At 40.2% G+C, this 144,179-nt stretch overlaps 8 protein-coding genes across 17 annotated transcripts in view; 6 read left to right on the top strand and 2 right to left on the bottom strand.

Annotated features, from left to right (window-relative positions):
* The window catches only part of LOC115382098 (LIM/homeobox protein Lhx8-like), a 6,618-nt gene extending 522 nt beyond the window's left edge, over positions 1–6,096 (top strand). Inside the window, exons 2-9 of one of the 4 annotated variants that reach the window (XM_030083750.1) lie at positions 291–368; positions 821–946; positions 1,091–1,212; positions 1,710–1,930; positions 2,059–2,162; positions 3,926–4,021; positions 4,397–4,586; positions 5,521–6,096. In XM_030083750.1, the coding sequence (XP_029939610.1) occupies positions 291–368; positions 821–946; positions 1,091–1,212; positions 1,710–1,930; positions 2,059–2,162; positions 3,926–4,021; positions 4,397–4,586; positions 5,521–5,597 (1,014 nt within the window). In that variant the 3' untranslated portion in view covers positions 5,598–6,096. The remainder of the gene's footprint in view (positions 1–290; positions 369–820; positions 947–1,090; positions 1,213–1,709; positions 1,931–2,058; positions 2,163–3,925; positions 4,022–4,396; positions 4,587–5,520) is intronic. The other 3 variants (XM_030083748.1, XM_030083749.1, XM_030083747.1) reach the window with 3 other exon arrangements.
* Positions 6,097–9,403: 3,307 nt separating this feature from the next.
* Positions 9,404–53,797, bottom strand: slc44a5b (solute carrier family 44 member 5b). Of its 4 annotated transcripts, none has more exons than XM_030083189.1 (23): positions 53,479–53,797; positions 27,592–27,640; positions 22,268–22,341; positions 20,548–20,632; positions 20,085–20,169; positions 19,842–19,955; positions 18,444–18,504; positions 18,218–18,341; positions 17,675–17,707; positions 16,633–16,716; positions 16,319–16,431; positions 16,015–16,146; positions 15,593–15,692; positions 15,419–15,511; positions 15,054–15,141; positions 14,540–14,802; positions 13,929–14,023; positions 13,730–13,833; positions 13,536–13,609; positions 13,177–13,247; positions 12,251–12,339; positions 11,744–11,828; positions 9,404–10,029 (listed from the first exon to the last, which is right to left on the bottom strand). In XM_030083189.1, exons 1-23 carry the CDS (start codon positions 53,513–53,515, stop codon positions 9,920–9,922), a joined length of 2,163 nt encoding a protein of 720 aa, XP_029939049.1. In that variant the 5' UTR covers positions 53,516–53,797; the 3' UTR covers positions 9,404–9,919. The 4 variants fall into 4 exon arrangements, with proteins under 4 accessions (XP_029939049.1, XP_029939051.1, XP_029939046.1 ...); XM_030083186.1 differs by lacking the exon at positions 9,404–10,029 and adding an exon at positions 10,985–11,461; XM_030083191.1 differs by lacking the exon at positions 17,675–17,707 and having other exon boundaries at positions 9,405–10,029.
* An 11,816-nt stretch (positions 53,798–65,613) lies between these two features.
* On the top strand, positions 65,614–76,900 carry LOC115382065 (alpha-N-acetylgalactosaminide alpha-2,6-sialyltransferase 5-like). The gene is made up of 5 exons (XM_030083708.1): positions 65,614–65,662; positions 66,185–66,406; positions 73,900–74,309; positions 75,952–76,059; positions 76,669–76,900. Exons 1-5 carry the CDS (start codon positions 65,648–65,650, stop codon positions 76,898–76,900), a joined length of 987 nt encoding a protein of 328 aa, XP_029939568.1. The 5' UTR covers positions 65,614–65,647.
* A 9,143-nt stretch (positions 76,901–86,043) lies between these two features.
* LOC115382327 (transcription factor BTF3 homolog 4-like) lies at positions 86,044–105,273 on the top strand. Of its 2 annotated transcripts, XM_030084055.1 has the most exons (7): positions 86,044–86,066; positions 93,384–93,389; positions 100,345–100,399; positions 101,965–102,072; positions 103,303–103,498; positions 104,926–104,985; positions 105,161–105,273. In XM_030084055.1, exons 3-6 carry the CDS (start codon positions 100,346–100,348, stop codon positions 104,964–104,966), a joined length of 399 nt encoding a protein of 132 aa, XP_029939915.1. In that variant the 5' UTR covers positions 86,044–86,066; positions 93,384–93,389; position 100,345; the 3' UTR covers positions 104,967–104,985; positions 105,161–105,273. The 2 variants fall into 2 exon arrangements, with proteins under 2 accessions (XP_029939915.1, XP_029939914.1); XM_030084054.1 differs by lacking the exons at positions 86,044–86,066; positions 93,384–93,389 and having other exon boundaries at positions 100,243–100,399.
* ptgfr (prostaglandin F receptor (FP)) lies at positions 92,651–95,948 on the top strand. The gene is made up of 3 exons (XM_030083706.1): positions 92,651–92,697; positions 93,579–94,378; positions 95,634–95,948. The coding sequence occupies exons 2-3, from the start codon at positions 93,593–93,595 to the stop codon at positions 95,946–95,948; spliced, it is 1,101 nt and encodes a 366-aa protein (XP_029939566.1). The 5' UTR covers positions 92,651–92,697; positions 93,579–93,592.
* A 249-nt stretch (positions 105,274–105,522) lies between the features above and the next one.
* LOC115382330 (zinc finger FYVE domain-containing protein 9) lies at positions 105,523–115,784 on the top strand. The gene is given in 21 exon segments (XM_075410400.1): positions 105,523–105,806; positions 107,344–108,087; positions 108,187–108,286; positions 108,396–108,595; positions 108,685–108,796; positions 109,657–109,779; positions 109,995–110,017; positions 110,019–110,216; positions 110,272–110,351; positions 110,353–110,456; positions 110,533–110,558; positions 110,561–110,623; positions 110,754–110,858; positions 110,937–111,087; positions 112,577–112,657; positions 112,944–113,086; positions 113,088–113,107; positions 113,376–113,481; positions 113,966–114,029; positions 114,032–114,153; positions 115,106–115,784. Coding segments are annotated over 20 exon segments (2,727 nt in total). The 5' UTR covers positions 105,523–105,806; the 3' UTR covers positions 115,268–115,784.
* An 888-nt stretch (positions 115,785–116,672) lies between these two features.
* elovl1b (ELOVL fatty acid elongase 1b) lies at positions 116,673–135,108 on the bottom strand. 2 transcript variants are annotated; one of them, XM_030084050.1, is made up of 9 exons: positions 134,970–135,108; positions 122,423–122,505; positions 118,950–119,052; positions 118,671–118,861; positions 118,506–118,586; positions 118,343–118,399; positions 118,127–118,232; positions 117,634–117,770; positions 116,673–117,546 (listed from the first exon to the last, which is right to left on the bottom strand). In XM_030084050.1, exons 3-9 carry the CDS (start codon positions 119,017–119,019, stop codon positions 117,202–117,204), a joined length of 987 nt encoding a protein of 328 aa, XP_029939910.1. In that variant the 5' UTR covers positions 119,020–119,052; positions 122,423–122,505; positions 134,970–135,108; the 3' UTR covers positions 116,673–117,201. The 2 variants fall into 2 exon arrangements, with proteins under 2 accessions (XP_029939910.1, XP_029939911.1); XM_030084051.1 differs by lacking the exon at positions 134,970–135,108 and adding an exon at positions 122,683–122,793.
* Positions 135,109–140,151: 5,043 nt separating this feature from the next.
* The window catches only part of mob3c (MOB kinase activator 3C), a 4,796-nt gene continuing 768 nt past the window's right edge, over positions 140,152–144,179 (top strand). Inside the window, exons 1-3 of one of the 2 annotated variants that reach the window (XM_030084053.1) lie at positions 140,152–140,497; positions 142,103–142,714; positions 143,476–143,661. In XM_030084053.1, the coding sequence (XP_029939913.1) occupies positions 142,301–142,714; positions 143,476–143,523 (462 nt within the window). In that variant the 5' untranslated portion in view covers positions 140,152–140,497; positions 142,103–142,300 and the 3' untranslated portion in view covers positions 143,524–143,661. Of the gene's footprint in view, positions 140,498–142,102; positions 142,719–143,475; positions 143,679–144,179 lie in introns of those variants that run through there. The other variant, XM_030084052.1, reaches the window with a different exon arrangement.

Genomic DNA, 144,179 nt, shown 5'->3' with positions numbered 1-144,179 from the left:
GTGAAATTGGTGTGTTGGTGGGTTTAACCTCAGCACGCGCGCATAAAGCGGCCAATTGCCGAATGACAAATTTCAGAGCTCGAGAACATAATGCACATAGGATAAGTATTAGTTCAAGGGCTGTCTGTTTTTGTAAGTAATGACTATCCTTCTCTTTTAAATGTCATTTTGGTAATCGCTGGCGTTGTCATGGTGAAAGGTGAAAGGCATGATATTTATTGGGGCGCGCGGGGGGCATTTAAGGCAGCTGCGGCAGTGTGACAGACCGGCGTCCTCTCCCCGCCGCACAGCCGCTCGACATGTGCGAAGACTGCAGAGGAGACGAGGAGCTGCTAGGCAAATGCTCTGAGGGCAGGAGAGACATCATGGTAGGATGAATGAGAGGCCACTCGGTTTTCATTTATTTTTTTCTTGGTGGCATTTTTCAACGGAATTTTTTAAATTTGTTGCTGTGGATAAAACTTGCAAAACTTTTATTCTCCCACGGAAATACTCCAAAAAGTAGCTATCTAACGTAAAAAAAAGAAAAAAAAAAAGAAAGAAAAAAAAAAAGCCTTTTTTAGGGGCAAAAAAAAAAAAAAAACTGTCCAGAAGTGTTCATATTATTGTCTCAACTTTTTTTCCCAAGCTTTAGAATTAAATAAAAACTCATCAGTTTAAATGTTCAAATCAAAACAGCTTGAGCCTGAAAAGCAGCGATGTGTGAAGCGGTAAGGTGTGATCTGACTCCAGGAGCGCCGTGCTGCCCGTGTTGCGCCGCAGGTTGGGGTTAGACGCGTTCCTGCGCGCAATTTAGTAACCGCAGGTCTGATCTCTGCAGGGCGCGCCGGTGGAAGTTTTGGATGAAGACGCGTCGTCGCTCCAGGCGATGGCATCCGCGCCTCTGCTTGGACGAACTGTGTGCGCGAGCTGCGACGAGGAAATAGTGGACAAGTATTTATTAAAGGTGATTGTTGTGTGTTTTAAATTTTTTTTGTTTGTTTGTTTAAATTTCAACATTGGAGCGACATCCCCCCTCCCCCCAGTTGTGGCGCTTTGGGCCCTCCTTCCAAATGATTGACTTTTGACTAATTCATTGTCTTTGCTTCAGGTTAACGACCTGTGCTGGCATGTGCGCTGTCTCTCCTGCTGTGTGTGCCAAACTTCACTTGGCAGCCACACAAGCTGCTACATCAAAGAAAAAGAGGTTTTCTGCAAACTGGATTACTTTCGGTATGTGACTCAGGTTTTATTTGTTAATAAATAAAATACAAAGTTATTGAAACGAAATAAAATACAGTAGTTGCAAAAAAAAATTTTCGCCTGTAATCCCATGTGTGCATTTAGGTTGATGTTAACTGAAGATGTTCCGAGCTAAGAATTTTTGGGTGACCAATAAATACACAACACGCAGATTTTTAACAAATAATTGAATTTTAAAGTGACTTGTTACATAAAGAAAAAATGCACATAATACTGAAGAGGTTTTATCAGTATTCAATATGGGATGATTGCTTTTACTCATGAAAGCCCAGAAAGGGCAACATAAATTAAGAACAAGTTTTCCTTGAGACTCTTGGGGAAAAAAAGTGTTAATTTTGCAGCGGTAGACCGCACCTTGTGATTCGTGCGGTGATACGGCCTTGATTGATTCAGGATATTAAAGTCATCCTTTCGAGAGCCCACGCGCGCCCCACTGTTTACCTCGTGCTCCGATCCTTCACCCGCAGAAGATACGGCACGTGGTGCGCGTGCTGCGGCCGGAACATCCACTCAACAGACTGGGTGCGCCGGGCGAAGGGAAACGTGTACCACCTGGCCTGCTTCGCCTGCTTCTCCTGCAAGAGGCAGCTGTCCACCGGGGAGGAGTTCGCCCTGGTGGAGGGGAAGGTGCTTTGCAGGATCCACTACGACTGCATGCTGGACAACCTCAAGCGGGCCGTGGAGAAAGGTGAGCCGGCGGAGCGAAGCGAAGGTGGGGAAGGCCTCCTGTTTGATGAAGGATGAAGCTTGTTGTTCTTCCCATTTTTTTTTTCTTTTGGTGTAATTTCAACATGTTGATAAAGTCTGTCTGTGCAGGAAACAGTGTTAACATGGAGGGAGCAGTACCCACCGAACAGGAGATTAACCAGCCGAAACCCTCCAAGAGAGCCAGGACCAGCTTCACTGCCGAGCAGCTGCAGGTCAGCTCCAGCCAGCATCTTTCATGAAACCCTCAGTCGTGCACATTAATGGATACAAAATTTTCATTCCACGTTACAATTTGTACATTTGACAAGATGTCTGTGTAAGGATGGAGTTGTTTCGAATTGTATTTATGGTTTTCTGATTAACATCTGTAAATGCAATTCTTTTAAAAATTATTTATGATTTCGTTTATATCCCAGGGATTTTCAAATGTATGCCATCAGTTGTCAACAGCAAGAACACCAATAATAATAACAATAATAATAATAATAATGAATAATAATAATAATAATAATAATAATAATAATAATAATAATAATAGTAATAATAATAATAAATTACTTTAAAATGCTGATTAGTTTCTTAATGATGAAAACATATCTGTTTCATCATAAATTTGGAAAGTCAGTGGTCTAAACAATCGAAGTCAAACTTATTTTAGTGTTAAGCCATGTGCACCATATGATAATCAGGCTGGACCAAAGCAGAGCACAATACCTGTGAATACTGCTAGGCCAATTTTACCTCTTTAGATGTGTTAATATGATCTAATTTTAGATGTGTTTATATACAATATGTGCATTTGAGCATATTCTGAAAATGTTCACAATTAATGCCCTTTTTGCTAAACCTCACAAGAATAATGTGATTTTTTTTCTTTTTTAAGATCAAACTAAACTTTCTTTGCCAAAATGATAATCTTCAGCAGTTACTATATCATACAATAATAATTATAATTCTGTTGTTGAGTTACAATGTGTGAACAACATGAAAATCAGAGTACAAATGCACAAAAATAACTTTAATAAAAATATGTGATATAACAATATAATCAATATAATGGAATATTTAAAAATACATAAAATAAAATGTGTAAAATACACAAAAATGAATGTCAAACCTAAAAAAAAGCTTGATAAAATAAAACATTGGCAATAATGTACTTAACTTTCACTGCTGCACTGCTAAGTTCCTTCAGATTTGTCTTATAAGCAGTGGTTTTTAACATTTTCATCCGACAGAATGGGTTGTATACCAGCCATGTAACACGATCTATCTATCTAACTATCTATCTATCTATCGATCTATCTATCTAGAGAGAGATGTTTATTTGTCACACACAAAGTATTGCAGTGAAATGCAGTGTTTGTTCATCAGGCCTTACAAACATGAAAAATGTCAAAATAGGAAACAAGTATTACATTTAAAAGAAAAACACAAACAATACATAAGTAAAACTGTAAAGCTGTAATATAAGAAGCACAAACAGGCATGATTTTGTGCATTCACAGAGAATGTGCAATCTGTGTGATGTGCATGTGCGGTGCTGCAGTCCCTGTTGTCCTTGATAATGACATGCTGGCTGCAGGTCAGAGGTCACAGCCCCCTCCCGAGTCTCCTTGTTTTGGCCTTGATGAGGCGAGGCATCGGTCGGCGCGCAGCCACTCCAACAGTTGGTTGTGAGGGTGTTGAGGGTCCTCCGTCATGCTGTTGGCCCTGGCCACACCCCTCCTGCTGTGGATGGGGAGTGTTGTGCCTTATGGTACGGTCTGCCGACCTCGGCACCCTCTCCACCCCTCCAGAGTAAACAGTCCTCATGATGTTCAGAGAGACTCTGAACTTGATCAGCTGTCTGACGTACTGCCTCTCAAAATCAAATCCGATCATCTCTCAGCAGCAGTTGTTTGGTTCGGATGCTACACTTCCTCCCTCAGGGCCACACACGGAACCTGATGTTGCTCTGCCTGTGTGCATGCAGGTGATGCAGGCTCAGTTTGCTCAGGACAACAACCCGGACGCTCAGACGCTGCAGAAGCTGGCGGAGCAGACGGGCCTCAGCCGGAGAGTCATACAGGTCAGCAATCGGTCGAACAATCACCTTTACAATGTGTTGATATGACTGACAGTTGTTGTGGGCAAAAGTGTATTTGTTGTTCAGAATATCATCAGGACAAAAGCATTGTTGGAACACGATTTGGCAGGATGGGTGTTCTCTGAAAGAAAGCAATGCGTGCAAATGAACTAAGCAATTGAAAACAATTAATTTCATGTGGTTTTTGCACAGCTCAGAGACTTTCTTGCATGAAGTGTTCACCTAAAGTAAAATGGAGTTACGTACATGTAAAATTCTGTGTGACCCATGTCTGAGCTTCTCATATCTCAGATTTGTTATTGCCATAATGCCATTTCACACACAGCCCGACAAAGAGTGTTTGTCCTGTTAACTCAGGTCTGGTTCCAGAACTGTCGAGCGCGCCACAAGAAGCACGTGAGCCCAAACCACACCTCCAGCACCCCCTTGACCTCGCTGCAGTCTGGCCGAATGTCGCAGCCCACGCCGACCCCCGAGGAACTGCAGTACACAGCCTACGGAGGCCCGGAGGGGTCAATGCTGTCTGCTCTGCACTCCTTTATAGACAGTGAGAACAAGACTTTTTGAAATAACTGATCATTGAACTTAGTATTTTATTTAATTATATACGACAATGTTGATAAGATTTTCAGTAGCCTAATAGAATACAAAAAGTCAAACGTATAATCTCTGGTTTACTTTAAATATTTATTTGCTAAATGTCCCAATTCAAATTATAGTCGTGTGAAATTTACTGACGTTACAATGTCAAATCAATTCTTTTCCAAAGATTTAATTTAATGACTATAACTGTTTTTCATTCAAAGGATACATCCTTAAAATGCCACACAATTTTAAAATGAGATTAACTGTTGAGATTTACCTAAACTGTACTTTCTTTCAAATACTTAAAGTAAAAATTATGTAGAGCTCATTCATTAGCATCAACTTCACCTGCTGCAAAATAACCTACAATTCAGAAAACTACACACACACACACACACACACACACACACACACACACACACACACATACACACATGCACACACAGAAAAAAACGTTATTTTCAGTCCTGTGCTGTTGTGACGGGATAACAGTCAGACCTGCACCAGCATTGGCTGACTTACCTTTACCTTTATTAATTAATCATTTGAAAATCTATTTTAATGTCTTTCTTAAAAAACAGAACAATATGGATGACAGTTTAATTAATGGATCTGAGGTTAGAAATAATCAAATGAAGACTATTTATTGAAATTTTTATTTGATGGGACACTGTAATTCTGATGTGTTTGTTCAACACAGACTTAAATATATTAAGTAAATATAAAATATGCATCAATAGCCCTCTTTTACATATGAAAATAACAAATGAATACCTTGATTAAAGTGTCTGTTAAAGATATATTTATCTGTTATTTAAAAAGGTTAAATCAGCACTTCTAGTTTGTGTCAACAAGCGAATGACTGTAACACCTCTGTGTTCTTTGTGTGTCCGCAGTTCACTCCCCTCCATCCATGTTTCAGCCTCTGCTGCCGGCCCACGCCATGACCTCCCTGCCTGTGTCTCACGCCTGAGCTGACACACACACACACACACACACACACACACACACACACACACACACACACACACACACACACACACACACACACACACACACACACACACACACACGCACACAGCTGCAGTAGTCTGTGCTTCATGGTAAACAATGATCATTTTTAGTGAATCATGAAACCCTTTCTCTTCACGGACTGTCAGTAATTTACCGTTACATGTTTATCATTTGATAAGGAATCCACGGATGCCTTTTCTCCGGTCCTAAATGTACTGTACAATGTGAAAGTGGACAGATCTCAGTGTACCTCATAGGATTGTGACCCATGACGTTATAGACTTGCATTTGTTGGTGTCGTTTGTGAAAAAGTTGGTGACCATGTGACTCTCAGTGACAGCCAGCGTACTCTAAAGGTCAACCCCATATGAAGATGAACTTGAACTCGTTTGCTTATCAGTGTTGCAATTTAATTTATTGTATGTGAAGTATGATTTCAGAATAAATGTCTAATTTCACACATGTTGGAAATGAATGATTGAAAGCAGCATGAAATGTGTGTACGCAATTAAGATGAACGTTTAGTTTTTAGGCAAGTGTGTTAAGTAAAAACCCATTTGACTGAGCAAGAATTTACAAGACATAATTCTATGCCTGAACGATGGACACACACACAGGTTTCATACCAAGAACAAATGCAGCAGTTCCCCCTGTAAATAATTATACAGCATAGCAGGTATTTATAGTGGCAACGTTTTGCACAAATGAGTCATAATAAATAAAACAGTTTGGAACATCGCCCATCCTTCTGTTTACAGGTTAAAGCACTGCATCTTCAGACAAAGCAAATGATGGTGGTGAGAAAATCAGCGACTACATTTTAGAGTGAAGTTTCACTTGTGTCTACTTGCTGACTGTGGTTGACCAAAGGAATCCGATTTCCAGACGTGGGAGGGAGGGGAAGGCGTATAAAAACACTGTTTTTCCTTCACTTATCTGATCTCGGGTATTCAGTCTGGTGGAAAATCTAAAACCTGCGACAAATGTGCATGAAGATCTAAAATTCAACTGCAGGTAGATCCAGTATCAAACTGCATATTTAAAGAAATAATTACATGCTTAGCATACCCCGCTGAGCTCTTTCTTCTTTTAATACACAAACAGAACTGTTTTGCTTTTACTGAATGATGGTGGCGTTCATGTCCCGGCATGTTGAGCTCAAAACGGGGGCAGGAGGTGTGTAAGTCTGGCGCGGTGCTGTCACTCCAAGGCACCATGAGGGCCCGTCCTCCGGTCTAACAAACACGGCACAAAGACGCTCAAACATGAGTCACATCTTAAAGATCTGAAGGCAAGCATCACTCTAAGTGAAGAACGCACTGTCTGTCAGTGGCCATGCTGCACAGCAGTTTCTCTATTGTCTTGTACCTAAAGCTTAGTAAGATCAGGCCTGAAAAATAATGCAGCATTGTGCTCATTTATGGTTTTTGTTGTAGACTGAAACAAATTGAGATGGACATGAAAAGATTAAGACGGAATTTGCATCTGCTGGAAATAGATGGCAGTGAGTGGACGATTGCCAATCTTCACAAATGTTAGTTTCATCCTTCATTTTTGTTTTTGGAGGTTTTAGCCTCATTCATGTGTTCCAGTAAGTAGCTCCTCAAACATCTTTTGCATCTCATCATATCATCGTCCTGGAGATCGAGTTAGAATCCAACTGAATGGACAATATTCTTCAAATTACTATCTGGCTGTATGACCAGTTTCCTCTTTATAATATTGGAGATATTTCTCAGTTAATGAGCAGAGAAATTGTTCCTGCTGACCAATGGGTGGATCGGTCAGTAGGATAAGGCACAGTTCAGCTGGTGCTACACTGCATAAAGAGGTTAGCCCAACTATAAGATATCAACACTGAATTAAAGAAAACAAGTTTTAAAACTAGTGAAATTATGTGTCCATGCAGCAAGTACATTTTGCTTAAGAAGAGATCTTGATATAAGAAATTTTAAATCAAGAAGTAAGTCTCTCCATCTTAAATTTATCTTAAATCAAGTTGAATGAGACATTTTGACTGAAAACAAGACTAATGAACTTGGGAAGATTTTGAATTTTTGCAGTGTACCACTCAGAAGCAGTCATTAAACTGCATTTACCACGTTTCAGACATGAGCTGCTGCTGCTTCAGATCATGAGAAGGTCTCCTCCATCTTTACATAGTGGCCTTCTGGTCACTTAGCAAAAATTTCACCTCTGGTCCAAACCTTTTGTGGCCAGTTCCTCTCTTTCTGCAGATTTTAATTTTTCCTCTTTGTGGTCTATCCTGTATAGATGTGCTCCTCTTGGTACAGTCCACATTGAAACCTTCTACAAGCAAATTGTTGCTAAAATCACTGCTTCTTAGGTTCTTAGAGGTCCTAAAAAGTGTGTATCATCGGCTAATGTCTGTTCTTCTAAATACCTGCGGCTTTTTTCTCTTTTAGAAAATTTTTAAAAAACAGTTTGGAATTTCTGCTATGTCTACTTATCGTCTGCCGTGGAGAGCGGTCTGGTCCTCATTTTGTTGTTTTCTGGTTTTCTTTAAGCATTTTAACAACTCACACCTACAGCATTAAATTGAGAGGAAACAATCAAACTAAGAGGCTGCGGCTGATTACCAAGAAGGATTTATCATAATTTATCTCAAATCCAAAGGCATTCAATGTTGGGAAAAAATGTTGAGAACTCTGTTGACTAAACTTGATTTGAGCAGCATATCAAAGTACTCATATTTTGAAGAGGTGAAATATTCACAAAGGTCACTACATGTTATGCACGTCTGACTCTGTTTATACACATTGGAAAAACACGTAGGCTATTTGCACCCTGGGTAGAAAGACCAGCGTGGCTATTTCCACACAGGTCAGTGATTAAAGCCTCCTTTACTTCCATCCTCTGATCATAATTTTGGGTCAGCTGTTGTGTGGTGGGAAGACTCAAATAGCCAAATAGGTGCTGGACATCTATTCTCGTCCATTTTCAAATATACATTGGCAAACAAAAATTGCTTCCTTTCAGAGTTCCAAACAAAAAAACACAAACAAAACAAGTCTGGACAAATGATTTGTAAACATAAAAATATCAATACTGCCGATAGCAACATTGTAAAATCTCAGTAAGTGCAGAAAAACACACAACTCCAAATTTGCCACTGAGTCCTCAGTTTGTTGGAGTGGGTGTAATATCTCCATTGTGCCGTTTGTTGCTTCTCGTTATACATCTGTGTTACAAAACATATCGAGTATAAAAAAGACCGACGGATACAGAAACAGAAGCATCTGGAGAAATTCTAATCAATTCAGAAAAGTACAAACATTACCAAATAAAATTAAAGCACTAATGATGGCTGTTGATGTATGAGAAACAAGACACATCTACAACGAACAAAACTGTTTGACACATCTTCAATATGGATTTTCACTGATGTTCAGCGTCCTTACGAGGTGGGGTGCCACATTTCACACACGATGCATGTCACAGGTTTCCATGGAACCGAGGTGAAGGTGCAAGGCAGCAGGAAGTTAAAAGCTAATAAACAACACGGCACACACAGGTCCTTCTGTAGTCTCAGTGCTGAACATCCATCTTTACCTTCCATTTTTATATGGTATAATTAGAACAGACAATAGAGTATGAGATACTTGTATGGGTTCAAAGAAAATATTTGAAAAAAGAAGAAAAAGCATTCCAGATGTAAACAAGGCTGCAGTAATCCGTCAAACACCGGAAGATTTGATTTAAAGGCACTTAAAAACATAAAATGTGCTGCTATGCCATTATATCGTTATCAGACAACTCTGCAAACAGCAGTTAGTGGAGGGTAAAATTCTCAATGTGAGACTCAATAAAATGCGATAAGGCACAGATCAGCTGATGTTTGACCATTTCAAGGCAAATGCTGATCAGTTCATGTCTGCCTCAACAGAGCCACAAAATGTGGTACGAAATGCCACCACCAAGTGGCTGAACCAGGCAAATACAAGACGTTGGCAGAAAAGCTCAGGGTTATACAGTGAGATATGATGACCATTAAAATTTTTTTTACAATATCATGATGTGACTTTTAACAAAGCCCTATACAACAGAATATTAGAAAATCACACAGTGTTTCCTATGAAAAAGCTATTGAGACTACAATAGCATTGTGTGAGTGAGCCAAGTCAGTTCCCTTCCTTTTGTATGGCTTGCTTACTGTAGAGCACAGCTAGGCCTGTGCACACGAAAGATACATTTGGCAAAGAGTTTGATGCCACCTGGGCTCGTACCATGCTTTGGCAGTGACCTGCAGTCTTTCTCCTTCTATTGTGGCCTCTTCTTCTTGACGTTCTTCTTGTTGAGGATGCTCCTCAGGGTTTTGTTCATGAAGAAGGGCTTGGCCGGAGAGCCATCGTTCACCTCCAGATCCCACACTAGGAGGCAGCAGGAGCATCATGTTAACAAGTCAGAGAATAATTCAGTATGAAAAAAAACAAACTCAAATCGTGAATTTTCACACTAAAAACAAGTGACAACAATTTGACCATTTATATTTATTCAAAAACAAAGATTCACATTTTCATTGGATTCATTGATTAAAAAAAATTGTCCTACACATTAAAAAACACAGAATAACCTCCAGACAGATGTGTGTATCATACTTAGTATTAAAACTGCACAACATCTGAACCATTCAATAAAAAAATTACCAAAAATGGCTTTGACATCCTTTTATAAACTGTATCGTAAAAGTTCCTGGAGTTAGGCCTAAAACCACAGAATAAGAGAAACTTTTTTTTTTGTCTGTTTGTTTTTTGTCACAACTAGGCACATAAACTAGTGGCTGCATTCAGTAGTTTCCTGAAAACGGTCAGGTTATGTTCAGATTTTAAGCAAAAACCTTTTTTTTTTTTTTTTTTTGAAGTCTTGACCTCCCCAAGTCTCAGGTCAGGTTTACAGTACATCTATGAGGATAATGAGACTTTTTGAATTGACTGCATGTAATTATAATGCAAAAAATAAAAAAGAGACACCTGTTTTGCTAAGTGCAGAATACACACCATTTTTGGATCTGTGTATTTGGGTTAGTATAAATACGGTGGATTAAAGCAACCTTTAAAATCAATGGTAAACACTGACAGCCAGCAAAATAATCATGCTACACAAAAAATTAAATTAAATTAAATAAAAAAAAAATCACATGGTTCTTTTCCCGTATGTGAAAGTGCATACAAAACATGATTTTGCACTAGAAGACCAAAGTGCGACAAGAGGGTGCCCCATAAGTCCATCACTCTTTCCATGGTGATGCCTTATGCCATCGCCATTCAATGGCATCTGTACATTTTAAGGTCCTCGTGTTTGGGTAAAAATGCTCATATCATTTTTATCTGTGCATCCGTCCTGCGAGTTGACACGAACCCTCTCGGTAAGGCAGAGGTCAGCAGAGAATACAGAGGAGAAAAAAAGAAACAAACAAAAAGCAAAGCAGAAAAAAAGGCAAGTATCTGAGTTGGCTCAAGAGAGGAAGTGAACAGAAGTCTTTATCTAGTCCCCCATGCCTCATCTGCAAGGACGATAACAGCATGTTCCTTCACGTCCAGGTCATCCGCGACCAGGCTCAGATGCATCCAGGTTTGATGTTTAGCCCTACAGAACCTGCTCTCAAGCGTTCCGATCCTTACAGATACGGCAGATATCAAGAAAGGAGTCAGAGAGTCAAAAGTTTAGTGAAACGGCCACACGTCGCTCAGGAGGCTGCGGAAGAGCTTGCACCCTCCTCTCCTTTGCGGAGGATCTTGTGGAGGCCTAGAGACATGTAGTAGGGCCTGTTGGAAGAACCGTCATTCCTCTCCAGGTCCTCGCCTGGGACCGGGTTCCAGGTCAGGAGAAGAGGCAGAGGCGACAGTGTGGAAAGAGGCAGCCGGAGAGAGGAGAAGAACAACGAAACGCTCAGTAGAAATTAAAAACAGGGACGTGCAAGACTTAATGACAGCAGACACAGTGAATGAGCAGGAAAGCTCTGTAGTTAAAGCTGAGAGTTAGTTTGGAAATAAACAGTTACAGTGAAGTGCTGACATGCTATTTGACAGAGGATTTCCCTTCAGCACGTTCATGAAACGATGAAAGAAATTACAGTAAACTTACAGAAGCACAGGAACAATGTGTCCACACACATGGCGTAGACGTTGAAAAAGCCATGTGCGATCATATAAGATCCAAAGATCACGGTCTACAAGAAACAACCAGAAACAAGGACAAAGCTTTTTATTATTCTGCCTCTTCTTTGGTTCCTTTGAGCAACAACAAAAAAGCCAGATCACAGGAAAACAATCAAGGGAAATATAAACGTCTGTAGCAGCTTATCTGAAACAACGGCAGCTGTAATGGTCTCATCCACAAATGAAATGTGAGTCTAACATCTCGTAAGACATAACGAATAAAAAGAAGCCCTAAAAGTAAATAGCGCAGTGTGGCGAAAAAAAGTTTAGAATAAACCTAGACAGCATCAATAACACAGAATCGATAAAATCTCTTTTGTGCACTCCGAGATGTATCTCAGCATCCCAAACAACTTCGTTTTGTTCAAATCACAGCAAGTTGCTGCTGATTATAATTACTTGTGTCTGAAGATAAATCATTTTAATTCCTTACCAGAATAGGGACCCAGTAGTAATTTAGTGATGGCACCTCCTCTTGAAAGATTGGTATTTTACGTGAGAAGAAGAAAAATGCAAGAACACCTGGAAAACAAATGAAAAATGGTGAGGCAATGAACGGAAACCAAAAGAAAACTGGCAAACCTGTTTTAATACAGTTTGACAAATCGCAAATCCTGAAACTTGATGGACACGAACATACAGGTGCTCGTCAAAAAATTAGGATATCATGAAAAAGTTGATTTATTTCAGTAATACCATTCAAAAAGTGAAACTTGTCTTATGTACACATTCATTCCACACAGACTGGTATATTTCAAGTGTCCATTTATTTTATTTTTGATGATTACAACTGAAAACTAATTAAAAAAACAAAAAAACAAATTCACTTTCTCAGAAAATTAGAATAATACTTAAGACTATACAAAAAAAGTAGTTTTACAAATGCTGGCCAACCAAAAAGTATAAACATCTTCTCCCATGAGAACAATATTACTTCTAAAAATGTTGACATTATTGCGAAATTTGCAAAATCAGGAAGCAGTGATCTTGATGTTATAAGTTCATCAATTACATTTAAAATCAAACATATTTATTATATTAGATGCTGAGGGTAAGACATGATTTTATTCCTATAGAAAGCCACACACACACACACACACACACACACACACACACCATCCCAACCTCTTTAGGGTTGGACAAAAAATCAGTCGTGTAGTTTTCATTGCCACTATAAAAGTAAGTCGCACAACTGTTGTGCTGTTAAGCTGCAATGGGACAAATTGAGCATGTTCATATTGCAGGCTACACGACTGACGCACAGTACGAACCTTACCAACAGAGAAAGTACTGACTCTGCCTGTTACGCAATTATGTGCGTAAGCCAGTGTTTGAGCATGAGGACAATACAACACTTACCAACACTTCCTGAAATAAGCAGCTTCCCCAAAAACAGCAGGAAGTCTGTGACCTTATCCAGGACAGCCACCCTGAAAGACAGGAGGGACAGAGTCAGTGTGACTGGGACTGAAATGAAAGAGCGGTGACCTTTAAGGGTGTGAGCAAGCTAATTCAGAAAATGGAACTTCACACTGATTCATATTGAATTTTTTTTTTTAACTTTCTATGACGCAAAACGTACAGTTATTGTTTGAAATGAAAGTCTTAAGTGCTTTTAAGCAGAGGACTGAGTCAGAGTGCTCGTCTCAGAATCGGTTCAGCAGTTCTGCACACTAAGCAGGTGCATGGATCACATCGGGCACGAACGAGTGTCTTACCGAACAACATTCCTCATCAGGAGGAAGAAAGCATCCTTGGAAGAGGTGCAGAAGTTCTTTCCATATATTGCTATCTGTGAGTGAGATTAAAGCAGACAGTATTTAGTAGGCTCATTAATCTGTGGCAGTCAATGGCTCAACTATTGACACGTAATCACAATAAGGAATCAATAGTGCAATTGGAAAAGACCCACCATAATGTATGCATTTCTGTTTAAAAACTTGATGAAATGTTCCAGGCACCAGAAGCAGCATTTGAGACAGCAAAGCAAGAATCGAGCGCACCCATTTTGAGAACCTGTGAACATATTGTGAGACATCAATGAGTTGCCGAGGTAGTTATCAATCAGTCAGGTAGAACAGGAGTGGCGATGCCCCGAGGTGTGTCTTTACCTTTCAGTTTGTGATCCAGATACTCAAGAACGATTCGAACCATCTGAACTACAGCCAGGATCAGAGAACCAAAAGCCAGGGACCCTGTGTGATAACTGTGGCACAAGGAAAGTGTGTGAAAAATTGTGCGAGTGTTTTCAGGTATGAGACTGATCAGGGAATGATGTGAGACTGTAGATGTGGGCAATGTGCCAGCTGAGTAAATTCTATTAACATGTTACGATTTCTGTGCTAATGAGAGGATTTTGACTCATAATCTCCAGAAATTCCTTTAGAAATTTTGCGCACATGGTTTTTTATAAAACAGCATTTGGCCATTTTAATTAATCCCATTCTGTTTTAAATAAATTCAGATCTGAAGGCTTGCTTAGTATCTTCCTAATTATCAATTTTTTTTTCAGAACGTCACAATTGTGCGCGTGTGCAAATGAGAAAATATCTGAATTTTCAGTAACAAAGTAACAAAACTACTTCTTTGTCAAAGTAAATTAGCCTTGTTAAAACCTATGAAACAATAAACTATCAATCAACTTGATGTTTTCAAAATTAATACCCGTAGAAAACTGGACATCTTAATTGTGGCACTGATAACAAATGCTTCCTCCACCCACCGTATGGCTCTGCTGAATGAGGAGTACAGCGGGCACGCTGGGATGTCGCTGGGTTTCTTCAGGGCCCAGTAATAGGAGGCAAACGCCCCTGCTAAAGTGCACTGGCCCAGGGCGATGGTGAAGTTGAGCAGCCAGAGGAACACGAACAGGTTACACAGATGAAGGACGAGGATGTAACGGTGATACACACTCTCCCCACCGTAGAAGGCGAACATGCACTGCGACCCCGGACACACTTTGGTTACATTGGTCCGACCGAAGGTCTGAAATAAAGAAAAACATTTGGTCTTGATTTATGGCTGAACAGTAGAATTATGGTTTTTGAATGTCACTTAAAGGTATTTGTCATGAATCCTTCAATGCATTCACACGACCTTAAGCTACCTGATCAATAACATCTGCCAGATGCAAGCTTAACGCTGTCAGTCAGTAGAGCATCAAACCTCTTACATTTAACTGGCTTTATTTTGTATTTTATTATGTAAAAACTTATGTTTCAGAGTATACTGCTCACCTGCGGATTGCATGTGATATTTGCATACATGCATTTATCATCAGCAGGTGTGACCTTGTAGACCGCACTGCCAGATGATGCTAAGAAGCTGAGGGCAAATACGTTAAGGGCAACATAAATAGAGCTTGATTACAGATGATAATTATCTACTTTTAGTCGGTAATGCTTTATTAAAACAGCTACTTGCTACATACAAATAAAAAACAATCACAATACCAACATTTAGAAATCATAGTTTGTTTCCACATCATTCTGCAGGTCATCCTAATGAAGATTATGCCACGCTCCTACACCACAGCTATCATTGGATATTAAAAATGAGCATCCCTCGGATGAAGCTATACTTTTAGTAACTGAAAGGATACACTGCTGTGATGGCCCAGTAAGCAATGCAAATAGCCAGAAGGAAAAATGTGATGACAGGGTAGAAGAGAGTGGACATGATATAGCTGATAGCCCTGGAAACAAGATCAAACGTTTTTAACACAAAGCACAGTCAAGGACCAAGTTGAAGAAACTTTCCTTTCACCCGTACTTACTTGCTTCCCTCTTTCAGCAATGCAATGGCGATGCGCAGCCTCGACCTCAGAAATATCAGTATAATCACAATGACGGCCTCAATCACAGAGAGCGAGATCACTACAAAGCAAGTATCAAAGTATTAATCAAGTATGCTTGAACGTGTCATTTACCCATTCACTTTTAAAATGCAGCAGTTTAAGAAATAAGTTTCTCCAAATCAAAGCTTTTATTCTTTGCTGGTTGAGCAAAGTTCTCTGGAGGGAACAGATCTTAACGACTCCAGCATAGTGATTCTCACTCGACTTCAAATCGTGTCTGCTGCGGTAATAATACATGAGCTCAGGGTCTTAACAGACACACAGATCATTAACGTGAGCTGACAAATGTTATGTAATACACAGCCCATATATCATAAAGACAACGTCGCGAGAAAACGTACTAAAGATGAGCCAAGTCTGGCTGTGCTGGAGATAAACGTTGAAGTCTGTGTGGAAGCCAATATCAGAGATGGTGACATTGGAGCCTGGCTTCCCGCTCAGATGACTGTACTCCCAGTAGCAATGCCAGATACCTGAGAGGCAGAGGAAGATTGATAGCTCTGAGTTAAGTATAACATTTGATACAGACAGTCACATTATCAGAGCTGCTCACAGTGCTGAGTATGTCTTTAAAAAAAAAAAAAAAAAAAGGGCAAATTCTCAAACGTGTGTGCAGCAGTGACTCAAACATCTACACAGACTGACCGTAGCCCACTGCAGTTATGACACCAAAAATGACGAGCCATAGCAGCACGCCGGCAGTGTAGCGCAGCAGCAGGATGAAGAGCAGACTGATCACCATGGTTATCACTAAACCACTGCAACAACACAAAGGCACAGGAACTCAGGAGGAAATATGGGTTCACACGACAGATTATTATTTGGGGCAGAAAGGTCATGTTTACAGCCACACAATCATAATTTAAACATTTCCATCACTTTCATCGATTATTCCACTGACAAGCCATTCAAATTTCTCTACTCACAAACATTAAATATCGTAGAACTGCTTTACTTACATGAGGATCCAGATCCAGGAATTTGCATAATCCTCAAAGATCTTCATGCCAACTTCTTTTGCATTCAGCAGGCTTGTGATACTTCTGTGATGATGCCACCAGGTCGGAGGGAGAGAAAGTAAAAAAGCTGTTATATTACTGCTTCGCTTAGCGGCACCGTGCAACAAAAGCAAGCTTCATGTGCTACAACAAGAGCAGGTATGACAAAAGTAGCAACAGAATTAGTGTTACTGGAAAGACTTTGGCCGGTAATTCCTACATTATGGCAGCGAATGGTACAGCGGTGCGTTACGGGATGAGTTAGAGAGAGGCAGCTAGAGGCGTAGCATACTGCCATGAATGTGTTGGAACGCAAACCTTATTCAGAGGCTGCGCCACTGAAAAAGACTTGTGCAGGATACACCAAATAATACTGCTGAACTGCATAACAGGGGATAGTTGTCATTTAGGGTTACAAAGCTTAGATGAAGTAAATAAGTAAACTCTGCAATTAAAGATAATCAGCCTATGACAACTGAGGCAAAGTGACAATAAGAAAAGCAACGTTGGATGGAAAAACACCTGAAAAACTGCTCAAATAGCCTTTATTAAAATATATGTATGTGTGCATGTATGTATGTATGCATTATTGCTAACACATAAACAGAAAAACAAATCTAAAAGCACCTAAGGAGATCTAAATCAGCCTCCCCAATGTACAGTGTACACACACACAAAGGATTTCAGACTATTTCCAGCATCTACAACTAGGTAGGAAACCCGATCACCACCAGGGGGCACTACACCTCTCTCTACATTATTTACCCAGTTTTCATAGGCACTCACAAAGTGGTGGATGACTTGTTTTGAAGTAGATATGACACAAACTGTGTGATAATTCTGTCCTAATTCCCATCCACTGCTGCAGCTGAAGAATGTCAGGAATGTGTTCTCCTTGGTGAACAGCACAGGTGGGAGGGTTAGTTTACAAATATGCCAATGGGAATAGTAGAGGGAAAGGGTAAAAACAAAAGCAGGGATATATAAAAAAAGTTTTTGACACCTTTCCATTCTTTGCTGTGTGGCAGTTACTTGGCTATCAAAAGGAAAATATTAACTTACATTAAATTTCCAAAGCAAACAAACGCCTGATCACAGCAAATAAAGAATCATGTATGCATAGATATAACAACGGTCTAGAATAAATACATGATTTTGCTGCTTACCTGCTACCTCAGCCCATCGACATGCTGACAGTGTATACAGGGTCGCTGTCATACACTTTTTGGCAACTATAAAGCTTCGCTATTCTCATGCAAAAAACAACATGCACATAGTGTTGAATGTGACTGGACACATTCGTGGGCATCACTAACATCAGTGGCATGCCCACCCGTCCTACCCTGTGATATCTGTCCAGGGTTCTCTTGGTGTGGAGTTGACATCCCTATTGACATTATAACAGTTTTTTTCAACAGTCTGAAGACAAATCTTTGTGAATTGAAAGATTTCACTTCTTGATACTATGTGTGGGTTGCATGCTGCAGACACTTCACCGACTTGAACTGGGACAACAAAATTGAGGTTGCAGGTAAGATGGGCTTACTTGGCAGCATCTTTGAGATCGTTCACACTCCTCTTGTTATTGTCCCCGTCTTTGAAGATGGTCTGATTGGCTACAGTTAAAATGCCATCTCTTCTAATGAAATCAGGGAAGCACCGCTGAAGGACTAAAAACACATTTGTAAACATTCCTGTTTGTATTCACAGGGTTGGCAAACAGATTATATGCTATTGTGTTTCACTGTGTTTACAGTGAATCATTCACTTACAAGGCCTGCTCGGCACAATCATTGACGGGCAGTCTTCATCACGTATGACTTCGCCAATTGACTGAAAAAGGCAAAAAAAGAAAGAAAAAAAAGAGAGACAGAATCAAACCTACAGTATGTGATGCATCACTGTCACAGATGTTATCACAGATCCACACTTGGTCACTCTTTCTATGAATTTTTAGTGGCGTTTGTTGTTGTAGGGACCAACCTTCATGTGTTTTCACACAAAGTTTTGTGTTTTCCTTTCTTTCTTCAGTCTTGTTTACTAATGGATGTAATGAGTTACTAATCAGGGCGTTTTTAATGCAGCATGAAGTTTATGGTGTGAATCCAGTAATCAAATTAAGCGTCCAAATAAACCAGGATATACCATGGCATTCTGGGTTTTCAGTTTGCTGCATAGGCGTTGAATGAATACACTTGCCTGTAATACACACAAATAAATTAGACTTCATGTGGGTGATCTGACAGGACAAATTTTGGCAGAGTAGTCAAACTTTAATGGCAAAGGTAATAACATTACTTGACATTTGTTGATCAAAAGAGCAACGGTGGAGGCAGTGCTACGACTTTATGTGTTGTGATACTCTTTGAAGTAGCGTTCTCACTCTTTGAGCAGTGTAATAACATGTTTTAATTAAAATATTATTTTGTACTTTCGTCCTCTTTCTAAAAACGAAAACATTTAAAATTGTATCTTAAAAATACATGTAGCTCATTTACAGTCAATTTAAATACAAAAATGACTCTGAGCAATATTGACTGTCTTTTAAATAGTTTTATTTTAATACAAAGGTTTATGAAATACTCTGACATGTGTTGGTCAGCATCAAAAAAATGCTGCAGTTCACCAGTCACAACAGTCGCACTTCCTTTGTTGAAGTCAGTTAACACTGAGAATAGCAATTCTGAAAAATTCAAACGTGACAGAGTTGTTCTGTTTGTTGTTAACATTAGACAACATGAAAGGCTCGGAAGCCAAAACTGATTCAGTTCCAACTGTATCGTTAAACCACAAGGTGCTCCCACACAACACTTCAAATTGATTCTTACACACCATCATGCAAACGTCATTAGCACTGAGCTCCTGCCAGTTCACAGAAAGGCTGTGATGTGCTTTGAGTGGATGCTCATTCACTTCCGCCTGTTTCTCAAAACCCATTAAAATGAGCTCTTCACCATGATGGAACCGATGAAATCATTTTCTCACAATACGACGTTAGATCAAGTGGTGTTTCTAAAGCAAAGGCAGTTCTAAAGGACACCAAAGAAACTGGAGACTGGCACCAAGTACACGACTTGTACTCATTACAAAGGCAACACAGTATCCCATTTAACTATCACTCAGATTTAAAAAAAAAAGGAAAAAAAGGCAATTAAACTATTGTCTCTCACCTTACTGCCAATCTTGAAGTCTGGTTTGCAGAACTGTTTGTAATATTCCCAGTTTTTGGTATTCCTTGCATCCAGGAGAGTGGCAAATCTGTCAGGGCACTTGGAGACACAGAGCTGGAGGAGGCAACACATCCTCTTAATGAGAAAGCCCATCAATCTTGCATAATCATCCGTGTCGAAAAAAGTTGCAACTGAAAGCAATGTGCAATGCAAAGGTAGAAGGACCTTCACTTAGTCTTTTACCTGGGTTGTAGGGCACTGGAGGTTAATTAAAACTGCAGGATTGGCACATTTCAACATGTTGAAGTAGAATAATATGGCTTTGTTTCTGCAGAGGCAGAAGATGAAGACAGAGAGAAGAGAGTCAGATTGGACAGATTCCAAAGTCCCATTACAATACAGTGTTTCATCAGTACCACGTGCACACTCATGTCGATGTGTGCATGCACGCACGCGCGCTCGCACACACACACACACACACACACACACACACACACACACACACACACACACACACACACACACACACACACACTAAAACTTGTAATAAACCTTGGCAGAATTAATCATAAATCATCTCCCTGTACTGCATTGTAGTCAAAGCCTATTGTGTGAGTAGAGATAACAATAGGAAGCTGACAGACAAATTGGACAACATAATTATTCCACTGTGCAATAATTTAAGAAGCAAATTTCTTCCACTCACGCATTGGGGGTGTTCTGCTGGCCACAGAACTGACCGTGGCTGTCGGTTGGATAGACGACCTTACGAGGGTCACCATGGATCCAGGCTGAAACCAAAACAGCTTTTCATTTAACGTGGACTAAATTGTAATGTGTAACTTCATCTGCCGTGCACTCATCACTCGTGTTGCACATTTGTTCGAATCAATTAATGTTAAGGTTACTGAACGCAGCCACATCATCCTTCTTTTCAGGCTCCCCGCTGCCCTAAATGACACATGCTGTGCTGTCAGTCTAGTATCAGGCTCGCAAAGATCATACTATGACCAGCTGTTTGGAGACAAGCACAAGCTAATCATGAAATACAGTTTTGATCCGGGCAACGTCTCCAAAATATCTAAACTGTATGTATGCATAAAGTCAATTTCATGTGTTCTTCAACATGAACACAAAACACAATTAACAACAAACGACAAGAAAATAGTTTTGCGGAGCCCAATTAAAAAGTAATATTATCACACAAAAAACAAAATAAATATTGAATTCTGTATAATTTATTTATTCAGCTTCCCCAAGATAAGCGAAGCACGGACACTAAAGTTCCATTTACCAAGCAATTCCTTATCAGGTTGTATTAATTTGCCCAACATAAACATCATCACCAACACTTTTCACCTCGCAAGTCAATGAACATTGTAAGTAATGTGAAACTGTGTAATGCAGGTAAATGTAACAAGGATACTAAAACTAAAGAATTCCAGAAAAAAAGCACAGTGTTCTGCAGCTAAGTGGAGACTTGTCTGTCTCTATCTGATGTCCTGTGCATTGTGGTGGCTTCTTGGTTCTTCAGATTGTTTTTTTAGCGAACCGGTGCATCCTGCCCATGCCCAGATTGAGACCTGACTCTCCTGACAACAAGCTGGCAAGGGGCAGCACCTCACCGACAGAACCGGGACTTCATCTCCAACTACTCTGTGATGGATGTCATACATCTTTGTGTAGGAGGACAAAAGAAATTTCAATCAGGTGTGCAGGCTGATGAAGAAACTGAATTAAACATGGACAAATGATTGTGGATTTTTTGACTAGCCATAGACTAGACTATTGATTTATTTGCAGACTATTTATTGACTAGGCATTGACTTGGCTTAGACTAATTTATTTGCACATTAAGCAAATCTTTGTGACGCTCATTTTAAATAAAGCATACAATAAAAATTGTACTAATCACAGTCAAAGAGTACCCTAGTCAAAAATTTAACAAAACAGATAAAGTAAAATAAATCCGACATGTAACCAAAATTTAACCTATAAACAGAATATGCCATTCTCCGGAGGAGCTGTTTTTATAAACTCTCCCACACTTGTAACAATCACACATTTTGTTGAAGATCACACCATGGTATGATAAACAATTCAAGCCAACAACAACAACAACAACAACACAAATTCCTTATTTTCACAGGAAGTGTGAGCGTGTCCTGTATTCTATTTTGTGCATAAGTTAAAATGTTAAGAAAGCACTGTCAAAGAACAACTCACAATTAGAGCCCCAGTTTTATCTTTGCCATTCAGTTCTTGCCATCAACTAAATTTTTTGTACAAACTGGTTAACTTTAAGTGAGTAATTCTCTCCTCCACACTTCAAACACAACAAAACGTATCACAACTGCACAACACCACACAAGCATGTGTGATGTTATAATAGTTTGATGCAATCACATGCTATGTGTCAAACTCACCCACAGTACCCAGAGCAATGTAGCCGAGGATGACAATGACGAAGATGACACAGCAAACCACATCAGTGCAGCTCCTGGAATGGAGACGAAACAGATTCAGCAAAATGTAAGACAAGCATGTCACACGACAATCAAAGATACATAGTTATTGTTTAAACTTAAACTTTTAACAAAAACCCAGAACCCTTACTTTACCTACTGAACATTTTCTTTGCATAAATAAAGTTTTAGCAAAAACAGGAAACAAGTACAAGTGCACAAGTGTATTATATTTCTGCTGAAAACTTTATTTCTATGAAAAAAAAAGACTTGAGTCAGTTCACTAGATAAAGAAGTGTGCAGGGTTTAAAGTAATAGTTTAAGCCTACCTAGAAATAACTGGGAATAGGCTAAAATATATTAGATATATTTGTTACCATTTCTTAGATAACCTTTAAAATACTTGTCAATGTTACATTTTACAGCTGCTCTTTGTGAGTAACACAGTAATCAGTAAAACACAAATGTATCATTTATCATTTTCAACATCTATTGCTGGTCATTACAATATAAGTGTATCATGAAAGGCGAGTTTTAGTTTTCTGTCGAGATGCTGTCCTGACATGCAGACACGATGTATCACCATTGAAACCATGTTTCTTGAGACACTGCAGTAAAGCTTTACTGGCTCACTGAATAAACTGTATGTCCAGAAACACCCCCCACCCCCAATGCCAGCGTTAACCGTCCCACAGGCACAAAGAGCAGCTATTTGAAGTTTCCCAGTCTCCACAGGAGTCTCACTCTGGTGGTTTGAAACAGCATTGCAGAGTGCTTCTCTCAGAGTCTTTATTCACTCTCTCCCTCACTCTTTATTCACTAACAAGCTTTCTTCCTTCCTTTCTGCCCTGACAGAAACTGTCTGTCTAACCCATTTCAAAACCAATTCAAGCTACATAAGTACTAGAGCTAAGCCAAACTCGGTCCTCTGCCCACTAGAACCATACAGCTGGTATGAGCAGCCTCTTCAACAGCAGATGCTAGCCAATTCAAGTTTAGGCCGCCATCGCTATCAGCTATCAGAGTCAAGGTCAAAAGAAGGTTCAAGTTCAGAAATATGACAGCGTTTCCTCTGTACAAATTTTTTGAACAATAGAGTGACCTTGTTTTGTATGCTGAATAGTTGCTTGTAGGCAATTAAATAGAAAAAAAAGCTGTGCACATATCCAACCCACCTTGGAAGAAAGGTGCATGGATAAATAATGGCTAAAACAGTTATAAAAACACTTACATTCCAATGTGAATAAGTTAAATAAATGCATTTGTATCGGGAAACAAACAATTTCAACTGCATGTTCAGTTTTGCCTCCCAGATTAAGGGCTGGCTATAATTTCAGCCTGCATTGCAAATTAGTCAATACTATTTGCAAGTGCAGCTGCAATTAGGAGATAATTTTTATGGTGGTGCATTAGTAACTGCAGTAAAGCCTGCAATCTGTGTTAACAGGCTGCTCTATTGGATTGTTTTGTTGGATTTAGAAAAATAGAGAACTAGACATCTTGCCTGTCTAAGCAGCTCTGCTGTTACTTCTTTTCCCTCATTGGATCATTTCATTATCGTCCTTATTATCTCAACTACACTAAAGCTGTAAATACAAAAGAAGATAACAACTAAACATTACTGGGACACTCGTTACCTGGACAGTGAGCCAATAATGACTGACAATGCACAAATAGCCAAACCACCTCTACAAAATAAAACTGCTGACTGAAAGAAAACATGAACGACTACTTTAAAAATGTATCAATCATTGAAAAAAAAAACCTGTAGGAACTGTGAGTTTGTTCTTATTTTGCATGAATAGATTTTTGTGCATGGTAAAATGTTGGTAAAATGAAAAAGGCCATTGCTGGGTAACTTGTATACATAGAACAGATGAGAAAATATTTTGGGATGAATAATTGATGAAGCAAATAATTGTTTCACCCTAACTGAAAGTGCAGAAAAGTCATGTTTGAAATAGACTTAAAAACTTGTGACACACGCCATAGTGCAAACTGTTTTTGTGGAAGCACAGCAATTATTTTTGCGAGACAATAGAGAAACAAAGGCAGCTAAAGAGGGCACCGCTTCGCCTTGTGAAAACAACAACTGACAGTGCAGTTCTGCACTGACAGTGGATATCAAGACAACCTGCCACGCTTCCAGCTAAGCAGTTGTGGAGATTTTGCATATTATTAACAAAGGTAGACAAGGGAATATCGTTTCATTTAACTCAAAACGAGCTGTCTGGGTTACTATGACGATTGTTGCATTCCTTGTCTTTGAACGCCTCTTCTTCTTTCAGCTGGTAAACATGTCAGCTATCACTCATCATAGGTGATCCGATGGGGAGATACGAGCACTGGGAATTCTGAGCTGAAATTGCCTCTCCTCCACTTTAATGCAACTGTTATTGTGTATAAGCTGTGCTTTCCATTCAGACAGAAGGGACACTTTAAATCACAAAGTGCAAACACAGCATCACTGAGCTACAAAAAAAGTCACCTTTAAAGCATTGAAGGGTCAGCACTGAAGGGAGAATGACTGAAAATAATTCTCCCAGGCTCACTTATCAAAGAAAGAAAAAAGTTAAAGAACAGTGTTGTTTTATTTCAACCTGGTTTTGCTCCAAAACTTCAGACCTCCACAGACGTCACTTGTACATACTAACAAATGAAAACTGCCCCCCTTGAGTACTGTGACGGTAGGCTGTGCATTTTAAAAGGGGAAAAAGACACTGAAAGCTTTGCTGGTACAATGAGAAACTTTTTGTATCAATGTTATATTTGCAGGGATGATATTCTGCAGGAGCCAAGGTGACACAGATGGCAGAAGTGCGGCAGAATAGCGCGGGTGCCATTTTGGTGTGAATCTGCCAGACTGTCCATGCTTTGTCACAGCACTGAGGGCCAGATTTGCACACAAAAGATATATTTTGCACGGTCATGAAAGGCATGAGGGACAATTGTTTGAGAGGACAGCAAACTGTGATACAGGCTAATGGAGGAACACCACAAATTATACTAAACCCCAATCTGAAGGTCTAATAATATGGTAAAGATTAGGTAGTTTTGCATCGTTTTGCTGAATAACTGCATTTATTTCTGTTTACATTAACAGTCAAACAGAATTACATTACATTACATTACAGCATGTCCTTGTGTGTCTGGCCTGCAGAGAACAGCTCAGTAACGTGATGCAGTTACTTCATTTAGGCACTGAGTTCGCATGAAAACAAGACGACCACAGAGTTGGTTCTCTCCCAGTTCTCATTAAGAAAAGCCTCTGGGCCACAGAAACATCAAAGTATCCTTGGTGCCTTCACCCAGCTGTAGCAGTGAAATGGGCTGAAGAGGGTGGGATAAAGACACACAGGAGGACTGAAACATGCCTTCACAGCAGCCTGCCGAACTGACACTGAACATAAAAGAGATAAGAGCCCCCATTACCTCAGAAAATTACTAAATCATCAAGAAAAGCCAATAGTGACAGTGTCTGGGGGGTTTTGCTTTATTTTAAAAATCTGCTCTTCATTGTTCTGAGGAAGTCAGCTAGTCTTAAAATGTAAAAATAATTTAATCTCATTAAAAAAAGGGATGTTCAAAAGCAGTTCTAGTATTTGTGACTGCAGATGGTGCCTTTTCAAACACACTTTTAAACCTACACTAAGGAACTTTTCAACCTTAATAAAACATTTTAATATCTTTTGTGATGATACTTCGACTTACAACTAGTTGAATGACCCCTCTGTCACGGGCTGAGGGCGTCAGTATTGCTTTCACTTGGACTGAGCAGCTGTGAGGAGGGTGGTAGGAACCCTGCACACTAACAAGCTCCAAATGTGCGAACTGCTTTACGGCATGCGTCACATCACGATATAACATTGTTTAGCCACCGTTAGATTCATTTAGATTCATTACCTCGTCGCTATCCGTCCTTCACACAGCCACTGGAAACAAATGTAGGCGAGTTTAGTCCGACAGCATGCCACCGGGAGCAGCAATTTACGACACCACGTGCTAGGCCTCATGGGAACTGTAGTATTCGGTCAGGCAAAACACTACCGCTTTTGTCCACTGGCGCCGCCAAAATCAACGAAAACTGAAAGTTCCTTAGTGTTGCTTTAAATTCAGCTTTGAATCACTGTCCTAGTGCTTGCAAAAAAATCTTTCTTTTGACATTAGCTTTCAAAGAACACTTTGGATTCAACTGTGAAACAATAAACTGCTCTGTTTCAAACAGAAATTGAAAGCTTTTCATGATGGGATGTGCTGTAGGATTTAAACTCACTGTCTACAAGCAATAATTTAAGTGATGGGTGAATGTTATAACATTACAAAAAAATGGGAAAAAATAAACCTTCTGACACAGATATTCAACATTTGCATTAACGAAAATATATTTCACTGTCTTGACCTTGTACACTCTTGGATGTACACTAGGATAGGCTTTAGATGAATCTCCAAGTCGGATGGACAGGTCTGGAAGGTGGATAAAGTACATTCTTCTGTTTGAAGTTATTAAAAGCCATGATGTGTGTGGAGTATTGATACAACACCTTCAGCCGTTTGTAATTCACACGCAACATCAGTAAACTTGAAGAACATCAACATTTTTGTGTTGAGCTCACAGCATCTCTTTATCCATTTCACTTGTGCCTGGAATTCTATCCTTGAGCCGCTTTGATATGCTGTGTAGTGAAATTATTTTGTTGTTGCATAGTATCTACATCCAAATACTCATATGCAAACAAAAATGAACTGATTTCAAAACCAAGATCTAATGGTTATTACAGAGCAAATAACGAAGGGTGAAACATTATACCTACAATATCAAAAAAGATCATGTCAAATTTGAAATATCAAATTCTTCTTCAATTTGGTACCAAAGCATCAGTTCCCATGATATCGACTGAAGTGCATGACTGATTTGGGTATATTTTTGCAGCCCAATAATGTGTGTCATTGGGTTAACTCCAGCTGCCAGCTTGACTTATTGCCATTGATCTGCATGATAGGAGTGAAGAGAGCTGCCAGTCTCAAGCTTTGTTAAAGTAGCATGGCAAATAGTCAATCTGTCAGCACTGGGACAGACGTCTGTGCCACAAAAGATTATACAATGGGTAAAATCAATATCTGGAGGCAAATGTTGGAGGGTCAAGTTCACCTGAACTACAACTGCCTGTTTAAAAACAAACAAAGAAACAAAGAAACAAAGAAACAAACAAAACAATTTCTGTTGTGGTTGACTTTTTTTTTTGCATTATTTTGTGCTTGAAATGCAAAATGTGGTATGTGAGTACCTGTTTTGGACAGGCCCTCTGAAGTTTGGGTCAAACTTGCGTGGTTCACCTGTAAGACAGGAACATTAATGATGAGTCAGTTGACAAAAAGCGCTAACAAACTGCACAGACTTACACAAACAGTCAACTTTCATGACTGAAACAGACATTGTTTTTCAAATGTAACACATATCAGAAAACAAAGTGCTGATGAGAAAGATTTAATTAAACCACATATATGAAAAGTGTCACAAGTCAACCTGATGGGCCTTTCAACTGGCCACAACAAACTAACTGGGTCAATGTGCACAGTGCATTTGTCGAAGCCGTGCTGAGAGGAAACTAAAGGGCCACACTGCTCCACTGCGGTGCAAGCCAAAACAATGTCGGAAAAGTGAAAAAACAATACATCATTTTAACAACTCTTAATCTAAATAGTTTATCTGGGTCACGGCAAGGATTTTCCCATTTGACCCAGCAGAGTAAAGACAGAACAAATGCTTGCTAACACCATCAGTCATCCAAAGGGGTTACGAAGAGTGTGTACATTACCAATGCGATAACTATGTATTTATCATCTTTACATAGTTTCTTTGGTCACTGGGTGCTCTCAAATACAGATGAAACTAAGTGTAATGTGATTCTGTGGCCCTAGCAAGCATCACACACGGATGGTAACATCTCCAAGTAGCTGAGGCAGACATGGGGGCAGCATGAAGGTGCTTATCTCCCATCTGTCCATTTTCCTGTTGAGAGATGTATGAGTTGGCCTTGCTTCTTAAACTGTGAGAAATCAGTACACTAAAATGCAAAAATAAATATGGTGGGAGTGGACTTTGTTTAAAGTCAAAATAAAGTTTTAATCACAAAAGTTACTTTTTATTTTGATCAACCAATTAAGTGATGAGAACAAAATCAAAAATCAGTCCTAATAAGCATGCACTGCTTGTGTCTGATTCAGCTTATGTCTTCATCCCACAGAGCATCACTGTTCTTCTTACCTATTAAAAATATTAGATTCAACTTTAATTTATATAGCACTACATACAACAGTAATTTCTAGGCACTTTTACAGAGAAAACTCAACAGGGCCTGATTTTGACGATTACATCTTTTTTCAAAATCTCATCAATGTAATCCCAGATTTTTTTAATTCCAACATAATTACTGAGGGGGACTTAAATTTAGCCCTGAACCCTGTTTAAGACAGACAGCACCCCCAATTCAGTTTATCTAATAGTGGTGAGACATGTCAGAAATGCCCGCTCTCTCCATGCCTTTTTTCAATTGCATTAGCAATTAGCATTAGACAAAACCCTCTGATATCTCCCATTAAAATGCGTGGTCATAAACATCATCTCTCACTTTATGCAGATGACATTCTTTTATAACTCTCTAGCCCATAAACATTGGTAACTCCCCTGTTGAATTTTGGCAGCCTCTCAGGTTTTTCTGTTTACTGGGATAAAAGTGAATTAATGCCTTTCACCCCAGAGATTGATCTTGCCTACTTGCTGTCCATTCCAGTTAACTTAGCATAGAATACTTTTTCATATCTGACTATAACTAAATCAAACAAACAAACAGAGAATCTCTTAAGACTTAATTAGCACAACAAGGTTGAACAACTTAAGCAAAAAATACTTTTGGAAAACTCTTCCATTCTCTATGGTTGGAAAGATCAATGCTATTAAAATGGTAGTATTAATACACTTTATTTCAATCCAAGCTTTAAAGGTGTATCTTAATCCAAGCAATTAGATGCCATTAATATTTCTTTTTCTTTTGGGGCATGTCAGAATCTGCAAAGTGCAAATCAAAGGCAGCAGGTGGAATTTCTTTGCTGTATTACTGAGCTTCTCAGTTATTCATCGTGGCATGGTGGAAAAAAAGGGTCCCCTTGTCATCCACCAGTCATTGTCCATCCTGGTTACTTCAGGAACGCCTGCAGTGTGGTAACATGCCCTTTGTTCCCGGTCTTAAAGGTTTTCTTGGTGTGAAAGCTGAAAGGCAACTGTGCAATATGAGATCTATATATTAACAGGACCTTTGCACCTTCTGCACAGTCGTGTTCTATTTCCAATATTTCTTCATGAAGTTTTTTTTTTCTTGATATTTACAGATCGATGTGTTAACCAGACATGAACCCTTGGAGGTAATAAATTTGATCCTGTTGATCGAGGGCCAGTATCATATTTTTATAGGATCTTATATGATGGGATTATACTACAATTAAGAGGGCCTGGGAGGATGAGCTGGGGGTAAAACTAACTGAGGAGGTCTCGGGTAAATGCTTGGAAAGAGTACATGGTTGTTCAGTCAATACCAGGCACAATCTCAAACAGTTTAAAACCTTATTTGAGGCTTTTAATGATAAGTGTCTTGTTCCAATTTTTCATCAGTATGTCCTGGTTCCACAACAACTGATACGGACCTTGTTGACCCGGGCAACGTCTGAGCCGCTCATTCCGAGGTGTGGATATATATATGTGTTGAGGGCCTTGTCCAAGAGCCCAACTGGATTACCATACACCCTGACCGGGATTCAAACAATTGCCTGTCCCAAAGTTAGTGTCCTCTACCACTGAGCTATCCAGCCACTGAGCCACTGAAAGAGTGCAGAAATGAGCTCAATCCTGGGAACAGCTAAGATCCTGCGCAGAACCCTCAAGCTCCCAGGTCTGGTAGAGGACCCGAGCTTGAAAGAGACAGACACAATACCGCCAGGTTGGCAAGAACACAGTTATATATATATATATTATATATATGTATATATATATATATATTTATATATAAATAAATATATATATATATACATACACACACACACACACACACACACACACATGGCGGAAGAACACAAGAACAGGCCCTTAACACAAGATCAATAGAGGCTGGGATCTGGCAAGGCATACATGGAACGGCACAACCAGGTAGCGGGCATCGTGTACAGGAACATATGTACCGAGGTCCCAGGGTCAAGATGGGAGACACCTCCAAAGGTGGTCGAGAACAATCGAGCCAAGATCCTGTGGGACTTCCAGATCCAGACTGACAAGCAGGTGATGGCTAATCAACCAGACATCATGGTGGTGGATAAACAGCAGAAGACAGCTGTGATGATAGATGTAGCAATCCCAAGTGATGGCAACATCAGGAAAAAGGAGCACGAGAAGCTGGAGAAGTACCAAGGGTTAAGGGAAGAGATAGAAAGAGTGTGGGGCGTGAAGGCAACAGTGATACCAGTAGTTGTCGGGACACTGGGAGCAGTAACCCCCAAGCTGGGAGGATGGCTCCAGCAGATACCAGGAACAACATCTGAAATCTCTGTTCAAAAGAGCGCAATCCTAGGAACAGCTAAGATCCTGCGCAGAACCCTCAAGCTCCCAGGCCTCCGGTAGAGGACCCGAGCTTGAAGGAGACAGACACAATACCGCCGGGGTGGCGAGAACACAATTTATTTATTTTTTTTAATACACATAAATACATACATACATACATACATACATACATACATACATACATACATATATTAGGGGTGTAACAATACATGTATTTGTATTGAACTGTTTCGGTATGTGACATTTGGTTCGGTACAGGGCTGTGCACGGGTAAGTTCCCGGACCTGAAGTTTTTTTTTGGCTCGCAGCCAGATGTTGCGAGTGTTTACGTCCTGCTGCTACCATGTGCAGCTACACCTGCCACCCTAAAGAAATAAAGGCACATTCTTGAAGAGTCTTAAATGAAACTATTTTCATCACGGTCAAAAACCTATGTGGCATGACTGAAACCATTTCTTAGGTTTGATGTTTCTGCACAAAATAAATTTATCAAAAGCTAATGTGAATTTCAGAAATGGTGAATTTTTGGGTCAGTGTCATTGGTGTGTGTGAGCAACAACTCTGTTAGGTCACAGTTCAATTTTAATCCGGTGACTAGTCTCATGATGATTTTGTGCAATGACTGAATCATGAGGGCTTTCCTAAGGAGCAGTAGAGAGGTGTGATTATGACCATTTCAGTCTATTTTTCCACAGCAGCAGTGTGAGCTGTTGACCTTTATGTTAACTGATTTGAAAAGCTAAATGCTTTTTTTCTTTTGTCCTTGGTGTTAAAAACTGTAGTTTCAAACCATCTGTTTGGCTGTCACTGTAGTCACTCACTTGAATAGTGTATTAGGTCTAAAAAAGGAGGATGTTACGCGTATAAATTCTTCAGCCAAGGACACAATGTCACAAGACCAGGTGCTCACTGCAGCATTTCTAGAGCACTGGCACTGAAAATGCAAGAATGCTACTTTGTAGTTAAACTTATACATATGCAGTGTTTACATCAGAGCTTGAACAGTGAAAACACACATATCATACACACATTGTGTGTCAAGGTCAGGTGTCAACCTCTGGTTGTGAAAAATGAATCCAATGCGGAAGTATTTTCAAAAACAATCAGAGTCCCATTGAAACCCATTCAAAAATACCAAATTTCAGAGTGCAAATAAATATATAAAGCAGCCGGTTTCAGAACATTTTGGTCTCTACACTAGTTGTCACAGCCGTGTTGGTTTGACCACAGTCCGATTTTCATCTGTTGATGTTATTTTATGGGTTCGGGTTTTACTTATATCGCTCAATCACAGCGCCTCTGCTGTCCACGTGACGTGGTTAAGTGACAGGCTGGACCAATCATATTTACATCTGCTTTCAAATGTTTAATATGGAGACGTCCTGCTTAAGGACTGAAAATGGGATTTCAGAGCGCTATGGGTGACGTCACTTAAGTTCCGTCCATATTCCATATATCATCAATGCTCAAGGGTTGATAAAGTCACTGTTGGGGTATTTTTTGATCATTTCAAATACTGCAGCTAAAGATCTCATGCTATTAACTGTCCATTTAAAATTAAAACCTCAAAACAATGATTAAACCTCTTGAAACTGAAGTTAACCACCACAACTTTAATTTAATTCAAGCTGCGGGTAAATACAGCTGTTTATTACAATATTTCTAATGTTAGTAGCTATTTCTATGGCCAAATATCTATGCTTGAAGCTTCGACGGCGTGATGTAATTTTCCACTGGGTAGCCGTTTCGGATCCATAACTCAAGCAGTGTAAAATGGCCCTCAGTTAATGTTGATAATTATGTTTTTTTGGGGGGAAAAAAAAAAAAAAAACATTTTTCCCTTTTTTTAAGTGAACTTATTTTAATTGTAATGGAAAAGAATTACATTTATAAAATGAGCTGTGGTAAATATTAATTATATAAAGAATTACCCAATATATTAAATGCAAAAGTGTGTAATGAGCAGTAGAAGAGTAATGCTTTACAAAGCGGACAAAATGGACAATAATATATTTTAATGCACCTTTCACAATAACACAGATGTCCTGGCAGAAGTAATCTGCTCCTCTCTGTTGTGCCTTAACTCACCAACAATAGCTTTTAAATCCCAACCTTTGTTGCAGCATCTATATAACCATCATACTGTATCACAGAGGTATATAGAATATACAGCTGCTGTGAGTGAGCAAAATGTATAGGTAGCTAATCTGGGCTAAATCCAAATGAATATCTATGCATCAATTTTAGAGTCATCGGAAATTATTTCAGTGGGCTGCATGAAATCATGAAAACCATGCCGGTATACAGTGCATCACAGTAAAAACAGATTAGTCCAGATGGTAATTGAAAGATGAATCACACTGAGATCAAGGAACACCAGTTGTGAAACGACAGATTGTGATGCATTTTTTTCAGTCAAGTCAGTGGTGTCTTGATCACTCCACAGTTTAAATACTGTCAAACACTCACAATAAGTACACCCACAGGTGGCCAATCACAAAATAGAAGATATCAAAGGTTTAATCAAACTCTGTTTAAAAAAAAACTATCAATTTAGAGAGGCAGACAGATTTACAACTCTGTTCACTTTAATAACTTTTAGCTGAGTCAACTCATTTAATTTTGAGCGCTGCTCTCTCTAACAACATAAACCCAGCTACTTCCACTTGGCTGCTGCATCATCCTCTGATCTTTGAAACAGATTTCAGTTGGAAGTTAAGAGAGTGTGGTGAAAAAAGAAAAAAGGAAAAAAAGAATCAGTGATGCCCGGCCACCAGCCGACACTGCATTAGATGACGGCTGTTCAGCCTGCACTGCAGTCTGCCAGTGCAGGAGATGAAACTGGTGGACTGGATGTGTGCTGCTGGCTGAATGAGGGTCTGTAGTCAAAAACATTCGGAAAAAGCCTGGCAGGCATGCTACACAGGGACAGCTAGAGTCACTGTGATCTCCACTAACTGCTCATCTGCTCTATTGACATAGTGTTAGATAATTTCTCCACATTCCACTATGAGTGAAAGATTTACACATAACACAACAGTCAAGGTGGTAATCAAAAGCTTTGAGGCTGAAACTAACAGGATGAAGACACAGCAGACACATCAAATCCAGACAAAAGCTTTGGCAGTGATCTTCACCTCTGAGCTCTCTGTGTTTGTGGCTAAGGATAAATTTGCAGGACTGAGAGACGAACAACATAAATTTACACAACATACATAAAATATTGGAAAAAAAAAACACTGATCAAATATTAAAGAGCAGTCTGTTATGGCTTCACAAACAGGACCGTGACAATGACTTCTAGTAATTATTTCTAGTTAAAAAAAAAAAAAAAATATTAAGCCTCGTTCAACTTAGGGCTAGTCCAAATACCAATTTTTTTTGTGATTCAGATAATCACGCCCAATTCATGACAAATATCTGAATATTTGCCTCATGCAGTGGTAGGGATGTATTGATTCTGATACCAACAACGGTACTCGCTCCTTTACTGACCTATTTTGCTGTACTCTTCAAATACTCGCTCATGACAGCACCCGATACCGACAACACATCAACCAGTGAGTCCGCAGTGCCGGGGAGAACCAGATGCCGCAGCGCGGCGCTTCCACGTGTGGTATCCACAAGTGGACATTATGTTTGTTTGGAGGATTAAATAATGTCAGCAGTTTGTTTTTCCCTTCTACATGCTGCTGCTTGGCCGGTGTCGCAGCTGTCTGACTTTTTTTCCAAGTCTTCTTTCAGACCAATCAGAGGCCAGTCAGGTCAGCAGCATGTGAGGAGAACAACAAGACAATCCGTGTGTTTACATGGGACTTTTCATTCCTGTTTAAATCAGAGTAAATCCTAATTCTGCCCTAAAATGATCATGTAAACACTTGAAAACTTTGTTCAGAATTAAGTTTGAATACGAATAAACTGGCTGATTCATTCTCCTTTGGGAGCGGAATTACCTGTAAACTAAGCGAGACTATTCCAATAGTTGTGCTCATGCTCCGCCGTGATGACGCAATATTCCAAGAGGGCGGCCCGAGTCCCACAGTTCAAGTCGTACGGAGACAATTTATGAAACTGCAGTTTTAAAAGAACTGGATATAATGAAACGAGTGGATAGATGGACAAAAAACAATTTGGACATTTTCAAATCTGTGGGGTCAAAGTTAATGGAAAAACAAAAAAGAGAAAAACGCTGTTTACTTCTGGGAGACGTCAGTGCGTCACAGCCGCCCCCTGTCCAATCAGAACGCTTCGCAGATCCTGGCATTAGAGAGTATTTACTCCTTTGTTTTTCCCATGAAAACACAAAGCTCGTGAATATAATTCTGAATTGCTTAATTTGGAATAAACTAGTTCAAATTAAAAACACTCATGTACGGTAACCACACTCAATTTATTTGTTTTGATTAACACCCAACCAGCAGTCCTGTCAATCACACAAACAGTGTGTGTGTGTGTGTGTGTGTGTGTGTGTGTGTGTGTGTGTGTGTGTGTGTGTGTGTGTGTGTGTGTGTGTGTGCAGCGAGGACCGTCATCCCAAAAAAGACGCATCAGACACAGCAGGTAAGTTGTCTAAAACCAAAGACAGGTTCTCTTTAGACGCCTTGTACACATTTAAATAATGTCAATATGTTGCAGGCAACCTTTGATTGTACAGTAAATCCCATATGTGTACTGCTTATTGGAATGCCCAAAAAAAAAAAAAAAAAATTGTGTGTGCGCGCCACCTTGCATGTGTTCTGTGTGCATATGTGTCATGTGTAATAAGCCTGTCCCTCTGTCAATTAATTGTTAGGTTTGGTTCTAGCAGGCTTCGCTAATTGAGGAGTAATTTCTTAGTATTTCTTCCATGCACATCGCTTGTGAACTTTTCAAAATCAATATTCAAATATTTTTCTCTGTTTCCCGTGAAAAGGTAGAGCTATCAGCAGAAGTTGAGTCCAGTATCAGCTCAGAGAAACTGACAGGTAAAGAGCAGATGGTCATCTACAATATTTCAATACTATTAATAGGCTTTGACTAATAGTATTATTGATTATTCGTGTCAGTACTCGGTATTGGCAAGTACCGGTACTTAAATATTAATACTTGTACTTGCACTTCGTCTGCAAAAAGTGGTATTGGGACATCCCAATGCACTGGCAGCAGTGGCAACGGGGACATTCAGATCTCAAAATTAATATCCAGATACCATCACAATGACTGGATATCTGATCCAGCCCTGGTTCAACTCCAGGGGACTTTTTTGTGTGGAGTTTGCATGTTCTTCTTGCGCATACCTTTTCTCTGAAGTTCTTCTTCCCCTCCACAGTCCAAAACTGTGTTGAGGTTACATGGTGTGTGTAAAGTGTGAATGTCTGTCTTTCTGCTTGCTGATGGAGTGGTGGCCTGTCCTGGGTGTGTCTCACCTTCACTCATATAGTCAGCTGGAGTGGAGCTACAGCACCCTGAGACCCTTAGTTGTATAAAGTGGTGTAGAAGATGGGTGAAAAGACTAGAGCAGAGTACAATACACCCTCTTCAGTGTCAATTCTTGTTTATTTACCCCACTTTTACTCTTCCACAGTTCCCCTTTACAGAGTTTCTCAAATCGTCTCAAAAAAGAATCTACTACATTATATGTCAAACGAAAGATTTATGGCCCCCCAATAAACCCCTCCCCTCGCCATTTGTGGACCATTTGTCCACCATATGTCCACTGCGCATTTGTCCCCCCCCCCCCCCCCCCCAAACTTCCTTCCGTCGGAGGTCTTTTGAAGTTTTTACGACGGGTTAGGTGTTGACACATCTGAAGGGATGAGTAGGAGCCAGACAGTCGGTTAGAGGGGGGTGAATTTAAATTGAGATGGCGGAGAAGTGTGTCATGAAGAGGTTATATTACAAGCCGAGTCATCCTGGTAGTTTCGGCGGGGTAGAGCGGCTTCATAAAGCGGTTCAAGATGAGACGGGAAAGAAAGTTAGGGTGGAAGATGTGAAAGACTTTTTATCATCTCAAGACACCTATACTCTGCATAAACCGGCTAGGGTACATTTTCCAAGGAACAGAGTTTTTGTTACAAGACCTCTCAAACGGTTTCAGGCAGACCTTTGCGATATGCGAGCGTTAGCGGATGAAAATGATGGGTATAGTTATTTACTCACGGTCATCGATGTGTTTTCCAAATTAGCGTACGTGCGAGCTTTGAGAAAGAAGACTGCGGCGGAGGTGATGTCTGCCTTTGAATCCGTCTTTCGCGAGAGCAAGACGCCTGAAAAACTACAGACTGATGCAGGAAGAGAATTTTTCAACAAAAGTTTCAAGATTCTGATGAGGAAACACAACATCGTACATTTTGCCACAGCCAGTGATCTAAAAGCCTGCGTGGTTGAAAGATTTAACCGAACGTTAAAGACCAGAATGTGGAGATATTTCACTGCTAAGAACACTAGACGGTACGTGGAAGTCCTGCCAGACTTAGTAAAAAGCTATAATAACACTCACCACAGCAGTATAAAAATGTGCCCGGTTGATGTGCTGAAGGGCCTTCAAGTGTTTCACAATTTGTACGGTACTCCTACACCACGAGATAAGAGAAAACAAAAATAAAGGCAGGATTTAAGGAGGGCGATGTTGTCAGAATATCCAAGTTGCGAGAGGCCTTCGATAAAAAATACGAATAGTGATTCACGAACAAAGTATTTACGGTGTCAGAATGCATTCCGCGTACTCCACCGGTATACGAACTCAAAGATTATGACAGCGAAGCGATCGAAGGTTCATTCTATGAGCCGGAGCTGCAGAAAGTGAAAAAAGACTCATTAACATTTTTCAATCATACAATTTTCAAACAGGCTGTTAGATATTACATTTTACTACAAACAGATATGTCCGGGTGTCTGTAGCACTTTAGATGGTTATATGACCTTTTTAAAGCTCTCCAGAGGTGAACCTAAAAATTATGATCTAAAAAAGAAACTCAGGTTTCATCTTAACATAGAAAGCAAATAATCAAAAGTGCTACTATCTGTGACCTGAAGATAACCAAATCTGCTCCTAACTTGAAATTTTAAGTTACTGCTCTCAAAACTTTGAAACATGTAGCGTCCTTTGTGATAAGCATCGTGAAATTCTCTGATGTTTCCCAGTTAACGTGATCACTGGAAAACCTTCACATCCACCCAAGTTCTAATATATAGATCTGAAAATACAACTCAAAAGGAGGGAAGGTTTTTAAAAAAGTGTATAAAATACAAGAAAAGGTATAAATGAATAGTAAAATCATTCAAAGACAGAGTCTCATTCTAAATATTCAAAATAAAGCCACACAAACTTAATCAGGAAGCGTAGACACGCGCTTGAATAAAAACAGAATAACTGGTTGATAATTTTCACAAACTCAAATTCAATTTTCTGTATAAGAGACAATAATGATGTTGTCGATGTACGCCAAACAAAACCGAGTCAACAGGTAATGTCAGCTTTGAAAGCTGCTGTCTCACAGCTGCAGCGCAGACGGTTGGACTGTCCAAAAAAAAACAACAAAAAAAAACAACGTTAATCTTGTAAAGCGATATTGTTGGTCACAGAAGGTGAAACTAAACAAATCCTATGTATTCCTGTGTACAGCAGAACACAAATACACAACTGTGTACCATTTCGCTCTGGCTGCTACTGATACTAAGATAGCATTAACATCTGGTACAACCGGAGTTAAAGGAATGACGCTGACATTTATTTATTTTTCCTGTGCAAATCTGTACTTCTTTGTTCCTGGTTTCAAAAATGGGGTTTATTGGGGTGTTGTTTGGAGACAGACATGACACTCCTCGTTTCAGCATTGTTTGAACCACTGGTCTGATCCCCAGTTCTTTTTCCTTTGATAAGGACTACTGTTTAACACAAACAGGATATTTCGCATAGTTAATTGTTGCTTGATAAGGTTCCACAGCCAGCAATCCTACATGATTTGCAAATACAGATTTTCTTCCCCTTTCTAACAAATCCACAGAAACATTACCAAAGAACAAAATATGACAACCCCTTGTAAGAGCAGCATTATATAAGAACAAAGAAAGAACAAAATAAAGTGCTTAGTTTAAGAAACAAATACAATCATCAGCTTTACATACCTTCTCCTGTAGCAATTTCTTTTCTGAACAGTCTCAACCAGTTGCACAAGAAACAGAATTTCAACTCAATATACATTTTCTCACTCTTTTTCTACTCTGACAGACAGTAATCACTCCGTGCTGCAGTTTGCGCCGCTGTTTTAGATGGTGTAAAGATTAGTTGTGCGTCAACTCTTGCCTGTATCTTCTTGATAGCACTCCCTACATATAACGTGACTCTGTTGCTCATCTGATACTTTAAAACTGAACCATCTCCGAATTACTGAGCCACTGTTGTTTTTTTTTTTTTTTTACTGAATGGGGTTTTTATTGGGGTGTTGTTTGGAGACACACAATGACTCCTCGTGTCAGCAGTGTTTGAACCACTGGTCTGACCCCATTTCTTTTTCCATTTGATCAGGGATACTGTTTTAACAAACAGGATATTCCGCATAGTTAATTGTTGCTTGATAAGGTTCCATACCCAGCAGTCCTACATGATCTGCGTGCTGCGTCCATAATTTAGATGGAACAGACGCTCAAACTGACAGAGGTTGTAACAACACATCCAGCTGAATGAACTTCTGCTTTCATTGTATTTTGCAGGATTTTAATGAACAAAAATGTAAAGTGTCCTCATCATACGACCAAACAATAACATTTTAGTTGCTATCTTCATCATCTGGTTGTCTATGAAGAAACTGGTAACAAATGTCAAGCATTTTAGTCCCAGTGATCACTTGTAACTGCACTTTGAAGTTTTTACGATGGGTCAGGTGTTGAGGAGATGAGCAGGAGCAAGACAGACGGATAGAGGGGGGTGAATTTATATTGTACTGAGAAAAGCGTGCCATGAAGAAAGTTAGGGTGGAAGATGTGAAAGATTTTTTTTATCATCTCAAGACACCTGTACTCTGCATAAACCGGCCAGGGTACATTTTCCAAGGAACAGAGTTTTTGTTACAAGACCTCTCAAACAGTTTCAGGCAGACCTTTGCGATAGGAAGACGGGCTCACCTTTCCTCCTCTCCTCTCTTTCATCCTCTGGTTGTCTATGAAGAAACTGGTAACAAATGTCAAGCATTTTAGTCACTGACCCAATGATCATTTGTAACTGCACAGATGAATGGTTCAATGTTTCCGTGCACATCTTTTAATAATAACATCAGTCCCTCTGGAGAGAGAGAGAGACAAACAGTATTTGTGGACTTTCTACTCTGTCTGAGAATGGTTTATCTACTGGTCTGCTTGACAGGATGCTAATGTTCTGATTCCCTCTATTGTGAACAGTCAAGTCACCACATCAACATTTAGAAAAACAGAGGCTGCTTTCTGCCAAACAGTGAAATATTGGCCTACCGTCTGATGTATGTTTGGAATGTTTTACTGTTACTCACTCTGGAGCACAAATTCTATATAATCTTAATTTTGATAGCATATCTTTTTCCTAAATCACAAACACATGTTGAAATTTCCAGCCATCTCTCTCGACCGATAACAGTTTTGACAGCGGTTCTCTTGGTGGGACACCAGAAATGCTGACAGTTTGAACAGTGTCATTACTTCATGGACAGTATATCTCCTGTTGACGAATAGAAGAGAGAAATGCACCTACATTTCCGAGAAACTTTTTTGGTTTCCCTTTAATGTTTAAACAAATCTTTGGTATTTTCTACCGCTGTATTTGAAACTTGTGCCTGAATAACCATCATCATTATTATTATTTGATCACCGTCAGCGTCCCAATACTGTCGACCGCTTCATTGTGTAGAAGTTTTTCTCCACAGAAAGGAAACTGCTCTCTGTTCTGGTGTAATGTTTGTCTTTGGTACTTGTTGAGTTTTGGCCTTGATTCAACACTTGTGGCACTCCGGAGGGTCTAGCTACTTTAGCTTCATCTCTTTTTTTTTCCTTTGCTCACAGTCTCTGGTAATGGCATGCATCATTGAGGTTTCTTCCCCCTTGCCAGTTTTTGATCATTAGTATTATTATAATAACATCGGCCCCTAAATCGTCGTTGATTTGGTCTCATCCTGTCTCGTCCTCATCCTCTGAAGCCTGGTAGTGTTGATACAAACGGTCTATACTCTCCCAGAGTTGTGTACAGCATGAATCTTAGCTTTTTCTTTTTTCTTTTTTTTTTGGATTTGCAAACAATCCAGTTGCATCTAATTCTCTATTCCTTTTCCGTAATCCCACAGGACTCATTGAAAACACGTCAGGGGTTGCTAATTCTTTAAAGTATCAGCATCCTGTGTTCCCAGTCCATTAATGATCATTGACACAAAGAAAGGTTCGGCTTTATGCGACACTTTTAATTTGACCATTTCTTTCCAACATTTAAGAAATCTTTCTGCATATTCAGACACCTGTTCATCAGTCCGTTTCATCTGCTAAAGTAAGAAGCTTTTCCATAACTTTGTCATGTATCGTTCACCATAAAGTCCACTCATTTGAGAACAGGAATTCCAGAGCAGTTTCTCAGCATGATCTATTTGCACAGGGGGGTTACTGACTCCATCGTAAGAATAAAGATTGCTTCACTAAGGAGCAGGAAATGGTTGTAGTACAGGCCTGCAAGAATGCCCCGGAATACAACTGGCCCCAAAAACAGCAACACGGGTCGATACTCAGATGCTTTAAAGAACATTCTGTGAGAAGACACGGAACGAGGGAATCTAATCTAACTTATTTCTTTCATCCGGGGCATTCTTGCAGGCCTGTACTACAACCATTTCCTGCTCCCTAGTGAAGCAATCTTTATTCTTACGATGGAGTCAGTAACCCCCCTGTGCAAATAGATCATGCTGAGAAACTGCTCTGGAATTCCTGTTCTCAAATGAGTGGACTTTATGGTGAACGATACATGACAAAGTTATGGAAAAGCTTCTTACTTTAGCAGATGAAACGGACTGATGAACAGGTGTCTGAATATGCAGAAAGATTTCTTAAATGTTGGAAAGAAATGGTCAAATTAAAAGTGTCGCATAAAGCCGAACCTTTCTTTGTGTCAATGATCATTAATGGACTGGGAACACAGGATGCTGATACTTTAAAGAATTAGCAACCCCTGACGTGTTTTCAATGAGTCCTGTGGGATTACGGAAAAGGAATAGAGAATTAGATGCAACTGGATTGTTTGCAAATCCAAAAAAAAAAGAAAAAAGAAAAAGCTAAGATTCATGCTGTACACAACTCTGGGAGAGTATAGACCGTTTGTATCAACACTACCAGGCTTCAGAGGATGAGGACGAGACAGGATGAGACCAAATCAACGACGATTTAGGGGCCGATGTTATTATAATAATACTAATGATCAAAAACTGGCAAGGGGGAAGAAACCTCAATGATGCATGCCATTACCAGAGACTGTGAGCAAAGGAAAAAAAAAGAGATGAAGCTAAAGTAGCTAGACCCTCCGGAGTGCCACAAGTGTTGAATCAAGGCCAAAACTCAACAAGTACCAAAGACAAACATTACACCAGAACAGAGAGCAGTTTCCTTTCTGTGGAGAAAAACTTCTACACAATGAAGCGGTCGACAGTATTGGGACGCTGACGGTGATCAAATAATAATAATGATGATGGTTATTCAGGCACAAGTTTCAAATACAGCGGTAGAAAATACCAAAGATTTGTTTAAACATTAAAGGGAAACCAAAAAAGTTTCTCGGAAATGTAGGTGCATTTCTCTCTTCTATTCGTCAACAGGAGATATACTGTCCATGAAGTAATGACACTGTTCAAACTGTCAGCATTTCTGGTGTCCCACCAAGAGAACCGCTGTCAAAACTGTTATCGGTCGAGAGAGATGGCTGGAAATTTCAACATGTGTTTGTGATTTAGGAAAAAGATATGCTATCAAAATTAAGATTATATAGAATTTGTGCTCCAGAGTGAGTAACAGTAAAACATTCCAAACATACATCAGACGGTAGGCCAATATTTCACTGTTTGGCAGAAAGCAGCCTCTGTTTTTCTAAATGTTGATGTGGTGACTTGACTGTTCACAATAGAGGGAATCAGAACATTAGCATCCTGTCAAGCAGACCAGTAGATAAACCATTCTCAGACAGAGTAGAAAGTCCACAAATACTGTTTGTCTCTCTCTCTCTCCAGAGGGACTGATGTTATTATTAAAAGATGTGCACGGAAACATTGAACCATTCATCTGTGCAGTTACAAATGATCATTGGGTCAGTGACTAAAATGCTTGACATTTGTTACCAGTTTCTTCATAGACAACCAGAGGATGAAAGAGAGGAGAGGAGGAAAGGTGAGCCCGTCTTCCTATCGCAAAGGTCTGCCTGAAACTGTTTGAGAGGTCTTGTAACAAAAACTCTGTTCCTTGGAAAATGTACCCTGGCCGGTTTATGCAGAGTACAGGTGTCTTGAGATGATAAAAAAAATCTTTCACATCTTCCACCCTAACTTTCTTCATGGCACGCTTTTCTCAGTACAATATAAATTCACCCCCCTCTATCCGTCTGTCTTGCTCCTGCTCATCTCCTCAACACCTGACCCATCGTAAAAACTTCAAAGTGCAGTTACAAGTGATCACTGGGACTAAAATGCTTGACATTTGTTACCAGTTTCTTCATAGACAACCAGATGATGAAGATAGCAACTAAAATGTTATTGTTTGGTCGTATGATGAGGACACTTTACATTTTTGTTCATTAAAATCCTGCAAAATACAATGAAAGCAGAAGTTCATTCAGCTGGATGTGTTGTTACAACCTCTGTCAGTTTGAGCGTCTGTTCCATCTAAATTATGGACGCAGCACGCAGATCATGTAGGACTGCTGGGTATGGAACCTTATCAAGCAACAATTAACTATGCGGAATATCCTGTTTGTTAAAACAGTATCCCTGATCAAATGGAAAAAGAAATGGGGTCAGACCAGTGGTTCAAACACTGCTGACACGAGGAGTCATTGTGTGTCTCCAAACAACACCCCAATAAAAACCCCATTCAGTAAAAAAAAAAAAAAAAAACAACAGTGGCTCAGTAATTCGGAGATGGTTCAGTTTTAAAGTATCAGATGAGCAACAGAGTCACGTTATATGTAGGGAGTGCTATCAAGAAGATACAGGCAAGAGTTGACGCACAACTAATCTTTACACCATCTAAAACAGCGGCGCAAACTGCAGCACGGAGTGATTACTGTCTGTCAGAGTAGAAAAAGAGTGAGAAAATGTATATTGAGTTGAAATTCTGTTTCTTGTGCAACTGGTTGAGACTGTTCAGAAAAGAAATTGCTACAGGAGAAGGTATGTAAAGCTGATGATTGTATTTGTTTCTTAAACTAAGCACTTTATTTTGTTCTTTCTTTGTTCTTATATAATGCTGCTCTTACAAGGGGTTGTCATATTTTGTTCTTTGGTAATGTTTCTGTGGATTTGTTAGAAAGGGGAAGAAAATCTGTATTTGCAAATCATGTAGGATTGCTGGCTGTGGAACCTTATCAAGCAACAATTAACTATGCGAAATATCCTGTTTGTGTTAAACAGTAGTCCTTATCAAAGGAAAAAGAACTGGGGATCAGACCAGTGGTTCAAACAATGCTGAAACGAGGAGTGTCATGTCTGTCTCCAAACAACACCCCAATAAACCCCATTTTTGAAACCAGGAACAAAGAAGTACAGATTTGCACAGGAAAAATAAATAAATGTCAGCGTCATTCCTTTAACTCCGGTTGTACCAGATGTTAATGCTATCTTAGTATCAGTAGCAGCCAGAGCGAAATGGTACACAGTTGTGTATTTGTGTTCTGCTGTACACAGGAATACATAGGATTTGTTTAGTTTCACCTTCTGTGACCAACAATATCGCTTTACAAGATTAACGTTGTTTTTTTTTGTTGTTTTTTTTTGGACAGTCCAACCGTCTGCGCTGCAGCTGTGAGACAGCAGCTTTCAAAGCTGACATTACCTGTTGACTCGGTTTTGTTTGGCGTACATCGACAACATCATTATTGTCTCTTATACAGAAAATTGAATTTGAGTTTGTGAAAATTATCAACCAGTTATTCTGTTTTTATTCAAGCGCGTGTCTACGCTTCCTGATTAAGTTTGTGTGGCTTTATTTTGAATATTTAGAATGAGACTCTGTCTTTGAATGATTTTACTATTCATTTATACCTTTTCTTGTATTTTATACACTTTTTTAAAAACCTTCCCTCCTTTTGAGTTGTATTTTCAGATCTATATATTAGAACTTGGGTGGATGTGAAGGTTTTCCAGTGATCACGTTAACTGGGAAACATCAGAGAATTTCACGATGCTTATCACAAAGGACGCTACATGTTTCAAAGTTTTGAGAGCAGTAACTTAAAATTTCAAGTTAGGAGCAGATTTGGTTATCTTCAGGTCACAGATAGTAGCACTTTTGATTATTTGCTTTCTATGTTAAGATGAAACCTGAGTTTCTTTTTTAGATCATAATTTTTAGGTTCACCTCTGGAGAGCTTTAAAAAGGTCATATAACCATCTAAAGTGCTACAGACACCCGGACATATCTGTTTGTAGTAAAATGTAATATCTAACAGCCTGTTTGAAAATTGTATGATTGAAAAATGTTAATGAGTCTTTTTTCACTTTCTGCAGCTCCGGCTCATAGAATGAACCTTCGATCGCTTCGCTGTCATAATCTTTGAGTTCGTATACCGGTGGAGTACGCGGAATGCATTCTGACACCGTAAATACTTTGTTCGTGAATCACTATTCGTATTTTTTATCGAAGGCCTCTCGCAACTTGGATATTCTGACAACATCGCCCTCCTTAAATCCTGCCTTTATTTTTGTTTTCTCTTATCTCGTGGTGTAGGAGTACCGTACAAATTGTGAAACACTTGAAGGCCCTTCAGCACATCAACCGGGCACATTTTTATACTGCTGTGGTGAGTGTTATTATAGCTTTTTACTAAGTCTGGCAGGACTTCCACGTACCGTCTAGTGTTCTTAGCAGTGAAATATCTCCACATTCTGGTCTTTAACGTTCGGTTAAATCTTTCAACCACGCAGGCTTTTAGATCACTGGCTGTGGCAAAATGTACGATGTTGTGTTTCCTCATCAGAATCTTGAAACTTTTGTTGAAAAATTCTCTTCCTGCATCAGTCTGTAGTTTTTCAGGCGTCTTGCTCTCGCGAAAGACGGATTCAAAGGCAGACATCACCTCCGCCGCAGTCTTCTTTCTCAAAGCTCGCACGTACGCTAATTTGGAAAACACATCGATGACCGTGAGTAAATAACTATACCCATCATTTTCATCCGCTAACGCTCGCATATCGCAAAGGTCTGCCTGAAACCGTTTGAGAGGTCTTGTAACAAAAACTCTGTTCCTTGGAAAATGTACCCTAGCCGGTTTATGCAGAGTATAGGTGTCTTGAGATGATAAAAAGTCTTTCACATCTTCCACCCTAACTTTCTTTCCCGTCTCATCTTGAACCGCTTTATGAAGCCGCTCTACCCCGCCGAAACTACCAGGATGACTCGGCTTGTAATATAACCTCTTCATGACACACTTCTCCGCCATCTCAATTTAAATTCACCCCCCTCTAACCGACTGTCTGGCTCCTACTCATCCCTTCAGATGTGTCAACACCTAACCCGTCGTAAAAACTTCAAAAGACCTCCGACGGAAGGAAGTTTGGGGGGGGGGGGGGGGGGGGGGGACAAATGCGCAGTGGACATATGGTGGACAAATGGTCCACAAATGGCGAGGGGAGGGGTTTATTGGGGGGCCATAAATCTTTCGTTTGACATATAATGTAGTAGATTCTTTTTTCGTCTCCATAAACACATCCAGTACATAGACACATCAACGCAGGCAAACACAGGCACCAGTGTCCCCTGGCTTCACTGTCCAACACAGGCCTCTTTCATACCGCGGTCAGGCAAACAGTTCGAACATTGCAGGTGCTCTACACGGGACGGGTCAGAGGGGCCATTCGGAAAAAACTTTTTTTCTTGTTGTTTTTGCACTGCGTATTTATAAACATTTTCAAGACGTGTAGAGTGGAGTGTTGGAGAGTTGTGAGTGCACCTCTGTCCAAGCTATGTTAGGCTCACATGAAAAAGAAGAAGAAAAAAAAAACTGAAATTTTAAAAATTCAGCATAATGATGGTGCTCAGCAGGGTAGGCACGGTCTGTGAGTCTGACTGCTGTGTACAGTATACTCATTCATTTTTGATGAAAGCACTGGCTTCTGCCAATCCATAGAGGAAAGCAACATCAGTAATATGGCTTTGGGGCTTTGTGTTTTTCTCTAGTCTGTATTTAAAAACTAGAAGTATCCCACTTTCTTCTGCAGCATCAGTGTGGTAGCGAACAGCATACTAGTAACAAAGTTGCTTGGTTGGATCCCTGCCACAAAGATAAAAGGCATGGTACAGCTTTGATAGGATAAGAGACTGGCAAGAAATAGTCTTTAGGGTAAAAGATCTCTGTCAAAGTTTCACAGTTGAACCAGAAAAAGTTGCACACACAGAGGTCACATGGGGTCATGCAGGATATATTTACTGGCAAGTTTTTCCCCTGAGAGAAACAACTCTTTCGCTCCACTAACCATACCATGCGCACATGAAACAGAGACATATTCATACTCCCATGAATTTGGAACATTATCACCTTCTGGAAAGTCTCCCATAATTCTCTGAAATCAGAAATTTAATCTGTGGAAAAAATCACAGCAGTTACTGCACTAGACAGCACTTTTTTCCACATTAAAACCAGGAGGAAAAAAAATACACACAACCACTCTCCATGTAACGCCAACACTCTTGTGCCTCTGTCTTTCTTCAGTTGCCCTTCTGTATCTAGAAACATCCTTTACGCCTTGCTTGTATTCTCCCTCTCTGGAGAACAGTACAACCCTTTAAGTGCTTGTCTCCTTATCGAGACAAGAAAACAACATGCCGATCTCTGGTTTGGGTTTCCTTTGAAGAGCCTCTTGGGGTCTGCTCAACTATTAGCAGATGGCTGAGGACTGTGTACTTAGAATATGAGACTTAGCAGGCCACTGATTTCGCTCCTATTAGTGCATGAGCCATATTTACTGTGTATCTTTCCAGAAAGAAGCACAGATATAGTGCTGGCTGATATTCCTTCAAATGCAGTGAATTGTGGTATCCAGGCTGGGACTGAACTCCCAAAAGAGGAGTTAGCATTGGAGTGTCAAATGTTGACAGCCAGGCCTGCTGCTTCAAGCTGAGAAGTAGCAGTGTTGTGGCTGGGGCTTTGTGACCTTGGTTACTTCTGTGGGAGCCTCCAGGCATGTCAGTGGCAACCCAGAGTTTCTGTGAAATGAGACTTGCTACTGCTACCGTAGATCAGTGACAGGCTCAACTGGCTTCTGCCAGGTTTAAAAGGACTTTACCATAGGCTTTGATATCAAAAAATGAATTAAACTAAGGTGAAATGAAAACATAGACATTTACCAACCAACCAATATATAAAGGTCACCTTTTACAATACATTTAGCATTCTCAATCAGTTTTCAGAGCAATCTTTTCACACTCTTATATTTAATTCTACATTTTTCTTAATATCATTATAGCTTAGGTTTTGGTATCTTCAGAAACGCTCAGAAGGAAGGCAGGCCACTCCATTAGTATCACATGTACATGCTAATTTCCACAGAAACTGGTTACAGCAGAAAATCTCACCCTGTAGGCAGGCTTATTTGCATGTCTTAGGAAAATTAGATTTTAAGACTCAGTAATGACTAAATGACTAATTAAGATCAAGATTAAGATTTTCATGTTTATCTTCACAGAAAAAATAATTTCAGGCTAACATTCAAACATTTACAGGTCTCATGTGCCGAAGCATTCTGCAGTAGAACAGCAGTGAGGATGCAACTTTGGTTTAAAACATTTTTTCTTGAGCTTGTATTGTACACCACACATACATTAAGGAAAAATATCAAAGTTTTATCCGCTGTGTGGAGCTTGCATGCACCGATGTGTGAGCACGTGCTTTCTCAGGGTAATCCAATTTCTTCCACGTTATAAAATAATGCATAATGGATTTTAGGTCAATTTATATCTGTAAATGGACCACATGCTGTGTGTCTCCATGTTTGCTGTCTGATGGATTGGTGACTTGCTCATGGTGTACCCTGCATTTCTACACTGTTGTGGAGGGTCAGGGTTTTACTTTAATCAAAATGAATATTGCAAGTTTTCTTCATTAATCAGGGAATTCTTTTATCAGACCCTGAATAAGCACAAAGATCCAAAGAAAGAGATACAGACAGCTAAGTAATTAGCATGGTTCTCACCTGCAGCTAATCATGTTTACAACATCAGAACAGAGAGACTATTTCACATTAGGGATAGCAACTCGTTCATTTCAATACAGTAAGCTGCATCATTTGGCAAGTAAGTCCGAATGATAATTCCAGTCATTTCAACTCTTACTGCACACACAATAGACTCAAAACCTCTCTGCCATCTGTGCAGAGATAAAACTCCAAAAAGACTTATGAACTCATTCTATTATTGATAGCAATATTAAACTTTAAGCATCCACCAACTAATTTGGCTTTTGTTTATGAAAATAAACACAAAATTAGTGGCAAAGGACTTAGCCATGTTAGAAATAATGAAAAAGAATGCCACGAAAACTAGTAGAATGTGTATGCGGCATGAGCACCTGTCTCAAAATGTAAAACAGGTATTTTCAGGAACAGTGACATGTAAAAAGCCTATAATAGCACTTTCACCCATGCAGCTTTCTTCTTAGAATTTCACAAGAAGAGGCTACAATTTTTCTGAATCACAACCGCTGCTCGTAGCTTTCTGCATTCACTCAGTATAAAAACACAGCGTTCAAAGAAACCGCCCATGCGAGAAATTTGTTAATTAACAGACTGCCCAACTCAACACTTGGACTCGTGAATGGAACTCATATCTACATGGTTACTTACAAACCTGTCACAGAATGATTATGAGCTACTTTTCTACTTTTCTGACTGACTGAACATTTCGGCGGTACAGTATAACCCCTCTGAATACTTGGCACATAGAAGCATTATATAATATAGTAGCCTCAAGAGCACACTGGAATATGGCTGCTGTTCAAGTGCAGGATGGTTGTGAGGGGATGGCAACAAGGCTCGCTTTCATGTCTTTTCACATGGGATATAATCATCACTGTACAAACAAATTTTGTTTTCTCATTTATTAGAAGGAAAATAAAAAAAATCATATGCTATAATTTGACAGTACCATCATTTCTGATTCCGCCTCTTTATTAAGCATTGTTTACCTCTACCCCAGTTTACGATTTCATAAGATAGATTTCAAGAAACTAGGTGGGTTTCTTGATGAGAAGGAAAGTGAGAACAGAAGCAGCTCCCCCACAAAGTATTTCTTTTGACAACTGTCCATTAAAAAATTATGCCTTTGCTTTTTCTACTTCTGCTGAATTGGTAATGCTAGACTGCCTAGCATTGAAAGCGAAGCGAAGGACTAAACAAAGCTAAACTGCGAAAAATGCATCTCATCACGCAATTCAGTTCGAATCTAAGCTCATGAAAATGCATTGTGTGAAGTATTGTTTCCAACCTAAGTCTTGCTTCACTGTTCTGACATGGAACTTGCCTTTTTGATGTTTTTGCTGAAGATGTTGTAGTTGTAAGACACATAACATATAACTTACAGTAGTCTAAACTGGAACAGAAGTGTCAGGGATGCAAAAGCATAAAGCAGGTAACCTAAACACTGAGAGGCACCACAACTCCATCCTGAGCCACTCTAAACTCTAGGATGCTGTTAGAGCAAAAATAATGTTTATTAATTATTTTTTCTCTAAAATCTATATAATGCTCAAGAGGGCAAGCCCCAGCGCAGTAGAGTAGATGATGATGAGGCAATTATAGAATGCACATAATGCATACTGCATGTATACATGCATTACATACATGTAAATAAATCATTTGTTACTGAATAACTTTCTCTACTGCAGTAAGATTTATTTACACAAAAGACAAACTTCATACTTGATCTATTTTTGTAGCACATTTTTCACAGCACAATATAAAGCATCAGCCTCAACTTGTGAAAAGGGAAAAGAGGGATTGATGTTCCCAAAACCCAATGGTGGACAGTATGTCTGGGGAGAGCAGAGAGAATCAACTGCAGCTGACAGGCTGCTGTGCTGATTGACAGAGTGCTGGAGTCATGAGGTCTCAGGGACTTACCAGGTCAGGATGTGAAAGGGAAAAAAAAAGGAAGAAACAATAGCTTTCCCTCATCTGAGGCTGTCAGGAGCCCACTTACGATAGCAACTACATGTAAATATCACAACCACAACAACACATCAACAGCTATGAATAGACACCAAATTAGTGAATATGCATGTTATCAGACTGTAAGAAAACAGGGGTATCTGGACACATGCACAGGCAAAACATTTAAACTTCACACAAAACAGTTGTCATGGTCAGATCACTTCATTAACATTCTCGATGTGAGGCAAGAGCGTGAACCACTACACCACCATGTAACCTTGGATTAGGGCAATTAGGAATGGATATTTTCTAGGTGTGTTATATCATCACTGGGGAAAACTTCAATATGGGGACTTTTTCTCAAGGGATTTGTTTGGATATCTCACTCAAAAAGTTAAATATAGGCCTGCTACACTATTTGCTGATTTCTAATTGACTGATTTTGAAGAGTTCACTCTGTTTACTTGTAAAAAGTAAACCATGGCTTTCAGTTTTTTTTGGCTTCAGGCAATTTAAACCTTTGCTTGGAAAACACACATGAGAGGCAAGGTTGAAGAAGAAGGAAAAAGATTAATCTTCTCTAACCTGGCATTTGTAACAGTGGTAGTAGAGCAGTTAGCACTGTAACCATGAACTGAGCATATCTGCTTTGATTCTGAGTTATTTCTCTGTGGAGTTTACATGTTCTTTTCATGCGTCCATTGATTTTCTGTGAGTATTCCAGTTTCTGGCCATAGCCCAGAAATATACAACTGAAGTACACTGACACTCCAAACTTGCCCGTAAGCATAAATATGATGGACTTGTGGGCTGTCCAGGACAGCTTGGACAACCCCAAGTTGAATGAAGCAGAGCAAAAGATGGAAGGATGGAGGAAGGATACACTTACAGTGTATCACAACTGCTCAAAATGACTACAATTGGGAAAGAAGTGCGAGTTATTCCACTATCTATTATGAATTCAAATATGAATACAGCATCAAATCTTAGCTGGCACTAGTCTGGCACCAGTGCAGGTCTTTCTTTGTTTCAGAAAAAAAATATTGCTGTCTGTGTGGCATCTGGTGTTGATAAAGGATTATATTGCTTTGATGAACAACAACAATGATCACTAAGGCAGGCTAATGGACAAAAAAAATCTGCACAAGGATTAAAGATATCCATAATACCCTCAATGCAGTCAAAATGCCATTTGGAGACAAAAAAGCCTTTGTTACTACAACTGCTGAACAGAAGACACTGCTTTTACCTTTAATTTAAACCTCAACTGGGCAGAGAATGAAGAGAGGGTTATACTTTGTGCTGTGAATGCACATATTCCAAAATCTCCTTTTAACAATCTTGAGGGTAACTAAGGGCATAAATAATTATAGAGGCAGTACAAAATGATAAGGAACAAGATATCAGAAGAAACAAAGGGAAATGCCAAGAAGCTAGACCTGAGGTATTTCTAGCAAAAACTATTGACGATATTAAGTAACTGATTAGATATGAAGCAAATATAACATCTTTGAAGAACTTGAGAACAAAAACAAAACACCTAAACGTGGCCATCATCTCAAATCTGTGAATAAAAGTCAGATGATTACCTGTTTTGTTCTTGGTAGATTAAGACATTTGTCACGCTGTCAAATCTCAGAATAAGAATTTTGAGAAAGTCAATGACATTTTCACGATTCATCAGCGTCCTGGTGGGGGGAAAAAAACAACAACAACTCGACCAAAACAATGACAGCTCACAGTGTAGTGCAGCTGTAACAAAGCCATGCCTATACAACGCTGTCAATGCAGTTTAGAGAGGGAAACATAACGACGTTCACAACAAAGACTGGTGATGGTTAAGTGGAGGCATTACCGACACAGTCAACCATCTCCTATTCCGAGCACTTTTTTTTATTTACGCCAGGTAAACGACACAGCGGCAGATTTATCGTGTCACTGAAGTTATTTGACGCTAAATACATTTTCGGGGTTGATTTGCAGCGAAAACTCTGAGGAAAACTCGTCAAGTCAGTAGATTTGAACAATCCCCGTCTGTAGAGGGTATGTAGTACGCTACTGCGTATTCGATGTCAGTCATTACATAGCCCCGCAATAGTTAGCGACTGACAATGTAGGCTAGCTATCACGGTTACGGATCACACTTAAGGATCAATTGTCGTGTTTTTTTTACTGCTGTCATGGCATTTTTCAGCACAAAGGACAATAATCCTGGCGTTCACAACAAAGACGAACCGACTCACCATAGTAAGAGGAGGGGATGTCCGTTTTTCTAGCCATGGCACTTTGTAGGACAGATGCAGCAAAGTCGTCTTGGTTTTAGAGACCGCATAAGAGAGTCGAGGTAAAGCCGCCGGTTATTTCAAAGCCTGTCCGCCCGCCTGCCTCGCAGTCCGGTCCCGAGATGAGCCTGAAAGGATGCCCGGAGAGGTTCTTCGGGCTCTGGGTCTGAGGATGCTTCGGCCACGCAGCTGAGCGTCGGTCGTGTTTACAGCGCGACGTCATTAATTATTCCAAAACGGCCTTAAAGGGGACGCTTCCGCCGCGCGCTGTCCCGCTCCTCTTTGTGGCGAGGACTCAAAGCACGAACATGTTCACGGCATTCTGACACCTGGCACGCGCGCCGGTGAGATTCAACCCTCTGAAGCGGCATCACACAGGAGAGAGCGCCATGATGGAGCTGGGGAGCGTCCAAGTACGTCTCTATTTGTGTCGAACAGCCAATATTGCAGCTTGTATTTTTAGGCAATGGCATCTCGGGCCACAAAGAGTTCCAGCTGTGGGGAAACACTGACACCAGCTGGAGGTTCTGAGGCATTGCAGGGCTCGGTTCAAATCAGAGAGTGTCGAGATTTACAGTAAAGGGGGCCGTATGTAGGGAGGGGGTAGGCGGTGGAGTTACAAAAATTAAATGCTATCGGATCGAAGAGGAATAAATAGAATGTGGAAATAATAATCTATAATATACATTTCACCAAATACGAAGCTCTACAACTTAATCTTTTATGTAGAAAAAAGATGAAAGGAAGAAATATGATGCAACACAGAGAAATTACAAAGCAAGACCATAATGCACTGGTTAAATAAAAAGAAAAAATACAAGTTTCTCTTGTAATTATTTACCAAGAAAAGACATGTTACACGATAAAATGATTCAAGTCAACATCACAATCAAATTTACAGCAGTAAGGACAGAATTTCTTTTCATCATTTCAGTTGAATCCAGCTTACTCTGAGCTGATTCCAACATATTCAAGTTAAGAAATTGCACAGAGACTTTAAGTCAAAGTGTTTTTGTGAAATGCATAAGAAATCTGTATAATCCTTGTATAATGAAAAACTACTTTGATTTTTGCAATGAATACTGAAAAACAAAAAAGCTTAAATATACAACAAATAAAATATTAAATCAAATTACTTCAATTTAAAAGGAAGTATGTGAAAAATTCAATAGGTTATAAACTATACATGACTGCATTTATGTAAATTAGCTTCAACACTGAGTGTGCAGTAATATGAGGGAAAACAACTTTATATGTATAGCACTATTCAGCAGCAAGGCTATGTATTTATAAGTTTTTAAGGCTGGAAAGAACAAAAAAAATGGACAAGGAGACAAAAAAAAAACACACCAAAGGCTAAAATGCTATTGCACAACCACGTACAATTACATGAAGTGGTACATGGCTGAAGACATTTAGCTGTTTATAAGTCTTTTGGCAATAAGAAATAAAGAAGTGTTTCATTAGTTAGTAAACCTGAGGAAATCAAAGCGAGAACGTGTCCTGGAGCATTAGTTGGACCAGCAAGATAAGTAGCACTGTCATGCTGCTTATTTTGCTGATGTACCTTTAGTAAATAGTAAGCATGAAGTGCCCATAGTGGTTTTTCTGGTAGTTATCCTGCTCAGTGTCATTCACATATACTGCCTCTCATGATAAAAGAAAATTAACCAACAAAAGAATTTCCCCCTGAGATTAATAAAATATTTCTATTCTATTCTATTCTATTCTATTCTATTCTATTCTATTCTATTCTATTCTATTCTATTCTATTCTATTCTAATTGGAACACTTTCATCATTATAGTCTGATACGTGGCTACACTGTCTTGAAAGCATGCAAATCATAATAACTTAAAGGAATTAACAACCACCATCATAATTACAGCTCTCCCTAAATCTCTTGTTGCCTGAAAATGTAAGTAAAGGTTGGTGAACATGATCATTTTCAACGACTGTATATCTTAAATGTTGATATTGGATTAGGAATGGGACAGGTAATTTGTTCTAACCACCGGTATCGAGAAAGTGATATCTCTTTTAGAGCTCTGTGGATGAAAGTAATGAGAGCTCAGGTTGCCATAGGCAGGTCATTAAGAAGGGATTGACTTCACTGGGACAGATTGCATGTTGATGTAGCAAGATCACTGCCAGGAGCACTCTGGGAGTGATCTTGCTCAGACACTTTATTGTGAAGTGCCATGAATGTACCACAATTTCTCATTGTGATATTAGTCCAGGACAAGGGAACATCCTAAATCAATGCAAGACAAGCAAAATAATCGGAAAACACTGTACAGAAACCCCCCAAAAAAAAAAAAAAAAATCCAAGTTAGTGCATCTCATTCTCATGTTTTCCATGGAATTTGTAATATCTTGCATCTTTTGTTTATTAATGTCTGATGACGCTAGGGTGTGATGCTATAAATAGATTGATTCCACAGCCAGATGGACCATAGATTTTTATAGCGCTCCTGAAAACATGCTGCCTGCTGCTGTGTGTATTTGTGCATGACTGAGTTGAATGTTTTCTGTGCTATGTCTTCAGATACATTAAGAAATTATAAAATCAAGTCAAACAAATAAATTGCTGAATGGTAAATGTATCTCACTTACAGTTTTTTTTTCCACTTATTTAGCAGTCCCCAAAGCACTTTACACCTGAATACCAAATGATTATACAATCCTGCAGAGGTTGAAGAGCAACAACAGGTTTCCCTCACTCAGTCAGTTGTGCTCTCTAAGAGTTATTTTTTAGAGTTATCATTTGCATCCATCTTTTTCACTAAGTGAATGACAGCCGGCTTATTATGTAACCACGACGGTACCCAACAGATGCTATCACATTTAGGCCACTTTGTTTTGGTGCCTTTTTTCTCTCCACTTTATGAAGCAAAGTAATTTCTTTCACTACTTCAAAATTCCTTTTGTAGTTTTAATTTTAGCTCTTTTTGCATATTTACATATGGGAAGCAGTAGAAGATTATGCTCTCAAAAGAACAATTTTTATCATTCAAGGCTTATGACAGCTTCAGCAGTTATAGGCACTGCTGACTCAAAACAAGAAAGCTTAAATCAAAAATGAAATGATTCCATCATAATGTAGCAGATGGGTCACTGATGAATGACCAAAGAGATACAGAGGCTGAGTGTAAGTGTTTTTTTCCAGTCACTGGATAAACAACAAATTTGAGAAAAGCACTAACATGGCAGGAAATGGCATCAGTGACTGGTTCAGTGCTTGTTGAGGATTCAATGATCTGTGTCTATGGAGAGACAATTAGCAAAGAGAATAGAATTGCATTGTTTTATCTGTTCAGCTTCAGAATAGAGAATGTAGAGTTGACATGATTTGATGTATTCTTTAATATACAATTTAAGTTGCATATAACATGAGAGTAAACAGAAAATACAACAAATATGGTAAACTAAATATATATCAAAATTGTGTTTTTCTCTGCAAAAGGGACAAAACTCATCTGGAATGTTTCAAAGATTGAGTATGAGATCTGAGCCTTAGTAGTCTTGATCATTTTCATTTAGTTGCAATGCAATTTTTAATCATTCAAAACAATTGAAAATTGGGGATTGACTGAAATTCGATTCAGATGAATGAAAAACATGGTTCAGTATAGATTTATATTACTGCCTAATTCATCATTTTTCTTCTGAAGTAAGTCACAAAGTTATATTTCCTGTGATATCACTCAGAAATGAAGAGATAATTTATTTTTAGCAATCACACCAAAAATGTTATATTTCAGTGCATGAGGAGAATATCTGGTCCATTGTCTCAACATCAATCTCCCATAACCAGCAGATGTTGTTGTTGATCTTAAGACGTATTCTGAGTCGTTACTTTGAATAGATAAATATCCTTCATGATTTTTAAAAGCACAAGAAAGGTAAATACATTGTCGCTAGTTTCTCCCTCGATCTATGATCAAATTTCAGTAGATTGTTTGCTATCTGGGTCATCTGGAAATAGAAATTCAGTGGAACAGCTTCTGATAAAGTGATTATTTAATTTCTTGTTCAGAATTTAAATGCCCTGAAGTGAAAGTGAAGCTGGATGCGTATCAATTCTGTAATATGAGAGTATTTTTTTTATGACAACTATTTGTTGTAATTTTTTTTTTTCAAATTTGTTGTATCTTCTTTGGGGATTGTTTCAGTGTCTAAAGCTAATTTTCTTTCTTGTTTCCACCTGTTTTTGATGGATTCAAATTCTGCTTGATACAGAGCTGTTCATAACTGAAGAGATTGCCCTGAGAATCCAATAAATCCAATAATGACCATAGAGCATTGCTGGGTTTAGAGCGGAATAATTCTTCTCAGAGCAGTCTTTGAAAAACAAGGATGTAAGCTCTATGTAGTGTTCCACAGAGTCACACTGTGAAGTGTAAAGTTCTGAATAAATAACATTTTGCATTATGGCAGGATTGTGATTCTGATCATGCTATTGACAGTCTATTGACGTCAAAAGCTGAGGAGAAGAGTCATGAGGAGTGATTAAGAGGAAGGGAAGGAGGAAGAGGGAGAGGAAGAGGAAGAGGAGCAGAAAAGGTTCAGTCCACACAGTGATGGTTCTTTGTCACCTCCCGAGGAACCCTAGTTGGATGCTGGACTCACAGCTCTTGGCACTGCAGTGACAGCAGATCTTCTGGTGGTTGCTCTGTCACTCGCTGCTGGATGAAGCTCTGCTCTCCTCAGTAGGTCTTTATGGCACACAGCGTCCTCGCTTCAGTCCTGTTCAGAGCAGCAGTCAGCAGCTCAGAGTTCATGAAGGACCACCACTGTCAGAGCAACACAACAAGCCTGTGGCTCCTCTGATTGGCTGACTGTGTGTCCTCTGCTGTCCAGTCCTGAAGCTGCTCAGCGTTCTCCTCTCACAGCCTCACTGTGACCTTTGTTCTCATACAAACTGTGTTCAATACAAACCTGCTGAAAGCAGCATGGACTCACCACTCACTCCATCCACTGACCTCAGAGTCTGCAGGCTGCAGTCTGGACTCTGCTGAAGATCAACCAGCTGCTGCACATCTGGGTCCTGCAGCTGGTTGAGACACAGGTCCAGATGTTTCTGGAGGGAGGGGTTGGACTTCAGAGCTGAGACCACTGAAGAACAACTGAACTGAACTGACAAACTGTGGAGCTCCAAGCTGAATAAAGAGACAAAGAAGTGAGATTAAAGGACAAAGATTGTTATTGAACTTACTGAGAGCTGAAGAAGGTTCAGACTGGAAGAGTTTATAAATGTTAAGTCCAAACAGCTGAAGCCACCAGGAGGAGAAGAGCTCTCATCAGCATGCTGATCACTAACTATGCTGCAGAGCTCAGTCCACTCTCTCACTCCAACATCTGGAATCTCCTGAACTCCTCTCAGTTATTTGACTCAAACAGATCCTAACTTCAGCCAGTGAACTAACCTCAGAGTCTGCAGATGACAGTCTGACTTCAGAGCCGAGGAGATCACTTCACGCTGAGAATCAGAGTTTACAGCCAGAAAGTCTGTAAGGAGACCCAGAGAGGGCAGAACGTTATGAGACGCTTTGTTGGACTGTTTGACATCAGGCCTTTGGATTTTGGTTACACTTTGGCTTCATGTCCACATGAAGGAAAGCGCATGGAGCTCCACATGTTGAGTTCTTGATCTCTGTTCAAGATACTGAAGTGTTGCTGTGAGGTGGAGCTGGATGTCCAGATACCCCAACTTGCCCTACTATACAAATACCCCAACCTTCTCTGTTGCCCTGCTGACCTGTGCTGCATGTTGTGTTGTGTGCGATTGAACTTGTTTTTTTCTCACAATAGATGCTGACGAACGTCATGCTGGGAGGTTTTTCAGCTGTTAAAACAACATTGAGTGCAATCTTTAAAAAAGCTCCACAACAGCAAATCTTCACTCTTGACCCAGTTTGGGGGTCTGTTTCCAGTCTCAAGAAGATCAAGAGTCAAGACAATATCTGCTTTTTTTTTTTTTTTTTTTTTTTTTTTAAATTAAGAAAATGAACATTTGATTTTCAGCTGCTGGGAGGGCTGATGAAATGACTTTCAGGAGTCCAAACATTTCAATCTGATTTGAATGTTACAGAAAATAACAGATACAATCTGAAAAAGAATATGAAAGAAGACTCACAGTCCAAGTTTGAACCAATACTGAAAACTGGGTCTCTCTGGAGGTTTTTGTTGACATTTTGGAACAGCTGAAAAATTTCTGAAAATATTTTGCAATAAATCATTAACATGCAAACTTTGATAATTGAAGAATATACTGAACCTCTATGATGAAAAATTTAGCTTTCTATGGCTGAATAATAAACATGTAACAAATAGTGGCAGCTAATCGGATGAGTGGACTGATGGTTTCCTCATGACAGATTATTGAGGATCATCTCCACAGAGGAACTACAGGAACTACTTTATACAAACATCACTGAGACATTTGTCATGATGACATGTGGACTCACTCAGCCTTCCTGCAGTCTCCGTCGTCCCTCCTCTGATGTCTTGCACTTCTTCAGGTCCAAATCCTCCATTGTTTGAAAGTTTCATAAAATGTGCAAAGGCCTCAAACTATAGATCACCGGATAACTGTTTGACCGAAGGGTAAAACATCAGTTTCATTGTGTTAAATCTGTTTTTCCACTGGGATTCACTGTTTGTTTTCCCTTCATGTATATATTTATATTATTTATTGCCGTTCCTATTTCTTTCTTATTTTCACCAAAGAGTTGTTTCTAAATTTCATCATACATGCATGATGACAATAAATGGACTCTATTCTGTTCTATTCTATCTTTTGTGATTGAGTCACTGTTTGATTGAACTTGCCAACTTTTTTCAACTTGATGCATTTTCATGTTAGCTCCCTCCCCCGTGTTTTCTACTACTTTAGGAGGAATGCAATCATTATCAGTCACAGATTTTGGTTATTTTGGTCTTGTACCTGTTATTTCAAAGCAGATTCATAACGTTTGCGCATGGTTATAATCTTAATGACATCTGACTCTTGGAAACCATCTGATTTTGCATACTATATCCTTCAGTGGTTGGACACATTACTGAGGTTCTCTTTCCAGATGACTCGATATTTAAAGGTTTCTAGATTTAAAACTACCAGTAACTGTCAGAAATAAAAACATATATATATATGCTCATTTGTGTAGTTTCTTTTGAGTTTCCTTAATCTATTCTCTTCTTCTTCTTCTTCTTTCTATCTCTTCTTTTTTTTCAGAGCAACGAAAGTCACAGCATAGTAACAGAAATCAGTTAGATTTGTGATCAAATAATAAAAATGACAAATGGCTCCTACACACTGGGCCCTAATTGTTCATGTCAGGAGGACATGATGATTCAAAACATAATTACATAATGGAGAAAACAAATCATTTCAAATAAAGCAACAGACCAAAAAAAAAAAAAAAAAAAGCCAATCAAAAACCTTTCCATATGTTCACCCATAATATTTCATTAACTGCAACTCTGCAGTGATAGTTACTGGCCTGTCCAACATGCTGCCATGTTTCATTCCTGCTTCACTGTCTTTTCCACAGTTAAGGGATGAAATCTTGGAGCTTCAAGAAAAGGGCAGTGCTGCCTTCACCCTGCTCCTTCAGCGTTGTCCTCTCTGCCTCCTCCATCAAAGATATGGAACATCCAGCGCAAGCCGTCCAGCTGACACGGTGGATTAATGTCTTAGCAGTTAGACGGTTATCACCGGTTTCATTCCTTCGCTGTCCAGACATGGTCCTTCGCTGTAGTGGAGACTGGAGTCTTGGTCTTTCTAACACCTGTGGTTCTGCAGCCTCTGGTTCTGGCTCGGTTTTCTGTAGAGTTCTACAACCTTCAAGTCCATCACTCACAACAGACTATTAAGCATGTGAGCCTGTGTCTTGGTCTGAGTGAACAACCTGAGGTGAACCTGGAACGTCCAAGTCAGCAGACTTCACATGTTCATCTTCCGTCTCTGCTGCAACATCAGGATGAGAACCTTTCTCCTCAGCTTGGATATGAGGAATGTCAAAACCATCTAAAGATGGCCACTTAGACAGGTCCACCTCCTTGATGTTGTCCATGCTCACAGGCATTTTCTCCTAATATGATCTTTCTTTTACAACAGAGGGTCCGTCGTCCTGTGAAACTGAAGTTTCCTCAGACAGTGTCTTTGTGTCATTTTCCTTGAAGTCATGCAGATATTGATTGTTTGGCCGTGATCCTATTCACTGCAGCAATGGCCAATCCGATGCCTGGCTTTGCTGTGCTACTGCCTTGGATGGACTCCATCTTAATAGGTAGGATCGACAGGACGCAATCATGTGTTCCGGCCCCTGTAGGACCATCAGATCCTGGATGTGGTAATGTGCAGCTGCTTGGTGATTCCTTGGACTGTATGGAGTCTGTGATAGTGCTTTAATTTGGGTTCAGTACACTTGTCATCTTTGCTCATGTGCCCAGTACACAGGCAGGCAGAAAAATTTCCTTCCTCCAATAGAAAGTTCATTATCTCCCACTGCTTCTTCCGCAGCTTTGAACACTCCTCCACTGAGTGCTCAGCAGAGCTATGCACATTTGACTCTTGCTTCCTTGCAACTTTACCTTCAGTTGCTAGGCTTGAGGAGGCTTTTTGCAGCGGCTTCATTCATATTGATGCTCCCAATTTGTATCCTTATTTCATAAGAAAGAAAGAAAAACCATGAAACAATAGACCAGTCAGTTACTGCAAATACCAGTTCATTTAAATACCAAAGGGAAAAGTAATTTTTTCAATCGTCATTTCAAAAGTTCAACCCACACACAACACAAATGTCCATGAAAATAAAGTATCTTCCTTCGAAGTAATGTCTCTACTTCAAGCTTCAGTTTCAGTTATTGTGTGCACACTTTTAGTTAATGGCATTAATGACTGTGTGTGTGTGTGTGTGGTTCTTTATATGAATTCTTAGCAAAGCTTTCCTCAACTGTCTGCTGCTCCGCTGCTGCCGCTCCGATGCTTAGTACACATGGCACATGGTGGTGCACTGCTCGCTCTGGCTCTGCCGCTTGATCCCGCCAACCGGAGATCCGCTGCTCGGCTCCGCTCTTTCACTCGCTGCCGCTCCTACGCTGACTCCGCCAATCGGGGACTTCTACCCGCCTCCGGCTCCGACGCCCCTCGCCGCAGCACCCAATGCATCGCGTACGGACCCCGCCGTTCCGGTGCTCCTCCGTGAGCCCCGGCTGTGACGATCCAGCATCTCCAAACCACAGCCTCCTTCCAGCACACGTGGAATTCCACAGACTATCTCCAGTCAGTCAGCTGATTCCGTCCACGATCCTTTGCGCAGCAGTCTTCTGACTTAAAACGTGCAGCCCGTTCCCAGCCTGGGCTGGTAAACTGAGGGTGGAGATTGACAACCGATTCGGACGCGTGTCTGCGGCGAGTCAATCAATCAGTTCCACTCATTTTCTCCATTTGGGTACGGTGACCCATTTATTTTCCTCTGTGTATAACTCCACAGTTTACAAGTGCCAATCTGGAGCCGGAGAATTCACACTTATGGTCTCAACCGCCGCTCAAACACATTCAGAAGACACAATTCAGAAACTGGACAACACATTATGATGGGCTGTTTTGTATGTGCAATGTGTGATCAAATGTTTAGTGTGTGATCAAATATACTATACAAACTTCAATTGAAGTTGTATAAATCCTGTGTTAGTAAGTTTGTTGGGAAGGGTAGCCTAATTTTACATGATCAGTTCTGGTATAAGGTGGATATTGTCATTTGCTTAGTCCTGATTATATGAGTTATGACCAAAAGATAGATCATAGACAGGTAACCAACATCGGTATGTGTCTGTCTATGAAATGTGACCATTCTAAGCTCATGTGTTGTTAAGGGAAAAGGAAGAAAGGAACAAAAAAGAGAGACTCTGGACTTGTTTTTTATATTTTTTATTTTTTATTTTATTATTGTTTCTTTTGTTTTTCATGCGTATGACTTTACTTTATAAAGCATCCCACATTGTATAGAGGGAAAAGGTGAATTAATGTATGTATATTGCACGGATACTGTTTGATGCTTTCACCTCTGGACTTCTTTGTTTGTTTTTTTTCAAACAGACTGGAGTGGGAGGTATGGGCACCGGTTGTATGGGGGGCAGGCGTAAATAAGCTTTAGCTTCAGCCTACTTCTTTTTTTTAGCCAATATGTATTTAATTGTTGTAAATCTCGAAACTGACCAATGCAAACTGCTCAGAAAATGAAATAAATTAAACTAAACTTTTTGCTGTCCGTCTCGCACACCCAGAGGCGGAGCGTGGGTCTCAGTACAGAGGGGGCGGAGCATTCTCGATGGGCCCTTATGATAGTAATTTTACCATTCAAACAATCCCTCATGCTACCATCAAACAACACACTAGTGCTCACTTTTATTGAGCCAAGCAAACCTCTATGTCTCAGAAAGCAGAATAAAGTCACAAACGAGTTCGCAAACTTGTTCTGAAGAACAAATACACATATGCACGCACACACACGCACACACACACACACACACACACATACATACAAACAAATGCAGATTGACAGGCGTCACTCTCAGAGCGTCCGCTGTCCATGGTGCTGAAAACTTAGATAAAAAGTCACGGGCTACATCTGTACCATCTTTGATACAGCTTAAATATAAAATGAACACAGCTGGTCTAAAATTACACAATCTATTCAGATAGATATAGAAACAGCTATCTATATCTTTTGGAATTCACATATATTAGAAAAAAATAGACTCGGCGGTCTCTTATAGTTGAGAGCAACACAAGGCACATTCAAATATCCAGGTGTTCAAGACCACAGCATTCTGATAAAGATAATATTTTTGAAGGTTTCACTGACTCACCAGTGGCTCCGATGTTAGGTTTTGGGTAGTACCGCTAGCGGCTAGCAGTGTTTAGCATACTCGTACTGTTTAACTTTCCTCCAGAGAGTTCAGATCAAGTGTAAAAGAAAAAACTCGTCAATGCCGCACAGCCAATCAGCGCTGGCTTACAGCTCTGATGCATTCATGGACAGTCGTAATGTAAGAACTGGCAAATTGGAGCCCACAGTCATATGCGTACCTTCTCTCACACACTGCACATTTTATTATAATAATTTGTTTCCGATTAAATGTGAACATATCACATAAAACGGGCACTATGACCTTGTGGGCCCTGGGGCGACCGCCCCCTTGCCCCCACTCTGGCTCCACTACAGCGCACACCTGAAGCCTAAGAGCACACATCCTGCTCCCCCTTGTGGTCAAATTGTAGAAATGACAAATGATAAATGGCTGGTTGTTCACTACGAAAACTCAGTAGAAGGTACAACAGTCATTAGGAAAAAAAAGAAAAAAAACTTATTCAAAGATATTGCAAACACTAGTTTCCTGATTGAAATATAAAAAGGGTGTTCTCTGAAATGTACCTGCTGTCTCTCGTTGTCCTTGTTGTGTCTTTTATCTATTTTTAGCGACACAAATGACCAGGAGTCGGCAGATAATGTTCAGTCACTTTTACTGGAGTCTTTCAAAAGAAGCGTGAATCACACAACACGACGGCGCATGAGAGTGACGTCACCAACCATTCCCAAATTCACAAATGAAATGATATATTCTCTTCAATACACTACAGTTTCTGTAACAGTATAATAGCAGATATTATATGTGCCTACATTTAGCTCATCTTGCTGCTTCTACCAAAATTAGGGCAGACCTAATAAAGCTAGCCAATAAGGCCAATAACTCATTTTCAATTAATTCATTATTTTGGCATGGACAAATAAAATAGGGTTGTCTTTTTTTTTTTTTTTTTTTTTTTTTTTTTTTGAAGAGCTGTAATCAATTACTTTTCAGTAACTCGCACAACACTAACCGCCTCCTATGAACCTCTGGTGAACCCTGAAACTGTAGTGAGCCTGAAGACAGGTGTTTTAGGACCATGAGGAGAGCGGATTGAATGAGATGAGGGCGTCCATGTAGAGGAGCAGAGCATGGGAAAAGAGTAGTGGAGCGTCGTTCTCCACAGCGGAGCGCTGGTGCCAATGATGAGTCCCGTCGTTCGGTGCCGGTAGAAAGAAAAGCCTCCGCGCGCCTGGAAACGAGGGGAAGCGAGGATGAAGATGAGAGTGGTAATTAAGACCGAGAGCTGCAGTAAATATGACAGTAATGTTCCTTTGTGAGGATCTGTAGTGTTTATGGTGCTCTGAAGTGAGTTAACAATCTGACCTGTGTGTGTGTGTGTGTGTGTGTGTGTGCGTGCGTGTGTGTAAACCGTAAAGTTTCTATAGTTTCTGTTTATTTTCTGCATGCTGTGACTTAGTGTAGGGCAATTATGCACAGGAACTCAGCAGCCTTATGCTATTTTTATAACATGAAAACATGTTGCCTTGTGCATAGAACATGTGGAGCACATTAGAGTATCCTTCTGACGACTACATGAGAAAAGCACATTTATCATTATTACTATTTTTATTTTGCTTTGATATTTAATTAGCAGCATTTTATTTTGTATCTATTTATTAGCTTTTTTTATTCCAAAGTAAAGCTCTCACATACATCTTGTTCTCTCAGTGATTGACTTTTTTTGATGTAGTGCTCTGACTTGCTGTTGTTTTGCTTCTGTCTTTCCTCTGGCTCGTGTGTCTCTCCAGTGCCAAGGGGTTAGTGGTATCATCATCATTACCATGGTTACCAGCTTCATGGTGGTGTACAACAGCAGCTCTGGTGACAAATCATTGTTCGCATTATCATCCTCATCCTCATTGTCTTCGCATCATTCGGATGCTCCTGTTCCAGCCACAAAAGGACCAGACAGACCACAGATGCTCCCAGCATCAAGTCTGGATGGGTACACAGGTGTTCTGGATCTTAAGGTAAACATAAATCTGCACACTGCAGGATCCCCTATAAGGTTGTGTTGTTATAGGCAGTGATGATTTGGCCCTTGGTTCTTTAATTCAGAAAGACACATAGAGACACAAAGTCATTTATGTTCAACATGTTTAGCTTCACAGCTTCATTTAATTCAATCATGGGTGGCTGTCCTTTATGTACCAGTCATCTCATGTCCTCAGTCAAATAAAATGTCAACAGTCTGCTTTTTCTAACTGCACTTCCACATTTATCATTGCTTGATCATATGTATCAAACACAGAGAAGCTGAAACATAAAGGCAACACTGATTGCAATGATTTTCTTTTTTAAAGTGCAACTAATCTGTATTCTGTGGTCATCCAGGTGAAACGGAGGGAGTAGCATGTAAATGTCTAGCATAGGTATGGCCTGAAAACCTGGATCTGCTTGGGCTTAAAAGGAACTGAGTCTGTGCTGCATTTAATATCTTTGCCTGTCTTCATATTTGATAATATTTTGTTGTCTTTTTACACTTGCATAATGCTTTTGCTTTAGTCTTTTATTTTTCACTTCCTGAATCACCTCTTTGTTTTTAGAGTAAAGTTATACAGGTTAAAAGTTTGGCATTTAAAAAAAAATACAACAATAAATAAAAATTCAAAAAAAAAATATTTATTATAGCATGTTATTTGTATCATCCAATTTGTGTAGCATTTACCTCAAAATTTTGCTCTGGGAGTGCTGGTTCAGAAACATCTATAGTTTTTAGTTTCTTAATTTATAAAATATATGCTTACCATTGAATATTTATCAACACAACACTTAAAACAGCATGGGTGTCTACTTGAATGGCTTGTTAAAATGTAGTCCACTATAATTTTTCTGTTGTGTCAATAGTGCCTCAATTTTTTCTGTGATTTTTTTCCATGAATTTTATTTAAACAGGTGAGTCTCATTGAGACCCAGGGTCTCATTTTCAGGAGCGATCTGTTTAGGGTGGGAGAATGTGGGCAGTGGACTATCACTCAGACTCAGCAGATGGATGGATGGATGGATGGATGGATGGATGGATGGATAAACACAGCAGAGGAGAAAGTACATGTTTTTTCAAATTGAAATGGAGGAGACAAGTGTTGGGTCACCTTTCAGTGTTTAATAATCAATGAGAAGAGAGTTAGTTTGAGGAATACAAAGCTTGCTGAGTTGATGCATTCATCATTTTCTGTATAGTTTTGTCTTCAGTGATCAGATCATTTAAAGCTCATATCTAGATCTAATCTAGAGCATTTTACAGGTGTAATATAAAGAAATGTGATGTAGCTACGTCAGCCATTGTTTTATGTCATTGGCACTCTGTTGTTGACTGTCTTCTGATTGTCTTCCTCTTTACTGACAACTGAGCCATGATGGACTCGCATTGCAACATTTTCATGCTTCTTAGTGTCAAGCTGCCCCCCTCTCCCATGGGGGGCTTCAGCGCTGCTGCTGCTGTTGCCTCGCCCTCGTCAGAGCCTGGGATTGACTAACTAGGGCAGACCTGCGGTGGGATCTTTGGAGTGGGTGGATTCGTCTGTGCAGTTCCCTGCAGGGTCATGTGAGGTCTGCTACTGCTGTAGGGAAGCTTGGCTTTGACACAAGTGTGTGCATGCACGCACGCACACACGCACGTACGCACACACACACACACACACACACACACACACACACACACAGAGGTACTGCAGTCGTACACTCATGGAGACAACCCAATGCAAATGCCCAGGCATGCTGTTAAAATTTTATGCCGTCATCAGAGTCAGAGATGCTTGAAAATGTGGAGGAGAACTCTGTCTATTGTGCCTGCTGGACCTTTTTTTATGGTCTGCATTAACTGATGTGCGATTCGTGTTTGCACGCACAGTGGTTTCACTGAGGTGGGTGGTGGTCTGTGACATCTTTGGACGTTTTTTTTTTTTTTTTTTTTTCACCCATGAGGTGGAAAAACACCTAGCATGCATTAATCACCAAGAAGGTGCTGCTTCATGCCACTAAGGTTGAATGGTATATGCTTGGCTTTTTTCCTCTTGTCATTTTATTGCCTTTACAGCAGCACTGAAATCCAACCACCCTTATACTGAAAAGTGAGACCTTGAAGTTAGGGTTAAACATTTATGTGATTTACTCTGTGCAGCTCGGTGTCTTGGCATGTGCCTTGTTCCTCTCTGTCAGCCCTCTGCAGGGCTTCCTGCACATTCTTGTGTGATGTTTTTCTTCTGGTACGTATTTCATTCCTTTGATAAGTTGCAGTAATTAGAGACGGGTAGTTTCTTACAAATGCACACACGCATGCATGCATGCACGCACACACACGCACACACACACACACACAGTGTCCCTAATCTTCCTCTGCAGTCTTCATCTTCTCTCCTTCGCTAATGTTTTGCTGATTCCATTTAAAGAGATATTGACCTTTGAAGAACTGTCAGCAGAATCAATCTACACTGGCCTTTATAGGCTGTAATCACAAAGCCCGTGTGAAAGCATGAACGTAGACTGTTTGCTTCTGCAACTTTCTGATGTACCTACTTATTATGGGTAATACCTCTCGGTGTTCTGACAGCCTTTAATGCAGTCAGCCTTGGAGAAATAGGTGTCATTATAAAGTGAAAATGTTCTGCCTACGCTGACTCTTCTTCACCATTCATTTTAAGAGTGTTGTGTAGCGCAGAGATGCAGCTCATCAGCACAGATGACATGAGCAAATAAATAATGAACAGCTTTTTTATGAGGGTGCTTAATGGATGAATTCCCTGGGTGTGGAAATTTTTAATCCTACTTTAAGTAAGGATGCACTTATGGCAAAACCAGCAATGCTATCTGCTGTCATGCTCAAAGTGGTGTTACATCAACTATTTTGTTGTCCTTTTTTTTAAACTGTTAATGCAGATTAAAAACCATTATCTTCTTTATTGATTCCCATTGCCCTGTCTGGATAAGGTGACTGGCTAAAGGCAAATGGACACCATAAATACCACATTGCCAGCATCTTGTTCTCACTTTGGTGCTATGGTGCTTCATTCCCTCCGCCATCTACCACAGCGGTCCAGTCAGACTCTCACTGGATTTAGAGCAAAATTCCAGCTTGATTGTCTTTCTTGAAATTGAAACCAGAGCAAGTTTAAATATGTGAATAGAATATGTGTCACTGGCAGGAATTTAATGAGATCTCTGAAAGAACTGTCAAGAACGCTTCATTATAACTAATTGGTGTGTGACGAATGAAAGCAGTGCCAATCATTATTACAGCCTCACGCCACAGAAGAGATACCAATTTAACCTATTTCCTCTCTTGGAAAGGTCAATAGCCTTATTGTTGACATTTTGGAAAGTCACTTAAATGATCAAAATCTAAACAATTAGTGTCATTGTAGAACAGAAGATACCGTTCTATTTTCTTCCATACCACAGTCTGGACCAGAGGTTTGCTAACACTGGAGAACAGGGCTGTTGTATTGTGGTCTTTCCTGTATCGTCAAATTATTGTACTGTGAGTTTTAATACATGACATGAATTTTTTCAGACAAGTTTTGTCTGGATGGCTATCAGCCAAAATGCAAAATGGGCAGCATCAATTCTGCACTGAAGGACTCAACGGGAGAAAGAGTCTCGTACAGCCTGATACAGCTTATTCCTATGTGACATTTAGCTCTGTTGTTATCCAAGAACTATTACTAACTAACTAGTCAGTCACACTGTGACAATTAACACAGTTATACAAAATAATACAATTCCACATGATGACTCCTCTGTCTGCTCAGAACTGATCCTTCTGTCTGCCACTGAAAGAGTCCTCAGAGAGTTTGAACCATTTAGCCGCCTTTTCTTGAAAAATGTTAAGTATCTAGTTTTTGACCTGAGTCTGATTTTTTTATTTTGGGAAAAAAATGTGTGAATCAAAATGTGAGAGCTATTTATAGGCTGGGGAAAGTCACGGAGACAGCATGGACAAACATGTGGCAGAATTCACTTGCTTGGTATTGGGTTAATATCTCCCTATAACATTACAGACATATTTACATAAAAAATTTGGAGCATAACCTTATCATCATCACATCAGTACCAAAATATAAAAGTCATCCTCAAGGATTTAACTTTATGTCATATTTCCCTTATGCAAAATAGCATTATGTTTTATGTGATACTGAGCTTTATTTTTCTAGGGCTTCTTCATACCCATGTTCAATGTTGTTTGAATTTATAGTCTTCTTTTGTCTTTTTTACCTTAAAATTGTGAATCTAATGGCAAGTGTTTAATGATACAATAAAACAGATTCAATGTACGTTTAGAGGTTCTATCCATCCATCTTCTATACCACTTATATCTTTTCCAGGGTAGCGGGTAGAGGGGCCATAACAATCACATTTAAGTATCCAACAGTGCTCTTTCTGCTCCAAGTTACTTGATACTTTTATATGAATCGTTTAAAATACATTATTACCTCAGAAAATATGAGCCCTATTACGTTGTGCTTTGCAACTCCTTTGTGACCTCCACATAGCTCAACCATGTGGAAACTTTCTGCTGTAATTTTGTGCTGTTTAGTTATTTTCTAACCAAATGGGTTTTTAAGCATGAGGTTAGGTGCACAAAAGAAGCTCTTATGTAGCTTTAGATGCTGACTGATGGGGTTTTGCTCTGAAAGCAATTATGATTGTACATCTCCATGGAAAGTGTGTAATCGGGATCATACTGATGAGTCTGGAGTCAGTGAGTGGGCGGTAATTGACAAGGACAGGAACTAGAGCCACATTTGGAGCTACTCAGTTTTTCTGCTGCTGCTGCTTTTAGCATGCCAGCTCTTTATAACCCAGCTGACTTCTTATCAGACTTCATGCCTTGCATCTAATCTATAATGCTTCCAAGTCTGTACATTATTGATTGTGGAAGACAAACCACTGTCTGTGTGGTGTAGCTGAAGCCGAGGATGAGGTGGGAATAAGCACAAGTGTTCAGCAGCTTGTTGGTTGGTGATTGAATATTGGTGAAATCCATTTGTAAGATATTTGCTCATTCAGTAGCTGAGGTTTGTAACTTTGGCTGTCAAGCTTGTGAAATCCCCCATCTGGTTTTGAAAGGCCCTCTCGCTGTGATACAGGCTCTATAAGTGCCTATTTCCCAGCAACATCAAGCTGTCAGATGCTCAGGGAGCTAGGGCAAAGCTTCAGCAACGCTGTCAGGGACACTTTTATCATCTCAGTGGCACTTAAAACCATGATACAAGCCCTGCAACCTTCAATTGCCTTTACTTGTTTTAAAGATTCCATGGTGACTCAAAGTTGCTTGGAAGTAATTGGTTGAGCAGTGCTGAGGGGAAAACACACTCAATCTGTTGTATGTAGAAGAAGAGACAGCTAAATGGACTGAGATTTTTTTTTTCTCTCTTTCTGAAAGCTAAGATAGGGAGGGCATATTTGTTTAGGGAAGGGTGCATTTTGTTCCAACTTAGCTGTTATGGAGGGTGGGAGTCCTCTCAGACTTAATGCACAGCCGAACACTGGGTTATGGATTGAGACACTAGTACAGATTCTGTCCACAGAAACGTGACTGCAGTACACAATTGAGGTAATGTTCGACACCGCACAGTCACTTCAGGACATCCCCAGACACCACAGTCACACACACCTGTAGATAGACAGATGCATATATGCACAGGAGGGAGTCAATCAATGTGGGGGTCACAGACATAGTGGGAGTCCTTTATAAATATAACTGTGGGAGCCACAATAGCCTGTGGCGCTCGTAATATCTCCTGTATGCACACACACACACACACACACACACACACACACACACACACACACACACACACACACACACACACACACACACACACACACAATTCCACCTCAGAGCCTGATGGAGTGTGAAGCTCAGAGCACAGTGCAGAATGCCAATGTAGTTCTCTATTAAGGTTGGGAATAATTCATGTGAAGGGTCTCTGGGTTTTTGCTGTCAGATCATTCAGTCCAGGCTCACCTTTTTCAACTTTGAACATCTGACTGGACACAAGATCGAAAACGCCTGTTCCTTATAATTCAAACCAATACGGCAGCTAATAAAACTATATTCTAGCCTGACAGATCTGTCTCCCCTGAGTGCACTGGCTTTTGTAATACAGACATTTCTTGGTCAATTCCTGCAATTCTTTTTTAGATGTATGTTTTTTTTAAGAAAAATCATGCCTTGACTATGTTGGAATGAATAAAACTAGAAGTAGCATGTTTCCATAAAATGATAGTACTGGAGAATATCCTATGCTCAGTTGTCAGCCATTATAATCAGCAGTATATTTCAATAAATTGATATTTTTTTAGACCTGTTTGATTGTATGAAACAGAATTAGGCCAGCATATGAATATCATTTGTTTGATTAAAAAAAAATGTTTAGACACAAGTAATTAACCTGTCAGTTTCCAGAATGGGGGGAAAAAATAAAATGAAACCCACACTTTCAGCGGCAGTATCAGAGAGGCTTCATGTCAAGCATGTCATGTGTTGTGCTGTGCCGACTGGGATAAAGTTGCAAAAGTTTATTGCTACTTGGAAAACCAATCAAAATTAAGCTGTAAAATTAAGCACAGGAAAAAAGATTGACCTTGAAGCTTCATGTTCTGGTTTCAGTTATTTGCTTCACCACTACGTGTCATTCTGAACTGTTACTAACTACCTGAAGGACTGGCTTTAAATGGCTGAATTCACAATGTGATTCTACTAACGTTGGTTATTATGTGACATTTAGTCCTTTAAAAACCATAAGGGCAAAGTTATTGGGTTTGACAGAGATATTCTAACAGATTGAGGTTTACCTTGACTTTGACATTTATCTGTCTTTTATACAGCATTTATCCACATGACTGCACACAGGTTGTTGTTATTGTTGTTGTTTTGCAACAGAATAAAGTTGTTTTTAAGGAAAAACCTCCCATTCATAACCAATTTTTATCTGTACCTTCTTCAACAATATTCCTCTTACTGATCTCTGCTTAAGGATGTCACTTCTAACTTTGCTCTTGTATGATTCATTATTCTACCAGAGTTTTTTTCAAAAGCTGAGAATGAACTATTTATGACATCTTCTTGGCATGTTTATCTTCTTGATTGTTGAATTTGTCTCTGTATATAACCACTTGCATTTGTTAGAACGGCTTCTTATTACACCAAGGTTTTGATAGCTTTTGACAGTCTGCAATGCTCCTCAGAATAATAAAATCCCTGTGGCATAAGATAATGATTGAAGATTCTTGGGAAATTTTTAATCCATGATAAATAACATGATTTTTTTTTTTTTGGTTGTCAAAACTACACACTTTAACTAACACTTGTGTAACTGGGCCACTTTTAAATGTCAGTCAAAAAACTACTGTCTTGAGGCAAGATGTTTCAAAACCTTGTTAGGTAATTACTCTGTCATTGGATATCACACTGCAGTCTCAGATAGATTGTAATAATGTATTTCATCCTTTACCTTTGCAGCCTCTGAAAATGCACTGTGGGACCTGTGCCCTTGTGACCAGTTCAGGCCAGCTGATTGGGAGCGAGAGGGGTGAAGAAATCGACCGCTCTGAGTGTATCATCCGAATGAACGACGCTCCCAGTGTACAGTATCAGCCCGATGTTGGGCGGCGAACGACTGTGCGAGTCATAGCTCACTCCAGCTTACAGAGAGTGCTGCGTAACCGTCAGGAGCTAATCAACGCCAGCCAGGAGACCGTGTTCATCTTCTGGGGACCAAGCATTGCCATGAGACGCGATGGAAGAGGTCATGTTTACAACAACCTTCGGCTGTTGAAGCAGCTCCTCCCCAAACTCAAAGTCTACACAATTACAAGGCTCAAGATGCTGAAGTTGGATGAATTATTCAAAAAGGAAACAGGGATTGACAGGTAAACATTCACATCTTATATCTGCAAAAGACAAAAACAGCCACAGAAAAAAATTGAAAATCAGAAAGTGACTAACATGTTAGAGTGGAGTGTGTCGACTGTTTCAAATACTTTCAGATGAAATATGCTGCAAGGTGAGAATCCATTTCACAGATTGTACTACTTTTTCTAAAACCTGGCTAAATTCCAAACAGTCACAGTTGTATTAACAGGATTAGGATTAAACATTGTCTTATCTCTGGCAGGAGTGTATGAAGTTTGATACATTCCCCAAGCCCATTGTTGCAGGACTAATGTAATGCTTACGGAGAGAATCGCAAAGAACTTCCATTGTGACATTACAAGTAAAAATTCCATGGTTAACCATTATGTGTGAGGGTTCATCTGAGCTTTCACGTTCCTGAGCTTTAATGATGGGATGCAGTCATTTTCTTAATCTTGATGTTCGATTCTTCATCGAACCCTGGTCATGTCCTTGCCTAAGTGTTTTTTGTGCAAGACACTGAACCCCAAGTTACTTACAGTGATGTATGAGTACCTTACATGACAATGTGTGTGTGTGTGTGTGTGTGTGTGTGTGTGTGTGTGTGTGTGTGTGTGTGTGTGTGTGTGTGTCTTTTACTGTTACACTTTTTTTTCATATTTGCAATATAATTGGTAATGAAAATGTATTTGAAAAGCATAATCAAGTTTTACTCTCCTGACATTTATTTTCATCATTTCTTCTCAAAGGTTTAAAAAAAAGAACAAAACAAAACCCCAGAAAACAGTTCCTCTGACTAGCAGACCTTTCACATTAAAATGCAACAATTTGAGTAAGATCCAAACAGCATTACATCCCACACACAAATATCACTTTTTTAGATGTAGCATAGATATATTTTCCATTGCAATATTTTATGAAAAATATTTCTTCCTTTTCTTACCTGAGGAAAAAGAAGAAATATAGTATTTTAGATTAGGAGATATACCTTAAGCAACAAAAGCTTTATTGCAATTAACATTGACATCCAGAACAAATATGTATTAAAAAGGACGAGTGTATTTTATTATGTTTCAGATTTCTTGACTCAAAATCATTTTACCTTTCTGTTTAATTCTAAAATATGTCACTTTCATGTTTCTGGAACACAGTTGTTCCTTTGAGCTTGTGATACAGGTTAACTGTTCTGTAGAAATGCGGCAGAATGAAATGTTGATGTTTTGACAATAAACCAAACTGATAAGATTGATAAGACATTTCACTGAATCCTGCTATTCATATAAATTTATCTGTAAGTGAATAATAGGCCCACCACTTGATAAAAGGAGGTTGTATCTGAGTAGGTATTCAATTGTTTAGCTTTTATGTAACTATAGCTAGCAACAGAAAACCAGACGTATTTATTTTTACTTTAGTTTCTGAGGCTGCTAAATATTTTGAAAATATCTGCATTCATGTTGTCATAACTTTTCTGCATTTCTTGCATTTATCATTTCAAAGCATTCTTGTACCTGAATGTGACTGATACGGTAACACATAAAAATGAATGTTCACAGCTTCAACATGATCTTTCTGTAATATTCATGGAGCGTTTCTCAGTGTACCTGTGCTCTGTGACTCAAGTTTTGCAGCAAATGGTGATGCCCTCTTGTATTCCAGGAAAGGTTCCAACTCCTGGTTAAGTACCGGCTGGTTCACCATGGCAGTCGCCCTGGAGCTGTGTGACAGGATCAGTGTGTATGGCATGGTGCCTCCTGATTTCTGCAGGTACTCTCACATTCTGTTTGTTCTTCTTTCCTTTTCTTTTTTTGCAGTTGTAATTGCTATTTTCACATACACACTATGTTGCCATATCTGTCAATACCACACACACACACACACACTCAGACACACACACACACACACACACACACACACACACACACACGCACGCAGAATGAAAACAGCACATGCCATTAATTTGTTCGAAGACACAAAGTGAAGCTTTTTTTATATGGTTATGTAGAAGCCTGGGTCACTAGAAATTTTCTTATTAATCTTCAAGGACACGAAGGACATTTTGAAATACTGAGAGTAGATTGAAATGACTCTTCTTTGTCACACCAGGCTCCATCTGTGAGCTTGGTGTAACTGTGACTATTAGAGAAATGAAAAAAAATTGTATAATGAACACAACTTTAAGCACGGAATCTTCTGATCTTTCAATTTTTTTCTTTGTTCCTCCTTCTCTTTATTTCCTGCTGTGCCTCACTTCTTCTCCCCCTCTCTACCCCTGCATCTCATCATCATCCCCGCTCGCTCTGCGCATCCCTTTTCACATCCGCATTTTGACTTTCATGCCTTTTTATGCTTCACTCCACACCTCCTTCTATTTAGATCTTCCTCCCATCGCACTGTACCATATCATTACTATGAGCCCTCAGGACCTGACGAGTGTTCCATGTATCTCTCCCATGAGAGAAACCGACGAGGGAGCCACCACCGCTTTAACACGGAGAAGATGGTGTTTGCAAATTGGGCCCGAACCCATGATGTTCATTTTTACCGGCCCAACTGGAAACCGACTGCTATTGGCTCGAACAGCTCATATACTCTTATTGGACCCTGAAAGTCACTCTACAGAAAATCCTACAAGTGTGGAATACATACATGGACTCTCTCTGGCATGCCACCTCCCTCTCAGGCCAGAGTGAACACATGAAACAGCAGTCGGTGAGAACAAGCAGCTTGTGGCTGTTAGCCGGCTGTCTAAGCTGCTTGGCAGAATGGGATCATTGCATAATAGCAGCACAAAGTCTCAATGTTTTGGAAGTGTGACTCTAATAGGATGAATTTTACACGGGAATCAAAGCCATGGAGGTTGGCAGAAGTGTTCTTTACAAAGCGTGGAGCTGTTTCAATTATACTTGAGCTGGCAAAGATGAAACAAAGAAAAAGATATATTGCAATAATTGCAGTTTTTATGATTAATTTCTGGTAATTATACACGAGTTTATGTCTCGGAGCAATCGTGTCCTTAGGATTATGCTTGTGACATTTAGGATTATTGAATTAGGATGTCACCATGCTTGCATTGCTAAACAGAACTAAGCACACTGTATAGTTATAATTGACAGAAATGATTGGATTTAAGCTCACGATAAACATACATGATAGATTTTGCCCTAAGTGAATGTAACCCTACTGAAAAGCAACATTATTTAACACATGAATGACTTATTCCCAATCATTATGCACAAAATAAGGGGGTTGTTTAATCAGCTCTAACATTTATTGTGCAGCAGACAGAAATGATCCATGTAGTGTATTCATTACTGAATATGTTTTGCACCAAAAAAAGGGAGGAAAGATCTCTGTCACACAGCACTGGGTGTCATCCTGACATAATGGAGGTTATCTGGGGTTACTCAAAGACACAGACAGGTCTGAGTGAACTTATGTCAACCGAACAACTGTTGTTAGCTGACCAAATGTTTACAGCAACCGAGAGAATTTCACCAAAACAGGTCTATTTGGGAAGAATTGATGCTTGTTTTTATTAACAGAACATTGTCACAGTCATCTAATGCTGTGTCTTATTCTGTTTGCCTTTATCAACTTCAGGTTGATTACTGTAACTTTTGTTTTTTTTTTCAGCCCTTCCGAAAACCTTTGCGTAGTACTGTAATTGTGATTATTGTGCAAGCCAATAAAAGACTGATGATGAATGCCTTATATGTTGTCATTAAAAATTTCCATCAGGGTTGGAACAAGGCTCCCAAAAAAAAAAAAATATATATATATATATAATAATATATTAAAAATATTAAAAATATTTTTAATATATTAATATATTAATATAATACTAAAAATATTATATATATATAAATATATATATATATGTATGTATGTATGTATGTATGTATGTATGTATATATATATATATATATATATATATATATATATATATATATATATATATATATACATATATATATATATATATATATATATATATGTAGGAGGTCACGGGTTTATTTTTTGTTGCTGCTATTGTTGCTGCTGTTATTGTTGTTGTTTGCAATTGTGTGAAAAATGGCCTTGAGACAATTGTTATATTTTAAAAAGGCAACAGCTGAAAAATATGTGACAGAATGAAGATTGTGTGAGTGTCATAATGGTTCTTAAATGTAATCACATGAATGTAAATTCTGTAAGTTACAATCCAGAATAAACTGCCCTGTGATGACTGTTTTTTTTTTTTTTTTTTAAATCTGATTTAAGTGGTCCCTTGAAGTTTTGAAATCCAATGAGCAAACCATCAAGGGCTTTTCTGTATTAGTGGTGCAATTGTTTTCATCAGAACAGCTTCTTCAGTCCTGGCCAGGAGGCTTATTTCATAGCCAATTTTAATACAGCTGGTAGTCAGCAAGGAATTATACTGAGCCATCCAACCTTATCTCCGGGTTGATGGGAGCAGCATGACTGTTGCAGAATTCAAGACGTGTCGTGCTGCAGACAAGGTCTGCGAAAAAAAAACTATAGAGACACTGACTGCTGTCTGTTCATGTGTTCATTGGGATTATACTAGAGGAGGCAGCACCAAGGTAGAATCGTAATGCCGACATGCTCTCAGGTGCTGTGAGAAAAGCCCATGAAGTGCTGGGGAGTCATGCTAAGTGCGCTGGCTGCTCCTTCGATCTGTGATGTGTGCACTGCACACCAATTACTGGCCCTTCAGGTAGAAAGTCTGGTTTTTAAAGGCTTCAAAGGACAAGCTGGCAGCAAATGAATCTACGACTGCTGACTTAAAAGGCATGCTTGAGACAGGGTCATCAATTCCTCTGACCTTGGAAACACTGAGATAAAACAATAATACTGAGATGACAGACACTGGAAAGGTGATGCAAGTGGAACAAGGAAAAGCAAAGATTTTGTATATATTGGCAAAAGTACTGAAGATTAGATTAGATTAGTTTAGATTTAGTGCTTAGTAAATCTGCTCCTGGGCCAATCTAGCCCCGCACGGACAAGAAAATGATCAGTCTATGCTTCAGTTTTTTTTCTTCCAATCCAACAGTTGATGTTTCATTCCACAATCTCAGAATCTAACTGAAGTTACTTAAGGATTAAAGAACTACAAATGATGTCCATACAGTTGTTGACATCATGTAGTTGGAAGTTACTGAATTTAAAGGGTACTAAGAATTTAAATGGTAGGTGTTGAAAGATCACTACATTTTTTTTTTTTCATGATGAAATTGATCCTGCAGAGAAGACATGAAACATTGACTGATAACTCATCGAAACCACATGAGGTGCTGATTTTCAACAGGAACTATTTTTATATTAAAGGTGCATCAAGGAGTTTTACAACCTTAAAAATACTTATTTTCCACCCTAAATATGTTACACATTTTTAATGTGTACAATGTGCCCTGACATATTCATTACAAGTACCTCTAACAGCGCTAAATTGTCATTTGAAAGTTGCAGTGCCGGTCTGGCACCAGCATTTTTTTTTTTTTGGGAGAATTTGAAAGGAATGACTTAATGCGCGCTCCGGCTGGTTAGGTTTCGTTTTGTCCGCCATTACTCCGCCAGATGCTTAGTGAGCAACAACTGAGCAGGATCTTCCAGAAAGTAAGAAAAGCCTGGCTTCTAGCACTGCCACAGCTCCAGCACAGACTCCACCAGGTAAAAGAAACTTAAATCTTACTTCAGCGCTACTAAACGAGCGAGGAAGGAGTTCCCCTCTTCCGTGCACGCGAGCCACAGGGACGAGTTTTTCACTGAGCTGCATTACGCCCAAGGCCTGCAGGGGGCGCTGTTTCGCATAAAATCTGCAAACTCCTTAAGGCACCTTTAAGCAAAACTGCAGTTAGTTTATTCCTCGTCCCTTGGTAATAGTTCTACATTTCATGTGCCTGATAACAAAACTACAATCATGCAACATATGCAATAATTCCAAAGTTATTCCAGAGAGAGAGAGAGAGAGAGAGAGAGAGAGAGAGAGAGAGAGAGAGAGAGAGAGAGAGAGAGAGAGAGAGAGAGAAACCATTTTTCAAGAATAAAACTGGTTTAATAAGATGTGGTCAGAATTTCAAAAGAGAAAAAAAGGGATTATTGTTGATTATTGTTATTCTTGTGACTTTTGATTTACCCTCTTTCAATAAAAAGCTACAAAGTATAACTTTCATTTAGCTCTACAGCAATTAAGTGCAACATAAGAAACCCTGTCTCAGCACAGTCTTCTGCTTTTGTTTTATTCAAATATAACTGAGAGCTGTCAACCAAAATTAATTGTTGTAATTGTTTTCTTACAAATTGATTTAGAACTAAAATTAAAGCTGCAAGCACCGTTTGATGGGAAAACTGCTCCTCAATCTGTTACTTTTGGGCCAAAGTGAGAAAAAAAATTACTATTGGGTAGGAAAACCGGTTATCTTTCAGTCTGTGAGGTTTTTTAAGCAGTCAGACTTTTAGTTTAGACAGCAGAGCCCTCAGCTTTGGAGAAATGTGACATTTCCCCATTTAGCTCCATTAAAAATGGGACAAGAGAGCAGAGGACACACCTTTTGTCTCTGGCAAAAATGGACAAATATCAGTGAAATTTTACCATATTTGATACATCTTTTTGTTTGGAAGGACCTTCTGGACAAGGATTATTTGATTCTTGGAGTGCTGCTTACTGGAGGTTCCTAATTTTATTGAAAATGGTGGAGGTTCAGCATCGTTGGGTTTATAATTAATATAAAAGTGTTTGGCCAGAGGTTTTTATTTAAAACATGACAATCGCCTACAATATGAAATAAGCCTAAGCATCTCAAGGTAGCATAACAAAAGTAAAATCAGTTATAGTCATCATCTCAACCACTTCTCAAAAGCAGTGGTGACTGGTCATTAGGGACAGGTGGGGCACAGCGCCACCTGCACAGCAACAAAGCCAGTGTTAAATCAACTCAGAGAGTTAAATTTAACAACAGTAAAGTGTGTATATGTTTCCACTATTTTCAGTGCTAATTTAACACTAGCACTAGTGTTAATGTTCTTACACTCAGCTATAGTTATTTATTTTAACACTATAGGGAGATTAATATTAACACTGGCTTGCCCTGGCAAAGCCTTGCTCTGTTTTCTTTTACCCGATGACTCTCTTTCACTCTGCCTACGTCGATGGCATACATGGTGGTCTGGATGAAGGTGAAGAAGCTGGACAGCGCATCATCATAGGGAAGGGCAAAAGTATAATGCACCTTGAAGAGCTCATCAAAGGCAGCAATTGAGGTCTGTATCCTGCAGGGAATGGCCTTCTGGTCCAGGATGATGTTGAAATCCTGGATGCTGTTGCTTCTTTCTCCAATACCAAGAAGAAAGGGCTATTAGCGACCGGTTTCTTATAGGGGGTTTCCATGCTTGACCCCACCTGAGAGAGAGAGGTTAATATTTCATAGTCAGATGTACACAACGAATGAATTCACAGATGGATCTATGAAAGAACACAACACTATTTTTGTGAGATGAATGGCTGAGTGATTTTTTATTTTACAATTTAACTGCATCTCCAGCACCAGCACCTTCATCCCCATTACCCATCTTGGCACCTGAAAAGCTTATAAATACTGTATAGTCTTCAGAAAATACCTTCATGAACTTGATAAGGTGTCTAGCAGCCTCCGATGCACACATCTTGCCTTTTATCTTGCAGACTTCTTGCCTTTTACTGTAGGAGGCGAAGCAGCAGAAGGATGGCAGTCATCTCAGAGTCCCACTCTGTAAATTAACCCCTGTTAATTTACACCAACACTAAAAAAATAACACTGGTACATTAGCTGTGTGGAGTCACCAGAAAGGACTGTAGGCAAACTCTTATAAATTCTTTAAGATTATCTGAAATATTTGTGCTGCGTTCAATGACGAGTTTTTTATTTTTATTTTTATTTTTTTATTTATTTATTTATTTATTTATTTATTTATTTTTACCAGTGGGGCTAGTTGGCACCAGAAAGCACATTTTGGCAGCGAAGGGGTTAATTTTTTCCATTTTATAAAATGTTTCGCCAGTCAAGATGCACGTGCGACATTTGGTGAGTGTTGGTTTTGGTTAGGAGGTCAAAATTGGGTTTATTTGGACGTTGGTATAATAAGAACCATGAAAAACCACCGGAAGAACAGAAGATACCTTGCCCTCCAGGGTTAATGATAATGATAATAAAACACTAGGAATACAACAGAGGCCTTGCTGCAGGCCTGCCTTTTGCTGGTCCCCAAGTCCTGACTAATTCCTAATTTCCATCACCAGTTAACCTAAACATGCATGTTTTTGGATCGTGGGAGGAAGCCGCAGTTCCTGGAGGGAGCCCCTTTTTGTTTTTATGTTTGCCGAAGTAATCTAAAAGTAACTGAGAGCAGTCTGGTAAGTTACTTTTTAACTGAAGCAATTAGAGTAAGTTACTGATTTACATTTTTTGACAAGTAACTTGTAATTGTATCGGATTGCAATTTTAAAGTAACCCTCCCAACGGCCTAAAACTGTCCCAGACCTGCCTTGTTCGTGATAGTTTAGCTTCATCAGCAAGCCTGCAAAATGCCATCTTCCTATGGAGACCAAACAGTTTGGAGTGTGCACTGAGTCTGCACTGACATCTGGTGGTCTCTTTTATTGGCAGCACTTTGTCTTCTAGTGCTGCATGCTTTTAATAACAGGCAAGTGTGTCTGTAGGATCTCCGGTATTTGACTTGTGAAGTGTAACATTGCATGGATGTGCAGCAGTTTATCTGGAGCATTTACAAAATGTTTTCTGATTGCTGGAGTGCTGACTGGAGAAGGCTTATTCAAAATAAAACATGGGCATTTCCCTGTCCTGTCTCTTCATTTGTTGTACAATTATTTGTAAGCATTGCACCAGCAGTTGTTTTGACATGCTTAGGGAAAATCCAATTATTTCAGTGTTGAAAATAGACTTACTAGTTTTACAATCTTTTTTTCTTACATTTTCTTCAATATTTTTTGGATTAAATGAATAATAAATAACATTCAGATTCTTCAAAATTTTGCTGTTTTTGTTGCTCTTTTTCTGTTTGCCTTAACAAGCACAGCCGTTTAGAAGATAATCTTTTGGAGATGTGGATGAATCAGCAACTACATTATGTAGGGCAAAATGATCAAGTTCTGCCCATACTCTGTTCTGTTAAATTGTTATTTGATACCTGGTTTGGAAGACATGTGGGAATCACTATCATACTCTCCCTGGAAACAAAACCTGTTCTTCCAGTCACTGTGTACCTCCATTGTTGTGGCTTTTGTTGTTGCGTTGTGGCTTTTAGATTAGATTTTGGAGGCAGCGAAAGAGGAGACAGACAAGGGAGCATAGTCGAGGGTTGTTTGTTGCCGACACACAGCACTGACAGCTGTCAAACAGGAAGGCCTCATTGACAGATTACTTCTGCCTTTATACACTCACCGCCCGTGTGCCACACCTCCCCACTTCAGATGTTGAAGCTTTTAAAGCGCTGTTGAAGACCCACCTTTTTGCAGTGACCTTTAACACAAGCTGAGAATGTATTGTGATCCGTATGTCTCCCTGTGCATCTGTTATAATTTGTATGTCATTGTTTTGTACAGCACTTTGGGCAGTGGAAACTGTATTTTAAATGTGCTTTAGAAATAAACTTGACCTTGACTTTCACCTTGACCACTTCACCAAACCCTTCTAATGTGAGATCTCATTGACGCCACACATCATCACATCACCATGGATTTTGGTGTTAGGATTCTAGTGTCTTTTTTCAGTGTCCCAGATCCACCTGCTGCTTCTCAAAGTCAGAAGAAGAAACAAATTTTCTCTGACGACCTCTGTAGCTCTTCCATGGTAAGTTTGGCAGGAAGTGGCTGAGCTTCATGCAAACTAATTGTAGTTGTCTGTATCCTCTGTAGTTAGCAGTTTAGTCTAACTTTCACCACAATGTTGCTTGTGTTTCTCTGTTGCAGAGCAGGAAGATGCAGGCTGAGCCCTCCACTCCACAGGACTGGTAAGAATCTTTCACTCAGTGAGACAAATCTGACCTCTTAACAGTCATGTGCCTAAATTATTTCCACTAAAGTGTAACAAAGTGAAGTTTCTCATCTGATCCAAATCTGTTTATCAACTTTGAGCTCTTACTGAATCCAACCTGGCATGTTTTACAATCATGTTTGCTTTCTTTCTTTCTTTTTTTCTTTTTTTTTGTTACATGTCATTGTAGTGATGGAGAATGGAAGAGTAAAAAATATTGCAACCCTGACTGCTTAGGGTAAGTACAACAGAGCCAGACGTAAATCTGATCTGTCACATTGTTCAGACAAAATGAGCTTGAGTTTTTGACGGTTCTGTGAGGAAGTCTTGAAGTTGTCTTTTCATTTTTCAGATTTCCAGACCTGGATCTGACCTGCTACATGAACACCAGCCTGCAGAGTCTCCTGACCCTGCAGGGCTTCGGAAGCAGTATCACCCAGATGAAACCCGTCTGCACTCTTGTGATGGCCAAGGCCACACATTAACCAGGAAGGTGAAGCCATTCACTCATTTTCTTAAGTTACAGCCACACCCCAAACATTTCATCTCACACAACACAAAATATTTGATTTAGAATAATTTTTTTTAGTATTCCACTGTTTAAATTGAGTGCATACTTTCACGCATTGAAAGACACCAACCATTACTTTTTGTGCTTATTAATTGTGTTTTTGAGTTCCATCCTTGAGTGGCAAAAGGTGTGGCAGAAGATGGAAGACTCTTTGTGCCAGAGACCACCTGATGAGCTGAACCATGTGCTGCCATGTCAGAGGGGGTTTGACTGGACCTAATTATACAAACCATTAGCCATGGACTGGGTTGTTTCTTGTTTCCCCCTCTTCTTTTGTTTGGTTTAGCCTGGCCCTATATTTACACTCCCTATCAGCTCATTCTGTTTAGGTCAGTTTTTTATGTTCGTGCCTCAGTTTTGTGAGTTGTTTTTGAGTTTGGTCTGAAAGCAAAATACTTGACCACGATAGATCTTTGCAAGAGATACTGGCAGGTTCCACTCACCCAAGAACTGACTGCTTTCAGGACACTATGGGACACTTCCAGTTCACGGTGATGCCGTTTGGCCTGCATGGAGCCCGGGCTACATTTCAGAGGCTCATGGACCACATACTGTGTAACATTACTGATTTTGCTGCTGATAATTTGGATGATATTGTCATTTACATATTGATGCATCTGATATGGGGGTCTTGGAGCTGTTCGTCTTCAGGAGACCACCAGACGATCAACATTCAGTTGCCTGTATTAACCAGGAAGTGTTGCCTCTGGAAGTTCGGTATTGAACGGTGGAAAAAGAGGCACTGGTGATCAAGTGGGCCCTCAACTCATTTTGATATTGCTTCCTAGGAAGAGAGTTTGGAGACGGACCACAAAGCTCTTCAGGGAATGCAGAAGATGAAGGACACGAATGGGAGGATTACCTCCTCCCTAGTATCTGCTAGTATCTAGCACTGCAACCATTCCCCTTCATCATTCGGCACTTCCCAGGGAAGGACAACCCCACGGCTCTCTCTCACAGTTCCAGCGAGAGTCCTGTAAGGAGGTGGGGGGGTGGGGGGGGTGGGGGGGGGTGACTGTAGTTGATGAAGAGTTTCCAGCACATCCAGGTGTCCTCCAACCAGGTAAAGAAACGGAGATGAGCCGTCAAAAAATGGCAGCATAGGGATGATGTGACAGTCGGCATGTATTAGTGAAGCTAACGCTCATTTCCTGTGTTTTCTCCTCAGGGTGCTGGCTCCTACAGGCTGGTCAGTGTCATCAATCCTTTTTGTGACATAGCTGGAGGTAAGTCAGTCATGGCCACACGTTAGACACACAAGTTCAACTTCTCCATGGAAACTAAGAATTATAGACTGTTTACTCGATGTTTCAAATTAAACTGCATCTGTTAGCAAAAGTTGCGTTTTCAGTGGCTCTGAGCTGTTGTGACAGCGGACACCCAAACGTTTTGTTTTCCCGTGGAAAAAAATGTTGTAGTCCATACAGAAACATGTTCCAGTTCCACTGTGACCATGCCCTGGTATCTCACATTCACATCAAACAATGTTAGATGAGAATTAGACAATGGAAAGGAAGTGCTCAGTTAGAGAACTCCTTTCCAGCCCCCAGGAGGAAGATCTAATCTCTGACCTCGCTCCTGTTAGGACACTACATCTCTGAATGCGTGCACCTCGATGTCCGTCCAGACAAGCTGAGTGGCCGCTGCCTCTGCTACGACTCCAAGGTCACCTGGACAGCTGGCTCGTTTGTTCGGGAGCAGAAGTCGGCGTTCCTCCTGTTTTACCAGAGAAGGGTAAGAAGATGCAGCATCTCACTCAGAGTTACGGTCCAGAAGAAGGACTTTAATGCTCACATTTCATCTTATCTCAGGTGTCTGACTAATGGAACCGAGGGTGAGCCCTAACGCAGACTCTCAGGAAGAAGGCTGACTCGATCAGAGCGTCCAGGGCAGAGATGTCCACCAGGCACAAACCAGGAGCGGAGCCAGAGTCCAGAACCAATCCAGGAAGTCTAAGAGATGGGATCAGGTTTCATGAACAGATGTGAATAAAACCTTTAAAACATTCAGCAAGACTGGAGCTCTCTGACACTTCAGATCTTTTTATTCATTCTTGAGACATAGTGCATAGGTGTTCATCAAGTAAAGGCAAACTACTCAATTTACAGATACACGTCAACATCTCGCACCAAAAAAAGGGGGTTATATTGTCATCAGCAATTAAACATTAGAATTAAATAAATATCAAGTAAATATGAAATGAGAAGACCTAAAGTATAAATGGGGAAAAATAAAATAATCCCCAGTCACTGCCAGCAAGCTCACATACATCAATATCAGCCGGTCATCGCGAGAATACATAACCTTGATGAGTTGGTAGAATGTGGTAATGTTAAGGTCTCCACGCCTTCCAGAACTTCCCATGCAAGTGCTGAAGTGAATATCTAATTTTGTTGAGTTTCAGGCAAGACATACCTGTCAGCCATTCTGTATGAGTGGGCGGGGTAAGATCTCTCCAGCTAAGGAGGATCCTCCCCTCCTATAACCCCAAAAAGTGCAATAAGAGGCTGTGGTTCCAGTTTTACCCTCAGATGGAAGACCTCCACCCAGGATCTGTTCAGACTGGGACATGACCAGTACAGATGAAAAAGGGAGGTGTCATGGATTTCACATTTAAAACACAGTGGCCTAACCTCAGGGTAAAAAGTAGCTAGTTTGGCTCTGGAGATGTGGGCTCTATCACTGCTTTGAATTGGATAAGGCTGCAACGAGCATGTAGAGGAAGAGTTAACCAGTTTTAAAACGAGGGTCCATGGGTCCTCTGATAAAGAGCTGCCCAAGTCCTACCTCCCAAACCCTCTCAAGTTTGTCCACAGGCGCACTCACAGTAGCCAGCATTCTGCCATATAATACAGGGACAAGTCTGTTCTCAAATGGATTTAAAGAGAGGATTGCGTCAACAATGGTTGCATCTGGTGGCATAGGAGGGTTGAACAGTTTAGAACACAGGTCATGTCTTGCATGTAAATTCCGAGCTCAAATGAAATTTCAGATTCACAGATTTTCAACCACATTAATACCAGGCTGCTATTGTGAGGAATTTCATTATTCAGCTCATTGATGTTTTTTTTTATTTTTTATTTATTTTGTAGAGCAGTGCCTGAAGTACTTTTTTAAGACGTCAAATGTCTTTAGTCATTCTGTTTTTGTTGAAGAATGGATAGTTTTGATCAGAATAAAACCATTTTCTCTGCAAAAGTGCCTAGAAACAAAGCTGAAGTGAAGTGAATGTAAGCCCCCCTCAACAACTACACCAGTCCCACGCCGAACTGTTTTCAAGAGTTGAGAACCCTGTTATAAACTGAGATGGATCAACGTGTCTGTTTTTCCCACAGGGTCAGTATGTTCTCTGTGAACCTGACTGAAAACTCAATGTACAAGCGCCTCATAAGACAAGAGTTATTCCCCTCAGTATTGTGCTTTCATTTGACAATTTAGAGTGGACACACTGTGGAAGAAAGGAGTTTTGAGTAAAAAAAAAGTATGCTGTGTGTGTGTGTGTGTGTGTGTGTGTGTGTGTGTGTGTGCCATCTGAGTGCACCTCTCATCCACTTCCCTGAAAATACAAAATTCTGTCATTTTTTTCAGTGAACAAATGTAGAGTTAAAACAGGATTTTCCTCTGTCAAAAATAGACTTATTGGTTACAGTAATGCAGATCAAAAATCGGTAGCTTAAGTTAAAGGAGCAAAGACTACATGATCTGAATTGGACATATGAAACTATTTGATACAATAGCAGTTATTTACAATAATGTCAGTATTTATAAATTCTTGTTTCCACCCCTGGAAACAGCTCAACAAATATTAGAATTATTGGATCATCTTCATTGGATCCTTATAGACATCCTGAGAATTTACAATTAAATAAAGGTAAACACTGAAGTTGTGCTGCTTGTTCACACTCTGGTTCCCAGCTAGTTTTAGCATATCCAAAGCAGAACTGAGCTTATTTTTTCCTCCTGTTGACTTTGCACACAGAGACAGTCAGGAGCTTGTGAGAAAGATCTGAAGCTGCAGTTGATTGACCAGTAAAAAACAGCAGGCCGCTAACTTTACTGTCTAGTAATGAGATGTGAAGGAGGGACAGCACATGCTCATTCAGCATCATGTGGATTAACATTAGGACGATTGAACAAATAAATGTATTCACCAAGAAGCCACCCCTCACACACAGCATCTTGTTCCCAACCTTGCTGCGACTGAGAATGTTTAACTCCTCGCAACAATGTTGGTTAATTGCCTTTATGCATCAGATGTGAAGTTTACCATGGACACATTTGTGAAGTGGTTGTGTTTTTATAGCAGTGTGTGTCTGGTCAATAGCTCTAATTACATTTAAAAACCAGTGTTCAAATTGCTTTTTTTGTTGACCATTTCATCACCTCACATTTATTTGTTACACCAGTTTCCCAGCGTCTAATTGTTGCCAAAGGATCGACAGCTGTAGAAACTTTCATACTGCAGCCATTCAGTCGGTGTGAGGTAACACATTTCCACTGTCATTCCACTCTTGATACATCTGAACCTTGCTGTGAACAAGAACGTACGCCATGTTTTTTCGTGCGCAGGCACCATTTGTTCAAGAGGCACTAGGTCTTCTGTCAGACAGACCAACTCTGACTGTGAAACACAGCCATTGACAAATTACTGCTTCCTTCCTGCTTCCTTCCTGTGAGATGTACGGTCTCACAAACCGTCACTTGATTCAGTTTGCACCTCACATGTTAAACCTGTGCTGGTTGTGAATGTGAGCTTGCTGAACATCACCCAATCTGCCTCAGCAGCAAGGGCGTGTTGTTTCTCTGTCTTGAATAACCTTTTCCATCAGTTGTCAGCTTTTGCAAATCTTGCAGTTTGACCCAAGATGACTTAATTAATTTTCAAAACGTTTTGGTCAGGATGGCAGACACTGGCTGACAGTTTAAACAAAAAAAAAATGATGAGAAAGGAAGGACGAGTTTACTGAGACAGTACATTTGTTACCTGTGAATCTTGACTTGAAGGGGGGGTTGGGGGGGGGGGGGGGGGGGGGTGATTAGATGGAGATGCGAGGAATGAAGGAACAGTGCTGCCGGCAAAAAAAACCTACATTATGGGTTATTTTCCCATTTCGCTCAATATGCTCCATCTTCCTTACTCCATCTGAACTCTACCAAGGCAGTCAGCCTATTAGAGCAGCCCCATTTGATGGAGCTAACAAAAGAATGTGATTGTGCTCCCATGCCTGTGCTCACCTCGTATTGTGTCTGGCCTCTTCAGCGCTTCCGCTGCTTGTCGATGCCGAGTATGACACCACACTTGAAGGTGCAATGTCATCTGAAATGACAGCATTAGGAGTCGCTGCAGAGGATAATTACTGACAATTAGGCCACATTAGATCACTCTGAATAAGGCTTCGTCACCACTCCATAATGATGTGACAATCTGTTTTCACAATGAGAACAGACGACAGCAAATAAATTGTGGAAGAAAGAAAAATGTATGCGAATAGAATGAAAAAAAAAACCTTTCATTCTTTTCTCCCTCTCTAAGGCTGCTGTGTTTTAACATGAAGTGACCAGATAATCTCCAGCCAAGCTTATAACTGTGCGCTCTGTATATTTTAGTATTGTGTCAGTTATGAACACTCAAAACATACGAGTAACCTCGTATTTAATAACCCTCGTATTTGTTATATTTTATGAACGCAGTATATCTGCTTTGTCTTACAGCTATATGAAAAGGTGACAAAGGTCGTAAAAGTTAGGCCTAAGTATTTTCTTGTTGTTGTTGTCGCTGGTAAAATGGAAATAAATCTAATTTCTATAGCGCCTTTACACTGCTTAAGCTTTCACACATACCAGTGGAGCTAGCTGTCATGCAAGGCACTCAGTCCATCTACTAGAAGCAGTTTGATGCTGCATCTGAGCCACAGCCACTGTGAGAGCTACATGTTTGTTTTTGGTGGAGGCGTTCCTGGCACGCACTGTTGGCGTTGTAGGAGGCATCACAAAATCCACTCAAAACATATGTGCTACATATAACACACATGCCTTCTCCGACTGTGGTAGCTATTTTTGGTTGAAAGTCAGACTTATCCATATTTTTAATCATCAGTCTTTGTTTATTGTTTGAAACTGTTGTACTTCTGCACAGAGTTTTTGTTTATTCATTTAATTTGACTTTGTTGAACTCACAATAATTCTGCGCTATGAATCCCACCCCATTACTTTCTAGTTATAATTTACTCTCAAAACCAAAAAGTAAAAAGTCTGCTTGCTGAAAGGATTTCCTCCTGACCTTGAGATTTTTCAGCTGAGCCACACCTCTGAAACCCTCTGGCCTCCACGGTGAAACTCAGGCCATATTGTGAAAACTGAATGTATTCAAGAATGTATTCATGCTTTTTTTCTTTCTTACTTTATCAAGGTTATGAGTGATTGAAATCCATACATTGATACTTTCTTCACTCCGTTTGGACCACAATAAATATGAATGTGTTTATCCAAGTGGTTTTTCTTCTGGAGTACACTTACTGAGTCAGAATGACTGCAGACTGCTTTTTTTTTCTGTCACTTGTCTTTCCATCAGGCTGTAATTGGTGACAGAAAATGCAGCAGAGTGAGGAGAGCATTTACAGATTACTGCTGTACAAAAAACTGAGAACAAATGTACCCTTGGAAGGAGAGGAATAAGTCTCTCTTGAAGCGCAGTGGCATATAGGATTAAACTGTGTCAATAAGTACTGAAAGACAGATTTTAAATACAATCTATATCTATATATATATATATATATCTATATCTATATATATATATATATATATATATATATATATATATATATATATATATATATATATATATATATATATATATATATATAAAATAAACGAAGATTTCTCCAAAACTACATTTTTTTAAGTTATGTAAACTTGATCAAAAAATTCTCATGCAATCTGCTTCACAAAAATATTTGACTTCTGTGAGCTTGTCAGGGTTTATGGTGAAGTGTAAAATGACCATTGAGAAAAACCAGCGTGTGTGTGTGTGTGTGTGTGTGTGTGTGTGTGTGTGTGTGTGTGTGTGTGTGCGCGCGCGCGCGTGCGTGCGTGGGACTGAGAGAGAGAGAGAGAGAGAGAGAGAGAGAGAGAGAGAGAGAGAGAGAGAGAGAGCATGTGAGCATTGTACACGTGACATATTATTCTGATTTTTTTGTAGAATAAGATGTGGAGTATTTTTGCACACATTGCTGTTTTAAGCAGAGGGGCAGCTATTATTGTGCAGTGGCATTTTGCTTTTCGTTATTCTTCGTACTTGTCAGTTTGCGGGGAGGAACAAAACATTCACAGCCGAATAAAACTGAATTTGCGCATTTTATACCTCTGACAGAGCATCAACAAATAAATACTGCACTGTAAGCGAACTTGATACTTGGTCAGAGTTAATTTATTTATATTAGTGTCGGATATTTCATTGGCACAACAGTTGAACACACACACACACACACACACACACACACACACACACACACACACACACACACACACACACACACACATACACACACACATACACACACACACACACACACACACAGGACAGTGGGACACACACACCGTGTGTAGTAGCTGCCTCCTCTCTGGCTGTGAGCAGACCGCGCGCGCATCCCTCGGGCGCGCTCTCACCGTGAAGTGACACCTGTTGATGGCGCGGATGAAGCATTGAGGAGGCGTTCAGGGGCATTTACCGCCGGGCTGCCTGGACGCCGCTTTCCGGCTGGTGACTTATGGCGAGTTACCGAAGAAAAGAGCGAAGCTGAGGTGAGAACCTGCTCCAGAGGACGAGCGCTCCCTGCAATGAGTAGAAGCGCTCTTTTGGTTTCTGATCGCGCTGAGTTTACGAGTCATTATCGTCGCAGCCTTCGTTACACCGCGTTATTACAGGTTCTGACCTTATTTTTTAGTCAAAACAGCTTTGATTTTTTTTTCCTTTTCTCAAAACATTGTGGTCAATGAGTCACTTATAACACAGTAGACTCTATTTTAAAACCAATGGCACATGTTTTTGCGTTCAGACCAGATTGTCTGAGCTTGATGCGATAAGCTTAACATCACTGACAAAATTGACAATTTTTCCCCATAACTGGCTTGAATATTTGAAGTCAGTTGAAGCAGGGGAAAATCAAGTGAAGGTTTGAATCAAAACCTGTCACAGTTAAAGAGATTGTTGCAGTGTTTGATTCTTTCTTTCTTTCTTTCTTTCTTTCTTTCTTTCTTTCTTTCTTTGGATGCTCTTTTGAGACATAATGCCATATGTGACTTTGCATGAATGGATTAGAAGTGGGTTTTTTTTTTGTCTAGAAGACAACACATTGGTTCTCAAATAAGATATTTAATAAACATCCTCAAATGGGCCTGTTGTTGGTACATAATTTTACAAGAACACTTCACTGGCGCTTGTCTACTTGCTTCCTTTTTAGAAAAAAAAAAGTTCAAGCCATATAGAGTGAAATATATCTTTTCCAGGTGAGGTTAGGGTTGTGTTTTAGTCTAAGGAGAGGGTAAAGTTGTGTAGTTATTGGGTTCTGGATAAGTGTGTCAATTAACAATCAAAACAGCGTTGCGGTAAAATAATGTGCTTCAAATCGGCGTTCGTTTTCCAATGAATCTTACATCCATCTTCTGTTTATTTTCTCATGCAGATTTGTTGCCAGTCATGTCAACCAATGGGAGCTCAGAGATAAGCTGCAAGTCAGGTGTTAGACCCTCAAACAACACCTGCAGTCAGTCTGTCACCGCGTCTGTCATTTCGATGACTGTGGGCATCTTCTCCAACAGCCTTGCTCTTTTCATTCTGCTCAGATCCTACAACCGAATCCGGATCAAGTCTAAGGCATCTTTCCTGCTGTTTGCCAGCAGTCTGGTGATCACAGACCTGCTCGGTCACCTCATCAATGGCTCCCTGGTGCTATTTGTCTACAGCTCCCAAAAAAAATGGGAGTTATTTGATCCTCACCGCATTGTGTGCACCATCTTTGGTGTATGCATGGTGTTTTTTGGCCTGAGCCCTTTGTTCCTAGGAGGTGTCATGGCTGTGGAACGATGCATTGGAGTGACCAGACCTATCTTCCACTCCACAGTGTTAGCTTCCCGCCACATGAAAAGGCTGCTGGGGATCACCTGGTTGCTCGCAGGCCTGGTGGCTGTGCTACCTGTGCTGCTGTGGAGACCCTACAAGATTCAAAGCTCCAGGAGTTGGTGCTTCTTCCACATGGAACAACCCAAAGACTGGCTGGATGTGCTCCTGCCATTGATCTTTTCTCTGCTGGGTTTATTCGCACTGCTACTCTCCATTGTTTGCAACACACTTACAAGTTTTGCTCTGCTGCAAGCCAGACTGCGCCGCAAGCATCACTGCAGGGGCACTGCCTACCACCTGGAGATGATCTGCCAGCTCCTGGCCATTATGCTGGTGTCCTGCGTCTGCTGGGGCCCATTACTGGTAAAATCCTACACACTGTGGCTTCATCATCTGCAGTTTGACATATAAATGTAAAGAATGGAAATGTGCAGATGAACACACTTTTAGCTGCCACAAGATATTGCTTCAGTTTACAGTAACAGGTTAACTAAACTAAACTAAACTAAGCTAAAACTAAACTAAACTTCAGGACATTAGTTGCAACTCAAAGTGAATCTAATTTTAAATCTGTATTTTCTTTTCTTTACTTTTTTGCTTTTTTTTCTGATGTTTTGTGAGTTAAATTTACTTCAAATATTACATTCATCATGCACAGTAAATCATCAGGTTTTCATCATGTGTGTTTTTTTTAAAAAGTAAAATGATTATGGGAAATTCTGGTTTTTTTTATATATATATATATCCATGCTTTTATGTATCCTGGTGCACTTCAAAAATAGCTATTTTAAGAATTAGGAATCCTCTTGCTTGTGAAGGAAGAGTGGAGAAGCAACCAATTCAAGCGTCTTCTCATCCAGTGTGAAAATTTTACAGTCACTGTTTATTTTAGGCACAGTGCCATCTTTTGCTGTGCTTTATCAAGTCCACAGTCAACAATGTGAAGATTACAGAGTGCTTTGTGCTTTAATGTGCTACAAGCTGTACAGAAGTGCGTACTTGCTTTTAGATCAAGGCTAATCAATGGCCCAGTGTGTCAGAACTTCTCATCACCTTGGTTTGTCAACCATGGTCTTCACTCGTTGAGTTTTAGGGGATTGGTGGGGTGTTGACGGTTTACAGAGGCAAGATGAGTGATGCCATACTCCTTACTGCAGATTATCTGAAGGTCACTATCAAAACAGGATAGTTTTCATAACACCTCTGCACAAATTTTACAGAAAGAAAAAAAAAAAAGCAAACAAGAACAAAAAGAGGATCCCTGAGATTTCAGTGATTATGTAGTGAATCTAAAGCACAAGTGCATTATAACTTTTGAGAAATTAACTTTTGATTATGCTATGTTTTACAGACGCACCTGCATTGCTAATAAATGTGAATCAAAATTCAAAATTTACCAAATTTCATTAATCTGATAGAATAAGATTAAAATAGTTTGTTTGGACACTTATCTCAGCCACTTGTGCCATTTCTTCACTATTTATTGTTTTATGCTCGTGGAGACATGTATTGAATGATTCACCAAAACTGCAAATTCAAACACATTTTTGACTGACATGCTTTCTGTCATACAATGTTTTTTTTTTAATGTGTTTTCACCATTGTGTATGCACAACAGATCCAAATCATCATCTTGAGCACCAAGGCCAAAGAGGAGTCTGCATCCTCGAGTCTGCTGACAGTGATTCGTATGGCCACATGGAACCAGATCCTGGACCCCTGGGTCTACATCCTGCTGAGGAAGGCTGTGCTGAGGAAAATGTTCACATTGTTTTACAGCTGCTGGGGCTCAAAGTCTCATAATCTACACCGCTGGCAGCGAAATATGCTCCACAGCTCAGTGGATACCAGCCACTCCGGTGCGGCTGCATCTGAATGCCACTACCTTGCCAGACTGCCTCTGCCAGACACTGCCATTAAATGCATCACCTAACTGCTGCTTCAGAAAGGTCGATATGAGAAAAATGTCACCAAAAACGGCGATGAAAATATAATCAACTAGAAAGTCACACAAGCTGAAACATTTGTTTGCCTGCATGCCACCTTTGCTAAATGAACACGATGAGCTTCGGAGGTAGTCTCCTTTTTAGCTGAAAACAGTGGGAAATAAAAGCAAAATCCTCCGGTCAGTCGGCTTCACATCAACGTGCCCGTGTACAAATCAGCACACTTTATGGCAGGATTGAGCTGGCCATAACAATAACTGTATCGATGTAGTAGACCCTGTTACACTGACACTCACTGAATGTTTTTGATTGTTCTGTCATTGGGGCTACTCTGCACATGTGCACACATATGACCTTTTGATGTAAAATTATTTTTATCTGGATTATGATGTGAATTCTCTTGGCTCTCAGTATTGTTATTGTGGCTTCAGCGTAACTCCAGATGTCTGCAGCTGTGCATCTGGAACAATGTGAGATATTTAAGCTTTAACATTCCCAGAGATAATCTGGAAATGATCTGTGCAAATGAGGACCAGGATTGGGAAGCTCTGTCTTGGAAAATATATTATTGTTTTGTTTGTGAATGTAAAGTTTGTTGCATCTATGCTTTTGTGCCATGCAGTCTCTTTTCCCTCTTGAACCCTTTCAGTGTGTTTGTTTTGGATAGAGTACTTTCAATGAAAATGACTAATAAAAAAGTGCTTGTGGTGGTCAAGATCATATATGCTAACAGGAAGTTTCCACTCAACACATATCTCTAGAATGTAATCTGCCCAAATCCAGTCAAATTCAAGTTTCTGAATTACTTCTCCAAGCATCCAAGCATATATGTTATAACGTCGAGCGGCGACTTGAAAGCAAGAGACGAGGTGATTACTGCTCTTTCGCTCAACCAGGGCTTTATTGTTAAAACAACTAAGCACACCGGGAACATTTCACACATCAACAGACCAACAACTATGGCGGCTCGCAGGCCGCAGGTCACTCCCCCAGCAACCCCCCAGCTCATGGTCTGACACATAATAAACATAAAAGCAACACAAACGAACTCACAGCACAGTAACACAAAGGCAGAACATAACCATGAATAAAGGAAACCCCTAGAACACATAGAACCCCCACAAAAGGTCCCAAAAGTCCCGAATGGGGAGCTCCCAGCATGCCCCGCGGCTCCTCAGAACAGGCTGCCTCTAGTAGCGTACCCAAAACCCTGTTACTCCAAAAATCAAAGGTTCGCAGAAGAGTCCAATTGTCCAGGCCGCCTCCAGCGGCGCGAAGAGAAATGCGGACCCTCTGGCGCTGGTCCCGACCGGGGGTCTGCACCAACAGTCTTAGTGTTTTCATCTTCGGCGTCTCCCCTTTCCGACGGAGCCAAAGGCCGGCAAGGGGAGAGCCGGTCACAGTGCACAATCACTGTGCGTCCGCGCTTGGGCCTCCTGACCCGCTTTGGTCTGGCTGGGCTCCCGCACCACGGAGCGGAGCAACGACTGGACCAGGGGCCGTCGTCACAGTCGTTTACATGAAGTTGCACATCTTTCCGGTAGCCGGGCCAGTGGAACCCCGCCCGGAGCCGATGCAGGGTCTTGGCTACCCCATAGTGTCCGGCCCCCACCGAGCCATGGACCGTGTGCAGGACTTTGGAGCGAAGTGCCCTGGGAACCAGCAGCTGAAGGATGCCGCTACCCCCATCCACCACCTCCGGTACAGGAGACCGCCATGGAGCTCGATGTTGGCCCATTGGGAGTAGTAGGCCTTCCCCTCTGGCCCGTGTGCAGCCACCTCAGACCAGCTCGGGCGCTGCCCCGCCTCCAGCCCTCTTCTGGGCAGGCCCAGCATCTCGTCCGCGGTCTGGGATTCCTGCAACTCCTCACAGAACAATGAGAGGTCGTGTGTGACACTCACCACCGTGGTGCTCTGAACCATGGGACACCGCTCCTCCTGCAGCCGCCAGTAGCTGCACTAGCTGCAGGGACACCGGAATGGAGCGTCAGCGTTGTCATGCTGCCGTCCCACCCACTGCCGCGTCTTAGCGAAGCTCTGCGGATGTGAATGGTTTCTGCTCTTTGCAGTGTCTTTTTCGGCTCGGACGAAGCTTGAAGTTCCGGGAGCCCATGGTGACCTTCTTGTCCGCGGTGTCGACGTTGTAGGACAGGTGCAGCCCCTCGATATGGCCGCATCTTTCCACCAGCGTGTGCTGACCTTGGCGGGGCACGGTTGTTTGGAATGGCGGCTTGGTGGCGAAGGAGCCCAAATTTTCTCCCTCTCGGCGACGGCGGTTGTTCAGCTTCTCCCTCTCAGCGGTCTCTGCTGTGCGCCGCCTGAAGCATCGCTCGAGTGCGTTGGTCAACGAGGTCAAGACCCACTCTTCTCCGGGCGCCAAGTTGCCAAGCTTTTCAAACATGTAAACTTTCCAGTTCCATTTTATTCATTGTTTTGTTTTTATTTTTCATGTTCAAAATCAAACAGGAGCTGTGTGAGGCCTTATGTTATTACCGCACCTTCAGTAATGAGCAGGTTGAGCAGTACATTGACCTCCACCATCGTTTCAAGAGCCTTGAGGAGGAAAAACAAAAGCTGCAGGACGAAAATGAGGTGCTGAGCCGCCAGATCGACAAATCCAAGGCTGACCCTGAGAAAGTATTAGCCACAAAACATGAGGAGACGAACGCACAGAGAAATGATGTCCAGCAGAGATATGAGAGGACCACAGAGAACCTCACGCAGGAAATCGCCTCCCTGAGGACGTCTCTGATGGAGTCCACCAGGGAGTGGGAGGACCGCCAGGCCGCGCAAGAGAAGAGGGCGGCTGAGGAAATCTCGGCTATGCAGCAAAAGCACCAGGAGGAGATGAGACTCGTCAAAGCGGAGAGGGATGCTGCAGCCACCAGCTTCACAGCCCAGAAGGCAGCATTCACACAAAACAACCTGGACAGCCTGACAAACCTGACCAAGACGGAGACCCAGATGCAGCTCATCCAAGAGGAGTGGGAGAAAAGAACAACACTCTTGAAGAACAGCTGCAGAGAGATGAGGGCGAGAGAAGAGACTGTTCAGCAGAAAGAACAGCTGCTGAGACAGTTTAAAGAAGCAGAGGAGACCTGGATCGTGAAGGAGAAGGCCTGGAAGCAGAGCATGGAGAGAACACGGCGGGAAATTCGGGTTCTCACTGATGACAACATCAAGCTGCCACAACTCGCCGCCATGAGCAACTGGGAGAAGGCCAAGATGAAGAAGGAAGGAGAGAAAGCGCAAAAACAGGCAGCAAAGAAGCGCAAGAAATAGAGAAGCGCAAAAACAAGTAGGAAGGAAGCGCAAGAAATAGAGAGAGGAAAAAAAGTGAAGAACTTCAGACAATGGAGAGTCTCCAAACATCCAGTCGTCTCACTGGAGGCTACAAACTCTTCCTTTGTCTTCATGTAGTCCAAATGTCGCACAGAAAAAGCAAAAAATAAATAAATAAATAAATTAAATTAAATTAAATAAAACATATAAGAACTATGTTTTTGTGCTCTAATTTAACAATTAAGTTTTTTTCTTTTTTTTTCATTGTTTTTATATATACACCAGTTTTGATCAGAACTATAACGTCTTAAATCCTGGATGCGTCATACACATTAAAACAACATTATTTGATAAGCAAATTTTTAATTAAATGGGCAGCATCATTCCATTGCAATACTCATAAATTTAACCTACTTTAAAAAAAATGCTGTGTGTACATATAGAAATAAATAAATAACGATTTTACATGACGCCATTATATATATGTATATATATATATATATATATATATATATATATATATATATATATATATATATATATATATATATATATATATATATATATATGTACGTAAATCCTCATGTGTAAATGTGATTCTGATGGGGTCAGTTTCCAGTATCACGTGCCTCACCAGGGAGGACCCTGACCCCTGGGTCACTGGGTCCCACCAGGCCGTCACCTGGCTCAGGTAAGTGTTTGTTTGTGCAGTGTTAGAAACGCCCTGTGTGTGGCATCACAGCTTCGTGTCCACGTGAAGAAGAAGAAGAGCAGGAGCGCATATGAGGAGCGACGCCTCCTTCCTCTGCTCAGCAGCTTCGATTCCTCCAGGGGGAGTTTCGCAGGTCAGTGCGGCGTCCTGCAGCTCTCTGCGGCCACGGAGCAGTGTTTGGACTTACAACAAGTTTGAGCTCATGAGATTTATGGTTGCATCAACTACGTCTGAAGTTCTTTCCCATGCATCTCCATGTCGGCACTTTATGACTCGTGTGGAGAAAATCTGTTCACGTGGAGTCATAGGGATGATGGCAGCACCATGTGGGATTATTGGCACGCTCTGTGTTTCACACAGCACCTTAACTTTGCTCTTGTAGGTACAGACATGAATCAAGAAAAACTGGCCAAACTCCAGGCTGAGGTGCGGATTGGAGGCAAGGTGAGTTTATGCATCTCACATCCTGGTTCTGACTGTTAATGAGTACAAATTGGGTCATTTAAAACCGTGCAACCACAATCCACAGCAGGTTTTCCCTTTTTTTTGTAAAGCTGATATGTCGAAAATGATTCTCCAAAGTTTTCTCTGGTTAATTTTTTTCGGCATTTTTGATTAGGTTCTAAAATGAAAACCGTTTCAAACTAACTAGTCACAATCTTTGAATAGTTTCTTTTATTTCAGACTCCTATTTTTAATGTATTGGAACCAAACTAATTAAAGATTTCATCATATTAAACAATCTTTATTTATACAGAACTTTCCGTACAATTTAAAATCAGCACAAGCCTCGGGGAACCACACATCTAATTTCTGGGGTTTCTTAAAGGAACACAAATCCATACTTAGATATTTTTACTCTCTCTCACTCTCTCTGCTGCAACAGGCCTCATTCTCATGTTCATGTCCTCCTCAAGCTTGTAGAGTAGCCCAATCAGGAGCCCATTATTGCAATCAGCTGTGTTACAACTGGGAGGAAGTTAAAACAATCAGGGTTACCAGAGGACTGGAGTTCAACACATGTAGTCTACTGTGTCAAAAACGGCACTTAAATCCAGTAGAACCAACACTGAGTTTCATTTTCCAAATTCAACTTATTTAAAATATTTCACAGTGGTGCCTCTGTACTGTGGTTCATTGTAAAACCAGATTGGTGTCTACAGTTTATAAAATGTTTACTTAAAAGGCAATCTTGGATACAGGTTGGAAGTACCTGTAATTAAACGTTGGGGTTACTCCTCTTCAGAAGAGGTTTCATTAAAAAAAAAAAGAAGCTATAATTCTAAAATCTGCAAACACTTTAAAACTATCAGATGATTTGGCACATGTTTTGGCAGATTGTCATCACTCCCAGTACTGGAAACTGGGAAACACAAACTAAAAATCAGGATTTGTCTTTTTCCTCATATGTTGTCCAAAAGTTGAGGGATGTTTTTTGTTTGTTTTTTAGATTAAATAAAGTTGGTTGTGCAGTGCTTTGTTCCTGCATTTCAGTTCTGTGTTTTTATTTTACCTTTTTCAGTTTCTGTTTCTCACAATGCTAACCCACCCGCTGTGGGATTTGAACCTGCTAACTTCCCATTGAGATTTTAGCTCAGATTGCTGAATTCAAAGTCCAAACTTCTAGCCATTAAACTTGAGCTGATTGGTAAACAAGCATATCATTGTGTTCAGTGGAAGAGTTTTTTTTTCCTATTGTCTTATGGGTGCATCTTAAAAAAAAATAAATAAATTGAAGTGTTAATTGTTCTTTCACTCATTACATATAAACTGTAAAGTTTCAAATATTTATGAAATCGTAGTAATGGCGATAATGGCATTTGCCTCCCCCAAAATTATCTTCATTTCTTCTTTCTTACAAAAAAATTCAGTGTTTGCCTCACATCTAAAATAGTCACTAAAAAATTACATTTTTTTTGTTTTTAGATCCACCAATGTTCACTGGCACTAAGCCTCAGCTGGTTTTAAATGACTAATTTTTTTTTTTTAACTCTTATCTCTGTTTTAAGGGCTCAGCACGCAGAAAGAAGAAGGTGGTGCACAGAACAGCTGGCGAAAAAAAAATTCATACCTTTCTCAAAAAGAGTGGTGTCAGTGAAATCACTGGCATTGAGGAGGTAAATGGGCATGCTGTTGATTTTTCTTCTCGTCACATGGATTTGTCCTTCGGGTGGCTGCCTGCTCAGAAAACTGAACTCCTTTTCTGTCAGCAGAAACATCTTAATGGCGTTCTACTACTCATTCCTAGAAAATGTTTCAGTTTTTTCCATAACTGACTGGTGTCACTCTGTCGCCCTCCAGGACAGGAACCACCTGTACAGGTGTGTTCTAAGATTATTGGATGTCCCACTCTCCACTTGAGCAGCGGGCATGTAGAGCTGAGTGATATGCCCCCGAAAATGATCACTTTATGCATGTTGTCTGATCTCAGTTTTTATAATGTCGGTTTTAAGGCATCTGTACTGCTAACTATGGAAACCAGAGAATAGTTTAAGCAGCATGTCTCTAAAATCTCTTTTTCAACTTGATCAATAGGAAACATTCATTCATTTCTGTGATCGTACACCATTTTGTGTAGTTCTGTTTGGACTTATTTGGTCAGCCTAAAATCTCAGTGAGTGTTGACTGTCAGGATGAAGGCTCTCCATCTCCAGATGCAGTTTTTTCATCATCTGGTAAAACGGGTGGTTCTGCTTTAAGTGAGCATGCAGGTTTGTTGTTACCTTTTTTTGTTTCCACTACTTTCTCACAATTTTGGCAAACTGTTCGTCCGTGTTGATGGGCTCACCTTGCTCATTCAGACTCAACTAGTCAGTCACACTTCAGCCATGCTTGATCGAGCTCACACCTGATCACCTCGATTGACCGGAAATTTATAGCGATCACGAAACTCGATCACATTATCGCCAAGCCCTACGGACATGTTGCCTGTCCCGTGGCATTCTCGGCGACTCAACACACGCTCTTTTCCCCACTATTGACTGGCTTCCATCTGGTCCCAGGCTCTGTTGTTCCAGCCCATTACAATCGCATTTACAGTGTGATTGTTCAACACTTGTACCGGTGTGCATTAATACCATTCTACACATTCTGCAGTTTTCATTGCTGCTTTAAAATGGCTTCTGTTGTATATGGACAAGACTGACCTTATGACCTTTGCAGCAACTATTCATTCTTAAACTGGCAGCAGACCTGCCACTTTACATAATCTGTCTACAGCCTGTCGTCTGCTGCTTCTTGTTAGACAAATGTTGCTGCAGTGCAGGGTTTCACTGGCTCATTGTGATCTCTGGCATTCTTCAGGAAACATCTTCAAAAACTGCTTTTTCTATTTTTCCCCTCCCTAGGTGAACATGTTCAATGATGATGGCACTGTAATTCACTTCAACTACCCCAGAGTTCAGGCCTCTGCGGCCTCTAAAGTATTCGCCATCACGGGCCACGCTGAGCTTCAGCAGATGATTGAGATACTCCCGGGCATCTTCGCTCAGCTGAGGCCCACTGCCCCCACCAGAGAGTGCAGACCAGAAGACGAGGGTGCAGGTGGGTGACTGTCACGTCTTCGCTCGTGTAAAAGTGAGAGGAGGTGTCGTGTAAGGGCTCTGCAATTAAAAATACAAAAACTTAAAAGAATTCCCATGCAACCTTTTTTAAAACAAATATGATTTGCCACGTGTAAAAGTACACTATTTTACGCCACATGTTGATTGCACTTTGATCTCTCAGAAACTCAACAGCAGGCCCTTTAACAGGTGATAATGGACAATATTTCCTTGAAGTCTCCTTTATTTGTGCCACACCTTTTGTATTTGAGGAACAGTTTTATTAAATTTACATAAGAAAAACACCAATATGAGGCAACCACTTATTTTTACCATTTACAGCATGTTTTTCCGTTGTCTACTCATCCCAGTTCGAATAACATGACATGCTTTCATTAAATAAACAAGGCTCTCCTGAATTTAACTCTATAATCTTTATTTTGCCATTTTCACACTCTGCTGGTATTTGTCTGTTCAGACTGTGTGACTTCAGGGTTTTTACAGATTGCTGCAGATTGTTTCAGGAATTTCCCCACAAGCCCAGAAGACTGCCAGAATAGAAACCCTCTCAAAAATAACAATGTGGATTCATCAGCACTCAGTGATTTCAAGGTCATTCAAAATCTGCCCTTACTGGCTAAAGTTGGTGAAGTATTTTCCCAACAACTACATGTTTTGTCTCATAACCGCACCTCTGAAAATGTTCAGGCTGGTTCAATACTGCCTGAGGCAGCTTTCAATATTGTTTTTCAATATGTCTGAACACCACCTTGCTTAATTTATCACTGCTCCATTTAACACCGTTAATAATGACACATTGTTGAACCAACTGGAACATTGTGTGGTCCTCTTGGACACAGCACTGTAATCTAAAAAGCAGGGATTTTGCCTTTTTTTTTTTTTTTTTTTAGCTTGGAAGTCTGGCCTGAATAGTTTGTGCCGTTTCAGGAGACAACATTCACACTGTATATTGCATATATTACAGTGCAAGGCGAATTTACTTATAGAGCAACATTCAGACAAGGCCATTCCCATACCCACTCATGAAAGTGACGCACTGAGGAACTGGAGCGTGAGCTGCACCTCAGAAATGGGAAGGATGTGATTCTCTGGCGACATTATCAGCAGCATAGCTTAAGTCACCGGGTGTTTTGCCCTTTCAACACCAGAAACGCTCATCAAGGTGGCCACGGGGTGACCATGCCTGAGCTTTTGTCCCAATAAAACAGAGAATAAAGTAAGTTCTTTATTAAGACACAGATAATAAAATAAGTACCGTCTATGGTTTACATCTTGTACCAACCCAAACAACCTCCTCCTTAGTTTTTTTTTTTTTTGACTGTTCTGTGCTTGTATTTCCCCTTTCTATTTGGAAAAACATGTTCAGTTTAAAGATTTTAATAATTTTTGTTTTGTTTTTCATATCAGCTCTGGACAGCACGGTTCCAAAGACAGAAGATATCGAGTAGGAGGTCATCAATTTCCCAGGTATAAACCTTTGCTTGAGAACCACAACAGATACTTGCATATCTGCCAAGACATTTAAACATATGTATTTTATTTTATACTGCAGTGCTTCACCACACATTCTGTAGTTTTCTGATGTAAAATTATTAGGGGCTATTTTCTTTTTTATTATAACACAGCTTTTGTTTTCCTGCAGATATGGAGGAGAGTTTTGATTATACCTCAGAGAATGAGGCGATCTAAACATACGAGTTTCATATGGACCGGACTGCAATGGAGTCAGAACCTGAAGCAAGCAACGTTTGAAAGCTTTTTTTTTTTTTTTTTTTTTTTTTTTTTTTGTTTTGTTTAAGGAAATGATAATAAAGGCATTTAACATTTTGCATATGGTGCTGTGGTCATTGACAGTTCTCCCAATCTCAGTTAAACAGAGTTTTGTGTATTTCTGCAGCAGTGGCATACAAAGCAGACAACAAGAGCTTTCTTGGTCCTGTACAGAATGACTGGTTATTCATAAAGCAGAATTTTAATATCTGGCGTCATAGCTGCGATGTCTTGGCTTGCAAGCCGTCCTGCGGGCTGTGGACAGACAGCAAACTGGGGAGGGACATTTCTGCACACCTCCTGAGTTTCTTCAAAGAGCTGCAGAGAGACACAGGGGAGGAGGGAGATCACACAGAAGAGGGTAGAAAGGCGGAATCATCCCATCCTCCGCCTGTGAGGAAAGACCCCACTGCCTGATTCTGTTTTCCTCGGCTCTCAGATGTAACGGGATAAAATGCTGAAGTTCTTTTCTGCGCGGGATGATGAGAACGAAAGCCTTTTGGGAGCAATAACGGAGGGTAAGACACTGGTTTCGTCTCACCGGGGTGGGGATTGCTTTACTCTCCCATTCATCGCCCGTGTGTTATAGGATGATGATACTGCGCGTCTGTTTGTCACTGGAAAAAACGCTGAGGCAGCATTTGGCCGCGCGCATTGACGGCATCATCTGAAACGCGTGTGTGCGCGCGTTCGTGTGAAAGTGTGCGCACATTCCCGTGTGAAGACCGGAGGCTCACAGAGACGCGCTGTCCCGAGACAGCTCCGAGACCTGAGCGAGCATCAGCCCGGCGAGCTGTCCTGGCTGATGGGCTGATGTAACGGGATGCGGGCTGAGTGTCGCATTGCCGCCGGCCTCGAGACCTGCGAGCGAATTAAACATTTGCACGTGTGTCGACTGCGTCACTGTCCCGGGAAACGGGAGCGCACGCAGAGAGCGGCGTCGGTGCAGAGCACAGCCGCCAGTTCGGAGAAATGTTCTCCGATACTCGCAGCGGTCACCACATCCCGCGTTGTTTTCTTCTTTTTGTGTCTTTCAGAGGAACTGCACTGCAGTTTGTTATGCAAAAAATAGCATTGTTGTTTGACACATGACCTCGGACCTTTCCTTTGGATATTCTGTTTTTTTATTGATGTGCCAAACTGTGTGGTAGCAAGTGATTCATGCCACCATATGAGTGGTTCACCAATGCAGGAATCGCTGTGTCTCAGAAACGCGGACTGTGCATGCCACCGTTTTAGCCCTGGCTGCTGTCAATTTACCAGAGGAGCTGACAGCAACAAGAAGAGATGACAGGCAAAAATAATGGCGGGACAGGGACGCCCTCTTCTTTTGCAAATCATGGGGTGGTATACACACACCTCAAAGTTTATGCAGTGGACACCTACTAAAAAGATTGAGAATTGGTTTGTTTGTTTGTTTTTGCTCTGAAACTTTATGTTTTATAAAACAATATATCACACTAGAATGTTGGTGGTCACAACATAATTGTACTTTTTTTTTCTAGATAATTATTATGAATGACATAAACAGGTCAATCCAAAGACTTACTGAAGGTTAGGATCAGAACACCAGTAACTTCTGTGTATCCCCAAGGCACACAGACACTCAATATACAGGCCCAATTAAAAGCAGAACTACCATTGAACTGTTCTCTGAGGAGCCAGTGGCCATGTGGTCATCAATCTTTTGCTACCCTTGGCTGTTCATCAATATTTTGTGGAAAGGAAGCACATTTTGTGACCGTGGTGTGTTCTGTGGTTAGCTCAAACACACTACGCACTACTTAAATGACTGGTGTTTATTTTAGTGAAGACGAAAACTATTAAGAATATTAACTATGTGGCGATAAATTAGCCCATTGTATTTAATGGCCACTTAGCACACATGAACAAAGCCTTTCCAGCTAATGGGTCATTATTAATGATCCACTAATGCATCATGGTATGTGTAAATGTGTGTGCAGTTATGTAAATGTGTGTGTAGTTATGTGAACAAGAGGTTAAAGCACTACATCTGCTTCAGTGTCGATGTTGTCCTTACACTCCTTGTAACAGATGAAGGAGACAAAACCATCTGACCAGGACACCAAGCAGCACTGGCTGAACAGGCCCTGCCTCCTTGTGCTCAAAGATGGGGATGTGTCAAAGCCAGGTCTGGGCTGTGGTCAAATCCAACCAGAATCTCCATCCAAAGCTGCTTCAGATGCAACACTCAGAAGCACTTTTGGACCGTGTGAGCAGAAACCATCTAAACATCCTGCCAAAACAGCTTCTCACTCTGAACTGGAGGAAGGTAGCTGCACTGTGACTGCCATCTCCACATGGGGTGAAAAGGAGTCCTCCAGCCCCCTGGTACTGAGTCCGGCTGAGGCTGCCTGGCCTGAGGAGGAAGAGGCGGCAGAAGACAAGAAGCCCCAGGGTCTCCTGTCGAAGGAGGACTCTGTGGTCGAGGAAAAGGAGCTGGAGGAAAGTGAGCAGCAAGAGCATTCCTGCAGCTGTGAGGAGACAAGCAGCAAAGGACCCAGGGAGCACCAGAGCCAGTTTAAAGTGACCAGATCTAACGAGGATGTGACCAACACATGTGGAGAAGGAGCAGTCGGAGACAGCGTAGTTACTCCTGTGGTTCCTGACAATGAGTCCCAGACAAACCCCGTTGGTATTCTATCCAAGGACCGAAGCACCGTCCTGGGAGAGGTTGCTCCACTGTGGATCCCTGATGCTGAGGCTCAGGTCTGCATGAAGTGTGGAGTCAAGTTTACATTCACCAAGAGGAGGCACCACTGCCGTGCTTGTGGGAAGGTGAGGCCAAATATGAACATTTTCTGTGTCATTGCAACTGCAGAGAGATTAATAGTTAGTGTATGAAATGTTTGTGTGCTTGTATTTACGTGTTATCAGGTTTTCTGCGCACTATGCTCCAGTCTGAAGATCAGACTTACACATCTGGATGGAAAGGAGGGACGCGTTTGTGTTTCCTGTCATTCCACCCTCATTAAAAGTGAGATTTTTTTTTGTCAAAAACTCAGTTTTTTTTTTTTTAACATGCCTATGTAAATCTCAAGGGGTTTTTTTTGTTTTGTTTTGTTTTTTTTGGGTTGTTTTTGCAGGAACACCTCCAAGAGGAAAGAGGAGGGTGTGGTTTGCAGATGAAATTATCTCCAGTAAGCAGTCAGAATCTGCTCCAACCACTCCAGTCCGGGGGCCGACGTTCTCGCCACTGATGAGGCGTGGGCTGGTCGGACCTGGTAAAAGTCCCATCGGTTCCCCGCAGATCAGGAGAAGCTTGAGGCCGTATGGGATGACGAGTGTAAGCTCACTCAAGATCTAGCAGATAGACCACAGAGAACATGTTTGTTAAATACGTGGTCTCACTCCTCTGTCCCCATCCTTCTTCAGGAGGCCTGCGGTCCTTATGGCTGGGGCACCACGTCCCTTGTGAGCAGCTCTTCTAACCTCATTCCCCTGGATGGTCTGCCGCCCATCCTGACTTCCACAGGAGTCAAAGGAGGTAAGATTAATGTGAATCTGCAGCGCAAGCTGGAGTTCAACAATCACAAATAAGGCTACTATAAGCTGAGTCAGTGGTTGATAGTTAAGTGTCACAGAAATTCAGTTCTATTTAATTTATTTGTATTGAGAGGATTATTAAGATAGAATTATACCTTACACACACCAGGGTTCTCAAACTTCTGTGCACGTCAGACCTCTAGAATAGTTTCCCCCCATACCACCTTATCAAAGTTGGATCACGACAGCAACTGAAGCCCATCTTGACTGAGCGAAGAGCAGCAAACATCCAGCACAAGTTGTCAGTACACCACAGGGCGAACACAGAGAGACAGTTACGATTATGTAAACAAGCTGGAGTAGCTGGAAAAAGATATATAAATATAAAAGGAGATCACGCAAATGCCATGTATGTAAATCCCCTGGCCCAGAACCAAACCCAGCACTTCTTACTGAGATGAGAGTGCTGAACAATAGAGAGCTGTGACTGAAGTCACATGTTATTTGAATTTTGAATATTTGAATTATTCAATTGTTACTTCCTGATACACTTGAGCCATCAATTTTTGCAAATTACTTTAATTTGGACCAATCCCATAATGTACAAGGATGCTTACTATTCATTCTTCAGAATCAGAAAAAAAAAAAAACTATTCATCCCCCAGGCCCATTTCGGTGGGCAAGAGCGGCACATTCTTAAGCACAAATTTACTTTCATAAAGCCATTTCATTTGGTCAGTACCCACAGATTAGAGAAACCTTAAAAAAATAAACTGGACAGTCACAGCTCAAATCACAAGCTCACAGGACACAACATAATAACACCTCGCTACTGTATGTCTTTTATTTCTTTTTTCTCAGACTACACTGTGGAGGAGCAGCCCTCGGAGATGTTACTTATTCAGGAGTTGGAGAGTGGCAGGCCCAAACCTTTGGTGTTTGTGCTCAATGCTAATCTACTAGCAATGGTCAAACTGGTCAACTGTATGTATCTTCTTTTATTTATGACAGTGAAATATAAAGTGAGTGATCCCTCTGTAAAATAATATAGGATAAAATAGGAAATTTAAAATTACATTCATATCTATGACTTATATTTTTATATATTGCCGAGAAGTGCTTATCCCTATTCAAAACCTCTTTTCTCATTTGAAGACTTCCCGGGGCCCCCTGAACTTGTGTTTATGTTGTGGCTGTAGATGTTAACAGGAAGTGCTGGTGTAATAACAACAAAGGGAATGCATGCTGTGGGCCAGGTGGAGGTGGTCGTGCTGCTGCAGTGCCTCCCTGAAGAAAAAGTTTCCCCAAGGACATTTTTTCGCCACTTCATCCAGCTGTACAGAGACAGTCTCACAGGTCAGGGTCACTCGCATGGACCTGGGCAGTCTTTCTTCTCTTTTTTCTAAACTATTGTTCTATCTGTATTTCTACAGGGAAGGTGTGTGAAGACCTTTCACTGTCCCCTGTCGGCAGTAGTTCCTGGGCAGTGAGGAGCATGCCGGCTTCCTGTACGTTCGTGCCACTCTCCAGTCCCTTCAAGGTCTACCTCTGCAAATAGCCACTACCTCTCGGCCTGCTGGTGCACAGAGCAGAGGTGGCTTGGGCGAAAGCTTTTCCCCTGGCTCATGCTGCGATCGGGGCTGAATACAGATGATAGCCAGGCCATTCTATCAACTCTTGTAGCTTTAAAGGTTCTGCTTTATTCTTAGTTTCCAAGTTTTTTTCTGTTTTCTCCAGTTTATCCGTGTCCTCTGTACAGCTGTGGCGCTTTAGAAAGCCCTTGTTTTTGGGGAAATAGGTCCACACTATAATGAGACTGTATTGGTGAGTATGATTTTGTAACCATTTTTCTGTTACATATCAGCACAAAAAAAAAAAAGTTGTATGTATTCACTTTTAATTAAGCTCCCTGTAGTAGATGGTCTGATTTTTTTCACCATCTTTTTTTTTTTCTTTAGGATTTTAGGAATTACCGTTACAGTCTTCCAGCGGTGCCGGGACTCACTGTGGATCTAGAGGCTCACAAGACCTTAATAAAAATACCGTCCACTGGGTATAATGAGGTAAACTAATCTTCACAGGGTTTACTCCTCAGGTATATGTATTTTTCAAACGTCATCCCTCTTCTTCTGCCCACTTAGCTAATGAAGGCTCTGACTAAGTCCAATGAGCATGTGCTGGCTGTAGGGGCATGTTTCAATGAGACTGCAGACTCCCACCTCATATGTGTGCAAGCAGACGATGGCCAGTATCAGACCCAAGCCATCAGCATTCACAATCAACCGCGCAAAGGTAAGAACACTGGACACTGCCAGATGATCGCCAGAGAGCAGAGTTCAATCTGAAGTGACATTGTCACAACGTTTACTTTGATCCCTAATCACATGCTGAAGTTTCTTGGGCAAAAGTAATGAACAATAAGCTGCACTTGATGGAAGATGAGCGTCTTGTGTAGTTGAAAAAGCTTCAAGGTCAAGGTGACTTTATTGGTGCCTGTAGGCAGGATGTGTTCAGTCTAAGTTCAAGACATGATGTGTCACTGAGCGCTGTCAGTCCTGCACTTCACCATCAACAACACAGACCTGGAGCAGCTCAACCGCATTCATTCATCTCATGACACGACAAAAAACAGAAACTTGCTAAAGAAAAAAAGATTATTTATAGAAATTAGAATATGTCTGTATATATATATATATATAAATAGATTAAAATACTCACTTATGAAAACTTATTCAATTCTCTCTTGTCTCCAATATTAATAATCAAATTGTAGAATTATCCTTCTTCCTGAATCCTAATCTAATGTAGATCACACACACACACACACACACACACACACACACACACACACACACACACACACACACACACACACACACACACACAATAATGAAATGTATAGTTTAACATTCATAACCATATGCATATTCATGATCATAAAAATGTATTTAATTTGTAGTGTACTTTATATTTCTGAAATCTCAAAGTGATACAAACAAGCCAAAATAATCTCCTCATTCTGACAGTGTTCCAATGCTTCACATAATTGTTAAAAATAATATTTAACTTGCAAAGAAACAACAAAAATACTTTAAATAGTGTGGGAAAACACAAATCTATAATTGCATAATCAGATATTTACTAAATTGCAACAAGATGTGGGCAATATAAACTAACTAATAAACTCATCATACTTTATTGATTTCCTGGGGAATTCTCATTTTCCGCATTAGCCCATGCAGTAGTGCAGCCACATAAGACACTTCAGAAAGCTGACAGGGAACAAAGATCAGGGACCCACAGTGGTAACTCTCACCAATTGAAATGAAAAGGCTAACAGATGACCTTGAACAAACTTTTTTAATGTCAAAGCTGTAAGTGCAGATGCAAATCAATTTTTAATCAGACAGCAATGATGTTAACCTAACAGCTATGGTAAACCAACCACAGGCCACCTGTAGATAATAATCACGGTGTTACCATTTTATTGATCAGTACAGTAATGAATCCACTAAGTTCAAGTTGGAAATGAGTGAGTGTGAATTCACAGGCTTATTTGGATTACACGTAAATTACCCACGGAAAAATAAACCAACACGACATTTAAAGCCAATTTAAGGAGTAAAGAACATGAATGACTAAAAGAGTTCTATGTATTAAAAAGGAAAGAGGCACATTTTCAGTTATATAACACATGGTGGCACTGTACATCCATTTTCATATTGTTGAGCACTGTATTTCCCAACCATATCAACATATTTTTTTTTCTTCTTTGATACAGTTACTGGATCATGTTTTTTCATATTCAGCAGTGCACTGAAAGCATCTGCAGGATACTTGGCTAAGTCCAGCATTGTAGAAGGTAGGATTTCCTCTCTCAAGGGAAGCTAAGTGGTCATTTGGCATATTACCCTCCTGGTATCAGGAAGACGTTACTGCTATACTTTGAAAGTAGAGCGCCTCCATTTCAACCTGCTTTATTTAGATCTTTTTGATCTTGTATGGTGTGTCTGTGTACTTCTAACAGACTGTTTGTCTAGCAGTGTGTCACGTTCAGCAGGTGAGTGTGTGAGTGAGTGTGTGCCCCCCCGCCCCCCCCATTGTTGTCTGTTTGTGTGTTTCATCTTATTGCTGTCCCCTCTCCAAAGATGGGTTAATGGTGCAGATCACCGTGGAAACCATGGCGGAGCTCCGCCGGTCGCTACGGGAGATGAAAGACTACACCGTCACCTGTGGACGACTTGACCAATCAGAGAGCCAGGAGCTTGTTTGTGTACAGTGGATGGAGGAGAAATGCTAGTGTGAATAAGGGGTGTGTGTGTGTGTGTGTGTGTGTCCACCTGTCTCAAGTTCACGTGGCCTTTGTGCTCAGTCACACAGAAAAGTTATTCCAAACTCCTAAAAAAGAAAATTCAAACAGCATGTTAAATATGGTAAACTGAAAATAACATTAAAGAAGAAAAATAACTACTGTCCCCATGAGCAAGAATCCAGGCCTTGATTCATCTAAACATTATTCTCTGGCCTATGTTTTGCACTAAACCATATAAAGTAATCTAAGCAATGTTTGTGTTCTCCAGCGTCATAAGCCCAATCGATGGAAAGTCCATGGAGTCTATTAACAGTACAAAGATGTTTCAGAAGTCAGAATACAAAGAAAATGGGAAGATCATCCGCTGGACAGAGGTACATATAATCACAAGTTAAAAGACTCCTGAAAGCATGTACTCAACTTTGACAACTGTTACATTCTCTTTCTCAACTAAAAGTAAAAAATATTGTACAAAAAATACTCAAGGGAAAATATAAGGTATTCTGTTTCTTTTCATCTGAAGCTAATTGCGTTGTAAACAGTAGATGTGCTTTCAATTTACCTGAAATGTCTTCCTATACAACACAATGGTGAAAATTAATTGGATAACACAACCAGAATAAACTTACTGGTTGCAGCACGGAGGTAGTGAAGCTGAAGCAACGTTGGTTTTATAAATGCTAAACAGGTGTGAATTGCATTCAGTTGGAAGAAAATAACATAAACAAAATCATAAATTTAATATCAAACAGTAATAGTTATAATACAGTTGTTTGTAATTTTTAACTGCATTCACATATCCGGAATATTTACAAAACAACTGTCTTCTCTTTGTATTCACGTTAAACTTTTATGCAGGTCTTCTTCCTTCAGAGAGGGGATCATCCCAAAGGAGGAGCGACACGACTCTGCTGAGCACAGCCTGGCTGACAGAGAGGATCGCCGAGAGCCTTATGCTTGGGCACTGTGTCCACATCTCAACACTACTGAAAGAGGATGGGATGGCAAAACTGGGGCCTCTGCGCGTCACTTCGACACCTCAAGAGGTCAGAAAACCAGTTCTGGTGTCTGATGCACGCATCTGTGTAACCCTAAACAAGAAAAGGTCTCATCACCAGCATTTTATGTGTAGACATCCACAAAACATGGAATATCCCCCATTGCGAGAGATGTTCATCTTACACACGCACTTCCAAAAACATCAGGATTCTCAACAGAAATTCAATGCATGTGCAGTTTGCCTTTTCAGTGGAAACTGTACTAAAATCTTAAACAAAAGCTCGACAGAACAATAAGCGATCCGGCCATTTTTAATAATTACTTGAAAAAAAATATATGGTAACACTTTACTTTAAGCACCCGGTATAACACATTATAAGTAGTTATAAACACTCATACATGATCACAATGCTTTATAACTCACTATACAGCATAGGGTTAGGGTTAGGGTTAGGTCCTGGCATTATGATCATCTATGAATGTTTATAACTATAGCTACACGTGTTATAATGGCATTATAATGCTTTATAAATGTGCTTATGTGTTATACAGGGGGACTTCAAATAAAGTGCTACCAAATATATATATTTGGTTTGTTTTTATGTAGATTTAGGATTCGATTGCCTTGTGTTCAGATTATCATACCAGCTCAGTCAGAGTCTACACTTTTCTTTTAATGAAAAAATACCAGCCTAAATAAACACTTAAAACTGTTGTTGCCACTCCATTTTTCTGTTTCACTGTTTGGGTCCTTAAACTACTTGATATTTATTGGCAATAAAGTTTTACTCTTTCCTTAGAATGATAGTTGGTTCTTGACAAAATGTGGCACCATTGAGTGTCTGTTGAAGTTTCATACGGTTGAGTTTTCATTGTACAATTTTTTTTTTTCTTTTTCACGATCTAACATATGACTCATAGCACATGTTAGCCCAAGTCTCACTGTTGTCTCTGTAGGAATCTCCCTCAAAGTAATGTGTGGTTTGTTGGTAATTTCAGGTGGGATTTGTGGCTGGGAGTAATGGGCAACCCCTCCCGGCTCAATACCTCAATGCACTGGACAGTGTGCTGATCCCAGTCATCCACAGCAGGGGGCGCAAAAGAGGCGACGAGCCCATTGTGATGGAGCTCATCTTCTACATCCTTGAAAATATCACTTAGGGCACAAATGTTTCATTGTGTCACCCCTGTAGCCCTGACCGCAGCTCTCTCTCCAGCACTTCTCATCGGTGCGGCCATCCGTTCGGGCAAATGAAGGCATACCGAGGGCGAACCGAATCACACCTGAGGTCTGCATCCACCTCACCTATCTGCAACCAGAGAGAAGTGATCCGACTCTATGCCGCAGACAATCTGGATACGCATGAAAACTAATGGACTATCAGAAGAGCGTGCAGCTTTCACTCTTAGTTTTAGAAACTCCATAGCTTGAAATTCATGTCACAATATTCAGGTCATTTTTTTCCATATGGAGTATACCTTTAAAGTGGGAGCTCGATTCAGCCCTGCAACCTTAAAGCAAAGAGAAAAAGAGAATGACTCAAAGCACTGTATGAAGTAGATCTTTAGCAATTTGACGCACACTGAATGAATGCCTAAGGAATGTTTTCATACTGGATGTATTTTAATCGACTGCTCATGATATGTAGTGCTAGCCTGAAATTAAACTTGCAATGACAACTCAGTGTACGTTTACTGCCCTCTTTCTGCTCAACAGCCTCTGTGAAACAACTGTTTCTTCAACACTACACTAGTTTGTACTTGAACATTTAAGATGTTTGACAACTATTACACAACCAAAAATGTCGATGCGGTGTTTGAAGAGATCAGGGAATCCCTCCTGTTGTGACATGCAACCTCTGGAGGTGAATTCAACAGAAAACAAGACAGGACTTTTTGTTCTTCCAATTGCAAAATTTAAGCTTGACTCCTCACATCCGGATTGCACAAAACAGACCAATAATACACAACTGTAAAGGAGTGGATACAGAAAAGGTTTAGTTGATGCTACTTTCTGGTCCTGAATCATTGAGCCCTTCAAGACTTTGTTCATTCATAACACCATTTTACTGATAGTCAAAGCTACTTTAAATGATGTCTGGTACTTTTTAACCACTCATAAATAAACCTATTTTAAACAGAATTGTTTTACTGTTGACATAAACTGGAGATTTTAGCCTCCATTTGCCATTTTAATCTACATTCAAAGAAACTTGGTGTAAAGTACAACTACAAATATGACATAATCTCTGTCCCCAATGAAGCAACCGATTGTTAAGTTGGATGTGTGCAGATACGGTGTGCAGGATGCTCCCTCTCTGTGGCCCGTGCCAGGAATCTTTAAACAAAGCAGAATGGAGCGCTTGTTTTACCTCCTACTAGCTGCACATAGTTAGAATAGTCAAGACGAGGGGCAGAAGCAAGCAATGCAAATGCTTTTCTTCTTTGTTGCAAAGCAGCACAATATGAGGGCCAGAAGATGACAGACAACTCGGACAACATCTTCAGCAAGAAACGCATTCAGTAATCACTCACTCCGCTGGAAAGACAAAATGCAGATGAAACAAAACAATTACAATTTGAATTTATTTGCGTTTTAATTTAAAATACACAATGTAACAAAATTTAGAAAGTCTAAAGCATACCAATACAATTAGTTATTCTCTTGTTTGCTGTAAAACTATTTACAAAATGTGTTTTCAAGTTTGAATCTGTACAGTCATCTGTCCACAGTGGGGGGCTGGGAGGACAGTTTTGGGGACAAATAAGTAGGGAGGAGAAGTGCGGTGAAAGGCCACCAATGTCATACTGAAATAGGAGGTTGTTTGCAACATCAGTGAAGATCATATTTAGCTGAAAACATCTTCTCTTCATATATTGTGTTCCATAGGTGGTTCCCCAATGTAAAGAAACAAACAAACCAACCGACCAAACAAGGGACCCCAGCTGTGGAAATCATTGACCACATTGTTCTTCCACGTTTTACATATGAAACTTAAGACAGGAAAAGAAACAGCCAAAATTATCTTTGGAATCCGTAGTAGTTTTAACAGGTTCACAGGGTCATACTTCTTGGACATTTCCTTCCAGAGGTCCTAGGCTTTCTTCATTTTGCTCATGTGAGCGCTGCCGTTCTCGTGGTGAGCGGAGCCATTGGTAGCTCCGTGGTGGACGCCGTTGCCAGTTCCATGGTTGATGCCACTGCCGTTTTCATGGGCTTTGCCATTTGTGTGCACACTTGTGCCGTTCTGATAATGCTTGATGTCCTGTTTTGGCAACCGCTTACCCTTCACGTATGCCTGGACCCAGAAGTTGGAGAAGAGCACGAAAAAGAAGGTTCCGTACATCCAGACCAGGTGGATAATCATGGGGAATTGGTAGTCACAACTGTCCATGAAGTAATACTGGGTGGCGTGGAGAGAGACCAGGACAAACTGGGTCTGTTGGGGAAAAAAAAAAAAAAAAATCACAAGTCAGCCAAGTGCACCATAAATGTGCAAGGCAAACTCAGAGTGGGGTATGCCTACCAACTGAATTGCTGTCATGTATTTCTTCCACCACAAAAACTTCTGGAAACGGGGTCCAGCAGCGGCAAGACCGTAGTAGAAATACATGATGACATGGACCGAAGAGTTCACCATAGCATGGAAAGAGCCCATTCCACCTGCAGCAAGAACAGCAAACTTCTTAGACTGACTCCCAAAGTGGAAAAAAAAAAAAAATACCAGAGCTTGCAATAAAATATATGGTTTGAAGCCAACAGGTTAATAAAAGACTTAAGGTTAATCATTTACTTATGACCTAACAGAATCCAGCAGATCACATGCAGTCAGCATGGCTTTTTTCTTTAAACAAAAAAGCTCCTTAACAACCAAAGGAGAAAGAAAATGAAGGAATCTAGCTGATCATACAGGCTCTATGTGTACAAAACCAGCACGCAGGACAAAGCAATCAAACAAGGTTTCAAGTCATTAATCATTTCCTTTGCTACATCAAGACTTTGTTAATGTGTGTACCCACCAGGAGCATAGCCAACACCCCACCACCATGTCCAGGGCATGAAGGAGTGGTGGAAGATATGAAGGAAGGTGATCTGGCCATGTTTTTTCCTCAACACAAAGAAGACCTGAAAAAAGAAAGAGGATAATCATCAATGAAAGCCAAGTAAGACTGATCAAAATGGAACATGAAGGCATGTTATGTATCGCAGAAGGGAGTAAAATGAGTTGTACTTACTGTGTCCATCAGCTCGATGATCTTAGAAAACCAGAAGAGCCAAGCTACTCGCACCATCTAGTCATGAAAACACTTGTGTTAACAAATAACCAACTCATAAAACAAGTCCATCACCATGAAATGTTACTTCAATACTTCAGTTGGACAAGAAAGGGGTTCTTACTCGCAGAGCCTGAGGGCTGTCAGAGGTATCAATGGCATCACATCTCCATGTGTATGTTGTTGCCCATCCTGACATGAGAAACTGAAAATCGATTTGAAGATTAAAGTTCACCATGCCATTAATAAATGTGATCTCTCGGATGATGAATGATTTAGGAATTCTTACTTCATACACAATGAATATCGACAGTGCAACTAGCAAGAAGTTGTAGACTATCATGGCTTCTTTGAGCTGAAAGGGCTTGCGGTTGGCCATGATTCGAGGTCCGAGGTACAGCACGGAGAACAGGTAGCACAGCAATATCACAGACATGGGGACAGGACTTTCCATCAGTGGATAACCCTTCAGCCGTGGATCTAGAAAGATACATTTAGCAAACGATTAGCAAATGAGGACAGATCGTGAACGTAAAACGCTAAAATTTGGTTCATACAAATCACTTACCAACTCCCACTAAGAGGTAGTCATAGATATCCATGGCATGTGAGCCAATCTCTTGAATCTGTTGGAGCATACTGGCTGTTGTGTATTGTTTTGACCCAGTGATCTGTGAAGAACATAACCCCAACACACACTCAATATTAGTTTCTCACTTTGACTGCATAGAAAAATGACACTTCCCCATGAGAGTGCCTGAACACTGAAAACAGGATTTGACAAGCTGTTACTGATTAGATTTTTTTAATGGTCTTGTGAACTTTAAGACCTGTCCTGATTCACTTAGGGAAAAAAATATATATTGTTCATCAAGGCAGGCCAGACAGTTCATTTTCCAGTGGAAAAAAAAATAGAAAGAAAGACATTTTGATTATTGAAGAGAACACACAACAGCTAAAATACATATCACATGTCCTGAAACTTGATGAATGCAACTTTCAGGTGACTATCCACAGCCAATAAATAGCTTTAAGGAGAGGAGCGAATTGTGACCATTTCCTACTCAGCAGGACTGAAATGCACTTACAGGGACAGCACAACTCTTCCTTTACCAAACAAGCACTCCCAGGATGCCTTGCCCAGCTTGAGCCACTCATCAGACTGGCTGATATCAGAGAGGAGGTGCTACAGGGAACAGGAGGGCATCCCTCACAACACAGTCACTCTGTTTATGTGTAGGAGTCATGCCAGACATTAAGACACAATGCTTGAACTGCTCTCCAGAAATAAACCCAAACAGAAAAGAGCAGACGTCTCTGGTCACTGAATTTAACAGAAAGTCAACAGAGAATAATTGATTGTAAATTAATGGAATAGAAGTATTTCTATGTCTTATGTAACAATAAAAGCTGCCATAAAGCTAAATGCAGTTTAGCTACAATTAAAGTCAGAACAGCTCACTAATGGAAAGTATGTCAAAAGGCAGCCTGTGCACAAGAATGTGCTATAGTTTCCCCAAACCTGTGTATTTTCTATTGACAAAGGCTTATATCAAGTGTAAACAGCAAAGTGATTCATGAAGTGAAGGACACACAGGGTTGCGGCCTGCTCTCACACGCTGGACCCGGCAGGAGCCATTGTTTGATGTACAATCTACAATGCTGCGGGTTTTACTGCCTGGGGGCTAAAGAACAACCCTCCTTTAGCCAATATAATTAAGAGCTTACAATTTCAGCTTATGGAATGAAGGGTCACAGAGGGGAGCTCACACACAGGTGCTGCTCAGAAGAGAAATTCATCCAATAAAAAAAAAAAAAACATGTTGATTTCAGTTTTCAACAAGTTATGAAAACAACCATTATCCAATATGTACTGTGGTTTAATGTTCAACTAGTATTTTAACCTGAAACATATTCACTGAACTGAATAAACATCTATTTTACTTACAATGAATTAAAAAAATAGTCAAGCAGCATTAGATTGAGGATTGTCCTAAAAGGACTTTTGTCAATCTCCTTGCTAAAAAAAAAAAAAAAAAAAAAAAAAAACAGAAAAAAAATCCAACAATCTACATCTTGATCTCAAAAGAAAAAGGGACCAACATGTGCTCATTGTGTTAAAGTAGCTTTTGAAAGAGAGCAGGCCTCTGGTGCAAAGCGATTATCTCTCACTATCTGGACATTCCTCTTCCTTCAGTAGACACTGCCTGCAGTTTTCTTCCCTCGGACTTCGCAGTTGTTAACCAGAAGGCTCCGTCTAACACCGCCATATCTTGAACAGCTTCCAGGTGACACGAGTCCAGCTTTTCAGACCAATTTGTTACAGCTGAACACTTATGAACTTCCTTCCGGCAAGACCGAAATGCCGCTTACTCTTCCAAGGCCTCAGAGGTGTCGCTCAAAAATGCAATTGTGGCATTGTTCAACAGATCAGATACTGGCAGTTTCAGAAAACTCTTACACAAAAAGCTGTGGTTGTTTTGATTCGACGATGAGGCATTTGGTCAGGCACTTCACATTTCAACAAGAGTACCTTCATGTCTGTTGAGAAGAGTCTTGTTTCTGAGGAAAAACACTGAACAGCTTAACTTTGAGTGAGCGGTGACATCTAGATGTAGGTATTAGAGGAAACGTGCATTAGGAGTGGTCTGACCACATCCAGCTTGGAACTTCATGTGTCTTTCTGTGACAATTTAGCAACCATTTAATTCAGCAAGTCAGTTCGTAGCACAGTCTCAAAATAAACTTTAGCGTAGTTTGAGCGCATGATATAGGTTGTTGGAAGCAATATAACTCATGTTGCACACACTAACATAAGTCGGTAGCTTTAGATTTCTTCTCTTTAGGGAAATTAAAAAGAAGTTATGTATAGAGTTTAAATATGAGCAAACAAAATAGCCTTTTTTGTATGAATTTTTAAGTGTGTGACCATATCCATGTGATCATTTAGGGTCTTTTTTTTTTTGCTTAATACTGACCAATGATAGTACTGACTGCTAGTCAGGAGGAAGGTCTTGTGATCATGACAACATTAACCAAAAAAAAAAAAAAAGAGGGAATATTTGTGCATCTTGAGACCCAGATCAAGAAAAACAAGCACCAAGAAAAAGAAGCCCCTTCAGTCCCAGCTCAGTGAAACCACAAAGAGTGCTCGCTGCTGCTCGCAGCTCTGACACCATTGTACCGTTTATTGCATCAAGCTGTAAATGAACGCAAACAAAATGACATCACCCAACAGTTTCCAATCACCCACCAATTAAACGCTGATACAATATCTCAGACTGGCGGCCTGTCACCTACGACAAACCACGGTGATGTGCGCCGTTACAGGTCCGCTTTATCAGCAACAGTAGCAGTAATTCCTCAGGAGGACAGCAACTTCCTCATAACTGTGAGAGGGGTCCTGTTCCTCCAGACAGAGTGATGCAATTTAGCTGAAGCATGCGACTAGTAAATCCACTTTTAGAAAATTGTCTGTTCTCTCACATCAAAAATCATGTGGAGAGCTTAAGTATACGAGTTATTTCAATGGAACCAAGTGACAATCTTTGTTTTTTCCAAATAGTCTTACAATAATGGAAAAAAAAATAAAAGCATCACTCACTCAAAAGATCTAGTATAAGCTCTTTTCAAGTACTTTGTGACCTTGACAACTAGCAGTTTATGTATTCTAATCAGAGAACTAGTAAAAAAGGAGGGGAAACATGTCCTTCAAGAGTCATGTCAATGAATCATAGAGATGGAAAAACGGAGCTCACACCGACGAGTTAGGAGTTAATGATGAACAAACCACACCAGAAACAAAGGTTGAAAAAAAAAAACAGTTGAGTAGTAACCTATCTCCCATTTGTAAAAAGACACTGAAATTAGTTAAAAAAAAAAAAAAATCATATCTTACAACAAAACAGCTGAAAATCTACAAACACCGAAGGTACAGAAAGTTTCCTGAGAGAAGCAGTTTAAAATGACCCCGAGCTGTTCGACATGCGAACAGACTCCACACACGTTAGTTCACCTTCTCAGCAACTGTGGCCAACTTACCTTATCAAGATGAGAATTTTCTGCTTAAATCATCAAAGCTGAAGTGGATTCCTCTTCACGGCAGGGTAAAGCTTCTCCGCGAGCTACAAGAGCAAGAAGATAGCAAGAAAAAGAGAAAAGCAGAGACAGGGAGAAAGAGACAGAGACAGAGAGAGAGGGAGAGGGAGAGAGAGAGAGATGGGGTAAGGGAATGAGAGAGTAAACTGACTTGTGTGTGACTGGTACAGCAGTCTTCCAAATCCCCACCCTCCCTGACTCACACAGTGGATGAATAACAAGCTTACAGAAGCAAAGGGAGGGAAAGAGCCTGAGAGCAAGAGAGAGAGAGCGCGCTGGTATACGCAGCGTCAGACAGGGAGTAACATTCAGACAGAAATCGCACCTATTTAAACCAACAGGACAAAATACCTTGAAAGTGGTCTTGTAGCCGCCTCCCAGTCTTCAGCTGGCAACAGTTTCTCCCTCCCTCCCATTTTCTAATGTCACAACCTTCCACTCATTGAGCACACACACACAGATACAAAACTCTGGAGTCACCTGCAAGTTTTAACACCTGGGGTGGGCTGATAATATATTCACAGGGAGCAGCAAGAAATAAGTAGTGACTGTTATCATGAAGGGGGCCATTGTTACGCCTTTGCTGGCCCTCACCCCAGCCAACACCCATGAAGCAGAACCAGCTCTCATTCCTTTTTTTTTTTTTTTTTTTGGTTTTGTGGATAATCAATGTACAAAGATTAAAATGTATTCGTGTCATCAGTGAAGTCAAGCAGACCGGAACTGGTGTTTCAGAACTGGACTGCATTTTAAATGCAGTTCAATCAGTTTCAGTAAGAATCAAAATAATTCATACAATATGACAGCTTACTCCCCCAACATAGAAGAATGGTTTATCATGCACTCTGGCACAAGTGACGAGACGTATTCAGAGCTTCTTGTTGAAGCTTGCGGTAGACCACAAAGGAGATCTCACTTCTAAGATAATGCTTTAAAAACAACCCTGGAACCGGTAGAGAGGAGGTTTCGCTCACCCTGATAGGGAGTCACTTACATCTGCCTGCCACACCTGGACACTGCCAGAGGTGAAACAAAATAATAGCAACCTATTCAGAGAGCACACTTCATATCGCTGCTTTATATTTGTAAAGCAACCTTTGCATGGATAACACTGAGAAAGGCTCTAGTTTCAATGTTACTAGCTGTCATGTTGAGTGATTGTGAAAGCGTGTTGATTAACAATAAGCATTTGTCTCTAATCGATCATTCAGTGCAGCCTTTATTTTGAAACATCAACATAAAATTTAAAAAGGGAATGTCTTGGCTTGTGAACAGAGGGAGCTGGCCAGTTCAGCAGAATCTGAGCACAGTCTACTATGCTGTCTCTGAAAGATAACAGCTCAACTCAAAGTTCAATTATGTGAAAACCTTGTACAGATAATCTTAGTATTACTTCAGTACCGTATCTGACATGGCAGGTTTTTCCTGTTGCTCTGGCCCAGGGGGGATGCTGGGTAAATGATGGCAGCACTCCAGTACCATCAGCCCCTCCTCCAAAAATACCAAAACAAACCTCACCAGTAATCATCATCTGCAGCTACAGTTTGCCGACAGTCATTCAAATATGATTGTCATCTTTTTGCAAGAAACCAACACGCCTTTTCCACCATCAGAGAAAGCAGTGCAACCAGCGCAGGCGGAAGGATGTGGAAGAATGCCTATTATGGTCGTTTACAAAAGTACTTAACTCTAGCAACCGATACGAGTGATGTGTGAGAAGTGATAATCATCAAAATTGACCTTATTCTGGCTTTTGTCGAAGCGAATGAGAAAATCCATTAAACATTACCAGTCATGCTACAAAGCGATACAAAACAAATTTGATTGTGCTCATACCGAGTTAAATACTCATTTTCATCTTCATTAAAAAAAAAAACAGAACAGAATGACTGCAAAGCAATGCAAACAACTCTGCACAGTAGTTATTACAGCAGTCAGCTAAAGTCTCTCAGAATTTCTCCCAGCATGTCACACACAGACGTGATGAGGTGGACTCCGCTGCCAAGTGTGTGTTACTGAACAAATATCAGGACATGCTATGAAAAGTTCGCACTAATGGGGTGTGATTGGGTGTTTTCAAGCAGCCAATGGTTCAACTGAGGCATCATCAGTGCATTTTATTTATCTTCATGTTGCTCTGAAGTAGAGAAAAAAATAAATGACAGCAACATTAATATAAATGCTGACAGCATGCCAGGTTGTAACAATACATTTGTTTTAGGAATTATAAAACCTTGCACGGCAAAAACAATGAGACGCATTCCAGTCAAGCCCTGCACGATGACAAAACATTACAGATGCATTAGCAGTATGCTCCTGCTGTCACCCAGAGGCAGCACAGTCACCGCAGGGCCCCTGCTCTTGTAAGCCCGAGATGTCTGACATGAAAAATTTGTGTATCAAGATAACAGCGCAGATACGTTCAAGATAAGATGAACCATAAATAAAGGATTCATTCACACTGGTTGCTCAGTCACATAAGTCACTTTGCTGCTGCGTTATCCAAAGACACTTGAATGTGTCCAGCACATGCACAAATATGTCCTGACACTGTGTGCCAAACAAGGAAAAGCCATTCAAGGACTACTTCACAACCTGCACAACAAGCAGGTTGGAATCTTTATTGGCGCAATTATCAAATGCTTTGATAGGTTCTTCTACAGTTGTAATTATTTTCCATGTATTATTTTTCTTTCTGAAATCCTTTGAAGTTGTCAAAGTCATTTACATAGGCTTTGTGGTTTCCATCTCTATATTTGAATTGCCAAAGCATGTTAACTAAAAAAAACAAACAAAAAAAACAACATATCTATACTTGTGTGCATAATAAAATGTCCCAGATCAGTTGGTCTGACTTCAGGACCCATCATCCCATCTTAACGACAAACTGTGGCCCACATCTATGAAACTTCAACTTGTCAAATTAACCGAATCACAAGTCAGGGTAGTTCAAACCTAAGATGGCAGAATCAGAGGACAACAACAAAACAAAAGATAAGCCAAAACAAATAACAAGCGATAATGCGAGAGAGGGATATATTTTATGCTCAATTAGCTGAAATTTAATTTAAATCCAAACCTTTAAGTCAAAAAGTCAGGACTTTTGTAAGAGGCTAACAGTACCCTCCTGCATAAACATGAAATTTAAAAAAAAAAAAATCCTGTCACCATTACATGTTCTACAAAATCAAGTTAACATCTAAATAATTACAATCTGAAAATTAATGTTGAGTGTTTGTTCACAGAAAAATCAAATCATGCAGTAAAGTTGCTCTCCAGGACCAATATTTTACATCTATTGTTTATTATTGGATGAATAAGTTGCAGCCGCATAAATCTGGGAAGTCTCATCTTCTTTTCCGTCACACATTTGTCATCTCAATATTTTCTGTGATTGCACTTCAGACAATTACAAGCAAATTCAGATATACTGTGAAAAATGTGCAAAACAATTTCAAATGATGTTGAACTCAAATAAACACAAGCTGGAGAACAGAGGGCGTGCATCTGAATGAAGCTCAGGAAAGATCCTAAAATAAACTCAACTTGTAAAATCTCACAGATCACCTTTAATCATATCACATTAAATAAAGCACTAAAGTAAAGAACTGCATGTATAGTGAATCTTCTTGCAATACTTTTTCTATTACTGGAAAGTTGAAATATTCATCTTTAAATTATACCACATTTGTAAAGAACATGCATTTGTGAGATGAGCAGCAGAGCTGAGTATGTGAGTATGTGAGTACCTGAAATAAAAAAAATGTCAGCTCTTTTCTGCCAGTCCTGCTCATTGTTTGTTTGCTTTTGACTCTTGTCTGAAGTTTCTTGGATATGATGATTTAAGTCTGAAGAATCAAAGCATCATTTAACAATGCAAGAGTTGAACAAACCGGGACCCCAGTAACACGAGGAAGAGCCACACAACAGCCTGCCACCTTATGGTGGGCACCAGAATGCCCCCACACTGCAGTTGATCTGTCAAACGCTAATGTACTTGTGTGTAAAAGGCATGTCTCGTTGGAGTCAATTAAACTGAAAGTCTTACAGAAACTTGCTTTGAAGTAACTATAAAACGACAGAGCCATTCCTCAACATTGGAGAGGTTGGACTACCTCAAAATGTTTGAGCTAACTGTTATTTGAATCTTGGACCTATTAGTGCGGCACATTGTTTTGCAAAATAGAAATACAAATTTCTAACAATTTGCATCATTTATTTAAGCGCAAATTGAAAACAAACTTTAGAAACGTGACACGTGAGTTGTAGTAACTGTTACCCCCTCAGCACAGGAATGTTGCTAAACCTGCCTCAGGACTCATGTTCACACCACCTGCGCTTCATTTTGTGTGGTGTGTGTGTGTGTGTGTGTGTGTGTGTGTGTGGTGTGTGTGTGTGTTGTGTGTGTGTGTGTGTGTGTGTGTGTGTGTGTGTGTGTGTGTGTGTGTGTGTGTGTGTGTGTGTATGTGTGTGTGTGGGACCCCTACCTGTTACTTTCAACTGCTCAGACAGGGCTGACCCATCAGCATTAGTCTCATTCTCCTCACACCCGTCTCTCCTGCTCAGACCCCCACCGCAGGTCTCACCCACCCACGACTCAGATTTCTGGAACTTTCCATGGACAACAAAAGAGTGCCGCGTCCTTATGAATGAGAACAGGCTCAATCAGACTGTAGGCAAAAAAAAAAAAAGCTGCAGCTCAGCAGGCGCAGCTAATATAGCAGGGAGGACATCTGAATGCCAACAACTGGAAGTTCACATAGGGAGAACCAAAAACAAAATCAATTGACATTATTATTACCACTATGTATAAAGTTGGAGAGGCCTTTTGTTTGGCCATCATTATCCAATATTTACATACAACAGCAGTTAGCCTGACACTTGTCGGTTCAAAAAAGTTCTGAAAATGGCTGTCAAACGAGCCATCGCATGAAGATCAATATGGCACTGAAGTGATGATAAAATATGCAAGAATAAGCTAAGTGAGGTACTGTAGAGTATCACAATCATATATAAGTTAAAAAAAAAAAAAAAAAAGAAAGAAAGAAAAAAGCAAAAAAACCTTTAAAATTCTACTGCAACAACTAAAAAAAAAAAGTTACACAGTCACAAGTCAATGTTGTTACAGTGTTTATCAACACTACCAACATTGTTAATGGGACACTGTGTTAAAAAAGCCACAGTTCCTCCTCAGTAATTTACTGAGCACCATCAGTGGTAAAATCTTCCATCAGAAGGGCTTCACGCTTTGCGGTGCAGCTGGTGTCACAGGGACCAAGCTGACAGGTTGATTATGCAAGACATAAACATGACTGGAATGACACTCTCCATGTCCTGACAAGTAGAAACTAAACACTACTATGACAACACTTCCACCTAGCTAGTTTTTACGCTTGAAACTGTTGCAAAGTGCAAACCCAGATGTTCTGATAAGAGCTTTCTATGACAGTGAGTGAGGTCGGCCAGTTAGAGCGGTCAGTTTCTTATCTTGTGTCACTCTGAGTGGAAGATTTTTTTTTTTTTTAAGACAGCGAAATGTTTTGCAAACTTTTAAAAAAAAGCATGGCTGCTGCTCAAAACAAAACTGACTGACAAATATGTTGACAAAAAATACATCAGACAAAAATCACAATGACAATAAAAATATCAAATCTGTAGCCACCTAAGAAGCCAAAACACACAAGCAGTACCTACATTAGCCTCGATTTGCCTTCAATCCCGGGCCGTCACAGTTCAGTGCATGCATCCTACGACAAATACTTGAGTGAAGCAAGACAAAAACGGAAAAACATGAAGAGGACAAATTACTTTCTTGAAAGGAGTGATTTCTACTTTTGCAATGTGTTCCAAAAAACGAAAAAAACGAAAAAAAAAAAAAAGATGTCTGAGTTTTTGCTGCTTTTGTTCCCTGTTGTACCAAACCATACTAGGTATGTCCTGAAACATTACGTGTGTGTGTATACTGTCACTCCCCTACTGGTTACATTTACACAGGTTTCATTGCCAGGACATACATTAACTATAAAACAGCGGAAAACGAAAGGGGCATATATGTTGGGCCTCTGGTGAAACTACTGAATTTCACAATCTAGTTAATATACCTCCATGCATTGTGAATAACTTTATGTCCATTATTAGTGTGTAACAAAGGTTGCCCTGAGGCAATCAATGCCTTAATTGCCCTATGATGCATCTGTGACACAAAGAAGCTTTGACGTTAGGTCTATGGGGTTCACTCTGGAAAAATAGCTATGCCTGAAGCAAAAAAAACACAGAAAATATTTGCTTTCAACCACGTAGAATGTCATTGGGTCAATGCTAGTGGACAACTTGACACTACTTTGAAAAAGACAACTGTCAACAAATCACCTTAAGTGACTTCCATGGCCACAATAAAATGCTGAATGTCAAGTAGGGCAACTTCTCCACCCACCTATGGAGAGACTTTAAACCTAGTTATCTAGATATTGCAGAAAACACATTCAACATACTCGTGAATTCTACTGAGGAAGATCGGTAATATATACATATATATAACATATATAAATTAATCCCACTTTTGTCATTTTAAATTTTCAGAACGAAATGGCAGAGCAGGTATGCATTCAGCATGATTCAGCCGGTCTTTTGCAATATGTGTTTTGCAAATCACCATTGCACACTGCACTACAAGAGAACCACAGTATCGTCCCATAGAAAACACTGTTACTTGCTACTTATGATGAAAGGCATACAAAAGTCGTCCTTTTAGCTTTTAAGATGTTTTCCATTCAGTGACCTGGGTGCAATGATCCCACATTAACTTCAAGGCCACTCTGGAGTCAAAAGTCAAACGGGGCCACACATTATCTGACAGGCAGACCTGGAGCAATGAGCTACAGCTGCCCTGTTTACCGGCGGCTGTCATCGTCATCGGCACTCTTCAGCACATCCAGAGTTAACGCTATGGGGAACAGCCAAGACACGCTCATATGTCAGGCCCATAAAATGTCAGTTATCGTTTCGTGCATCAGTGAACTGAATCCCCAAAGCAGAAACAGTGTTTTGACAAGTACACCTTAAATAGAAGGGCTGGGAATGTTTAGTAAGGGAAAAAGAGTGTGCAACATTTTCCTCCACCTTGCAAAGCCTAAGTGATCATCAGGAGAAGCCTGTGGTCGACTGTGTCACAGACTGACTGAAACATAAACACACCCAGCTCAGTCTGCAGGAGATTCTTTCGACAATAAATCTGGCTTACAAAAAAAAAAAAAAAAAAAAGAGCGCCCTTTCTGAGGGCGGAAGCCTATTGTCTCATTGCCTGCTCTGCTCTCACATTATATTTGAGGCCTTCAAGAGTGTCGACAAGGGAAACTGATGAAGCGATAACAGTGTGTGGCGGCAAAGCGTCAACAGTCCCAGTGCTGTGTGTTTCATACTATCAAGGATCCACCTGGACTGCATGACCTTGAGGGACTTTGTCTCCTTCAGAATTGTTATTAACAGCTAACGTTAACATGGTCCACCAATGATTATTAATCACTAACTGCGAATGTGGACATCAACCTGGAAACGAAGGCAGCAAGGACCTGGTGAAAACGCTTGTATAAAAGCTGTTGGTCTGTTTCAAGATATGCCACATGTACACTAACATTACTAGTGAAAACAATTGTATAAAATGTTTCAATTGCAAGAACATTTTCAAGAGAATGATCAAAATACCAACATCACTTCATCTGCAAAGTACTTGATCAGCTCAACACTGATAATCCTAATGTCACTCTGGATATTCACTGAATAAAAGATGAAAAACAACTGGAACATGTTCCAAAAACTGTGAACCCACCATCGAAAGTGAAAAAAACTCAATGCACTGCAGCAGAAGAATGTATGAGAACATTTCTAAATTTCCCTATGAGTCATAAAATATATCAAGGCAAAGAAACAGTGTGCTCAACACCATACCACAAGCAACAATGATAATAAATTCATGTATTGTGCTTCAAGACCTAAACTGCTCGTCATAATGATGGAGACAACGTTTCCTATGGTTATCAAGGTGTCCCACAGGTTAATGGTCAGGGTGATTAACAGCTGCAGCTCAGCAGAAATCTGCTGGTGCAGGATGACAATGCGAATAAATAGGGACGCAACAATGCCACTTCTCTGCAGGGTTCCAGCCAGCTGTGTCAAACTCATTTCATTTCAGGAAGGAACAAATGTGAGCCAGACCTGTGAAATGACAGCATAATAATGCAAAAACGTCCATAAAGCAAAAATGTTTTGAAGCAAATAAATGGAATATAAGCATGGAAAATGCAATATCTTTAAATAAGGACAACTTTAGCATCACGACAGTTAAAACTTGCATCCTGGTGTAAATACAGTCAAATGTCTTTTTCAAGCTGCTGCACTGAAAAGGCAACAACAAAAACAAAATTCAACATGACTCACAATATGCACAATCATCTCACAGGCCGCCTGGACCCTCTGGTGTCCCTGCTTTTGGCCCACAGACCTTATGTTTGACAGAGGTGACCACCACGAAAGGAAACGCTAACTTTCGGTAGAGACGCACGGCGTCTAGAGATCACACCTATCGCCCAAAAGCACCAGACATCACTCTTCACTTTCGCTACCTTGAGTCTGCAAACCTCACGGGGATAAGCGTTACAGAAGGGGCGGGGCCACAGAACAGCTCGCTTCAGAGTAAGAGGCTGCAGGCTGGAGAGGAATAGGGAAAATAGTAGTGACTCTCAAACTAAGATTTTAACAACATATTTTTTCAATACCAAATTTTAGGAAAATGTCATATCAAGACTTTCTATATATCGCCCAGTCCTTATTCCACCATTCTACAACTGTCACCGACCCTGACCTGGAGAAAGCAGATGCAAAATGGCCTCATTGGATGGTAAAGAAAAGAGGTTTCCGAAGTGGGAGGCCTCTGGGGGTGCAGAGCTATTGTAGGAGGCGTGCAGAACAACGTGATGACCAACATGACTGCAACATTGACCTTCATAAAAACCTGCACCCATCTTCTAGCTGTGTGAGGAAATGGGCTCCGGCCGCAAGCGTCTGGAAAAAGCTATTTTATAACATTTTCCAGTCATATTTTAAATGAATTAAACTTTTTAAAAACGTGAAATTTTACAATTCTAAAATGTAAGAGGTGGTACACTTTCAGTAATGCCACTATTGATGTAGTTTTAAAGGCAGGCAAAAGATACATTTTTTAAAATTGTGATTAATTTTAGAATTTCTGTAGTTAATCATGATTAATCACATCTGGAATTGCAAGATTAAAATTCAGTTATTTGGCATTTCAAGACCGTTTTAAGACCATAATGTAAAACACTTCTTACCAGAATGTCTTAACTGTCAATCAAATGAACAGAGAATTTTCTTTTTAACCTTTTGTGTAGTAAGCGCCAAGTAGACCAACTTTTCCACTTCAAAAAATATATCGTAAACAAAATCCTATGACACTGAAATCATGAAACCAACTAAGATGTAGGAAACTACTTGCAATTAAATAAACATAAAATGCAGTTTTCAAATAAGACATTCCAAGTCGACCAACTCAAAACAGTGTTCAATTCAACTACAGTTTATCCAGTAAAGTGCCCTGTAGACTCACTGGTCTACATATATAACTTAAACAAAATGTTCCAATAGTGTGGTCTTGAAACCATGACTTAAATGGAAGAAACAACTTCCAAGTAGTGGGGTAAGGAGGAATCATGTAACATGTAACATTTGAGATTCAATATGTCAGGTCTATGTCTTGCTAGGTATATCATGCTGCCTCAAAAATAATAATAATAATAATAATAAATAATGGCATAATGGGAAAAACAATCATACTAATCCAGAAATGACAGCAAGCAGGTGACCTATAACACTGATGAGAAATTTGTATTTGGCTGTTGACAAACAGTACAGTCCAAAACATAGAAGGATATTTACAACATTTCCAAGCTCGAAATGAAAAATCTAATCCTCATAATTCAGCTGAATTGAACAATAGTGGAAAAAACAATGTCTAAATGACAGTAAAATGAAATAAAGTCATTAGACATGAGATTTGGAACCATCTGAATTCCACGTTTTCTTATTTTCCTCCATTTCTTTAAGCCAATTACTAACCTTAAACCTAATTCTGTGATAAAAAAAAAATTAATCTTTTGACAGCCTTGCAACAATTAATCATGATTAACACTAATAGACCTTTTTTTATTTTGTTGTGCTTTTTTCATACTAAATTTTCAGCTTATATCAATCATTCAGTAAAAAAAAAATAGTGAAATTGAATGATAAAATTTGGCCATGTGGGGAACTCTGTAAATATTGCCATTTCTAATACTTCTTTCTGACAGAAAAAAGTTTTATAACCACTGATGAAGAAAACAGATTGTTCTCAAACAGGCTTAATAAAAATGATGAAATACCTTTAACATCTTGGTTGTGTGAGGAAATAAAACTACTATGCTTTTCTATTCTTACATTTGGTTTTTACTTTGTTTATGTTTTAATATTTTTTAATTAGATTAATATTTAAATACTCATTGCTTGGAAACCTGTGTCATTATAAGTTAAAACATTAAGTGGTCCAAGAAATGTATTCAGTATGGTTCAAATTATATCTGTCATCTTATAGCTGAGACAGAGCTGTACTGGAGACTCCTGCAAACCTCCCGATGAAGTGCGTACACCTTTAACAGGAAGAGTTTGGTTTAGGTAATCATTAACAAATAAAGGCATCACTTCCCCTTTCTAAACTGGCACTGTCAATAATTAATGACCGAGGTCAGAAAGGACATGGAATATTTTAATGTTTGCTTTGCATTGGGATAAGCACACTGTGTTTGAATTAAATACAGAGTAGGTGGCATTTTTCATACAGATAAAGCAACATTTGAAAAGTGTTACATCTTCTTACATGTTTTTTGGCACAGACTTTACCAAAACTGAAGTACAGACAACTCTGATATCACAAGAAGCGTTTCTGCAGTATAAAACATAAAACAGCTCACCCATCCACATCTCTCTGAAGAGTAACAAAACTTAGAGAACAGGAGGGGAAAACACCCAAACAGTTGATCTTCATCTCGAGGTTGTTACTTCTTAGGTGTGAAGATCAGTAGGTTTTGCAGTGGTCATTTGTGGAGTTAAGATTTTGTGCTAAAGCTACATTCACACAGTTGTAATTGGCACTTCATAAATAAAGCTGAATTGAATTGAAATTCACAAGTGCATTGTTTTCTCCTCTTGTCAACTCCCAAATTGTTGTTTTGACATTTTCCCATCACTGCAATTTTTTAAACTTGTCTAATATTTTACTCATGAGCTGATCAAGTTAGAGAGATGAATGCCGGTCGGTGGTAGCAGCATACCACTCAATACAGAAATAATTATATTGAGAGAATATGTATGAGAGAAAAACTTAAGTATTGCCATAAAACTGTCTGACCACTGAAATGTATTGGACTACAAACCCTCACATCAGTATTATGTTAGGATACATGTATGATTGTGTGTCAGTACATTACATGCAAACAAAAATCACAGTTTTACTCATGAATTTCACAAAAAAAAAAAATCTGTTCTGTACACAGAAACATTTATTTTAAAGAGAAACTTTGATACACTCATATTTGGGTGAAAATAGATTAAAAAGATTAACTGAATACCGTTTCTGCTATTGACAGTACAATTAAATGCTGATTCTAAAAACTGAATAGCAGGAGTGAGCTATTTTGAGGGAAGTCCTATTTGCTTTTTGTTTTGTTGTTTTTTTGCAGTAACACTTTCACAAGCGTTGTTGCACTACAGAGGACACACTGGACGGTCTCTACCCTCCGCTGTGAGTCAGGATGAACAGGGCTGATCCTGGTTCCCTGACACCCACGGACCGTTTCAGGGTCTGACAGGCACGTTTCTCTGGCGCTCATCGGGTCTGATGGTGCGCTTTCCATCACACCTATTCAGCACAGACGGTTGACAGCCGTCAACATTTCCATCCGCCTTGAGAGGGACGGAGCGCGCGGCGCTTCGCAGCGCGAGGCCATCTGGCGAACAGAGGCTCGTCCGCAAGCACAGGTGCGCCTCGACACTCAGCCCGGGGAAAGACACGCAAACGGCAGAGAACTAGAAAAACACACGTATCTGATCGATATTCTGCCTGTTGCTGCAAGACCGGATATGAGTTGAGGCGTAACGTCTAACTTCAGTTGAACCGTCTTAAAAAAAAAAAAAAAATTGGATTACTTTGTCAAGTGGTGCAGTGCACGTATGAAATACTCGAGTACCAAAGACAACAAGTGATCAGAGAACCGCTGACATTTTACAACTTCAATGCAGTGTTGCGTAAAGTGGCACACGCTGCTGGAGCCGCCTCCCACCTCCACCCTCAGATGACCACACCTGAAAGTTCGCGGAAGGCTGACCGAGTCGGCGTCCAGGTGTCTGGCTAGGGAGAAACGTGGACTCGGCGGCACATCATACTCACTTTAGCCGGTTCCAAAGCCACGGAGTCGGCGAAGACCTGGCGGGCAGCGTGGGCCGACTTGTGAGCGAAGTTAGCGCCGCTTCCTCTTCCTCTCTTCTTAAATCTTCCTCCAGACCCAGCCCGATGATGCAGCGCGTAAAGGTGGAGCCTTCTCCGCTCCGCTGTGAGTCAGGCGCCTAATATGGACGTAATCAAACCATCGTGTCACCTTTATTTCAACCATAAAGATGATTATTTTTGCTGGTCGAGCTTCATATCAAAACTTAGTCATGCTCAACGTACCTTATCTATTAAAGACTCCTCATAAAGAAAAGGCAACAAAAGGTTTTAATCTATATACTTAAAAAAAAAATGTATGGCAGTTGCCCTATCATATATGTTTTTTTTAAATTTGTCTTATGAAGAAACGTATGTGTGTTTATTAATAATGTTTTATGAGTTGTTTTACATTCTATCTGCACTCACTGTTAAGCGCTTATCAGGACATGTTCATGTTTAAATCAAATCAAACGGGATTGACAGAACGCATAAATAATAGGTTATGCCAAGCTTTGAAATGGTTGCTGCTTGGTTAAAATTTCTACATTTTGAGAAAATGATGAGAAAGCATAATATTTTATTGTAACTATCAGTCAGTTTACCTGACTCATGGATTCAGTTTTATTTTTGAAAGTATAGGATCACACTCTGAGAACAAGCCACAAACCATAAAGCTTTTATTCTAATAATCAGTTATTTAAAGCACTCTCAACAGATTACCTTTTTCTGGCAACATCTTAATAAGTGACATTATAGGAGTATATCAAAGACATAAATGATGTGGCATACGGGTGTGTGACATTTCTATGAATATTGTGTCATTTAAAGGATTCTGAAAGTTGTACACGATGAAATGTGGGATTATTCAGTTTTTATGGCACCTGTCTCAGTTCAATGGCATTTTAAAGGTCACAAACGTTTTGAAAGCTTTCTTTTTAAATTGTTTAACAAACATGAAAAAACACTGGGACACTTTAACCCTGGTTACATAACATAATTGGATTGAATATCCTATGATTTCACTGAGCATCCAGTAAACTTTACAGTCTGTTTATTTGTCTGTTCTTTCATTACTATAACAAGCTTTGATTTTCTGTTTCATGGTTTTAGTTTCTTTTGTTGTAGCACACTCAAATGCAAAAATACAAAACAAATAGCCTTTACTGCTTTTTTCTGTCTTCAGTGACCTATTAGAAAATATATTAAAAAGGTGTGACACTAAAACAATACTAGATTTATACGTTCAACAACATGGTAGACTACTGCACAGCTGTCCAAATAACCTAAACTCCTTATTTATTTCAATGTTTATGTATCAGTGTGTTCAGTTCACAACTGAAAAAAGAAGTGTCACACAAGGGTTTTCATTCAGTAGAAGATGTTTTGAAAAGATAAGGTTCTGCTTGTGCGCGTCTGTCAAACATGAGCAGCAGCATGTTTTACATTCAGACACCATAAACCATTTCTAAGGTTTGGTATGCCTTTGACAGTTTATGTGGTAGAGTTTGAATTTCACGGAATCAGAAGACTGCGTCTGAGTCCAGCAATGGAGTGGTATTCCAGTGTTTTCATTGAAACTGTCTTTTTTTCTTTTTTTTTTTTTTAATGAAGCAGAGAAATGAAGAGAATTGAAAATCTCCACTGAAGGCTGTAGCACAATGTTTCTTGCACCTGTTTTGTTGAGAGATCATAACTCAGCTACTTGTGAAGAGCTACACTTCTACGTGTGGCTTTAATTAGAGGGCTCTCTTTGTACCTGGGGCATTATGTTGAACTTTTTAACCAGAAAGCACTTACTCTTAACCTGTCACATGACTTCTTTGCAATAGTTTTGTGTCACATCACAGAAAAAACAAATGCTTCAGAGACGCAGTGAAATTGATCTGAATTCCAAAAAATACAAGATAATGCATAACTCCTTTTGGAGATGATGCATACATTGTTTATGTGTATCATGGTTTAACATTTACTCAAGCTGTGATCTTAACAAAGAAGAAGCCTCCCTGTGCAGGAAACTGACAACAGTCTTACTTCTTTTGTTTGGCATCAGCTGTCTGACCTAATTGAACCACATCAAAATCCAAGCTTTTTTTTTTCAAATGTAAAATTTATGATAACTCAGTATGAAAGGGTATTTTTGCTAAAATCTTTCTTCCCTGCAAGTATTGAATATTCTGCAATATGGCTTCAGGGTTCCAAAAACAATATGCCTCATTGCACAATCACCTGAACCTCCTTTGTTTGGGGAAGTTTGCACAATTGCGATGCCGATGTATGAAGGATATTTGTTGTTTATAAGCACAGAAGTTCTACTTTTGACAGGTTGTGCTTTAAGAGAGTAGAGAGCTTAAGTTCAGTGGAACTGCGAGTGTCCTAGAAAAAAAAATGGGCCTGTCCAAGGTAATATGGCCTTGCTTTGGTGATGGATGGCATCCTGAATGACAACGTGAAAATAAAGGCCTAACTGGTTCCACTTCCGACAGTGTCACATTTCTGAGTGATGACAGTCCCATTCAAAGAAGAACTGGAGCAAAGGGCAGCAGCAGAAACATCGACCTTGCATGTGTGTCTCGGTGATTCACCCATTGTTTTCTGTGCATGTCATCATCGAAAGTTTTGAAAATGTAATCGTCCTGCATTTCTGAAGTAAATCATCAGACAGAAAAAGATTTTTAAATCATTCATTCACCTTTGGGCTAGTAAATCCTTAAGCTATTAATATTTGATTTTGTTAAAGTTTTATAATTACTCAGGTAAACCTGAATCTTTACAACTTTAAACTGAAAAGGAAGTGACGGAAATTTCTACTGCATCATGCATTTCTTCAAAATTCAGAATCCAAACATGATGTAACCTGCTCACCTCTGATCACAATAGTTTGAAAATTGCATAATTTCTGAAAATGTATTCTAATTTTCATTTACATAACATATAAAAGTAGTGGTACAGTTTATTTTACATCTAATGTACTTACCTCTACATGTAATTTTGACCAAATATTGATTATTATTATTTTAACTGAGACACCCAGAAGTTCATTTCAATTGGTGACCTTTGGCTTGATACAAATTCATTATTAACATTCAAGCAATTTCCCAGTGTTTGGATTATTTAGAACTTTATTTCTCCTAATCTGGCTGTGTGACAGAAATTACCCTTATCTGATCAAGTTGCATTCTGACCTTTATTCCAAAAGGTACTTTGTGTCTGATGTAAATGAAGATATTATATTATGATTCAGATTTGATTCACGGCAGAACACTTACAACATGTGACATGTAGGCTATTTCAGCATTTCTTGATTTGTGGTGAACGTTGAAGTTAATGGTGGAAACTCATATTAATCAAAGTTCATGCAATTATTCACATAATAAGGCCATATTTATCTTAATTTTCTGTGAAGCGAGACCAGTTGCTTGAAGTTTAGGGAATTGAATGTTCCATTCTGCTCAACAGTCCTTTTTCTACATTTTTGGAGAGTTTTTTTTTTTTTTTTTTTTTTTTTTATCATGCCCCAAATATTTAGTATAGATGATGGCATTGACTGCTGACAGCCCTTCTTCAACATCGGCGCTCTTGTGGTTTCAGTCTGTTGTGATGGACGAGGATGTATTGAGTCTTGCTAAAACATATGAGGCAGGAACCCAAAGAAACATTGTCTGGGCCAAAGCAGATATTGCTGTTAAACTTCTTTACTGTAATGATGTGGCCTTGTGAGATTTATACACTGCTGACAGAATCGAGGGCTATCAAAGTAAATTTTACTTAGTTCGCTTCTGTGTTCAAACATTACAACTTTTTTTTTTTGTTTTTTTTTAACATGATACAGCCATTACATGCCTTTGTGGGTCCCGACAAACTGTAGTCGTGTAACCCAAGACTACAGATGTGTGATCGTATTTAATGTGGTGCAGTCTGAAGGACTGATGACCAACAACGTCCGGCATCTTTCAGTTGTGTCCCAGGAAATTTTAGCCGACTCTCCCAGTCATTTCTCGATTTTTTGAAATGTAGGTGTTTGTAACTTCAAAGGAATTCATTTTTCATAATGAAGGCATACAGTCTGTGCATGTCTATTTTGGAAAGGCTCCCTCTGCTCTCTTTATACCTGATCATATTGCTGACTTATTAACCTGAAGGGGTGCCACGGCCACTTCTGCATCTGTTGCTGCCTGTGTCACACCTGTTCTCACATGTGTTGCTAACATAAAATTTAAAATGTGGTTCACCTGCAGGAGTTCCAGAAGCAGAGTGAGCATTCAATACAACCCTGACTGCTGTGTGTCATTAAAGTTTACAATAGTCAGGGTGACTTCTAGTGGTTGTATTGTATTACTGCAACGCAGATGTTTTTTTTGTTTGTTTGTTTGTTTTGTTTTGTTTTTCATGCACTTTGTATTTAGTTTTCCTTTCGTATTTGGCACAAAGAAGAGAATGCAGATTCAAATAACTAAAGCAGACTGTGCCTTTTTTTTCTAAATTCCATCACCAATCTACTGCAGACACCACACCACTTTAACTTGACACCTGAGACATTCATTCATACTATTTTCATAGACTTTTTAGTTACCTGGTGGAGATCATTTTACAAAACGTCCAGACACTTTCTTTTGGTAGGTTGGGTGTTATTATTCATCACAGAAGCAGCAGGATCACCTCTATGGGGCTTGTTGACATCAAAACAGAGGAAACATTCAGAGCTATCCTGATAACAGGCGGTCCTGGAGGCCACAAGGAATTCGCAATATTTCTTAATAATTTGACTGAAAATGTCAAAGTTATCAATGGATATCCACACAAGACGCCATATTTTTTTGAAGTGGGTGTTTTAAGCTCACTGACAATATCTTTAAAAGGTCAAGAATTTAAATGATATGTTTTTGTGTCTTTACCACAAAAAAAGGGAAAAAATGCTTTGTGGACTGCCACATATCCCGAAATATTTGTGGGATCATTCCTCTCTCTTTTTCTCTCTCTGTCCTATATAAGGCTCAAGAAGAGAGGTTTGTTTTCTCGAGAGCTTACCAGAGGGCTGGGCTTCAGCGGGGCATGGGCTGAAGGAAGGAAAAATGGAAAAGGGGGAGGGCACAGTCAGGCTTGAGTAAGGTCTTTTTTCACAACCCTTCTTCTCTTTCAATTTACACACCGCCCACACACACACACACACACACACACACACACACACACACACACACACACACACACACACACGCGGAGTTTACAGCAGACAAAGTCAGGATGTGACATCATGCACAGGAAGAGAAGCCAAACAACTTTTTTCTCCTTTTGCCGTGCTGTCTGTGCGGCTCAGTGGAGCCCGAGCGTCTTGTTGGTTATCAGCAGAAAGGGAGTCTTGAGGAGCTGGAGCTGGAGCTGGAGCTGTCCTCCACAGAGTTGAAAAGTTGAGGCGGCTGGTCGCCCGGTTCTTCCCCAAACGTCCCACAACTTTCCACTACATTCCAGACGCTCCGCTGCAGGACTTCAGCCGGGTACGGTGCAGAAAGCTTTTTCCATTCTGTAATCTCTGTCTGTGTATGGTCTCCTGAGGACTCCTCCTTTGTTTCTGGGTACTGTCCGCAGCTTGTTTCTGCCTTGTCTTCAGTGTTTTCCGTCCCATTCTCTGGACTTGCTGTCAGTCCGCGGTGTCAGAGGCAGATTCCATCGTATGAGTGAAGTATGCATTGTGGGTCAGTCAGCCTCAGGACGTGATCAGACACGCTTCGCTCTGACTCTGTTGAGACATGCAGTCAGTCTCAAAGTCACAGGATTCCACATGCTGTCACTTTTTCAGGAAAAAAAAAATGTCAGTAACTAGTGCCGTTTTATCCAGAGGAGTTCCAAGTGTGACTGTATAATGAGTGCATCAATGAGCTGAGGAATAAATGAAACTGTAATCGTGAGCCTCCCTCTGAGGCCCTTTTGTTATTGACACATATACAGTAGCTATTTCATGCCCACGTAGTCTAGCTTCCCTGTTTTGATTTTCAAACTGAGATCAGGCACGCTTCTGAAGCTGGTAGAAAGGAAAAAAGTCTCTGATTTACTTTAAAGCTCAAGTAAAAGTTTGACATGTGTGAAATGTCTGGGCTGTGACTTTTAGAGAGGGGTTTAGAGCATCAGTTCACATAATAATCATGTCAGTGTTTTTGTCTTAACTTTGAGTATTGGTGGTCATGAAGACACAAACTTCTGCAAATTCATTTTTTAAAGACATTTAAAGAAGCAGCCACAGGAAATGATGAGAGCTGCAGCTCAATATGGAACAGGAGACACAAATGCGGATATAGTATCATGTTGCAACCACAGTCACTTGAATGTGACTGGACTATTAAATTTGAGGAGGTAACGCATGCAACAGCCGATTGTGCAACCAAAGAATAAGTAAATGAAACCGTGAACTAAACTGAGCTGAATTCTGATGCTGAATGAAGTCAAGCCTGGGAATATGTAACATACTTACACTGTCACAGTCGTGAACTTGTAATCCTACCGTTCAGAATTAGTTGGGTTATAATTGCAGTAGCTGGCAGTTTTCCATCAGTTATCACACTTAGTTAAATGTTTTCTGTGGCAGGGTGCTGCTGCAGTCTCTGATCAGTAGGATATTTTCACTGAGGGTGTTTTTCTTTAGGACTGTTCAGTCTTGGGTACATCACAGGATGCCATTCATTTTCTCAATTAGGCTTGACTCTCGTGACCTGACATTTCCTACATCTCAATGAAGCTGTTGCTATTTTTAATAATGATTTTAATGACGGCTAAAACCTTGTGATACAGTTGTTTGGACACGCAGTGCCGTGAAGGTAGTGAGGACATCATGAGCCATTCATAGGAGTTACAGAAATCGGTTTGAATTGTATTACACAACAATGGTTCACAGTAAAAAGCGACACCTTTATGAGTCACTGTAATGACATGGTTTGTGAACATCTGGCTTTGTGGGTTTTATTACTAATTAGGCTTTCACAAAGCCCTTTTGTAAACACTGTGGTTTTGTAGTGCAATCATTTATAATTTGGTGCAAAGTAATCAAATATTAGAGTGGATTAACGAGAAAAAAGAACCCTAAGACTCTTGTTTCTTCTCTTTCACAGATGCATCAAACAAACTCAAGACAAGAACTCCCTGCAGTCTTTCCGTGACAGATCCCTGACCCCTCGGTGACCTGATTTTTGGAGCTGGAAACAGCCTTGTTTGCTCTCAGTAGAAGGTTCCCACGTTATCTTTGTCCAGCCCAACTATCATTCTGGAGAGCGTATTCTCCCCTTATCACAGGGGAAACGACTGAGTCAATGGCGCTGTGTCTTGGACAAGTGTTCAGTAAAGACAAAACATTCAGGCCAAGGAAGCGGTTTGAGCCTGGTACACAGCGCTTCGAACTCTACAAAAAGGCTCAGGCCTCACTCAAGTCTGGCTTGGACCTCAGGAAAGTGGTTCAGCTGCCGGAGGGAGAAAACCTCAACGACTGGATTGCCGTTCACGTGGTGGATTTCTTCAACAGGATCAACCTGATCTATGGCACAGTGAGCGAGTACTGCACAGAGCGCACATGTCCCATCATGTCTGGAGGACTGAGGTACGAGTACAGATGGCAGGACGGCGACGACTACAAGAGACCGACCAAGCTGCCTGCGCTCAAGTACATGAACCTGCTGATGGACTGGATAGAGTCGCTAATCAATAACGAGGACATCTTTCCCACCAGAGTAGGTGTGTGTGTGAGGAGTTTACGAATATAGCTGGCTGGCTGTGATTGAGTGTGTGGCCCGTCACGTGAATGAGGCTTGTCTGCGTGGTGTTGTGCTGCTCCAGAGCTGAAGCGACAGCCCTGATTACGGCGCCGTTCTCCTCCATTAGGCTCTAAAATGTGATGATTAAGTTCAGTTGGAGGTTAATTAGACAATCAGGTTGACATTTAGAGGGAGCGCAATAGGTGACAGTGGTGTTATTTATCACAGCACCGTATTTAACAATTTAAAAGAAATTAGCTCTTTACCGATGCTGCTGCACAGATGCCCGACTGTGTTTAAACCAGATCATTTTAGTGTGTTTTCAGTATTTTTTAGGAGGAACTTTCGCTTTCGATTTGATGCAACACGCAGGTCACATGAGAGCTCAAAATGATGCTCAAATGTGAATGGCTTTTGTGCTCCAGCATGTCTTCCTAAAGGGCTTTAAATTAACACTTTAAGATATTAGTTAATCAAAGCAAAACATCATGTGCTATTCATTTAAATTACAGTTTTAAGTTAAAATTGCAACTTTCTCCGTTTTATGTTCACATTTATCTCAACAATACCAAAAGGAAGCTGAAATTGGCATTGCCATCTGACTGCACAGTCATGGTTTTCCTTGAGGAACTAAATTACTTCTACAGTATTGCCGAATCAGTTAAATATTCTCAGATCTATAAGATATTGTTGCTTTATCTTGAATCCAATACCTCTTTTTTTCTTCTTTAATCCAGGCGTGCCTTTCCCCAAGAACTTCCAGCAGGTGTGCAAGAAGATCCTGAGCCGCCTCTTCAGGGTGTTTGTCCATGTTTACATCCATCACTTTGACAGCATCTGCAGTATGGGGGCAGAGGCCCACATCAATACCTGCTACAAGCACTACTACTACTTCATCTCAGAGTTCAGCCTCATTGATCACTCCGAGCTGGAGCCCCTGGTGAGATGTCAATGCAAGCTCAGATATATGGGTGTGAAGTGAGCAAGCATGAATAAACAAAGAATGGCATGGATGCTTTGTAATGGGATGGCTGTCAGCATCACTCTCGCAACTGTCAGTGTGGCAAATAATCTGTTGCCTTGCTGTGTGCATCTTCGATGGATTTATATTTCAACTTCAAGCTGATGTGATTTTTGTGTTGGTGCACATACAAAGCAAAGCAAAATGGATTTTTTTTGGTCACACCTTACAATGAGAGAACAATATATGAATTGCTCTTTTTATTAAGATAACTTTCATATAACGCCTTGGAGGGACTGAATGTATCCTTCAGTTTCCTATTATAAAAGAAACTTGCATAAAAAAAAAAGATTTTGGATTGAAGCAGCAAAGCTTATAAGAGTATTCTTATATAGTTGTTAGAATTTTCCAAAAAAAGACCTTTATCACAGGTGAGGAGGTTGAAAGTGACGCTCCAAACATTAATGAAATATCTCAGTC

Source organism: Salarias fasciatus, chromosome 23, assembly GCF_902148845.1.
Source record: "Salarias fasciatus chromosome 23, fSalaFa1.1, whole genome shotgun sequence".
NCBI lineage: Eukaryota > Metazoa > Chordata > Actinopteri > Blenniiformes > Blenniidae > Salarias > Salarias fasciatus.
This window is presented reverse-complemented; position numbering and strand designations above follow the sequence as displayed.

What these genes read in the sequence shown, in the direction of transcription:
- slc44a5b (XM_030083186.1), bottom strand. Translation starts at nt 53,515, where the DNA reads ATGGCTAGAAAAACGGACATCCCCTCCTCTTACTATG. An exon ending in TCCAGTGCCCTACAACCCAG is followed by an intron (nt 19,956 to 20,084) that starts GTAAAAGACTAA and finishes TGCCTCCTCCAG; the next exon opens with CTCTGTGTCTCCAAGTGCCC. An exon ending in GATCTCAAAGATGCTGCCAA is followed by an intron (nt 17,708 to 18,217) that starts GTAAGCCCATCT and finishes TCCTTTTGATAG; the next exon opens with CCAAGTAACTGCCACACAGC.
- LOC115382065 (XM_030083708.1), top strand. An exon ending in CAGGTGTTCTGGATCTTAAG is followed by an intron (nt 66,407 to 73,899) that starts GTAAACATAAAT and finishes TTACCTTTGCAG; the next exon opens with CCTCTGAAAATGCACTGTGG. An exon ending in GTGCCTCCTGATTTCTGCAG is followed by an intron (nt 76,060 to 76,668) that starts GTACTCTCACAT and finishes CCTTCTATTTAG; the next exon opens with ATCTTCCTCCCATCGCACTG.
- ptgfr (XM_030083706.1), top strand. Translation starts at nt 93,593, where the DNA reads ATGTCAACCAATGGGAGCTCAGAGATAAGCTGCAAGTCAGGTGTTAGA. An exon ending in TCTGCTGGGGCCCATTACTG is followed by an intron (nt 94,379 to 95,633) that starts GTAAAATCCTAC and finishes TATGCACAACAG; the next exon opens with ATCCAAATCATCATCTTGAG.
- LOC115382327 (XM_030084054.1), top strand. Translation starts at nt 100,280, where the DNA reads ATGTGGGATTATTGGCACGCTCTGTGTTTCACACAGCACCTTAACTTT. An exon ending in AGGTGCGGATTGGAGGCAAG is followed by an intron (nt 100,400 to 101,964) that starts GTGAGTTTATGC and finishes CTCTGTTTTAAG; the next exon opens with GGCTCAGCACGCAGAAAGAA. An exon ending in AAATCACTGGCATTGAGGAG is followed by an intron (nt 102,073 to 103,302) that starts GTAAATGGGCAT and finishes TCCCCTCCCTAG; the next exon opens with GTGAACATGTTCAATGATGA.
- elovl1b (XM_030084050.1), bottom strand. Translation starts at nt 119,019, where the DNA reads ATGCTCCAACAGATTCAAGAGATTGGCTCACATGCCATGGATATCTAT. An exon ending in CTACCTCTTAGTGGGAGTTG is followed by an intron (nt 118,862 to 118,949) that starts GTAAGTGATTTG and finishes GTATCTTTCTAG; the next exon opens with ATCCACGGCTGAAGGGTTAT. An exon ending in ACATGACAGCAATTCAGTTG is followed by an intron (nt 117,547 to 117,633) that starts GTAGGCATACCC and finishes TTTCCCCAACAG; the next exon opens with ACCCAGTTTGTCCTGGTCTC.